The 127,304-nt window shown below is 57.3% G+C and overlaps 2 protein-coding genes across 17 annotated transcripts; one reads left to right on the forward strand and one right to left on the reverse strand.

The window, feature by feature from the left end:
• The first annotated feature begins 315 nt into the window (after positions 1-315).
• SLC22A12 (solute carrier family 22 member 12) lies at positions 316-8,619 on the forward strand. Of its 3 annotated transcripts, none has more exons than XM_057728810.1 (10): positions 316-717; positions 1,422-1,525; positions 2,047-2,201; positions 2,277-2,445; positions 5,460-5,583; positions 5,787-5,902; positions 6,688-6,902; positions 7,366-7,474; positions 7,701-7,904; positions 8,449-8,619. In XM_057728810.1, the coding sequence occupies exons 1-10, from the start codon at positions 316-318 to the stop codon at positions 8,510-8,512; spliced, it is 1,662 nt and encodes a 553-aa protein (XP_057584793.1). In that variant the 3' UTR covers positions 8,513-8,619. The 3 variants fall into 3 exon arrangements, with proteins under 3 accessions (XP_057584793.1, XP_057584794.1, XP_057584795.1); XM_057728811.1 differs by having other exon boundaries at positions 2,047-2,099; XM_057728812.1 differs by lacking the exons at positions 2,047-2,201; positions 2,277-2,445.
• Positions 8,620-13,319: 4,700 nt separating this feature from the next.
• On the reverse strand, positions 13,320-114,411 carry NRXN2 (neurexin 2). Of its 14 annotated transcripts, none has more exons than XM_057726760.1 (22): positions 113,679-114,411; positions 102,736-102,753; positions 97,903-97,932; positions 95,659-95,727; positions 90,889-91,190; positions 83,102-83,125; positions 75,512-75,673; positions 74,385-74,823; positions 68,263-68,649; positions 67,900-68,103; positions 61,310-61,336; positions 59,722-59,841; positions 58,990-59,371; positions 58,172-58,362; positions 56,334-56,507; positions 55,838-55,957; positions 42,478-42,659; positions 37,474-37,645; positions 33,311-33,400; positions 29,542-29,867; positions 27,190-27,268; positions 13,320-14,434 (listed from the first exon to the last, which is right to left on the reverse strand). In XM_057726760.1, the coding sequence occupies exons 1-22, from the start codon at positions 114,409-114,411 to the stop codon at positions 14,130-14,132; spliced, it is 4,536 nt and encodes a 1,511-aa protein (XP_057582743.1). In that variant the 3' UTR covers positions 13,320-14,129. The 14 variants fall into 14 exon arrangements, with proteins under 14 accessions (XP_057582743.1, XP_057582741.1, XP_057582740.1 ...); XM_057726758.1 differs by having other exon boundaries at positions 95,659-95,730; XM_057726757.1 differs by having other exon boundaries at positions 83,081-83,125; positions 95,659-95,730.
• Positions 114,412-127,304: the final 12,893 nt, after the last annotated feature.

Raw genomic sequence — 127,304 nt, forward strand, 5'->3', positions numbered from 1 at the left:
GCCTGGGTGACTTCATTCTCCTCTTTCTCCCGGAGGTCCGGGGGCAAGTGTGTCTCTGGGGAGATGCCGGTGGCTTCAGGGTCACACCTCAAAGACTCAGGTCCCCACTGGAGCCACTCTGAGTGACAGCAGCTGAGCGGGTGCCCAGAGACCCACAGGCCGGATCTGCGAAGCGGGCATCACTGCCATGCCCCAGGCGGTCCGGCTGGCGGAGCAGGAGATGCCGCAGGGGAGGCAGGCCCCCCACGTCGATCCCTCTGCCCTGGGCTGGCCTCTGTGAAGCAGGCAGATCCACTGGCCCCCTGGGCAGGCTCCATGGCCTTTTCCGAACTCCTGGAGCAAGTGGGCAGCCTGGGCAGGTTCCAGGTTCTCCAGATGGTAGCCCTGGTGGTTCCCATCATGTGGCTCACCACGCAGACCATGCTGGAGAACTTCTCGGCCATCGTGCCCAGCCACCGCTGCTGGGCGCCCCTCCTGGACAACAGCACGGCCCAGGCCAGTGTCCCTGGGGCCCTGGACTCTGAGGCCCTCCTGGCTGTCTCCATCCCACCAGGCCCCAACCAGGAGCCCCACCAGTGCCTCCGCTTCCGCCAACCACAGTGGCAGCTCCTGGACCCCAACGCCACGGCCACCAACCGGAGCGAGGCTGCCACGGAACCATGCGTGGACGGCTGGGTCTACGACCGCAGCACCTTCACCTCCACCATCGTGACCCAGGTAGGGGCCCCCCCAGACCCTCCCCAAATCCTGGCACCTAGAGGCCAAAGTCACAGCTCACAGTTGGCTGGATTCACAATGACCCAGTCCTGGGAGGGACCCACTGCCACTAGCCTCCACCCTCGCGGGTGGCTTCCAGCTCCTCCTCAGCCGCACTGCCCTATGCAGACAGGAATGAGCCTTCAGACACAGTGAGCCCAGTCTGTGGAAGAGCGGGTGGCACTAGAGCCGGTCTGACTCCCAGACGGCCCTGCTGCCGCGTATCCGCTGTAACTCAGGCAGCTTTCTTCCCCGGGGAGCCCAGTTCCACTGATGGTCTCAGGGGACTCAGCGGAGCATCACTGGGTTCCCAGAGGCAGCATCCAGCAAATGTGGGGGAGCGGGAGGGATGCCCATCCCAGCAAGTGGGAAGGGGCCTCTTTATGGATCAGGAGGGAAGTGGCTTTGGGAAAGTAGCGGGGAGGTGCCAGCGCAGGGTGGCTGCTGCAGATGGGCCGAAGCAAAGGCTGCAAATGAGGCCAGAGAGGGCTTGACCCTGAACCTGGGGGCAACAGGGTGCCAAGGAAGGGCTTAGGCAAGGGGTGACGACCCCAGAGCTCACCAGCTCCCTGGGCCTTCCCATCTGGCTCCTCTGCCCCCTCCTGCCCCCTCCCACCTGGGCTCTCCCAGCGTCCTGAGCTCAGGCCCCCCTCCTCTCCCACTAGTGGGACATGGTGTGTGACTCCCAGGCCCTGAAGCCCATGGCCCAGTCCATCTTCCTGGTCGGGGTCCTGGTGGGAGCCGCTGTGTGCGGCCACGCCTCTGACAGGTGAGGTCCGCTTTCCCCTCTCTTCCCCTGCGCACCCAGACTCATGGCCCTGACTGGCCCTGAACTGGCCTCTCACAGTGGGTCTGGGGAGAAAACCCCATTTGCAGTGGGTCTCGCTCCTGACACCCTGCAGCTATACCACTGAGCGAGGCTCAGCCCCTCTGTGGGCCTCGGTTTCCCTGACTCTCCTCTGGGGCTGTGAAGGGTCAGTGCTCTCATCCAACATTCACTGCTAAAACCATCTCAGCCACATGCCTGCCTTCAGCTACTGCTTGGTGCCCCTGCTGACGGGGAGCTCACCCCCTGCCCAGTGCCTTTGCTCCTGCCTGAGTCGAGGGAGCACTACCTGTGCTCAGGACCCCTCCCTCCGCGGATGCAGAATGCGGGTCTGGCCCCGGGGGTCGCTTTCGTACCGCCATGCTCAGCGGGCAAGCACAGGGTGGGCTCTGGAGGTCCAGACCCCCGTGGCTGGCGCTGTGGCACACACGGACCCGGCTGGCCTCCCTGTGTGTGTGCCGCAGGTTTGGACGCAGGCCGGTGCTGACCTGGAACTACCTTCAGATGGCCATGTCAGGCACGGCAGCCGCCTTCGCCCCCACCTTCCCGGTGTACTGCCTCTTCCGCTTCCTGGGGGCCTTCGCCTCGGCGGGTGTCATGATGAACACCGGCACTCTTTGTAGGTCCCCCGACCCGGGCTGGGCAGGGGAGGCTTGTGCAGGCCCCCAGGGTGATCCTTTTGGTCTCCTTGCAGTGATGGAGTGGACGTCGACACAAGCCAGAGCTTTGGCGATGACTATGAACTCCCTGGGCTTCAGCCTCGGCCAGGTCCTGACGGCTGCAGTGGCCTATGGTGTGCGCGACTGGGCGCTGCTGCAGCTGGCTGTCTCCGCCCCCTTCTTCCTCTGCTTTGTGTACTCCTGGTGGGTGCTGCTCATCCCCCTCAGAGGAGACACTGCCCATCCCCACCCTGGGCGCAGAGGGTTCAGGTGCTGGAGGCCAGAGGGGAGCCGTGGGATCCCGGCACAGCCACAGCTCCCCTGCTCAACCCTGCTCCTCCCAGGTGTCTCCCTCCCCCTGCTCATCCCATTCCCACCCCCTTCCTTCCATCACCTCTCAGCCCTTTCCCCTCTCCTGTCCTTGCCTGCCTCAGCATGTGTGCCTCCAAGCATGTGTTCTGAGCCCCTCCTTTGTGCCAGGCATGGCAGAACTAGGGCAGGTCGGGGGATGGGACGCAAAGATACAACACACACACACACACACACACACACACACACACACACTCCCAGAACACAGCTGCAGTTGACCTTACATACTGACATTATTGCTAGAGGACAGGGACGATGACCCAGTCATCAGAGGAGTCCTCTGGTTCCCTAAACAGGGCTGACACATGTGGGAGGTTAGGAAATGTCTGCACTGCCCTGAAATAAATCAGGCACGGACCTTGCCAAGCACCTGGCACATAGTAGGTGCACAGTAAACATTTTTTGGATGGATGGAAAGATAGATAGACAGACAGGCAGACAGATAGATGAGTGGATGGATGGATGGATGAACAGGTGGGTGGGTGGAGGGATGAATGGATGGGTGGATGGTGGATGAATAGGTGGGTGGATGGATGGATGGATGGATGGGTGGATGGTGGATGAATAGGTGGGTGGATGGATGGATGGATGGATGGGTGGATGCTGGGTGAATAGGTGGGTGGATGGATGGATGGATGGATGGATGGATGGGTGGATGGGTGGATGCTGGGTGAACAGATGGGTGGGTAGGTGGATGGATGGATGGATGAATGGTGGATGAATAGGTGGGTGGATGGATGGATGGATGGCCTTTCAGGGCAGGCCTGAGCCTGGCTCATCACATATAGGTCCAGCCCCTGGTAGTCTCTTGACCATTGCAGCCACCACAGAAAGGAGGACAGCAGAGGCCCAGTGGAGGATGGGGCACCTGCACCCGCACTGCAAGGAAGGCTGACTTCACAAATCTCTCCCAGCCCAACAGCTTGGAGCAGAAAGCTCTTCATATGGAGCCTTTAACAACTAATTTGCAGTCACTCTTCAGAACAGGGGGCAATCTCATCCCACCCAGGGGCTCTGAGCGGAGGCACTTGTGCCCGGCAGGTGGCCTTCTGGGATGGCAGACGGACCCCCATACCAAGAGGGTGAAGGGCAACGGTCCGTGATGCAGATTCCAGGCCACCCCTGCTGGCTCTCCAGTGCTGATGCTGGCCCGCGGGGCTGAGCCCCAGTTTCCTTGGCAGACAGGCCCACACAGGCGCTATGTGCCCAGGCGCATTCATTACTCCACTGCTACATCACTTCAACAAATTGCTGTGAGCACGGCCACGGGCGGGGCACTGGCTGGTGCCGGGGTGACAGCGATGGGCAGGACGCACAGGGCCACCCACGTGGAGCTCGCGGGAAATCCCCTACATCACAGCATTACTATTCACGCGGAAGGCTTGACGCCTCAGTGGGGGACGCGGGCCCATCTGAGGATGGGACCCCCACGGCCCCTCAGGTCCCACCAGCTCCTCTGCTTCTCTTCGTGAGAAGTGTCTGCACGCGCCAACCCATTCCAATGACGTGGCCGCCCTCGCTCCGCTCCCCTCGCTCAGCCCCCGCACGAAAGAGCACCGATGTCCTCTCCCGGGGACCTTACCTGTGCCCACGGCTCTCCCTCCCGCCCTCCAAATGCTGCAGGGCCCCAACCCCGTTCCCTGTCCTGCCTCTCCCAGGCCTCCACCCACCTGCACGACATCCCCATCACTGATGTCTCGGCATCACACACGTAGAAGCTCCTTACATCCGCTCCTCCCTGGGGCCTCCCCAATGTTGATGGCAGCCCCCCACCCTCAGGTACTGGAATCACCTCCCTCTCCCTCACGGTTCCCGCACCCCAAGTCCAGCAGGTCACGGGGTCTTGCCAACTCTACCTCTAGTGTGTTCTTGAGTCCCCCTCTCTCCCCTGCTCTTCAAACCCCCAAGGACCTCAGGGCCCCACTCTGGCCGCTGCGCGTTGGGGAAGTGTGTCTGGCTGGGGGACCTGCATCCGGAGGCAGGAGCCAGTGGGGGATGGTGGGCACAGAGGGGGCTCCGAGGCCTGGGTGATACAGGGGGTCTGGGCTTGATACTGAGGACGTGGAAGACAGGTTAGTGTTAGGGGCTGGGTCCTGCCACAGGGAATGGGCTCTGGGACGTGTGGGGCTGAGGGGCATCCAGGAGGCAGTGACTGTCGCCAGCGGTCATGGGCAGATGGGTCAAAAGGGAGGCAAGGGCAGTGGGCCGGCAAGGGGGCTGGAGGCGAGGGGCATTGGTAACTGATGGGTGCAGGTGGACGGGGCTGGTGACGTCAGGACCAAACACCCTGCTCCAGGCCTGAGCCCCCCGGAGGGTGTGACGTTGTTTGCAGGGAGGGGGCACCAGGGGAGGCGCCAGCTCAGGCGGGAAGGTGTGGCCACAGTGGTGAAAGGAGGGCCGAGTGCAATGGGGAGGGCTGGACAGTGGGGACCCTGGTGGGCTTGCAGGACTGCGGTCCCGGAGTCACTGGGGGCATCCTTACAGCACACAGGCAGGCCCACCAGCGCTGGTTCCCGGGCGAGGCAGGGGAAGGGCCACAGGGTCGGGAGGGAGGCAGGAAGGAAGAACATGGACCCCCAACCCCAGCCCAAGAGAGGGAGGAGGGAGGAGGCAGAAAGGGTGACCTGCAGGGGAAGGAGGGCGTCTGAGAGGCCCAGCCTCCACAGCCACGGCGCCCTTTGCTGCCCTCCGCTGACCTCAGCCACCCTGAGCCTGGGGCCCGGGGGTGCCAGTGAAGCCACCCCTTTGGGCAGAGGAAGACAGAAGAGCAGGGAGGCTTGTGCAGGACAGGCCCTGGGGACCACAGGCAGTGACCCCTCCCACCTTCCTCCCTCTCCCTCCCTGCACAGGTGGCTGGCAGAGTCAGCACGATGGCTTCTCGTCACGGGCAGGCTGGGGCGGGGCCTGCGGGAGCTACAGAGGGTGGCTGCCGTCAACGGGAAGAGGGCAGCGGGGCACGCACTGACCGCTGAGGTGAGGCGGGGCCGGGCCCTCCCTGGGGCTTGACCCGCAGACCCTCTCCCTGCCCCCGCAGAGGGCCCCAGGGAGACCGACGAGGGCCTGGCCCCCCAGGATGAGGGTCTTGGGGAAGAGGGCCAGGCGGGCGGCCCCCCCACCGCGCCTCCATGCTGACAGAGCCTCCCCCCACCCCCCACCCCCACCCCTGCCCCATCCAGGTCCTGCTCTCAACCATGCAGGAGGAGCTGAGTGTGGGCCAGGCTTCCGCCAGCCTGGGCGCCCTCCTTTGCACACCTGGACTGGGCCTCCGGACCTGTATCTCCACCCTGTGCTGGTAGATGCCCCTTCAGCCCCCACCCAACCTGGGCCCCTGCCTCCGCCTCTGGCCGGCCTTTGAGCTGCCAGCAGCCAAGGAACCTGGAATCAGGGCTCTGGCTGGCATCCCGCCGGGGAGTGTCTGCTGACTCTTCCGTTGGCCCCACTGGCCTGAGAGGGCCTCCAGGACCAGGCCTGCAGCACTGGCACCGTCCCCACCCCACTCCTATCAGTCAGGCTCCCGATAGGAAAGAGCCCGGGCCAGGTGGGCCTAGGTCGGGAAGAGAGTCAACAGAAGAGATTAATAAGGAAGTTTCTAACAAAGGTGCTAGGCGAGCGGCAGAGCCCCTGGCAGAGGAGGCAATCGAAGAATTCAGTGGCAGAAAGGCACATCCACCCTAGTTTGGAAGGACCAGAGAGGAGGAAGAGGTACCATCAGAGCCCGGGAGCCAGGGCTACCTGGTAAAGACTGAAACCACTGAGGCCGCAGAGAAAGGGACTGCTCAGTGGAAGCTGGAGCCGTAGAGAGGACACAGCCACTGCCCAGCAGGGCATCCAGAGAGGGGGAGGGAGCAATACCCCAGCTTCTCCCCGGGCCCGCCTCCAGCCTCTCACCAGTGCCTCCCATTGGCCAAAGCTCAGGAGGCGTGGCACTGGCAAGGGAACCTGGGAAATGTAGTCTACAGAGACCACCGCCCAACCCCCACTGTACAGAACCAGCAGGAGGAGGGAAGGAGCAGGTCTGAGAACAAACCAGCAGCCCAGTCCCCAGCCTGACTTCACCTGCCCACCCCCACCCCCCAGGTTTGCCTTTGGTTTCACCTTCTACGGCCTGGCCCTGGACCTGCAGGCTATAGGCAGCAACGTCTTCCTGCTCCAGGTCCTCATCGGGGTGGTTGACATCCCAACCAAGACCGGCACCCTGCTGCTGCTGAACCACCTGGGCCGCCGGCCCACACAGGCAGCATCCCTGGTGTTGGCGGGGCTCTGCATCCTGGCCAACACGCTGGTGCCCTACGGTGAGCGGGCGGGCCTGGGTGCACATGGCTGTGACCAGAGGCTCCCTACCTGGGAGGGCTTGCATTGGACGAGAGCAGGGCCCAGTTAGGACGGAGGCTGCTGGGGCGTCTGGGAGAGATGGTGGCGGGCCACACTGAGCAGCAGGAACAGGGCTGGATGGAGGGGGAAGCATCGTGAAAAATTGCGGAGACAGAATAAAAGTCAGTGCTGGATTGCAGGGAGGGTGGGAGGGCAGAGAAATGGAGGGGGGTGAGGAGGAGTCCCAGGGGCTGGCTCTGGTGCCTGGGTGGGAAGCAGACAGCAGGGGTGGGCAGGGAATGTGGCTGTGAGGTCTCTTAGGACACACTGTGTGTGTGGGATCTGGGGACACCCAGGCGGAGGTAACGAGCAGACATTTGGAAGGTCATGGAGAGTCCCTGGGCCCCCCGCCAGCAACCCTGCTAACCCCACCTCTATCCACAGAAATGGGGGCCCTGCGTCCAGCCCTGGCCATACTGGGGCTCGGCGGGGTGGGGGCCGCCTTCACTTGCACCTCCACCTACGCTGGCGAGCTCTTCCCCACTGCGCTCAGGTGAGGCCCACAGAGGCGGACACCTGGGCTGGGAGGGTGCGGTGGACGTGGCCTCCCCCAGACACGCCTTGAATCTCTCGTTCATGTGGTCTCGGGGCTGCCCAGGTGCATCCCAGCCCAGCCTGACCCACTGCGCCTCTCTGGGCTGAGTCGGGCCGGGCCCAAGTGTGAGATCAAAGCCATAGGTAGGTAGTACGGCGACTCACAAGTACATCTGTGCCGGCAGGATGACCGCACAGGGCCTGGGCCAGATGGCTGCCCGAGGAGGAGCCATCCTGGGGCCTCTGGTCCGGCTGCTGGGCATCTATGGCGCCTCCCTGCCCCTGCTGGTGTACGGGGCTGTGCCACTGCTGAGCGGCCTGGCTGCACTGCTGCTGCCCGAGACCAAGAGCCTGCCGCTGCCCGACACCATCCAAGATGTGCGGAGCCAGTGAGTGGACCCAGCCCCGGGACCATCCCCTCTGCCCTCCAGAGAACCCCAGAACAGGGCAGACCTGGCCACCCACCCTCATTGCTGGACAGAGGGAGAAGCAGAGGCCCAGAGAGGGATCAGATTGGCCCAGAATCACACAGCACATCTTTGGGACAGTGGAGACCAAGAGCTGGGTCTGCCGGCTGACAGTGTGGACTTTGTCCCCTGCCCTTCATTCCACCCTATGAGACCCAAATGACCCAGCTACCCTCAGCTCCACCTCGAGAGAGGTCAAGGGGAAGGGATTGTGCAGTACTTTGTGAGGAGGAGACCTGAGGGTGTGACAGCCGTGTTGGAGGTCCTCATAGACCCCAGACTCTACTACTAAAGCCCCTGGATGTCTATACTGCCCTCCCATCCCCCGTGATGTGCTCAGCAAGCTCAGTCCTGAGCCCCGAGGGCAGGGTAGCAGTACCTCCTGCGTTCCCAGGATGGGTACAGGTCAGGGGTCGGGGTGACTTACACCCATGAGACATAACCCCTCCATGTCTTTCCTGAACAGGGCAGTCAAGAAGGCAACACACAGCACCCAGGGGCACCCTGTCCTGAAATCCACATGGTTTTAGGCCTCCTGGGAAGCCTGCGACGGGATGGTAGGAGGACGCTTTTCTCTGCAGAAGGAAAGCAAAGGCCTTGATTTCCAGAGGGCCCAGGGGCTGCCCCTCCAGCTAAGCCCGGACTCTCACTGTCTAAGGAGCCACCTTCAACACAGAAGGGGCAAAGGATGGTGTGATTGGCAGGAGGCTGCCCAGTCCACCATCACCCGACCCTCCCTCAAGGCTGCAGATGGCAGCGGGGGCTGGACTCGACCCTGTGCTTCCCCACTGCCCCTGCGCTGGGAGGCTGACGGTCACCTGTGCTCAAACCCTCTCCAGCTTCTCACTCCATCCCAAGGGCTCTGCACGAACTACTACGGAGTCTCAGCTTCTCAGCTTCACCAGAGAGATGGCTCTGGCCTCTCCCCATCTCCCTCCGCACTCCAGCCACACAGCCATGTCTTCTGCCTGGAACGCCTCTGCCACCATCTCTACCTGACCAACTCTCCCTCGGCCTCCCAGACCCAGGGCAATGACCTTGTTCTGGTGCCCAGGGCGCAACCCAAGGCTCTAGTGAAATTCTTACTATGGCTGTGGCCACATGCCTGTCCCCAACCCCATCAGCCTATACATTCCCAGAGGGTTGGGGTGGTCGGCCTCCCCATGTCCCCAGCTCCCACACAGAGCAGAGGGATATGAGACAGTGAACAAAGGCACAAACAACTGCCCCCCGCCGACTCCAGTGATGAGCCCCCAGGGTCTGCCTGGGTCGCCGGGGCTCCTCACTGGGACGGCCCTTTCCCAGGCCAGCGTTCCTGTCCTGAGTGCCAGCCCAGGGGCTGCCTCTTCCAGCCTCTGTTGTGAGCCAGGCACCGTGCTGGACGCCTCAAGGCATCATCTCGGTTCATCTTTTCCGGAGCCCTTTGAGGTAGATGTTGTCCCATTTTACATATGGGAAAGCCAAGGCTCGGAGAAACTGATTGCCTGTGACATCCAGCTAGGAGGGGGCAGAAGCAGGAGTCGAGCCCAGGTCTGACGGTCTCCACAGCCAGCTCTGGCCACAACCCCCCCAGCCTGCCTTCAGGCCTCACAAGCTGGGCATCCAGTGATGCTTCCCGAGGGCAGGGCCTCCCTCTGAAAATCATCCGACACACCTGCCCTGGCGCCACTTGTGGGGAAACCCAGTGTGCGGGCTCAGATGGAAAGGGATGGGCCCCCGAGCGCGCCGACCCCAGCGGGCACACCCACGGGTGCGGCAGGAGGCCTGTGCTGCCCAGCGGGGTCCCCACCAGCCGCTCCACCCCACACCTGTGCTCAGGGGGTCTCTGGGCCACCTGTGCCTGTGCCTCTGCTGCCAGCACCTCAGCAGAGGGCTGATGGCTCTACACAGACATACACACACACATCCGTGATGTGCACACACGTGGGCACACACATGCGAAGGTCATGTCATCATCAGGATGTCATCAAGAAGCAGCTCCCCGGCCTCAGGAGACAGGATGACTCCTTGGTTTGGTCATATCTGCCTGGGCCCCTGAGGGGTCACGTCCTTCAGCTGTCTGCCTGTGGCCATCCTTCAGTGAAGACCCACAGGACAAAGGGGGTAGGTGTGGAGATCATGTTTGTAAAGATGCCCAAAGGTGAGATTGTACCAGCCTGCTGTGGACTTTCTTTTTGCCTGCTGCCCAGCTGAGCCCCAGCTGCCTTACTTACCCTTGCTTAGCATTCTTGCGGCCCCAGGGAGTCTAGAAACTTCCAGAAGGCAGACCCCAGGGCTGGTGGAAGATGGCTCCTACTCTCCCCAGGGGTGTCCTCCAGCTCACTAAGTGGTCAGAGCTGTCCCTCTGCCCAAATTCAGAGTGGCATTGCTCCTGGTCCTTCCAGGTGGTCACAGCCTTCCAGGACCCAGGACCTACCTAATTCTAACATGTCACTCCTCACTTAACTCAACAAGACCTAGAAGCTGGGAGGCCCAGGGCTCTGTCCCTCTGGAACAGCTAGGAAGGAGATGTCATCACCATGGCAGAGTGGGCACCCTGCCAAGGGAGAAGGGGCTTCCCTTGGCAGCAGCCACAGGCCTGCGATCAGCTGGGTCTGCCACCCAAATGGCAGGACTTCACTTGGGACACACCCTCTCTTTCGATGCCCATCAGAGTTTGCTCCTGGCCCAGAAGCTGCTGGGCACCCTGCAGTCGTGAAGCCAAGGGAAGTGGGTGTGGGACAGAAGAACCCACAACCACCCCCACACTCTCCTCCAGGGACAGGAAAATGCCTCATGACTCACTATGGCCATTCTCCTGCCTCCAGCCAGGCCTGCAGCTCACCCAGGAGGGTGTGTGAAGAAGGACAGTGCTGGCAATACAGGCTCCATATCCACCTCCAGGAGGAGGGCAAATTCCCAGAAGGCCCCAGCACTGGCTGAGCTTGTGTTCCCTTCCCTGGTGGCTTTCATAGCCAGGGCAGGTCTTCAAGGTCAAAGGCATAAGCCAGACTTCACTGCAAGCTTCTTCCCCAGCCTCCATCCTTCATTTCCTAACCCGTCCCCCCGGTAGAATCTCCTGACACATCCCTGCAAGTACCAAGCTGTCAAGGAGCAGGGTACCTGGAATTTCAGCCACCCCCAGATGCTGTTTGGACTCTCCTGAGGGTCACAGTCAGCCCAGCCAGTCACCAAGGAGCCCAGGTCAGGCCCAGGTGTTCAGTTCAGTATCAGATGCACAGGATGAAGTAGATAAGACCAAGGTGACCATCTCTTACAGACAAGTACACTGAGTCAGGGGCAGAGTCCAGAAATCTTTCCTCTTACTACTAAATCCTTGGGTGGCACGGCTCTTAGGTTCCTCAAGCAGAGAGGAAAATACCCAGTCCCACAGCCACACGGCAATGAGCTGGACTGGGGCCCATCCTTCCAACTCCTACACTGTCCCTCTTTCTGGCCCTCTACTCTGATAGGCTATTCAAAGCCACTTCAGAAATTTCTGGAGTAAGTATGCTCTTGACACCAAGGAATTGCTGCCTGCCTGTCTTTGTTTTCTCTGGCCAGTGGTGACGGGGGCAGGAGAACCTGAGATAAGTCTCTATTCCTTGGGCCGAGAAAACAGCAGCAGAAGACCCAGGGGCAAGGCCATCACTAGCACAGGGACAGGACGTCCTGACAAGGCTGCCCCAAGTTGGGCCTCGCCCCCCAGGCTCCCACAGAGGGTTAGAGCCGACCTCCATGATGCCAGTCTCCAAGACTGTGAGCAGTAGGAGATAAGCAGGGTCCAACCCTCCCTCTTGGTGGCTGGTTCCGGAGGGCAGGGTGGAAATCCACCCCCAAGGGTGACTGAGGGAGGACTCGCTCTCCCATCCATGTTAGGACTATGGGGTGAGGGGGGGAGGACTCTCAAGGATAGGAAGAGTCCCACGACAAAAGCTTCGTCCCAGGATGGTGGGAAGAAGGGGGAGATGAAGTGGACATGGGTGGGGCTCCTGCAGGCAATTGAGCTCAAGGGCCCTGAGAGGTGTCCAGGCCTAAACACAGACCAGGCTCGTGAACTGGAAAAGGCTGCAGGAATGAGCTGGCCAGCAGCAGAGCTGCCCAAGGGTAGAAGCTCAGGAAGCAGAACAGGGCGGTGAAGAGTAACGATAAGCCAAGAGCACAAGAAAGCAGAGCCGGACGGGGAGGCAAGAGCCGCCAAGCAGAAGGCAGTGGAGACCTGAGTGACAGAAGCAGGCTGGGTCCTGTGTCCAGTGGCATGGGACCCACCGTGGCCCCCCCGGGAGAGGCAGACCCACCCACACTCTGCTCTCCCGAGGATGCCCAAGTACGCGGGTCCTCATGTACAACCCCCACCTCAAGAGTCTCTGCTCCTTTCAACTGAGAGGCTTAACAAATACAGACCCGTCTCAGCACGTCTGGGACTGTGGGCCTGTTTAGTGTCCCCGTGAAGAAGCAAATACCTGGTCTGAGGTGAGCTGGCTCTCCTTCCACCTGCAGCCACAGGGGTTGCCCAGGGTCAGCCAATGGGGGGTCAAGGTCCAAACCCTAGAAATGCAGAAGGGGCAGAGACTCCAGAGTTCGGTGGAACTGGGGGCAAATCTGGACTTAGACACTGATTTACCTTGAGACCTTGGACCAGCCACTGAAGCTCTTCCCACCCAGGATTAACAAACATTACCTCCCGTAAGGGCTGGGTTAAGGCCAGTGCCCTGCACACGCAGCCACCAGGGGTGCAGGCCCTCTTTAGCCACTAGAATGCAAAACAATGCTTCTGCCTCTGGGGATTTGTCTGCCCCCAGAGAAGCTAAGGTCCGTGGCCAACAGGACCAGAGACCAGTCATTGCACACAAGCCTGGGGGCTGCTTCCTGCCTCCATCCCCAGCCCACTGGGGCATGGCGGTGAGACAAAGACAAGCCACCCCGAGGCGCCCATAGTCATGCTTAGCCCAAAACTTTGGGGGCTACTTACCAGTTTTCATGGGCTCCAATTGGGCCCAGACCCCAGCCGAGAGCTGGGACCAATATTCCAACAGCACCCAACCCGAACAAACTGCACAGGACCATTGGATTTGGAAAGTTTTTGTTTTCTTTTCCCACACATTTCCGGGGTTGGGGTGTTTTCCAAGACTCAGACACATTTGTTAACAAAGAGAGAAAAAAAACTGGGGGAGCAGGGAGCCTGTGGGCAGAGAAGTGACCCCAGCAGTCTGCGGGCAATGCCTGGCTCCCTCTCTTCCCTGCTGCCCGCGCCCAATGGGTGCCCCAGGCTGCTGCTCGCGGTATCTAGATTATTTGTCTTCAATATATATCTCCATTTGCCTTTCCCCTCCCACCCTCCCCCCACCCTGCTCCTCCAGCAGCTTCCCCATCAATGCACGTCGCCCGGCGGCACACAACAGAACAGGCCTTCCCAGGCCCGAGCCCCTTCCCCTGGGTGGCACCAGGTGGGAACCTCTTCCTGGTGGGCGGAGCCAGGGCTCTCGGGGCCACCCAGGCCCCGCCCCGCCCCGCCCCACGCTGGGCTGCTCCGCCCACCCTCCCGCCCTTCTCCCACCGACTCTGGAAACCCAAAGGGAGGAAAGGAAGGGAGAAACCAGACACACACAAAAAGGAGAAGTGGGGGAGCAGGGTGGGGACAGAGAGACACAGCAAGCCTGGGGTGGGGACTGGAGGGCTTGGGAAGAGAAGGAAGGCAGGAGGAACAGAGGGAGGAAGAAGAAAAATGGAGGAAAATGAACAGGACGAGGAGTGGACACTGTACAAAACCCCCAGGCTTCCTTCCCGCCCAACCCCACCAAAATAAAACTACCCCCTTAAAAAAATAAATCAACCCAGGGCTGTGAGCACGTGCCCTGCCCGGTGGGCGCAGAGCTGAAAGGGACAGACAGCCCCAGGAAGGACGACGACTCCGCGCCAGACGGACAGACGGCAGGAGGAAGGGGACGAGCACGGGGTTTTCCTTTCCTTTTTTTTTTTCTTCTTTTTTTTCTTTTTTTTGTTTTCTTTTTCTTTTTCTTTTTTTTTTTTTTTTGCGTTTCCTCTTCGTGAGAGAAGTCTGAGGCAGCCAGGGAGTGGGTCCCCAGGGCCCCGGCAGGGAGAGGGCCGCACCCTCCTCCCGGGCCCTCCCGGGAGGGGCAGCTGGCAGTGGAGTGCGGTGCCGGGGGCTCAGACGTAATACTCCTTGTCTTTGTTCTTCTTGGCCTTGCTGGGCGTCTTGGGGGCAGCCGGGGCCTTCTCTTTCACCACCGCCCCGTTGCTCTGGGCCGAGTTACTGATGTAGTTCCGGCTCTGGTCCACCTGGTAGGAGCCCTCGTCGCGGTTGCGGTACTTGTACATGGCATAGAGGAGGATGAGGATGCAGAGCGCCGCGGCCGCCACGATGCCCACCACCATGCCCGTGGTGCTGCTGGACTCCCGGATCACCTCCACTGCGCCCGGCGGGCCCCGCTCCCCAGGCCCCGTGGGGTTGGCTGTGGGCAGATGGGGGAAGCCGGGGGCGGAGGTCACGCCGGGTTGCAGGGGAGGGGGCCTCCGCGGCTCGAAGGACGTGGGGGCCCCGGGCCCCAGGGGTGGGTTCTCCAGCAGGGGCTGCAGCGGGTCTCGGTGGTTCATTTTGCCCGCTGGCAGGTTGGGGGCCGGGACGGAGGGGGCAAGCAGCACCCCAGGGGCGCCCGTGGCCCCATCTGTCCTGAGGTTGGGCCGGGGAGCGGGTTTGCGAGGGGAGAGGAGGGTGGTGCGGTCCGTGACCAGGGGAAAGGTGGTGTAAAAGTCCTCGTCGTCCGTGGGGGGGAGGCTGGAGTCAAAGACCTCCCCGGAGGCAAAACCTGAGGCCTCGATAGGCTCCTCGCAGTCGCTGTCGTCCTGCTCGGCCTGGCACGGGCCCCCGGCGGGCGGGCGGCGGGCCGCGGGCGGGGGCAGGGTGTCTTGGGTGGCACCCACGCCCGTGAGGAAGGGGTAGAAGGTGGGGGGTGGGGGCACGAAGGGGGATCGGGTGGCCACGGGAGGGGGGTCTAAGGAGTCCTCCGTGATAATAGGCAATATTAACTCTCCTCCTAGAACAAGAGAGAGAAGAGAAAAGAGAGGGCGTCAGCGAGGGCCGGGGCGCAGGCGGCCGGCACAGAGAGAGAAACAACAGCCTCACACACCCAAATCGGTTCCAATTGGCTTTGGCGGAGACTAGAGCGGGCTGGGCCCGCCCGCCAGCCGGCCGGAGCACTGCGCTTTAAGCTTTAAGCGGGCAGCGGCTCAGATGCCCTGGGCACCCCACGCACGGGCTCTGTGGCTCTCTGGGTTTTGGTCTTTTGTTTGTCTTAAGAAACCAAAAGGAACAGAAAGGAAAGGAAATAGAAAAGAAATGGAAAAAATAAAAATAAAACTCTACTGGTTTAAGGCTTTAAAAACAGATACAAGAGCAGCATTTAAACAAACCTAACAACAATATCTTTTAGGGTTTTTTTCTAGGTTTTTCTCTTTTTTTGCTTTTTTTTTTTTTTCTTTTGTTTTTAAAAAAGAAGATAGCATACCACGGAATTCAGGCAACTTACATCAACAAATAGGCCGTGTGATTTTAGCATGAAGAAAAAAATTACAAACAGAGCTGTGTAAGCGGGTTCTCCCGGAAAAAATAAGAAAAAACAACTTTTCCGTACAACGTTTCCTGTCTATCTGTTTGGTATCTCCCTCCCTCACTCTTCTCTCCCTGAACACCTTGCTTCCTCCAGAATACTCTCTCTCCTCCCTCACTTGTGCCCTCTCCCCCTCATTAAACACAAAGCTGAAATCTGCACACTGAAGGCTGGTGTTGAGGAACTGCTACTGCCACTTGGTGTCAGCGTGTGGGGGAGGGAGGGAGCAGTGGGCAGGAGGGCTTGGGGAGGAGGTACATGACAGGCAGCTGTGTAGGAATTGCCTCATGGGTGAGAGGACTTGAGAGGGGATGGTCATGGGAAAGGGCTTAGAAGGCTAATTGCAGGTTGGTCATGGGGAGAGGAAAAATTGAAGGTGGGAGGTGACAAGGTCCCTGAGGAAGAGTTGGCAGGGAGACACAGGCACATTGGAGGAGGGTCCTGTCCCATAGGACTTTGGGAGTGGTGGTGAGAAGCCATGTAGAGGTAAGGAAGTGAGGAGGGACAGGGAGTGAGTGAGATAACTGGGCAGGGACACATGATTCTTGAGCTAACCCTAAATCCCCAACTTTCTCTTTCTTCACCCTCCACCTCTGACCCCCACTGACTTCCCCCCTCCCCCTCCCCAGAACCCCCATGGGCCGCCAGGACCTGGCCAGGGCTTGACTGCCTCTGGCCCTCTTATTATTGTTAAAACAATAATAAAACAACGGAAAGAAGAAGAAAGCAAAAAAAGAAAAGAAAATACATACACAGCCATCTGGGAAGGAGGCACTTGCTAAATAGGGCCCAGGAGAACTACTGGGGAGGGCCGTTGGGGTGGGGGGGGTAGGTCTCCTCACTCCCTAGGTCTGATAACTGGAGTCTCCTGGGCTGAAACTGCAATTCCCATCAGCCCCAAAGAGTGAGAACTACAACTCCCATTAGCCCTTACAGGGGTGTGGACCACAATTCCCATCAGCCCCTGGGTCAACAACTACAACTCCCATCAGCCCCCTGGGCCCCCTCTCAAACAAAAGCACTGCAACCCACCGGTCTCGGGTAGAAGAGAGCCGCAGCCCTGGGTCTGCGTGGCTGGCAGAAGGGCTCCCTTCTCTTGGAGGGGCAGCTCTGGGCCTGGTGGGGGCTGTAGGTTTCCTCTCTAGCTCTCCCTCCAGCACAGCTCAAGCCCTGCCCCCATCTGAGTGCTTCTCCCTGCAGGGTTTGATCTTCAGAGATCACACCACAAGCCTGCCACCTCCTTCATGGGAAGCTTCTCTGGGCTCCACTGACAGATCCCTCTGCCCCAGTGCTGCCAGGCCAGCCGTGTGCCACCACCACACCTTGGCACCTCTTCTCCTCCTCCCCCCACCCAGAGTGCTCTGGTCTCTGCCCTGCTGTTCAAACACCTCTGTTGATCCTTCAGATCACAAGCTCCAATAATTTGGCAGAGCTGTCCTTGGCCACACTAGCCAGCTCAGCCAAGATCTTGCTATTGAACTCCCAGCCTTGCCAAGCTCCTCAGGCTGCTCTCCCTACCAGGCTCCAATCTCCCCCTGATAAGGGGCTCACCCAAACCCCAGATTGTGAAGCCTCAGGGCACCTGGCCTTCTACAGACTCCGCCACACTGGAAAAATGAGTTAAGAGCAGAGGAGCATGTTTTGTGGGGCTGGGACTGTCCAACACCAGCTTTTTATGGAGGAGGATACTGAGGCCTGGGGTGGGCAGGACTTCCAGGCTCTTCCAGGTGTCAGTGTCAGGCTACATGAATGAAGGGACTCTCCAGTCCCTTCTGTGGCTCTCAGAGGCCAAGGAAGGGCCAAGTCTCACGAGGAGCCCCGGAAGGTCTGACTCATCTTCCCCATGCCTGCAGGAATCTGCTGGGCTGCTTGACTCTTGGCTTGGATTTTAATGTGGGAGGCCAAAACCTGTTCTGTCATTAATTCCTGTGTGACTGTGGGCAAATTTCTTTCATTTTCTGGGCCTCAGTTTCCTCATCTATAAAATCAGGGTATTGGGCCCAAGGCCCAGGGTGAGGCCACGGCCTGGATCCCAGCATACAGATCAACATAGTTTATCCTCCCACCCCCACTGAGCCCTAGAGCCACCAAGGATGGCCCAGCAACCTGGCCCCTGGGTAAGCGGCAAACTCAGCTGTTAGGTCTCAGGAGGAGGCTGGCAGCCCCTCAAGTAGTGGCATCTGGGCTCAATCATGACAAGGTTCCCTTCCCTGTGTGGACTCTGAACACATTTGGGGTCCTCACTGCTGGCCCACACCACCTGCCCTCTTCTTGACCTTTGCCTTCTATTCAGAACACCTTCCCCCTGCTGATATCTTATTCATCCCTTGAATCCAACCAAATACCTCCTCTTCCAGGCAGACCTCCAGAGGCTCCTCCCTGCCTTGGGTGCCTCTGACACCTTGTCCCTATTCTGTCCTGGTGGCACAGGTTTGGACTCACTGCCAGGGAAGGCCCAAGGCCCATCTGTCTCTCCCTAGCACCCAGCACTAGGCCTGGCACAGAGCAGGGGCTCACTGTGTTTTGACTGGGGAGGAAGAGGAATATTCATCAAGCATTGCCTCTGAGCCAGGCCAGGCCAGGTATCTGGGGAAAAGGGCTGGGAGTCCCTCTCATGGGCCAGAGCAGCTGGCTTCTGAATACCCTTCCTCCCCGGCCCCCAGGCAGCAGACACTGCTGAGAGTTCAGCCTGGTGGGAGCCTTGCTCCGTGGGCCCAGCTCTCACCCACAGCCATCGCTACCTTCCATCTTAGACTGGGCCACCAGTTGTTCCTGGAAGCTTGAGGATCAAGGTTTGTCCTAGGCAGTCTTGTAGTCCTCGACCAGCTAGCTATAGCTAAGTCTCCAGGGGAATGTCAGGCCCACAGCATGGGACCAGGAGGCCCTTGCTGGGGACATATCATGGCCCAGATGGGCTGATCATGCCAATCAGGGCACAGACCTTGGCTCTCTACCCTCTTGCTCACCCCCCCCCCCACTAGATAAGGGTGAATGGGTGAATGGGGGCTTCAGGCCTTGGACCACAGACAAATCTTGCCCAGCCTGAGCCCCCCTCCCCAACAACCACTTGCCCCAGTTCACTGGTTCTTTAGGTCCTTGAGACACACAGGCTCCCAGGGTCCCCCTGTGCAGACCCCTGCTTCCCCCAACCCTGCCTCCAGAGCCCTCCCAGTTCTCGACATATTGACTTCCTGCCCCTGCCCTTCAACCCCAGCCACTTCCTGGCCTCCATCTCTGGGTCTTGGCCTGTCCCTACATCCCCAGCTCCACTGCAAACTCTCCCCTGGGCCCAAAGCTTTGGCAGCATTTCCTGAGGGTGTCCTGCCCTCACCCACATCCCCCACACGGCCCCTTGGTGCCCCCTTCTCATGGCCCTGGACATCAGCCTCCATCTCCCACACCATTCACCCTCCCCACAAGATGACCCACTACTGAGACCCCACACTGCCTTCCTTCCCCAGTGCTCACTCAAGCCAGCCTGGGCTCTGTGGCAGTCGAGTCACACACAAAGTAGGGTACCGGATTTTGCTGGGGTCATACGGGAAGGGTCAGGCACGCTCACCCCAGTGAGGAGTTAGTGGGGCCTGGAGGAGGGGAGGAACCCTTAGAGACTCCTCACTGCAAAAGTCCAGCTGGGGGCTCCCCAGGCTGCCCCTCCCACTGGCCATTTGGGGGTGCAGACGGATGAAGACTTGCAGTGCCTGGGACCCTGGGTCCAGCTCTACACCAAGGATGCACCTTGGGATGGGGTGCCCCTGGGCATCTGAAAAGGACCGTAGGCAGCCTCCCTCCCCTCCCCCACTTCAGGCAACTTCGGCATTTGGGAAATATTCACAGGGGCACTTGCAGATGCCACCAACCCTCTGCTCCTAGATTGAATTTCAATGCCTGTCAGTCCCGCTTACTAAAGGGAATTCCGTTCTGGCCAAGGAGACCACAGGCCATTCCCGAGCGCCCTCTTCCCCCAGCTCCCCTGCTGCTGGGACCTTTCTGCCTATTTAGGGCACAGAAGGCCCTTGACTGGAAATCTACCCAAGAACCCCATTCCCACCCAAGCAAGGTGTGCCCACCCCCAAAGGGGCATCTAGAACTGAGGCTGGGAGTCAGAGACTAAGCAATCAGCTCCCCAAGGCCTCATCCGCCAGCACGGGGTACCCCACCCAGGCTGTGCCGGCAAGAAGGCCCATAGTCCACAGGGCATTCCATGTGGATTAGAAAAACGGCAGCCCCTCAGGGTGGCCACAGCCCTGCAGGTGCAAGATTTGGCAAACAGCATCTCTGTGCAAAACTGGAAAAAAGGCATTCTGTCCTCCTGGTGGACACAGCCCAGCTCCAGGGCGCAGGACACATGGCTTGGCAAGCAGAGCACTGGCTAGAGTTCTGCCCTTACTCACCTGTTCCAGCAGAGGACAACCTGTGCAACTGTGTGCAGTGGCCTGAAGGGTGCCGCCCCACCCCCCCACCGGAAATCCCCCACACAGCAAGGGCAAACGCCAAGGTGGAGGCAACGTCAGAGCCGGTGCGGCGCATCCTCTGTGCACGCGCGTGAACCCGCCCCTCTGGGGGTCTGCTTCTGTGCACCTGGGCATGTGTCTCTAGCAGGCGCGTGCACGTGTGGACACGCGCACGCGCCTCGATGGATCTGAGCATGTGAGCGTGCGTGTCAGTGAATCCTAGCGGACGTGCACGCAGGTGAGTGAGCCAGTGCTCCGTACGCGGCTTGTGCGTGATCTGCCTGCCTCTAAGCCTGGGTCTGATTCACGTGTGCACGTGTGAATGCATGAATGTGTTGCTGAGAACATGTGAGCCACCATGGGTTTGAGCACACTACACGCGGTGTGCCTCTGTGACCACCGCCTTCCCTCGGGCGGTGAGACTACATTTCCCGGCATCCCTTGCAATTAGGTGTGGCCACAGGAGTGGGCAGTGCCAGTACTGGCCCATAAAAGCTCCCGCGAGCGATCCCCTGCACTCTTTCTCCTCCTTCCAGTGACCTTGCGAACCACAGATGTGGTGAAGTGGAGGAGCCACAGATGGGAGGACTCTGGATTCCCCAAGCACTCCCTGGGGCAGGAGCACCCAGGTAGGGCTTCACCTGGGTGAGAAACTTCCCTTGAAGGACACACTGAAATTCGGGGGTTATCTGCTACAGAAACACCTTACCTTAACTAAACAGACACAGCCAGAAGTGGGTGTCACATTAACAGAAACCTGTGGCCCTCGGGTAGCAATCCAAGGAAATGGATTTGGAGGCTGGAAAGATGCAGAACCACATAACGCAGCGGCAGGACGTCTGGCACCTACCGTTGCTGGGACAGGCCACATGCCTGCTGAGGCTGAGGCACTAAGGGGCAGTGCCAGGAAAGTTGGGATGACAATGCCAGCTTTTACTTTCTGTGTTTAGTAATGTATCACAAGAAAGAGACAACGTTAGACAAGAAATGGTGGGTTTGCAACAGAGATGAAGGGACCAGAGAGAGTCCAGAAGTGTGGGGCCTGCAAGTGTCAGAAGAGCCGCTGCCCCCAAAACCCCAAACCTTAAGAGAAGAAGACTGGAAACGGCTTTCAGGGACAGTGGGCTTTCAGGGACGGGGCTCAGCCTTGCCTCAAGGATCAAAGTAAGGGTGTGGCTCCCCACCTATTGTTTCAAACGCCCTCAAGATAGTGACCACTAAATTAAGAGATAGGGCAGAGAGACAAGGAAATACACAAGCTTGAGAATTAGGTCTAGGAGAGAACTCTGTGTGTGGCTCCTAAGGGTGTGGCTCCCCACCTATTGTTTCAAACGCCCTCAAGATAGTGACCACTAAATTAAGAGATAGGGCAGAGAGACAAGGAAATACACAAGCTTGAGAATTAGGTCTAGGAGAGAACTCTGTGTGTGGCTCCGTTGACTGTTTGAGCCTTAAAGCAACCTTTGGGCCCCCAAATATGCATGAACAGGAAGTGGGCTGTCAAAGCTGTGGGGCCTCCAAAGAGGACATTTTCCCAATCCCCACCGAGAGATGACCATGGAGGATAAGTACGGGGAAGCACCTGCCAGAGGGCAGCACCAGGACCCCAGACAAAGGAGAGGGGAGTTTCTCACAGGGCTTTCAGGGAGAAACTCTCCCCACTCCTGGGGGCAGAGCCTCGAGCTCCCTGCTGGCTGGATCTCCCCAGCACTAGGAACTAGGAGCTGCTGTGTGCCCTCCACCCTTCCCTTTGGATGGAGGGTTTCATGGTGGTGGTTGTCTTGGGCCCATCACAGTGTTCTGAGTGTGTGTTGGGCTGTGTGGGCAGTTAGGTCAATTATCCTTTTAGTTAATCAGTTTCCAGACCACATATGGGTACCCAGGAGCCAAGTCTGGACCCAAGGGAGTGAGTCCATCTACCAGACATCCTCACCTCTGAGAAGACTATCCTAACCGCAGGGTTTTGGGTGCCACCCTTGGGGAGGGGTTGGTGTGCTCTGTGGGTGGGAAGAAGAGTGGAATGGATGGTAGGTGACCCAGACTGTGGCAAATAAATGGCTAGCGGGTCACCAAATCGGTTTTTGCTTCCTCCCGTGGGTACAGCAAGGCCATGCCGCCCAGATTGGAGCTAGGTTGTGCCACGTGACCTCCCTGGAAGCCAGGTTGTGCCATGTGACCACACTCTGGAGGGAAGAATCAGCAGGGGCCACGTGCACTCTCCCTCCCAGGCCTGGCCCATAAACCCTCCCCTCCGTGCCCCTCCCCATTCATCCTCTTCCCACAGCTCGGGGAAGTCACGGTGAAGATGGTGCAGTTTCAAAATGGACATAGACCGGCCCTGAATCAGCGCTCAGAAAGGAGCTGCTGACCCATCAAGAACAGTGTCTATAACTTTACGTGAAGGAGAAGTCGTTTCTATGTGTTTAACCACGGGTGTTGAGAGTTTACCTGTTATAACAACCAGGGTTACCTTAAAACACACTAGAATCTGAGCACATCTGTGCCTCTGATCCTGAGCTAGATGTGTGGGTCTGAGCAAATGTGTTTGTGCCTCTGGGATTAAGTGTGTGTACATCTCTGAGGCCCTGTGTATGTGTGGACGGGGGCACTGCCTCGGAAGGGACACGCACATGTGGGCTAAGTACACGAGGCTGCTTCTCTGGCTCTAAGTACACATGGGCTTACGTGAAGCCAAGTACACATGTCTGTGTGGGTCCTGGTGGGTCTCTGTGCTCACCTGGTGAACACAGAAGCATGCATTTTACAGTGTCTGAACATGTGTGACTGGCCTGAGGGCCCACGGATATGTGGGTGTCCTTCTAGGTGTAGCTGCGTGTGTACCTCGGAGTGTATAAGTAAGTGTACCAGCAGCTGTGAGAGCCCAATATTGGCCTGACTCTGTGTGTGTGTGTGTGTGCACGTGTGTGTACACCGCTGTGGGACTGAATATGAGTATGCACGCCTTGAGGGGTCTGAGCACGTGTGCATGGGTCTGAGCACAAGGGCATGCACGTGGGGTGGGCTTCCGAGGGTCTCCTCTCCTGGGGCGGTGTGGGAAGAGCACAGGTCTGTGGGTCTGAAGAAATGTGTGCCTGTGCGTGGACCTCTGGGTCTGGGCACACACAGCCAGCCTGAGGATGCACACACACGCCCTCGTGGATCTCGGCACGAGCACACACATCGCTACCTGAGGATATCCCTTTGAGGATGTGTGTGTCTCAGTGAGCGTGAACAGATGTGCAGGTGACTGTAGGTCTGAACCCAAGGGTTTGTGTGGGTGGAGCTGTGACACTCGTGCACCTCTGTGAGGCTGGGTGCAGATGCGGACGTCCCTGAGTTCACGAGCCCGTGTTCGCACGTATCTGCCTGTACCTCAGAAGGTCTGCGCACGTTGTATACGTGCCTGCTCTGAACACGGACACAGGCACCTGTGATTCTGAAACATCTGTGAGTGTCTGTACGTCTGAGCTCACGGGGAGGATTCTGTGGCCTGAGCACATGTGTGAGCATGTATGTAATGCAGGTGGATTTGTTCACATGTGTGTGCCTCTGTGAGCTGAGTGTGGATGTGGAATTCTGAGAGTCTGAGGATGTATGTACGCATGGGCCTCGAGCACATAGGTGTGTGTGTCTTGTGAGTGTGTGAAATATGCAAATGCTTCTTCTGAGCACGTGTATGTGATTCTGAACATCTGGTCTACCCCTTGACAGATGTGCACTTGCATGCTTCAGTGGGTCTGCGTGTGCGTGGATATGCGGTTCTGAGCACATGCAACTGCCTTGGTGGGTTGAAGACATGCTGTGTGTACACCCTTGTGCAGCTGAGCTCATGTGAAATCTGTGGGTCTGAGCAGGCTGACACCTGTGAGTCCACATCTAGGTGTAGAGCCCTCAGCACATGCATGTAGGACCATGGCTCTGAGCTGTACACATGTATATGGGTTTGTCTGTGTGCATCGCACTTCTGAATACATGCATGTCTCTTTAGATCTAAAAGTGCGTGTCCTTTTGGTCTGGGCACGAATGGCATGTGCCCTTGAGGTTTGAACATATGTGTACCTGTGGAAGTGGACGTGCGTGGGCTTGCTGATAGGTCCATAAATGTTTGTGCCTGGAGGTGGCCGTGCCTTTGGTCAGACACGTGTGTGCAGGTAGCTGGGTCCCTCTTTGGGTCTGGTCTGTGTTTATACTTCCTATGTGTCTCAAGGGGCACAGTCCCTACAGGGGGCAGGCCTACAACACAAGTGTGGGTCAGGCTGGCTAAGACAGCCAGGGGTGCTGGGTCACATTGCCTACTATGCAGGATATGTCCCCATAAAGGCACTCCCATTCGAAAGAAGTTAAACACTGTGTCCATCAACACAATACCCTTGGCTGGGCTGCCAACCTCAGGTAAAATAACTGTTAGATGATGGGCTCTCCAAGCTGGGGAGGCTAGGGCTGGGGTCTGTGGAGGCGCCCAAGTCAAGGGAAGGTGTGAAACATTTCAGGGATTACCAGAAGCTTCACACCTCGACACAGGGAGGAAGATCTAGAAGGTGAGAGGGGTGCAAAGAGCCTGGGGTCAGCCCCTGGGTAGCTGCTGTCTCCAGTCAGGCTGCCTCCATCTCTAACACTGACCTTGGAGGCCAAGGAGGCCTGGTCACCTGCTAGAGAAAAAGCCTCCCTGCACTGGGGGCACAAGAGGGCACTGGCCTGAGTCCCCTCCCCCTCCAGGTGGGGAGGTGTCAAGGTCTAGATCAGCCTGAGGGACCCGGGAGTCATCTTGGTCCTTGTCTGGCCTCCCATCAAGACAAAAATCCAATTTAAGCATTTCAGGGCAGTGTGAGTGTGGAGGTGCAAACATACGCCATGCACATCCTGGGGGCGGGCCTGTGGGTTGTGTCGGTTTTTTCTGGGGGCTCAAGCATGCACCCTGCCTGCCATCCCTCTTATTTTTAAAGCTGGGTGCTGGGCCAGCCCACCAGCCTCTCTCCATCTCCCAGCTTCCACTCCTCCTCCACCCTGCCCCCTTCATATACTCAGCCCTTTGATGGAGGGAGGGCAGCGGACCCGCCCACTTCAGCTCCTCCTCACTCCCTGGTCTCAACACAGCCTAAAAGTGCTCAGCCCACCTGTGCACACACTCAGCGTCATACCCAGGCCCCTGACAAGACCCCAGGCTGGGGCTGGGAGGCCAGAACTTGGGTGGACAGCGTGTGGCTCCAGGGTGGCCCTGCCTGTCCCTGCCTCATGGCCATCTGCGAGGTCTGGGGAGAGCAGAGGCTCCTCCTGTCACCTGGCGGTTCCCATCCCCGAGTGTCCAAACACGTGCAGTGAGGCCAAGCAGGGCCCTTTTCTCATGAATGCACAGCCTTTTGTCCCCAGAGTCCCATCCCGGGCCTCTCATGGGACCATTCGCCACAGCCACTCCCCGCAGGCCTAAGCCTGAGGTACTGTGCCCACCTCCAGGAAAGCCCCACCGGTGATCAGGTAGGGGGAAAAGCAGGGTGCAAGGAGAGTGCTGTGTAGAAGCTGCCAGATTCTTAGAGCCTCCCAAAGCAGTGGTGGGGTGTGAGGATGCATCCCTGAGCCGACATCACCCAGCGAGATGGAGGGGAGAGCCCCCAGCAGAGAAGCCTCCCCGCAGTGGAGGGTGTCCGTCCAGAAAGCACTGGCCCTTGGCTGTGGATGGGGAGGCCTTTCCAGCCCAGCAGCCAGAGGTTCCCCCAAGCACCTCAGGGCCTGAGACTGCCAGAACCACCCCCTCAGCTCTGGCCTGCTGAGGGGACACAGAGCAGGCAGGCTTTTGCTTCTGGGCCTGGTGGCCTGCGCTCCAGAAATCCCTCTGTCCTTGGTCTCTGGAGCCTGAGCCTCTGCCCCAAGGCTCCAGGGTCTACTCACTCTCCTTCCTTGGTTGCAGCCCACCCTCATCCTCAGCCCCAGAGTATCTCTTCTGGGGCTGGCAGACCCCCCCCCCACCAGGCTCACCCCCAGGCGAGATTCACAGGACATGCCCAGGGCACACTGTCCACCAGAGCTGACCCCATCACCCCCCCACCCCAACCCTGCAGGCACCCGCCCCAACCTCCAGCCTGCCAGTACCAACAGCCAGGTGCCACGCATTGCAAAGTAACAGGGAGAATTCTCTGGAAACCCAAGCAAGGGATGAGGCTCCCAGGGGCTCATCCCAGCCACCACGAAGGCCCACGTGCTCCCACTGGGCCATCTGGCCACATCCAGTCTCCCTCCATTCCCGCTGCCAGCCTCAAGCACCAGGACCTCAGTTCCTCAAGTCCTCCGTCCCCTCAGCTCCTCCCAGCCACCGCCCCCCTGCTCAGAGGCACCCCCTGTGCCGCTCCACATCCCACACTTCTGAGTCGGCACCAAGGTCCTCCCCTGCCTTGCCAATCTGGGCTCTCTCTCTAGGACTGCACCCTTCTCTCCAGCTAGAAGCATCAAGCAGAGGCCTGGAATGCCTCCCCCAGGAAGCCTTCCCTCCCAGTGCTGCTCTCCTCCTATAGTAGCTCCCCCACTAGAAATCTGGGCCAGACCCCATGGCCAGTCTCCCCGGGGGACACCTCCCACCCAGCCCACTGCCCGACACAGACTGTAGTAACTGCCCCAGCTTGGCCGGGTAGCCCCGGGAGTGTCTGGCCACCTCCCTGACACTGGGAATGAGGAAGGTTCAGAAGCCAGCAGAGACATCCTCTTCTAGTGACCAAGAGAACACCAGGCCTCAAGGGCTGATGGGAGTTGCAGTTCTGGACCCAAGAGCTGATGGGAATTGTAGTTCCTAGGCCTGCATTCCCCATCCCCCACCCCCTGTACACCCACCATAAGGACTCATGGGAGCTGCAGTTACTCATCTTTCTAGGGAAAAGTCTCCCTCTTTCCCTCCCAGAATCCCTTGGCCCTCAACCCCAGGACCCCAAGCTAAGGACCTCACTACCTCTGAGGGCTGGGGCACCAAAAGGCCAGAAACTGCCCCGCCAGGGGTCGTCTGCGGGACCTGGGGGCAATGGTAGGAGGGGAGAGGAAGCTCTCAGGGAAAGTTAAGGCCGGGCATTAGGCCCCTCAGGCTTGGGCCAGGTGGCAGGGACAGTCGCCCCCCTCCCATCAGCATCGCAGCGGGCCCGGGGCAGGGGAGGGGGGAAAGGCACTCACCAGTACTGGGCTCACACTCCTCCAGGTCCTCGTCATCGCTCGGACACTCGGCCGAGGCCACCAGGAGGTCATCTGTGTTCTGGGGGCGAGATGAGGGTAGGGGAAGAAAAGGGTTCCGGGGTGGGTCAGCAGGCCCCACAGCCACCTCCTGAGTGTGGGACAGCACAGAGGTTGAGCCCTGGGCGGAGACACACACCCTGGTCCACACCCCAGCTCTCTCATCACTTGCTGGGTGATCGTGCAAAGGGATACGGAACAGTGCCTGCCCTGCAGCAGCTCCCTCTTTCCAGGGGAATCAGTGAAACAGCACACATTGTGCCTTTTATTTCTGGGAAGCTGGGGAGACTGGACGCCAGACCTGGAACTGCAGGGCCAGAGCAAGGGAGCCCAGGGGCAGCAGGGAGTTGAGGCACAGGGGCCTCTGGAGGCTGGCACAGCAGAGATGGGGTGCAGAACTGGGGCATTTCTTGGGTCCAGCCTCACCACCCTCCCACCCTCATCTCTCTCCCAACCCCCCTCCTGGAGCCCAGGAACCGGGCTGCACACAATAATTAGGGCTGTGGTTGCCATGACAACAGGATCCGACTTTGTCAGCATTTTCTCTCCTCCTGATTGCAAAGAAAGAGAATCCCCAAGATGAGTGAGTGTAAGGGGGGGGTGAGGGGTGTGCAGGGGTGCTAGGAAGAAACCCAAGGAGGGAAACCCAGAATCCAAGCAGGAGGGACTCAGAGACTTTGGCTGGGAGGAGAAGGGCAGGCTGCAGGCCAAGGATGGGAGGAGTCTCGGGTGGGTGGGGGTGAAATGGTCACAATTTGCTTCTTCCCCCCCCCTTGATCTTCAGACACTGCAGCCCTCACCCAAGGGCAAGGCGGGACCTGGAAGACTAATTTTCCTTCTGCATTTCTGCGCCTTCTGCCTCCCCTGTGCAGCCTCCACCAGCATAACTGTGACCCCTAGAGCCCCACCCCTCTCTTCTACCTGATGGTCTGCCCATCCCCTCTCACTGAGATGACCCTTCTTGCCATTGGGCACTGGGCATAGCCCGTGCCCAAACTCGGCTAAAGCCAGGCCTTTCTCCTAGGGCTGCTTGCTCCCTGGAGCAAGGCCTGGTATTCAGGTCTCTTCAATTTTCTTGGCACTGAAGGCAGAAGAGAAGGGGATTCAGGCTTGACTCTCCTGCCTGAACAAGGCTGTCAGCTCGACCCAGGCCCTTGCAGCACAGAATGGCAGGGGTGAGGGGACTGGAGCTCAGAGAGCCCAGCCCTCATGACAGAGGCTGAAGGCAGGCTAGCGGTGGAGGTAGGACATGTCCCCACTGCTGACCCAGCCCTCCCTCACCCTGGGAGGACAGAGGTTCCTCCAGGCCCGGAGGCCCACAGCCATGGGCAACGGGGGACTGAAGCAGCTCGGGTAGAGGGAGTAGGGTGACTAAGCAAGGTCCAATGTGCCAAGTGTGAACCCTCCCTCCTCAGGCCAACAATGACTGGCAGCAACGACTAGAAAACTCAGCTTCCTGCACCCCGGGGCTGCCTTGGTAAGTCACATATGCTCAATCGGCTTTGGCACCAGGAAAGCCAGGTCTGTCCTGCCCCAGCGGAGCCTCATTTTCAGGCACAGTCCGCTCCCCTGGGTGCAAGAGAAGATAAACTCTAACCTGACCCAGGCAGAGCACATGAACAGGTGGAGCAGGCAGTGGGGAGAGAGGGCAAAGTACCAGGGGACTGTCTGCACCAGCCCGGGCTCTGACCCACAGGCACGGAGGACACTGAGGCCTGCTACACATCTACTCAAGGTCACACAGAGAGGACTTGTAAAGGCAGTGGGCTGACAGTCCCACTGCAAGGACGCCAGCGATGAGGGAGAGGCCGCTTCTGCCTCCACCAGCCTCCGAGAGGGGCTGCCACCGCCAGGTGAGCCGCGAGCCCCTCCAGTGCTGTCGCCTCTGTGCCTTGCGCACAGCGATGCCATCCTGGCTCCCTCCATCTCCCCCTTGATGCCCACACAATGCTGGGCGTGGCCTTCATTATGGGCAGGCAGAGGGGGTCATTCCACCCCTCACCCCCAGCCCGGACTTCCTCTCTCGTAGGTGGGGTGGTCTTCCCTGGTCTGGCTAGGGTACCGAACTCTCCCTCAACTCTGGGAATAGTCCCCTTAGAAACAGTGGTCACCTCCACATCTACGATATCCCCGGTCACACGGAGGACAACCACTTCGAGAAAGGAGACCCTGCCGGCCCCACCTGAACCACTATCCCCTCAGACCCTCCCTGGGCACCACAGCTGTTCTGCAGACATCAGCCCCGTCCCCCACCTGGAGCCCCATCTCTGGTCCGCCAGCCGGGGGGGCCCTCACCTGAGTGGTGCTGTCCCTCAGCGTGGGGGAGCGGCCCCGGCGGGTGGTGGTAGTGGCCATGGTGGTGGTGGTCTCCATGATGGTGGTGGCCATGTCGGCCAGCAGGGTGGTGGCCGTGGTCTCCGCACTGAGCAGCACGGACGGCCCCTCCCCCACCAGGCGCAGGTGGCCCTCGGTCCGCACGTTGGGGTCGCTCTCGGCGGCCAGCGCCAGCACCTTGAGCCCATTGTAGTAGAGGCCGGACACCTGGCCCTGGAAGGGGCGGCCCTGATCCCGGCCCCCGATCTTGATGGCAGCCTGGCTGTTGAAGATGGTCAGCTGGCGGCCTGGGGGGGTGGGGAGGGGGCAGGAGCAACAGACAGAGGGGGGACGGGCAGCGGGGGGAGGCCGGAAAGGGACAGGGAGAACAGAGGGGGATCCAAGGTGGGGAAGGAGGGGTGGAGGTAGAAACCAGCAAGTGGGGGTCGGCGGGGGGAGGGAGACACAAGGAAGGGGCAGACACCAAAGGGAAAGTCCTTGTCAGCCACTAGCCACTAGTCCCAGTAGGGACCCTGGACGGGGAGGGTCCCCAGGGCACACATGGGCTGGGAAAGGGGGCCCAGCGCCCCCCTCTCCCCTCCATGCTCATGCCTCTGGCCTTCCCATCCCCCCTCCTCTCCTGCTCCAGGGGCATCGCCCCCCTTCTTTCCCTTCCCTCAATTTGACCCCCATCTTCCCTCTCTGCTTCCCCAAACGACCCACACCCAGTGTCCAGCCCCGAGCCACGGAGCCCTCGGAAGCAGCAGATAGAGACAAAAAGGCAGAGACAGAGGAGGCAACTGCCAGGCCAGGTGGTCAGTGCCCGTCAGGGCAGGGATGGAGGTGAGACCGACGGGTGGACGGTGCGTGGAAGGATGGCCTGCGTGTGTGAGGCTGCGAGCAGCCAGAGCAGCCACGCACACCTCACTCCACCCTCCCAGCCACCACCAGGCCCTCTGGCCTCTGGCCAGGCCCCCTCTCCTCCTCCCCTCCAAGGCCCAGCCACTGCCTGGGGATCAGGCCCTGGAGGGCAGAGTCCTTCCTCCCCGCCAGGATGTGCAAGCACAGAGATGGAAAATGTTAAAGGGACCTTGCTTCGCTCGCTGACAGCCAAACAAAAAACACTCCAGCTCCAACCTCGCTCTTCACTCAGCAGTTACACCTCAGAATTCCCACCTGGGTGGGGTTTGGCTGTTCTGTTTGGTTTTAGTGGATCTGGGGGTCAGTTTAACCCTCTGAGTTTGTTGCTTTGGTTTGGTTTTTAGAAAAGATATTTATTATGTTTAAGTTTAGATTTAACTTTGGTTTTGATGTTGCTTATTTTGGGGGGGAGAGGGGCAGAGGAACTACTAAGTTGCCCCCTGCTCCCCTGGACCTTCAGCTGCTGGCGCTGGGGGGGTTTAAGACCTGGCTTAGCCCTTGTTAGCCTCTGGTTAGTGCCTCGTTAAAGATCTGGTTTAGAGTTAGGTGCCTATAGGCCCTGCCCCCGAAACCTGGGCTGAGGACAGTCCAACTTGTGAAACCCACACCCCTGTTGGAAACACGGCTTCCCTGGACACCCAGGCCTCTGGGGCACCCAACCATCTGTCCAGCCTCCGGCCAATGACCGGCTATGGGTGTGTCCGCTAGGCCCCTCCGCTCAGCCTCTCCACCTCCTCCAGCCCTCCCTCTGCCCAGCACCTCCCTCAGCCCTGGAGCAGGGTCACCATCTAACAGATGGGGAAGCCGGAGCCCACAGACGCTGAGAACTAGTGAGCGGCAGCTGGACACCAGACCCAGAGAGGTCCTTGAGGACCGCTGTGTCCAGAGTTATGAGACAAACGAAGGGGAGAAGGTTCACAGTGGTCAAATGAGTTTGGAAAACAAACATTTCACAATTAAACAAGAGGTTTCTCTCTCACAGAGCTTCTCAGAGCCTTTATTAAAATCCAGGTCCATATGCATCTCCAAGAGGAAGAAACAGGATTCAGATTTCTCAAGCCCATTTTACCACGAATCTCTCTCTCTCTCTCTCTTTTTTTTTTTCCCCCACGAATCTCTTTATCATGAAGCATCTCATGGGACTTTTGCTTCACAGGACATGTTTTGGAACTGGAAAATGGATTCACTCAGTAAGTATTTACTGAGAACCTACCACATGCCAGGCGCTGACAGTAAAGTAATCCCTCCAACGATGCCCAGGTTTGTTCTCGAATACTTTCCTGCTCCTCACTTCATCTCATCTTCACGGCACGCCACCCCGTGTGAGGCAGGCTGAGCCGGAATCACCGTCCCTGTCTCCACGAGGAGGGAACTGAGGCTCGGGAAAGGGAGGCCCTGACCAAGGCCATGCTCCTCTGTCCACACTCCGGGTGATACTAGAGTACGTGGCCCAACCCTTCACTTTCTTGAAGAGGAAACAGAGGCCTAAAGAGAGAGTGCGACCCTGCAGCTAGTAAAGGACAACTGGGGTTCCAAAGCACCAGCAGGAGGTCTTCCCTGCTCTGGACCAAAAGTCCCATCCTGCCCCTCCCCAGCCTGTCCGGCTCTCCCTACCCTTGGGGTCACAAGTTGTCCCAGCCTCAGCCCAAGCTGCTCCCTTGGCCTCTCTGATTCCGGGAGAAGGAATAGGTGAGTAACGGAGAGGAAGCTACATAGGTGAGCCAACTAGGCCCCTGGGGCCCCACCCACCATGAACTCCTCAAAGGGTTAAAGTTCGCCCCGCTGGAGAGAGCAGCCCAGTGTGGCTGGGGGCTGTAGGTTTTAGCGATGTCTGTTACAGTCCCTTTAACTTTTTGTCCTGTTATGGATTTATCACATCTGGTTATCAGCATGTTTAGTCCCCGCTGGCCGTGTGGGGGGCTGGAAGTGACATTGGGGGTTTTAGTTGGGGCAGGCCCCAGTGGACATTTAAAAGCACAGTTATCAGCTGGTTAGGTGGAGGTTTAACAGTTCTACTTCCCCCCTAGAGTTTAGCCTTAGAGGTACAGAGCTCGCCCCCTCTCCAAAGGGAATGGGATGGCTTTGCCCTTGGCCCCAACTTCCCTTGATGACAAGTGGCCTTCTCCCTCACACCCAGGGGTACCTCACACATGCAGCCTCTTAGCCAGCCTGTTCTGTATTCTCATCAGCCCAGCAGACACAGAAATCCCCGTGGGACAGCCACCTCTTCCCCCATCTCCTAGTCTGCCCCAACCTCCACTGCTTTTAAGAGGCCTTCTGGACCAAGGTGGGCCCATTCAAGAGATAGTGGCCCCACAGACACTCTCTCGGGGGTCTTGCCAGTAGGATCTGGGGCCCCCACTCTTCCCTTTTCTCCACAGATGACCCTGGTGAGGCCTTCCTGTCCCTCATTTGGATCCTAGGGCCAGCACTTGCTGCTTCCCAAAGCCTTCCTGCTTCTCAGCATGCTGTGGCCCTCAGCTGCCCCTTGACAAAACCTCTGAGGCGACAGGGCAGCTCCCTCCCAACCTGCACTCCAGCCCGCTTTCCTGGAGGGGTTCCAGAATCTCCCTGATGACCCACCCCAGGTTTAGAGAGAGGCCCAGGATTCTCCCTCTTCTAAAAGCCCCGCCCCTGCCCAAACCACCACTCTAAAAGACCCGGACCCTTAACAACAGAGAGAAAGGGAATGGCCTGGCCGGACAATTGTCCTTTCACTAGGGGGTGGGCGACGGGGAAGGCACGGATGGGGAAAGAGAGAGCTCTGCACCTTTAAGATAGTGTTTTTAAAGTTAATTAATTAATTAATTAATTAATTCTGGTTAATTACCTTTGTCGAGCAGCCACTCATCTACTACTCGACCAAGCCGGTAGGGGATTCTCTGTCTAGCAATCGCCAGGCGCTCGTTATCAAAGTTTCCTTGGAAAAGTTTAGAAAGACAGTAGGTTTCTCAGGCGGCGAAGTCCAAAGGAGTTAGAAAAGTAATTCTGCATTTCTCAGGAGACTCAGAGGAAGCAGCAACATCCAGCGGAGAGGGGGGCAGGTCCACCCAAGGCGGGAGAAGAAACGCGGCTCCCTCGTCCTCCCTCCAGTCCCCATCCCTAGGCTCCCATGCAGAGCCAGCCCCACCCTGGGGGCGGGAGCGACCCAAAGAAAAAGAGAGGGACAAAGAAGAAAAGGAAAGGGGGATGGAACAAAAGGCAGCTGGAAGGTCAAAGGTCAGAGGTTAAACAGGTTTATCTGTGCTCACGCTGTCTGCCCGCTTCCTTCCCCATCCCAGAGGGGGGGTAGAGAGGCGGGGAGGGGCATTTAGCAGGTTTAAGTTAGGGGGTGGGAGGCCTCAGTGGCCTGGCTGGTTACTGCGTTTAGAGGGCGGTTTAGAGGTGGGAGGGGCGGGTTAAGCGGGGGTTTATGCGGCATTTAGGGGGCAGCACACGCATTTAACAGTGAGATTAAAACCACGTTTCGAAGCCCCCTTGGCTCCCTTTACCTTCCGTGCTCAACACCCAGCTTCCCCTCACCTCACCCCCCACCCCACCTCCAGCTTCCACCTGAAACCCCCCAAGCCCTCCACTGCTCTCACTGAAGGCACTTCCGGCCTTCTCACCCTGGTCACAGGTGCCTGCGTGCGGCAGCTGGATGTCACCTTGCATCTCACCTCCTCTTCCACCCCTGGTCCACCCTCCAGCTCCAGGCAGGCACGCCAGCCCTCCTCTGCCTGGCAGCACCTTGCTCTCCTTCCCATCTCTCTCAGTTTCGTTCCAAGACGCTCAGACTCCTCTCCGCTCAGGTCCCCTCTGCTTCCAGCCCTGGAGACCCAGCCCAGCTCCCACCTGAGCCTTCCTCCTTCAGCCTCCTCCCCCACAATTCCTAACCTCCACCCCTCCTCTCAATCCTGGCTGCCCATCTGGATACACACTCCACTCACAGGGAGGAAGGAGGGTGTGTGTGTGTGTGTGTGTGTGTCTGTCTGTCTGTCTGTGTCTGTCTGTCTGTGTGTTCTGTGAGCTCTTCCCTGAGGCTGTGGGTGATCCCGAACTGCAGCCATGGAAACGGAAATGATTTCCTTTGGGAATCTGGCCACTCTACCCGTTGAAACCACTTACACAATCTTCAATAACACACACGTTGGGGGTGTTTTCCCTCTCATCACCCACTGCTACCTGCCCAGGGAAACCTGGGCCTGGGCCAGCGCACGTATACCTCCCACAAACGAGCACGCAGTGTGTTCACACGAGCATGGATGGGGCCTCCCTAGGGGCTTACGAGGCCATGAGAACCTGCCTTCCACAGATGCCACAGATTCTGAATCCACAGATTCAGGTCACTTGTGTTTCAGACAAAAATGGACCATCCGTTCTTCTAGTCGCTCAACAAACATGTCCTGAGTGCTTGCTCTGTTTCTGTGCTGGGTGCTGGAGAGGCAAAGATGAAGGTCCGCTCCTTGACCATGGGGAGTCCCAGCCAAGCAGGAGAGACTGGCAGGTGACCAGCAGTGTCCTGTGTTCTGTTAGAGGTAGCACAGCCCTGGGGGCGGGGCTGGGAGGAGCCTCAGAAGACACTGGAGGAGAAGGGAGTCACAGGGGGGAGGGGAGGGGGAGGGCGCACAGAGGCAGAGGCAGAGGCACAGGAGGGAAGGAGGCATTCAGGGACCTACCTGCCCTGGGAGAGCTGTGTGTGTGTCTGTGTGTCTGTGTGGCCATGTATTCGTCCGTGTGTGTGTCCTGAGAGGGAGGAAGAATGTATGTCTGCCTCACGGGCACACATAACAATTCTAACAAAAGCTCCGTTCACACGGCACCTCTGAGCACCTCTGCTAGGCCACGCCATTCTAGCACTTTCCTTAGGTTATCTCACGGAACTCTCACAGCGTGGCTATGAGGTAGATATTATCCCCAATTTGCAGAGGTAGAAACTGAGATCCAGAGGAGCCAGATGACCGGTTGGTCACACAGCGTGTCAGGAGGAGATCTGACAAGGAGCCCCTGGACTGCATCTCTGGGCTTCCTAAGAGTCTGGGCCACGCACACTGCTAACCTGGCCTGCTGGTGCTACTCAGCGTGACGGCTTTCGTGGGGGATCTGCCCTCATAAGGCACACAGGCAGCCACCAGGCCCTCAGGTTACCCTGCTTGGCAGGGGAGGGGGCACCCAGGAGGCTTCCCCACCCCAGCCAGGGGTCCCTGAGCAGAGGAGGGCAGGTGTGACTCCTCTAACCTTGCATCCAGCCTACTGGGCTCCAAGGGGAGGAGCTCTCGCTTGACATGGTAAAGCCTTCATTGCTCCCCAAGTCCAGCCCTGTCCAGTGCAGCCTGGTGTCTTCACTGCTACAAAGGATGCCCTGGTGTGTGTGTCTAAGAAAGAGCGAAGTCTGGCCTGTCAGTGTCTGCGCCTCTGTGGGACTCAGCATGGGGGTGTTTATGTGCCTGAGCTGCCCCGCACATGCCCAGGTCTTGGTGTAAGCTGGTACCCCTCCATAGGGTTTTTTTCCCTCGTGTCTGTCTGACCATATGAATATTTGCAGTTGTCTATGTGTCTGGGGCTGGCCTGCGTGTGCGTCAGCCTCTGTGTTTATTAGAGGGGGCATGTGGTTCTCTTTATCTGCAGGGGCTGCCCGGGAGTGTCTGGGTACAAGCCCACATGACTGTGAGTTGTGAGCCCACACTGGCATTTTCATCCCAGCATAAGTGGGCCCGTGAGGGTTTGCACATTTGAACCTCTCCCTGTTCTTCTGCCCACGCCCCTCTCAGCCAGCGCCGGGGCAGCTTCTCCGGGCGTCACTTCTGCCAGGAGAGGGGCTGAGCCCGAAGATGCTCTCTCTGCTTCTCAGTCGGGCCCTGTGCGTGTGACTCTGCAGTGTCGCTCAACCTGTATCTCCGCATCTCTGTATTTCTGCAGTTCTCCTGCAGTACCTCCACGTCCCCTCCCTTTTAATCTCCCACACTGGGGCTCTCTTCCTCTCCCTCCCAAGGCTGTGGCCACCTCTCCTCTCACTGGCTGGGTCTGCACAAGAGCGGCTCCATATATCTCACTGCGTCACTCCGGGAGCTGCCTCTGTCTCTGCTTCTGTCTTGGTAACTATTTCCATATCTCTCCATCGCTCCTTCTCTGGTTTCCTCTCACTCTGAGGCTCCTTCTCTGCCTCCTGCAGATTCTTGCAGAGTCTTTGCCTCCTCATTTCTTTCAGGTCTTCACTCCTCTCCCTCCCCTGTGCTCCTGAGACCTTGGTTTGTCCTCAGCCATCACACTGTTGAACTGGGTCTGTTTGCATCCCTGCGCTCCCCTGACCCCAAGGCTGTGTCCTGCGTCCTCAGGGTACTAAGCTGATGAAGGTTTGTTGAAGGCACTTGACCTATTTTCTGCTCTTGTTGTCACCAGTCGCTCTCTCCCTTTCACCATGTCCCTTACTCCTTGAGACACCTGGGTTCCTTTCCTCTGGATCTCCATGGTTACGTCTCTTCCTTTATCTAGATCACCCAATATGAACCTGTGGTTTGCTCTATGTAAATACCTTGGTTCCTGCCTTGGTTCTATCCTTGGGAACAGCCCTGCCTCCTTGCCAAGATCCGTTTTGGGTTACTTCTGGATCTCCTCTCTTTGGTTTCTGCATCTGCCGCTCCATTTCCGCCTGTTCCTCTTTTCTCAACACATCCTTCCCTCAATCACGTCAGACTCTCCCTACCTCTCCCCTCCTTCGCTTCTCTCCTCCCCCATCCCAAACTGGACCCTGACCTTGCATCCTTCCCTGCTCAGCGGTGCCGCCTCCCTCCTAGCTGACCTGCTCCCACCGCCTCGGCCCCACCCTACAAATTCCAATTTTCCCTTTAGCCCCGCCCCGCCATGGTCCCTCCCCTACAAGCCACGCCTTTCCCGCAGCCCGAAGCCTCGCCACTTAACCCCGCCCCCGGTGCAGGCTGCGCTCCTATCAGAGGCCGCCCTGCAGGCCTGCCCCGCCCTTCCCGCCGCACCTCCTCCACGCCGCGCGCCGCCTACCTGCCGGGTAGCGCTCGTTGACCGGCCAGCTGTCCACCTGCAAGGTGGCGTTGCCGCCGCTTCGAGTGAAGCGCACCACATGGTATTTGCCGTCGCTCACGATGGCGTTGGGCTCGTCGATGGTAATGTCATCCGTGCCTACGTTAAAGATCACACCCACGGTGCCCTGGTCCTGGGGACAGGGAGGCAGAGGTCAGGGATCAGGAGGGAGCGACTGTTCACTCCTTCTAGAACTCCACCTGTGAACACCACCACTCCAGCTCTGCTGCATTTTACAGCTTTACAACACACCTCTCCCAGCCCTATCTTTACTGGACACTTTCACCTACCCAAGGAGGTGAGCAGGCTTGCCCCCTCCCCCATATGCAAGCAAGGGAGTAACTGAGGTTCAGAGACGTCGGGGAAGCCACCGTGGCATGCAGAGCATGGACCCGGAGCACTTCCACTGACCACACCTGCCTATTGCTTTTTTTTTTTAACTAAACTATTTCTTTATTAATTTATATGGCTGGGTCTTAGTTGCTGCATGTGGGATCTTTAGTTGCCGCATGGGATCGCTTAGTTGCAGCATGCCAGATCTAGTTCCCTGACTAGGGATCGAACCCAGGCCCCCTGCATTGGGAGCATGGACTCTCAGCCACCGAATCAAAACGTTTACACATGTTCACAGGGCACCTACTCCATGCAAGGGCCACTGAGCCTCCAGGCCCCAGAGAGAGATGACCAAGAGGAACCCAGGACCAGTGGGAGCTCAGAGGGTGGAGGCTTCCCTAAGGCACAACCAACGAAGGAACCCACAGAAACCAGCCTTGTGCCTGAGGAAGCCCTGGCCTCCCCTCCTCCTCACACCTCCAAGCTCAAACTTCCCCTCCCCTGCATGCTCAGCACTAAGCAAATCCCTGGGGGCTCAGGCACTAGGGTGTCGGCAGGCATCAGCCCATGCAGGTCAGGCCTGAGTGTTGGGGCGGCCCCTCTGCAGTCAAGAGGGCAGAGGTGGGGGGTCTGAACTGTGTGTTTTGGGGGGTGCCAGCTATAGAAAGAGATCAAGGAGACAAACCATGTTGGGCTAAGGAAAGGTGAGCTTGGGGCTGTAAGGGCAGAGGATGGGGCTGGCAGCTGGGAAGGGTCAGAAAGAGGAAAGACAGGGACTGAGGCCTGGCAAAGGGGAGCAAAGTGTCAGTCTGAGCAACCTCTCCCAGCCCCAGGCTCCGGAGAGGACCTGCATGGGGAACGCTGCAGAGGCCACCCAGGATCCGGCCCAGGAAAAGCTCTGTCCATGGTGCCAGAGTGAGAGGGAGAGCCTCACTGAACCCCTAAATGGTGCAAGGCGCTCTGTGGGTACTGTCCGCACATGCTCTCTTCATCCCCACAGCAACCCTGAGGAATATAGAGCATCCCCATTCTACTGAGGAGGAAACTGAGGCTCAGGGAGGTTAAGTAACCTCCCCAAATCTCACAGATCATAAGAAAGATGAGCTTAAACCCCAGTTGGCCTGACTCGAGAGCCAGTGCTCTCTCCTGCTTTGCCCACCAGACTGGGGAGACACTGACTCAGAGTGCTGGAGGTGGGGGTGAGCTGAGGGGCTACTGAGGCCAATCTTCCTTCAAGACCAAAGACATCTAAAGAAGCCAGTGAAGGGCCGGCTTGGCCCTAAACCTGAGCCCCTATTCCATTTCCCTGCACTTCCCAGCAGCACCCCTGAACTTGGCCTCCTGAGTTCCTGCACCCCTCCTCCCACAAAGGACAGACACTCGCACAGGCTCACACACAGCCACGGGGACTAGATCATCACAGAACACACTACACTCCTGGGGTCTTCCTGAAAGACTGTTTCGGTCCAGCCGGGGCACGAGGAATCACTCAGTTGCCACCTCCAGCATCCAACAGGGCCAAGATGCTTGGTGGCACTGGGAGTGGGGACAGGGTGGCTCACAGATGGGGCAAGGATTGGGGTTTTGCAGAGAGAGTTGGGGGGCAGGATGTGCTGCTGTGGCCCACTTGAAGATCCAAGCCCTATCCTTTCCCCACTGTGGGTCCCGCTCTCCCCCGTCCTAGAACCTGGGAAAGCCACACACACACACACACACACACACACACACAGAGTCACACACATGCAGCATCTCTCCTCATATGCAGCAAAGCAGGGAAACTGAGGCTGAGCTTGCCTAACAAAGAGTACTAGCAAGCTGCACCCATCCACCACCCACAGACTGACGACATTCATGGAGAAGGGGTAGTCTCTGCTCCCCACGTGAGGGGAACAGACCTCAGTACTATTGTTAGTAATAGAATAGCATCAGCCCCTCGGGTGCCTCTGGGGGTTTCTCCCCACAAGGCTCAGCCGGGTGGTGAGGGTGGGCGAGGAGAAATGGTCTGGGAGCTGGACTGGCAGAGGGCCGTCTGGGGCGGCCGGAAGGTGGGACGCCTGCGTTTCCTAGGAGGCAGCCGAGCCCTGAGCCGTGCACTCCGGGGGAGAGGCAGCTCCCAGAGCTGCTCCCGACGTGAAGTCAGTTGTCACTTCTGTTAAAGTCATTAATTCCTAATTCCCCAATTACCTCATTAGGCGGCGGTGGGGAGGACGAGGGCGCTCCTACAGCAAATAATTATGGGAGTCAAAATTAATTTGGCAAAGTGGAGCGACGCTTTATTAGAAACGTCAAATTGCTTTTCTCTTATTTTGCTGCCGCCTCCCCACTCTCTGAGAGCTGCTAATGACGCCGAGGTGGGAGCTGATGTGTCACCTGGGGAGGAGGGGCTTGCGGGCCTTCCCGGGGGGCCTGGGCCCATCAGGTGCCCAGCTCTCCCCTCAGAGCTGACCTCTCTCGTGGCTCCCACACCTCCCCCAGGGCCCCCCACCCTCACCAGGCTCCCCATCCCTGGGCCAGCCCCGCCCTGCCCCACCCCACCCCCTACAGCACCAGGCACCAGGCCTAGTTCCTCCACAACCCTCCTTCCTCCATAACCTCGCACCAGGCGAGGGCTGTGGGCAACTGCTGGGAGGGGAAAGGAGATCCTTCTCCCTGCACCCTGATCCCACTGCCCCTTCTCCTCAGCACTGGGGGAACCCTGTCCCCTAAAACTACAGGCACAAAGACAGAAGTTGTCAACGAGGCAGACACACGGCCCCCGAAGATCAACTCCCCCAGGTGAACGCTCCCAGATGCTCGAGATATTAGCGGACCCAGTGCTTCCTACAGGCTGGGCAGTGTCCTACGTGCTTTATATACATGATATCGTTTCAATCTGCCAGCATCTCTCTGTCCTCTTATCGTGCCACTATACAGATGAGGACACCGAGGCTCGGAGAGGCGAGATGACTGCGCTAGCACAGAGCGAGGACGTGGCCGAGTTGGGACGCAAGCCCAGGCATCATCTGCAAAGCCACACACAACCTCTCAAGAGGTGGATGAGAGCAACAGCCCTCCCTCGCAGACAAGGACCCAGAAACACAGTCACACCTGCCGCGCAGGGTCAGGAGACTGAGACGGCAGCACACACCACACTGCCAGGAAATACAAATATAGAGCGACACACCTGATCGGAGGCCTCGAGACTGTTTCCCACGTTCCCGCCCCCCAACACTCCTGACATGAGCAACACACATCGGGCCCACGCTGTCACACACCGTCACTGTCCGCACGGCCTCTCACGCAGGCAGAGACACTATCTCTCACACGCACGGAACGTCCTCCTAGAAGGCTCGAGGAGGCCCCTGACGACATTCAGGCTACACCTCACTCTGCGCTCCTTTCCTGCTCACTTCCCTGCCTGGCCTCCCCCTGCCCGGCACCCATCAGCTGCCACTTCTACTCCAGCTCCACTCTGCCCACAGGCCATCGCTCCTCAGACCTCCTTCCTTCCTTCCCTCGTGTTGGGGGAGGGGTGTGCAGGCCGGGAACCCTAAAAAGCTGTTGTGTAAGGAGGGGCCAGAGCCCAAACAAGCCTTGTCCCCTGGCTCCCCTGAAAGCTCAGGGCCCCCTACCCAGACCTTTCCAGGACACAGAGCCTGGCCAGCCTGTTTGACCCTCCCAGCTGGGGGGTCCTGGCCAGGGTCAGCTCGTGGGATGTGGGCAGGGAAGGGAGGTGGCAGTAGAGGCAGAAATGGAGACTGAGGTCAGAGGCTAGGGGTTAAGACAGTGGGGAGGGGGCAGGGGAGAGGCTAAGACAGAAACAAAATGGAGCAAGGCCTGAGGCCATAGGGAAGGGTATGGGGCAAGAGCAGGGATGGGAAAAAAAGGGGCCCCCTGAAGACTAGAGGTAGGATGGAAACTGTGAGGAGAGGAGCAGCAGGCATGGCGGGAAGCCTGGAGGGAGGCAGTGGGAAGGGGCAGAGGGCGAGGAGGGGAACTGGGCAGAGAAAAGCAGAGCTGAGTGGGACTGGAAGTCAAGGCAGAGATGTAGGGTTGGGCCAGAGGTCAGGGAGGAGTGAGCAGAGCTATGGCCAGAGAGGCTATAGGGCAGGCCGGGTAAGGGGGCTGCTGGGAGGGCAAAGGTCATGGGAACAGGAATCAAGGGCAGGGCAGAGGCGGGGGCAGGATGGAAAAGCAAGGTGAAGAAGCAAGGGTGGGCCGCCCTGGGGCGGGGAGGCCCGAAGGAGGGGACAGGTAAAGGTGCAGGACACGGTGGGCGGCCTAGGTGGTGTCCGAGTGACCCGGCAGCAGCCCAGGGCAGTCACGACGTGGGGACGTTCCCACAGGCTGCAGGAGAATGGCCTGCAAGGCTCAAGGAGGCCCCTGACTACATTCAGGAAGGTCAGAGACACAGCCGGTCTCAGGGTGGGGAGCTGGGGAGCTCAGGTCCGCAGGGGTGGCCCGAGGAGCCGCAGTGAACAAGCGGGAGGAGGATGAGAACCACAGAGAGGAAACCCCAGCAGTCAGCGAACAGAGGTTCTGAGGGCTCCGAGGGAAGGAGAGAGGTGAGGTGCTGGTCCCATGGCAAGAGGGGACTTAGTGGATTTGGGGTAGGAAGGCTGGGGGTCAGGGGCGGCGGCCCCAGGTCCTTACGATGTGTAGCTGCAGGTAGTCCCCGAGACCGGAGGCGCTGTCCACCCGCACCAGCACGGCGCTCCGCTGGTGCGTGCTGAAGCCCACGGCCAGGCGGTCCATCCTCGTGCTCGGCCGGTCATTGGGGGGCCATGTGTAGGTGATGAGTGCTCCCCCCTTCCCAAAGATGTATGTGGTCCCGGCTGCAGAGAGAAGGAAAGGGAGAGGGAGAGAAGAGGGCAAGATTAGCGGGTCCTTGGGGCTGTGACCACAGCACTGGGACACCAGGTTTAGGGTATAGGGCTCCAGCTGTGATACCCACAGCGCCACCAGGCCCTGCCATCCTAGGGAACAGTTGGCACGCGGGTGCCCGGGTGGGAGCCCATGCACGCGCACAGACAGATGTAGCTGCCTCATCAAGAATTCGAGCTTTAATTACAGCAAAACAGAGAGGTAACAGAGTGACACAGAGAGAGAGAGAGCCCAGGGAGAGGCTGCAAGGGGAAAGAGAAGATCGCCAGGGGCAGGCAGGACCCAGGGGGCCTGGGCCTGACCCACTCAGCTGCTCCCAGGGCTGGCCGAGGTGACAGGTTCAAGGTGTGGGGCCAGAGCTGAGCGGGCACCAAGGCAAAAGGAGCCCCAGGCGACAGCAAGGGCGATGGCAGGAGGAAGAGCAGGGGCTGTGTTTGCTGTGACTCACCGTCCGCAGGCTGGCGCCCCTCCAACCCCTGCCCCCACCGCCTCCCAAGCCCCTGCAAATCCTGGTCCCAGTTTGCCCCGACTCCCTGCTTCACTCGGGGCTGCCTGGGTGCCAAAATGGGGTGGGGGTGGGGGGCTCCTGGAGCCCTGCCCAGAAAAGAAGAGACAGACAAGGGGGTGGGGGGTAGAGATTGACAGCCAGAGGAGGAAGGAGGCAGAGAGACAGATGGACAGAGAGGGACAGAGAGGGGTGTAGGTGAGAGAAAGCGGGAGAGTGGGAGCCAGAGATGAAGAAGGGATCCTTCTCCCTCCCCTCCCCCACCCCACCCTCTCTCCCCCTCTGTCTCCTCTTTGCCATCGGGCTGCCGGGGGCGGGTGTGAGGTCCCTAACGATCTCAGCCCCAAAATAAACCCCATTAGTCGCCATAGTCCCTCCTGCGGCTGCCTGGGCTCCCTGGGGGTGGGGGGTGGGGGCAGACTGATGGTTGGGGTGGGGGCTGGGGGCCGGTCACCCAGTTTCCAGGAAGGGAGCTTTGTCTGGGAGGCCTAGAGGACTAGTACCCTGGGGCCTTCAGAGAAGAGAAGACAACAATCCTGAATTCTTTAGAACATAAATGGAGCAGATGAGATTCATAAAATGCTTAATTAAATAATTAGCCACTAAAAAAAAAATAATAATAATTAGCCACTAATGACTCCTCTCAAAGCACTTCTTGGGGGGAGAGGGGTTCAGGGGAGGACTTACCCAGAGAGAAAGAGAGAGGCAGATGGGGCCTGAGGGCAAAAGCCTGGAGTGGGCTGGGAGACAAGCATGGCCTTGGGGATGGGAGAGCTCTGGGTGGGATGGGACGTCCTGGGTCAGGGAGGGCCTGAGGTACCTCCCCGGAGCACACCTGCTTTGCCAAGATGGCAGCCCAGCGGGTAACACTAAGGCCGGGCCTCTCAAGCACCTTGGGGTCTCTCACCTCAGGGACTAGCAGCCCTGTTGTAGTTTGGGCAACTGGGGATCAGGGGTCTCTATCCCGGGAAGCTCCTAGACCCCAAAGGAGAAGGGACTCCTGAGTGCCTTGGAGGGAGGCACCATCGGCAGGCCCAGGAGGAGCTGAGGAGAGAAGGGAAGGCTGTTTCCTGGGTCCCAGAGAGGCAGTGAGGCCAGCAGGGGGCTGGGGCTGGGGCAGCAGGAGCTGTCACCCAGAGCACTTGTCATCAGTGCCCTCCATCTCCCCAGGCAGGGCCAGAGAGGAGAGATGATCCTCCAGGGGCAAGGCAGGTGGGAAAGAACCACCTTGATGTCAATTAACGGACATCCCGCGCGTTGCAGGGAAAGCCTCTCCGCCCCCTCCCTGCAGCAGACAGAGGGAGCTAGGCTCTGCTCCCTCCAAACTGAGGTGTCCTTCCTACTTGAGGGTCCCACAGGCCCAGTGGTGAGATCTGAACTCTCAGGATGGGGCCCCAGGATCAGGGTGGAGGGTTGGATTGGGGCAGGGAGCCACACCCCCACCCGCTGGCAGGTCACTGCCTGGACAGGGCAGGGCCTGAAGGCTAGGAGCAGGCTAGGCCTCAGCCAGCAATGTCTCTCCACTCCCAACACTGCAGCACTATGGAAAATCGGCTGTTTCCATGGTAACCGTAATACCCAGGGTCCTCCCTTCCCCCTCCACTCACTCACAAGCTGCACGTCCAAATTTGGGGGGGGGGGGGGTGCGGAGGGCCAGGGGAGCTGAGATGCTGACCCTCCTCTACACACCCCCCCGCCCTAACTCCCGGAGCGGAGGCTGCTGCCTCTTCACCCCCTGAGCTCCAGGGCCTCCCAGTCAGACGCAGAAGGGGTTTAGTGCGTTTCTTGATCTCTCAAACCAGCAAAGGAAACTCCATCCACCTGGAGCCTCCCAAATCTCCCAGGTCTACGGGAAAGGAGGTCCTTTCTCCTCACTTTCCCATTCCAGGAACCAAGACGGCACATCATCCCGAGCCCGGAGAGGGTGTGAGGAGCGCGCAGGCTCCACGCCCCATAGGGCAGTGAGGCCGGAGGGATCAGAGGCGGGGCGGGTGCCCCAAACCCCGGGCCCGGCAGCAGACACGTCCCCAGTGACGCACCTGCAGACCCCACACCCACACGCAGGCCACGACGCAGCCAGCTGCACACAAAGACCCAGTGTGGAGAGGCGGACCCCCGACAGGAGACAGCCGGGAAACATGGCGGTAAGCGCACAAAGACGGCCCCGGCAGGCGGCGAGGGCAGCGGCTGGCACCGCGCAGGACTGGACGGGCGCACGCGTCCCCACCCCCGAGGCCCGCGGCGCGCGGGCCGCCCGCCAGCCTCCCCCAGTCCCCAGCCCGCGCCCCGCTCGGCCGGGCCTCCTCCGGGATTTACTACCCAGCTGCTCTCCCACTGCCGCCAGTTTATTACGCGGGGAGGGCCTGGTAAAGCCTAAGGGCGTTTATTACGCGGTGGGGGGATCGGGTGGAGAGACACTTCTTGGGCCGAAGAGGTGAAGGATGAATGGTTTATTGGACTGGGGCGGCAGTAATTACCCTGGGGAGACATTTCTCTCCCTGGCACCGCGCTCCCGCCCTCGGGCGCAGAGGGCTCGGGTTCGGGAGGATGCGGGCGGGGGGCGGGACTCCGCCTGGTCCCTCCCCATTCCTCCCCGCCGCGCTCCGGAGGCGCCTCCCGCCTCTCGCCCTGCAAGCTTTCCTCTGCCCTGGCCACCCCGGGTTAGAAAGGAAGGCACAAGGAGCCTGGGACACACAGCTAGGACCTCTGTAAGGTTCCGGAAAGGGCTCCGGAGAAGAAAGGGGCCTCAGCTAAGGTACATCATGTTGCCCTAGGGTGGTCCAGACACATTGTTTTTGACAATTGTTTTCTCCCCAGGAAAACGCTAGTGAGCTACATCGTAGATAACATTGGGGGGGTGGGAGGATGGGGAACACCCCTGAAGCCCAAGGCAAGACAGCCTCTGGCCAGACACAAAACACCACAGGCCCAAGTGGCCACCACCCAAAGGCCCAGGCCTGGAACCTTCTGCCCACACCCAACACTGTCCCCTCAGAGCCTCCTGGACCCAGAAATTCACTGATCCAACAAAACACTAAATGATCAAGACTCTTCTGTACGATTCCCACACACGTGCATTCTAGAAAAAAAAAACCAACCAACCATGAGTAATAGTTAGCTAACCCAGACCCAAATAACATAATCATCCAGGTGAGAAACCGCCTATGCAATGCTGCCCCTGTGCTTAAAACTGCGCGTGCAGACCCTCCGTCTGCCTGTCCCTGCTGCATCAGAAGCCATGACAAAAACCTTCTGGTGGATCCAGAATCACGAGAGGATAAAACGTCCTGCACAATCTCGAAAAGCTGGGGTCCTGGGTGCCCACAGCCCACACCAGCTCTTTGTACACAGATCCTCACAACCTGGGGGGTGGGCAGGGGGGCAGGGTGTCTCCCCAGATCCGGAGCCCTGGGCTCAGCTCTCTCTTGATCTCAGAACAATATTCCCCTCAATGCTTAAGCCCATTCTTGGTCATAAAACATCCAGTCAGAAATTCAAGTGAACACACCCATATCCAGAATTGAAATACATGCCAGCCCCCTTTAGAAGCTGGAGTGATGAATCCAGAACCCCGGAAGCTCCTGACTCAGAACCGAACTGGGATTGACCCCTCTCTTCCTGGCCTCAGAGGGTACAAGAAATGAAGGTCAGGGGCTGCAAGGCTCGTCAAGGGCTCTGAAACCATAATCAGGGTCAAGGATCAGGAGAGTGTCACCCCCTCAGGCCATCTTTAGGACCCAGATGTCCTGGTCCTCCCAAACCCGGACTGACATCAGGTGCAGGAGTATCAAGGAGTGTCTGGCAGGTTGGTAGGGATATTATGTAACAGTAGGGGTTGGGGTGGAAAGGGAAACGGAGGAAAGAGTGCAGAGAAGGAGGGAAGGGAGGCAAGGAGAAATGCAGGAAGAACCCAAGAGGAGGGCAGTGGAGATGCAAGTGCAGAAGGAGAGGCTCTTCACACTGGGGGAAGCAAGGGAGACATTGGCACAGAAAGGAAAGGTCTCCCCTGGCCTAGAAAGGTGTCCTGAGCTGGCCTCTTCCTCTAGCCAAGCATGGGGTCCCAGCAGAAGCCTGTCCTTCCGCCTCCCCCTACAGCTGAGGTGTACAGAGGTGGGGTTCAGCCATGACAGCTGGCCTCCCCCTTCCTCTTCTATCTCTCCTTCGACCTCTTCCTTCCTCTCACCTCCTGACCCTTCATGGGCTCCTCCACTCAGTCTCCCCACCACCTTCCATCACGGCCCCTCCACCTCCTCTGCTTCCATGTGGCTCTGAGAAGCCATTGGCCCTCTTGGGGCTGTTTTTCTCCTCTGCACAGCAAGGGGGTGGCCTTCTCTGAGGCCATCCCATGGCCAACATTCTATAGGTTCCCACCCCTCAACACCCCACCCCACCCCCCAAGCTCTTTCCTCCATTTTCTCTCCCTCTCCCCCAGCTCTTTGCATCCGACTCCAGCTCCTTCACTGAGCCTTCCTCCGGCACTTCAGCTCCCAAGCCCCTCCTTCCAATCTGCTCAGCTCCCTTGGGCCAGCCCCTCTCTCCTTTCCCTTCCTCTTTCACCTCCTCTCCTCTTCCCCCGACCATGATCTCCCCCGATAGCCTTTCTCCTCCTGTCCCTTCATGCCTCTCCTCATTGTCCAGAAAGATCACGTCCTATCTGGGTCTCTGTGGGGACTGAGCCTCAAGGGAGCCAGAGAGGACAATGAAGAGGACAGTGAAAGGCAAAGAGGGCCAGATTGATCGTGGGGGAGAAAAGGGGAGTTAAAATCAGGAGCAAGATGTGTGCAGGGGGGAGTGGAGGAAGGAAAAGATCCTGGAGAGCATTGCACGGAGAGGACCCCAGCTGGGACAGAGGTTAGCCAGGCACACTTTGCTGGGCAAGGGAGAAGAAAGGAATGAAGAAGAGTGTTGGAAGAGGCTGCTTCAGGGAACTGGAGGAAGAGAAAGTAGAGGTGTGCAAAAGATAAAGAACGAGGAGAAAAGGAGGAAGGAGACTAGAAGACGGGTGGAAGGGTTGAAAGTGATATGTGGGAACAAAGATTGGGAAACAAGGATGGACGGATGTAGAGCAATAATGGGGAGGCAGAGTTGAGCACAGAAATGGGAGGCCATGAGGGCATAGATGGGAAGTGAAGATACAGGCATGAAAGATGAGGGCGCAACAAAAATGGAGTTTAAAAAAAAATGAGAGGGGATGGATGGACAGATATGGAAGTGATGGGAATACAGAAATTAGAGGCAACAAGGTACAGAGTGAGACCTGCTGAAGGCGCAGTGATGGGAGTCAAGATAAAAAGTGATGGAAGCTCGGAGATGTCAGATTACCAAGATGGGAGGTGATAGGCGTACAGCGATGGGAAGTGATGGGAATACAGAAATTAGAGGCAACAAGGTACAGAGTGAGACCTGCTGAAGACGCAGTGATGGGAGTCAAGATAAAAAGTGATGGAAGCTCGGAGATGTCAGATTACCAAGATGGGAGGTGATAGGCGTACAGAGATGGGAAGTGATGGGAGGACAGGTATAGGAGGTGATGAGAGTATGGGGATGGGAAGTAATGGAGGTACAGAAATGGTGAGTGTTGGAGGGCTGAGATGGGGACCAAAGAGGAAATGTGATGAAGTAGATGGATGGGAAGTGATGGAGGTGATGAATGGTACCATATGGGAGGTGAGAGAGGTAATGGTGATGCCCTATGGAAAGTGATGGGAAGGTGCAAAGATGCGAGGTGATGTGGAGTACAGAGAAGGGAAGTGGACTAAAATGGGAGGTGATGGGGTCTCTGGGATGGTAGGTAACAAGAGCTTTGAGATGAAATGTGAAGGAGAGACTGAGATGGGAAATGACGGGGTCTGACATGGAAATTAAAATAAAATGTGAAGAGGAACAGACACAGGAGGTAATTGGGAGGGCAGAGATTGGAAGTTACGGGGATGCAGTAATGGGAAGTGATGGGGCACACAGAATATGGAAGACAGAGATGGGAGGTGGCAGGTACAGGGCTGGGAAGAGATGGCACCCAGAGAATCTTAGAGGTGTAAGGTATGAAGTGATGAAGGGACTGGGCTGGGAGAGCCAGCAAACCCACAAAGGGCAGAAACCAGAACTGATAGAGGTCAGAAATGGAAGGTCTGAGAGGGAACGGGAAATAGGTTTTGAGATGGAAGTTTACAGCGGGGGTCGGGGGCGCTGAGGTAAGAGGTGATAGTCCGTGTAAAGTGATGGAGGCCTGACTGGGGAGGTGATGGGGAGAGCAGGACAGGGGAACAGCAATTCAAACAGTGGGAGATGGGAGACGCTGAGGATCAGAGATGGAGGTGGAGCAGAAATGAAGAGGTGTGGACAGGAGAGACCAGAGATGAAGGGAATGAGGCTGGGAGAATAATGGGACAGTGGATCGAGTTGATTGCTTGGGAGGTGGTGGAAGGACAGTAACGGGGGAAAGATGGGACCGTTGCTAGAGGAACAGAGGTGAAATACAGACAGATATGAAGAGGTGAAAGAGGCAGAGATGAGACATGTATGAGGCAGAGATGATGGATGGGACAGAGATGAGAGGTTGGTGGGGGACAAAGATAAGAAGATAATAAGTACAGAGATGCTGCACAAGCAGAGGGAAGGCGATGGTGAGGCAGAGGTGGAGGTAAGCCAAATGGAGAAATGATAAGGGGCAGGGATGGAGGAGGTGAAGAGGAAGAGAAACAGGGAAGGGAGAGCTGAGCAGAGAGGATGAAAGGACAGCTGGGGAGGTGGAGAGGGGACTTCAACAGGAGGGTGATAACAAGCCAGAGATAGGGATTCAGAGGTGAAGGTGAGGCGAGGAATGAAAGTGATGGCAGAGGTGAGGGTGATAAAGGGACGGGGTGGGGGGATTGTGATGGAGACGCGAGGGTGGGGCTGAGATGCTGGGAACCGAAGATGGTAGGTGAGGGGGCGCGGGCCCGCAGAGCCAAGGGGCCGGGCCTCGGCGCGCATGGGCTGGGGTGCGGCCCGCGGGGGCCAGGGCCCCACACGGGAGGCCCCGAGGGCCAGCCGCCCGGCTGCTATCGGCAGCGCCACTTACCGTGCCCGCCGCGGGTGAGGAAGGGCATGCGGTTGATGGCGATGGGCACGGTGCCGTGCTTGCTGTGGAAGTGGTGGACGTGGTGGGTGGTGCTGAGGCTGGAGGAGACCCGGGCCCCCTCGGCCGCCCCCAACAGCAGCAGCAGCAGTAGCGGCAGCAGAGGTGGCGGCGGCGGCGACGGCGGCAGGGGCCCGGCCAGGGCGGGGGGGCGGCGCGGGCACCCCCCCGGCCCGCTCCCCCCGGGGGGCATCTCGGCCCGGGGGCGGCCGCCTCACAACCCCATGGCCGGGGGCGGGGACGCGGGGCTGCGCAGCCCCGCGAAGCCCCCCTCCGGCTCCGAGCCCCGGGAGGGGGGTAGGGGTGAAAAGAAGGAAAACCAGAGCCCAAGCCTCGGTCCGGAGCCAACGAAATCAACTGGATCCCGCCGGGAAATCCGGGGTCCGCGGAGCGGCAACGCCAAGGTGCAGGACGCCTGGGTCCATCGCGAGGAGCTAAGGGTCTCCCCGCATCCCGGCGGGGTCGGAGCGGCACAGAGGGCCGTCAGAAACCCGGGGGAGCGCCCGGGGGAGGGGGCATGGTGCCGGGTGGAGAGGTAGGGGAGGTGCGGGGGCCAAGCAGGGAGGGGAGAGCGGGGGAAATCCTGCGGAAAAACCGAGCCGGGGAGGGGGGGACTGGAGGAGCGAAGCGGGAGACCGACGGAGACTAGGGCCGGCCGCGCCGCGGCTGCCGCTGCCGCCCGACGGAGGCCGGGGGGGAAAGGAGGGAGGGGCCGGGGGGCGGGGGGCGGGAGAAGGGGGAAGGGAAGCAAATCCGGGTGAGGGAGGAATGGAGGGAGAGGAGAGGAGGGGAAAGGAGAGGAGAGGAGCGGGGCTGAGCCGAGGAAAGGCGCGAGCCTGCGAGATTCCGGCGGAGAGATGGAGGCAGCGGAGTGTTGCTGCAGAGGCTGAGAGGGCTGGAAGGGAGACGGAGGGAGAGAGGAGGGAGGAAAGGAGGGGAGTGGAGAGGGGAGGTGAGGGGGAGCGCGGGAGGAGGAGGGGGCAGGGAGGAGGGACCGGAGCGGCTCCCGATCTGCGGGCGGCGCTGGGCAGCCCAGCCGCGCGGCACCTGGCTAGCCCGATCGGCGCTCGCCTCTCCTCTGCGCGCGCCCCGCCCCTCCCCCGCGCGCGGGCGCGCGCTCCCCTCCCACCCCCTCGCGAGAAGGGGCCCTGCTGAATAACTGAACAGGACCGAGGCTAGCAGGAGAGGCCGCTCTCTGCCACCTCCTCCCCTCCCCCCCCCACCTGGACGAACCCCAGTAGTGCTCGCTGGTCCAGTGCGCAGAGATGTGGCCACCGCCACTTCTGCACGCACGGCTCGGAACACACGTGCACGCTAGGATATGGACGGGCTCGGGTACGGAGACACCCACGTGCCCAATACAGGCACCAGTGTGCGCGCACGCACAGGCACATATATGTATACATGTGCTCAGACACTGGAACACGAACTCACACTCATCAGAGCGTTTACACGTGCTCGCGGAGGCATACATGCACACACACATACATGTTTGGTCACAGGCAATGAATGAACAGCCAAAGTACACACGGACACCTCCCTCCAGCTCACCCTCCAAAAAGAGTCACCCGTATGCACACAAACAAGGCACCCAGAGGCTCAAAGGTACTGGAGAGTAAGGCATGCCACACACACAGTCCCTCACCACCTCTCCCAAAGGGTGCTCCCCTCCCCCTGCACACCCTCCCAGACTCCTCCAATCCTTCCTCTCCACTTCCGCTGCCCCTCCTCCTGCCTCAACCTTACCTATCCGCTAAGGGCTCCACTTGGGACAGATAGGCCACATAGGTCCAGCTGAGGAAGTCACTTCTCCTTCTAGAGGCCCCTCCACTGAGATCTGCCCCTCCCCCCAGGCTTTGGGGCACCTCTGGGAAGCATTTGTCACAGGCCAAGAGGTAAGTGCAGGGAGGCTTTCTTCCCTTCATCTTGCTGCCACCTCTGCACTCACACCAACCTGAGTTCTGTTCCAATGGTGCTTTGCTAGGGCAGGGGGGAGCCAGGGAGGGGGAGGCAAAGGGTAGAGAAGGAGGAAGAGAGGGAGGGAGGGAGGGATGGGACCTGGAAGGAGGCAAAAGAAGGAGTGTCATAGAGTGAGAAATAGAGGTGGTGAAGAAAGGGCAAAAGGAGGGCGGTGTGAAAGGGGAGGGAGGGGCGGGGGAGGGGCTGGCTCCTGCTTATTCATTCTGAATTTTGTTTTGGAACAAAAACTGTCACCGTGAGTCCCACAAGTGCTGCACCCAGCTCCTGGATGCAGTCAGGACCCGGGACAGCTCCTCTGCGGGCAGCTGCCACCTCCCCAGCCTTGTTAGATGCCGGGGCCCCATTTGGTCCCCAGCCCTTCAGAAGAAAAGAAAGGGGTCCTTAGAGGCACCCAGGAGGAAGTTTCCAGGTGGTGCGTGGCCCCATGAAGCAGGAGGGATTGCAGGCTGAGGAGCAAGCCTGGAGCCCCCGAAGCCTTGTTCTCCTGCCCTCTCATCCAGTCTTGGCCCTGGCTCTGGGATAGAGACTGACATAGCTCTGAGCAGGCAGAAAACGTATGGTCCCGGAGGGAGGGAGGGAGGAGCCGGTGGCGAGAGGAGAGGAAGGGAAACCGCCTAGAGGCCAATCAATACCAGTGAGTGGGAAGTGGAGAGAGCTGGAGGGGGTGACGCTGGGGTGCGAGGTGGGGGAGACAGAGGGTAAAAAGGAAGGGAGAGACAGAGGTGTGCAAGAGATCAATAGAGGCTGCGGAGACAAGCAGAGCAAGCGGGGAGATGAGAAACACACAGGGTGGCAGAGATGGGGAAGGACTGACTGCCTGCGCGAGCCCGAGACAGGCTCTGGGAGACAGAGTTGCCAGGGGGAGCCCATTCTGACCTCAGCCCTGGGGCTTCAGGCCCTGCCAGGAAGCGTGCCTCCTTCCAGCTTCCTTCCTCTCTCATTTCACATTCTGTTTTCCATTCTCTCTCCACTTTCCTCTCCCTCATCCTAGAGATGACTTCTCTCCCTCTGATCTCCTGCCTTCCCAGGGCAGACTGCTGAGTCTTATCAAAGTGTCTTCTCCCCCAGGTGTAATGTCCATGTCCCAGATGGAGGAACTGAGGCCACGTGTGGGGATAGGCTGTCCTAAAGGTCGGGTTCCTCCTCACCCCAGTCTCTTCTCCACCAGACAGCTCCGCACCCCAGGCCCCACCCTCTAAGGATGCCTGGGCCATTCCCACCGCCCTCCCTCTCTTTAGGCGCAGGGGACCTTGGTGCTCAGTGGTGCCTCCAGGGCCTTCACACTTGGGAATGAAGCAAACAGACCTCTGGGCCAGGTTCCTGCTTGACCTTGTGTGTCAGTGGCACCCCAAGAAGACCCACCATAGAGAGACAGCACAAACATGAAACAGCCAAGTCTGGAGAATCAGAGGAGGCACAACTTCAAGAGGAAAGGGGGTTGTGGCTTGACCCCAAGATTCCTGCCTTGACCTTCAGGAGCAAAGATCTCAGAGGTACCTCAGGGCTAGTGTTCGGAGGCTCCCAGATTGCACCCACCTTGTCTTTACCTCCATGGCTCTGCTCAGTCTCTGCCACCAGACACACAGACCAGTGCTCAGGGACAGTGACATTTCCCAAGATGTGCCCTGTTCCCCAGCCCCAACTCTCCCTGGCTCCCACCTGCCTGGAACTCAGAGAAGTTGCTCCAAGCTCTCTTCCCACCCCTGCTGAAAGATGGCTTGACTCCGTAAACCCCCATCCCTCTCTCTGCTCCCTTCCAGAAGGCTCCATCGTGTCAGAGTGTCATGGTGTTGATGGGCAGCAGCTCCTCTCGATCCTGATTCCCTGCTGCCCGGGCCAGAAATGCCCACCAGCGGCACCACCTCCACCTCCTCCTCCTCCATCACCACCACCACCCCGGGACTCAATGAGCAGTAAGGGCAACAAATGTTAGGAACAACTAGGTTCTAGCTATGCCCTGCCCCCAGTGCCCTGTGATTTAGGGCAAGGAACTGCCTTTTACTGAGGCCTCGGTGTTCTCAGCAGCTAAATCGGATGGTTGGTATTCATCCTACTGCCTTCTCTGAGGACAAATTAAAAGGTCTTTGTAAGCTACAAAACACAAAACAATCAGCGGGGAATGTTACTATTAAACAGCAAAGTTACCAGCATCCCCAGATGGCCTGTGCAAAGCTGAGTGAGCTGGGGAGGGAGAGGCCCAGCCCCAGCCCCAGCTTTATTCCCTGGCAGCCAGAGCCGGAGAGCCCCTGAGCTGACCATTGTCTGGGGGCTTTGGAAGGTACAGGAGTGGCAGGTCAGACAAGAAAAATCCTGGGTACAGGGCTGGATGTGGAGGTACCCAAGGACGGGCCTGCCTGCGAGTACCAGGAAAGCGCTGAGGGAGGGCATTCTTACAAAGACGGAAAAATCAGGAGCCCAATCCCTGAAACCACTAGGCTCTCCATCCCATAAGACACTCAGGACTCTGCCCAGATGACCAGGAAGGCAAAGGCACTGACCTCCGTTCTCAGCCCAGATCTACTGTTCACTCTTCCAGAAATCCACCCCCGCCCCAGGCTTCAGTGTCCATGTTTGTAAAATGGAGAAGCCCCTTCCTCCTGTGTGTGTGTGTGTGTGTGTGTGTGTGTGTTTCCGAGGCAGCTGACTCCTCAAGTCCCTGGCCTCTCAGCAGGGCGACCCCAAGGAAGGTAATTCAAGTGACACCTGAAGAGGCTGCTTGCTCCCCAGCCCACCCCCTGCAAGCAGGAGGTTGTCTCTCCCCCGTTCCTGCCCCGCTGCCCTCCCTCTGCCAAGCTTAACCAGCTGCGGGCCACCAACCACTAGGGATTGGAAACTGCTGCCTAAGATGCCCTCTCTGGGAAGGGGCCTCAGTGTGCGAGTTGGCAGCAGATGCCCAGCCAGAGAGGAGAAGAACCAAGTGAGGACACTAGGGAGTGTCCTTGTGGCTCCAAGGGACACCCTACAGCTGGGTGGAAAACCAGGGAACCGCACCATGGCCAGCCTCCAGGGAAGCCAGCTGTCCAGAAGCCTGGCCTCCTGAGAGGCTCCTGAGCCCGTCCTCTGGGTATGGGCCTACTCTGCGCAGCAAATAACAGGCTTCCATTGCACACTTCTGAGGGCACCAGGGGAAAGGGGGTGCAGGTAAACAACCCCTGCCACCCCCCGTGCAAGAGTGTGTATGTGTGAGCTACGACGTGTGAGACCATCACCAGGATCGCATGGGGAAAGCGACGGAGGCTGACGCCCTTGATGAGGGATGAAGGGAGCAGTGTCCCACCAGCTCAGAAGGAAGAGGAGAGGCCCTCTATCAATGATTGCCCCAGACACGCAGGCGGCCGCAGTCCTGCACAGGCCTGAGAGGGGACTCTGGGAGGAGACAGCAGCCAGCAGCTCCCTCGGTCTCTCGTGATGAGAAGGGATAAGAAGGAAGCAAGCAGCATGGCCCTCAGAGACCCTCCCTCCTCTGGAGCATCCCTGGGTCCGGGACCTCCCCCCAGCACACCCAACCCTCCCACTCCTGCACTCACGGTCGTTGCAGACGGGGCCTCCGTAGGAGGTCATGGTGCAGTCACAGGTGAAGCCGTCCCACTGCTGCAGGCAGACGCCCTGGTTGGCACAAGACTCTTCGGTGCAGGTGGTGCTGGGGCCTGGAAGGGGCAGGAGGAAGGAACACCCCCCGCTCAGCCAAGCCCCCTCCCACCTCAGGAGGTACGGAAGCTCTGGGGCCAGGCTGAGAGGTCCTGCCCTCAGTTCTGCCAGGCAAAAAGGGTCAGGAACTGATGGGGGTGGGAGAGGGATGGGGGAAGCTCAAGGACTGCTAGTCTTGGCCTGGAACTGTGATAAGGGGCCAGGCTGGGAGGCAACAGGGAGGGCAAGTAACCCTTGACCCCTCCATACCCTGCCCCAGAGCAGCGGCTCCTGCGAGGCCTGAGAGGAAAGCCACTCGGAGGCCCTGGTTTGCAGCTATGGCTGGTCCCCCTGCAGCCTGCAGGGTCACACCTAACTCCTGCACCCCACACTCACCGTCACAGCCCCTCTCCACCTGCCCGATGCGGTGCAGGGCGTCGGCGATGAGGTCGGGGAGGCGCCCATTGAGGTCCACTGAGGCCAGGCAGCCCTGAAAGCCATCCCGGGAGGCCACCAGCTTGGGCAGGTTGTTGAACATATTCTTGCTGAGACCGCCAATGTACAACTCCCCTGCAAAGGGAGTGAGGTCAAAACCTCGGCCTCCCAGTCCCCAGGTCCCCACTGCCCTCCCAGGACATTGGCATCCAGCTGTCAGGTCCTGCAGCCCCGCAGTGTCCCATCCCGGACTCCAGTTTCCTCTCAGAGATGCAGGCCTGCAGATGCCCATGCCCCACTCTTCCTTCTTCCTTCTCCACTTTGCCATCTGTCTGCTCCCCTCCCAGAGAAGCCCAGATGCCCCGGGAGGGGAGAGCAGCTGGAGGAACCTGCTCCGTGCTCTCTCCCACACATCTGATTCCAGTTCCGGCCTGTAATCAGGGCCTTTCATAGATGTGCAGCCCCATCCCCTCCGCCCCCGCTCCCTCCCTGCCGAAGTCTCCCATCCCCAGCACTCCTTCAGGCCTCTGCCAGCCTCTCCCGACTCTGAATTCTCTCCCGGGGGTTCTAAGCCCAGCACCTTCTGACAACAACTAGGGCTTGGCCTGGGGACTCTGGGTGATACGGGGAAGAAGTTCTCCTCAGGGACACATCACTGCCTGGCCACATGGACCCTAACTCCCTGGAAGTCATGGCCAGCCCACAGCAGCACTCCAAGACATGGGTCAACCCTGCTGCCCTTGCCCTGAACACAATGCAATGCAAGACCAGCCCAGGGCACCTCTGGGTTTGCAGCCACTTGGATTATCTGAGACACAGCGCCCCCTTCTGGCAGCAGGGAGAACTGGCAGCAGTATCCCTTTCGTTCCTACCCTGGGTCTGACCAAGCTTCTGGTTCCAACTCTGGGGCCTGCTCACTTTGTGACCTCAGGCAAACCATGCAGCCTCTTGAAGCTTCCGTTTCTGTCTCTCCAAGAGGGGGATGAATTCAATAGTCTCTAAGGACCCTCCCCAAGCTCGGACAATCTGAGTCACACTGACACCAGGGGTCCCTAAGGGACTGAGGGCTGCTTTGGGAGTGTGAGGGTGGCTCATTTTGTGCCAGTAGGCTCTGGAGAAGCTGCAGGCCTCGTCCTCACTCCTGTTCCAAAGTCCTGGTCTCTAGGCTTATTCTCCTTCTCCCTCCTCTCTCACCTACCCATTCTGGGGGGAGGCAATGACTGCTTCAGCAGCTACTGAAGAGGCCCTGGGGAATGTAGGACCCTGCTATGACGCTGAGCCCACCAGGGAGGCCAAAAAAGTCCCCAGACCTAGCCTAGCCAATGTCTAAGGGATATGACCAGGACAGCACGTGGGGACCCGGTGCCTGCTCCTCCTTCCTCCCCTCATCACTGCCCCCTCCCACCCCAGCAGGGAGTCATCTGCCAGGACACAGTTCTCTCTCCAGCCCTCAGCAAGGCAGACTTCTCAACCCTGGAGAGCCAAGAGGTCTTCGGAAGGCCCGGCTACCTACTCCTAGCTCTAGAGTGAGGCCACCAAGCTCCCCACGAGACAGACACATCCTGCGGCCAGGCTTTCCGTACTGAGAGGGCAGCCTCAGAGGGGAGCTGAGCAGAACTTTGACAGGAAGGTGTCAGGCTGGACACGGTAGAGAATGGGAAAGAGTAAGGGACACCATGGGCAGGGGCGGGCGGAGAGTCACGCAAGTGAAAGCGCATTCCGGGTCGGGGGTGAGCTTGCTGGGGCCGAGGGGGTATCTGGGCTAGGGCCAGGCCTTCTCCAGAGGCCCCAGGCCCCACCTTTGAGATCGAGGTTTCGGGCGCCATTGGAGTGCTGAGTGACAGTGCGGGAGTCAATCTTGAGCGTGTGCACGTTGCCTGGGTCCCTGGACACCACCACGTTGTGCCACTGGTTGTCATTGACTGGTTTGTCAGAGTTCCCCTTCATCAAGGACGGGCCATTCCCCAGGTCAAACACGTAGTGGATGTACCTGCCCCACAGTAGGGAGGAGACACTGGGTCAAGGTGGGGGCGATGCTGGGAAGGCAGGGTAAGGACGAGCTACGGCTGCGGGGGTGCTGGGAGCTGTAGGAGGAAGGGACGGAGAGGGAGACCTCATAGTGGAGGGACCCAGACCAATGACATGAGGACTCTGGTGTGAGGTCCTGTCATGGGGGATATGGGGAGGGAGGGCCACAGAGGACCTGGCTCCTGGGACAGGCTCAGCAGAGAAGCTGGTGGGGGGAGAGATTTGTGGGGGCAGCGGGGTCCTCTGGGGGCAGGGACAGAGCTGCTCTAGGGTGGGGGCCTCTCAGGCAAGAGGCCATAGGGATGCAGCCCGGTCTTCTGCCTGTAAAAGGGCCGGAGGGCCTGAGCCAGGACAGTGAATGGAGGACAGATATGACTTGGAAATCCCTGGCAAGGAAGTAATGGGGGGTCACCAGGGTGGGAGAGGGGGTGCTGCTTCTCCATCTTGGCTGGTGGTGGGGGACCTGAATGTTGACCTGTGGTCTGGGGGATTGGACATCTCAGTCAGTGGCTGGGGGAGCTGCATTTTGGCCATGGTGGGGGCGGGGGGGACCACACCCTTGACAGCGGTGCAGCGCCCAGCACCTCACCCCTTGACCAGCTCGATGACAATGAAGTCGTTGCCGTTGCCTGAGTTGAACAGGAGGAGCCCGTCAGGGGCTGTGGTCTTGAACTGGAAGAAGAGGTGCATGGAGGCGTAGGCTTGGAGCGTGGCGAGCGCCAGGTAGCTGCTGCGACTCTTGAAGGTGACGGGGTCAGCCACGATGGCACGCAGGCCAAAGCGAGCATTGAGCTCACAGTAGGTGATGTCGCCATCCTTGCACTGGTCCATGTAGGGCTGGCCATTGAACACCAGCCCGCTCAGGTGCCCGATGAAGTTGGAGGGCACCACGGAGATGAAACGCCGCTCCGTCATGATGCCCGTCTCAATGTTGTGGAACTCCAGCCGTGTGTGGGCTCCTGCCATCTGTCCTGCTCAGGACAGGAGACAGAGACAGGGATGTGGCTTTGGGGTCCAGACTGTAGGATTGTTGGGTTCCCAGGAGCCTCCCCTCTACTCAAGGGCCACATGGGAGAGACATCGGCAAACACCTGCAGGTAGGTGATGGCAGCAAGCCCAGCTCCTGGATACGGGGGGTTATGGGACTCTCTAGGCCAGGGCTGACAGGCTTGCAGGGCAGTGCTACCTGTGGGGAGTTGAAATGGTCCCTGGGGTCCAGAAGCCCACGATATACCATCCCTAGGGGAGATGTGGCAGCGGCAGCTTGCCAGAATGCTGCCCCAGGCAGTGGTCACCAAGAATGGGGCCGCAGACCACCTACCCTCCACGGTCACGTTGTCCACTGACAGCTGCAGGCTCTTGCCACGCCGCACCACCCTCACCGTGTGCCACTCATTGTCATTGAGCTTGTGCCCAGCAAAGAGTGTCTCGGGGCCTTTACCTGCGGCACCAAGGGGGGAGTGAGCATGGCACCTCCACCCGCTCGCACATAGCATCATGTACCACCCCGGGCACACAGAGCCTCAGCACCGCACACACCCATGCACACAGGTACACACACCCACACACACAGAGCTTTTACACACCCAGTCATAAACACAGACATGCTCAGTACTGCCACACTTTGTGCAACCTCCAAGCGTGCCGTTCAAAAAGAATATGGTGTGAAAGGTGCAGTGCCTCTGGAGTTGTGCGCTAAGACCCTGCACCCAGAGACTCACACCTATAACCAACACACTCTTCCCCGCATCTCCTAAAGACCTTCAGTGTCAGTGTGTGTAGCCAGCAGCTAAATTCCCAGCATATATACATAGGCCTAAAACTTTCAAAAATACAGAGCCTTACCATGCACCCAAATGTGAATGTGTACCCACCAACCCGTTGCTGGCAGTGAAAACTCTACACAGACACACAGCTCCCCCATCTAGAGGGACCCAACGTGGCCTTTCTGCACATGCCTGGTTAATTCCACACACCCAGACACGCGATCACAAACACAGTACGTGCAGCATGGCCGGAGAGCGGAATGTTTCTTAGGAATTATGGCCATTTATTCAAGACCTGGATTAACTGCTCCCAAGACTAAAAACATTTAGCTTTAGAATGGTGCTGCAGTCCATTTGCAGCACCCCCCAGGTAACCCTGAGCCCCCCAGGGCTCTCGCCAGCATGGACAGGGTTCACCACGCATTAGCACACACATGCCAAACACACGGAGCCGTGCTAAGTGCACACTCTCTCTGCCTGTGGCTGCCATGTCCCTGTGCTCTCTTACGTGACCTCAGGCACACCATGCAGAAACACGCTCAGAGATAGAGCATTGAATGCAGGTCCGCATCAGCTCTCCATCTCACCCCTGCTGAGAGCCTCACTGGCACCTCTGAAAGCACCCCCATTTGGCATAATCTCTCCCCCCACCCCAAACAGGGGCTGTGGAGGGCTGAACTTTGAGGCCCTGGCCTCCTTGCCCTCCCACTCTCCCGCCCTCATCTTCTTTCCCGTGTGTCTCGCCCGCCCCCTTGTGGCCACCTCTGGAGATGCAGCGGGATATCCCAGCCCCTCTCCGGCTCCTTCCTGCCATCCTGCTGTAGGTGCCACCAAGCCCTTGCCCCACCCTCCAGAGGATGTGAGATGACTTGAAGTTTCCAGGCCTTCCTTTTTCCCAGTCCCGGTGAACATGCTGACTCGGACCCTCCACCAACTCCCCCAGGTTCAACTTCGTTTGGCCCATTCTGCCCTCCACAACCACACCACCCTCGCCCCGTGCCAGCTCCCCTCTCCACACCCGCTGCCCAAGCCCCACACAAGCCAGCGATGAAGCCTTCTCCTCCCCTACATCCCTCCCCAAATCCCAGTGTCCAGAATCCCAGGCCCCTTAGGGCTCTGCAGAAGAAGAGGGAAGCCACTTACTGGGTGCGCAGCCGACGCGCAGGCAGTCTGGGGGGGCCATGGGGCGGGCAGAGGGGGAGGGGAGACAAAAAGGCAGAACAAGTTTTTTTTTTTTTTTTTTTACATCCTTCACAGGGAGGGGTGTCTGCGGGCGGGGGTTCCCCCCAGGGCCACTTTCCGGGGACCACGCGTGCTCAGGTGCCTTCTCCCTTTCCTTAGTTGGACCCCTCTCCCTCCTTCCCCCAAGACTGCTCCAACCCTCCCCAGAACTGGGAGGCAGGGCAGCCAGGTGATGGGAAGAAGGCTTACATCTCCCTTCTTAGAGGGGCCCAGGCCTCTCATGTCTGAGGGAGATGGGCACCTTGGGAATCCCAGTCGTACAGGGGATCACTGGGGGCTGAGGGCTTGACCAACCCCACATCTCCCCATCTCTGAGAGGAAGACAGGTGAGGAGGGCCAGATTCCCTGCACCCCCTGCTCTGGGACAGCTCCCTGCTCAGAGCCCAGGCTGTGAGACATCATCCCCATGCCCTCTGAGCTCTGAGCTAAATGGAGGAGGCTGCCCCAGGGCCCCCTTCCCGTGGCCATGCACCTCCCAAAGTCCCAGGGGGCCAGCACCACCCCTACAGGAACCTTCTTGTTACCCTTCCTAACCTGGAGGATGCCAGGCTGTCCCTGAGGACCAGGGTGGTCCTTTACTCTGAAGAGGAATTTCAAGGGTAAGTCAAAAATTATCCGCACTCCAGTTATATTAAAACTTCTGTTGGCCACACTGTCTTATCAGCACTTTCCATTCAAGGCTACTGTCTCCCCAGTCACTGCTGTGCAGGCGTGAATGTGTTACATCAGTTCATTTGTAACTGTGGTGTGAGCAAAAATGGATGCCCCACTTATGATTTGCACAAGAAGAGCAGCGTGCAGTGATTCAGTTTTTGTGGTCTGAAGGTGTGCATGTCAACACACTTCTGCCCACACTGTCGACGCTCTGCAAAAACGTCGTTTTGAGGTGTTAAAGCATCCTCCCTATAGTCCTGATCTTGCTCCATCGGACTTTCACCTGTTTGGTCCCCTGAAAGCAGCCCTACGAGGACAAAGATTCACTTCTGATGAAGAAGTGAAGACACCAGTGTATTCGTGGCTCGCAGCTCAGCCTAAAATATTTTTTAAATGAGGGAATACGAAAGCCTATTGACAGGTGGACAAAGTGCATTGAAAAGCAAGGCAATTGTGTCAAAAAATGATGTCTTTGTCTTTCCTAAAAGTTAATTAAAATAAATTCTACAGCCAGCATGCGGATAATTTTTGACTCACCTTCATAGTATTAATCTGTTTTCCTAGAGAAGGGCCAGCGGCTTACAGATGAGGACCCTGAGGCCCCTGAAGTATGACTTCTGAGGACTTCAGAGACAAGCAGGCACCATAAGCAGAGTCTCCTGCCCCTTCCCCAGCCCCAGCGTTGCTAATCCTCCAACTCCAGGCTCAGAGGGCCCCACGTGCTCAGAAAGCACGCTGTCTACACGGAACTGCAGCCCAGAGCCCTGGGCCCTCTGGCCATCCCCCTGGTAGGACACATTACCCACAACATGTGAGTCAGCCAGCTTTGCCGAGGCAACAGAGCGCTAGAGCCCTGTGAAGTTGGGACTCAGGGCCTTTTGGATGCCTGTCCTGCTCCATCAGACCCAGACAGCTTGGGGCTGCAGAAGGTCCTGCAGGAGGAGGCAGAAACACTGGGTACGAATCTCATCGTATGACTGCGGGCAAATCTCTTCTCTCTGAGCCTCAGCTCACCTCCCCGTGAGCTGAGGGGCTTACACAAGAGGATCTTGAGCTGGGAGCAAGAAACAGGTATCCACTGGGCCGGCCCCTGCCTCTCAGACAGGGGCCGTTTCCAGACCTCTGTTAACAGCGATGTCCTCCCAGAACGGGCTCTGCCCACAGCCCTCCCAAGGCCCAGCAGGCAAAGTGGGGTGGGGGCACCTGGCATCCCCTGGGCCCTGAAGGTTCCTGCAGCAGAGGTGAGAGATTCCCCTGTGGCTCTGGGGGCCTGGGCCTCTCGGGCAGTACGGCTGAGCCCTACACGCGTTGTCAACCACAGCAGAAGAGTGGGGGGAGCAGCCGGGACCTTGAGCCTCAGCCTGGCACCAAAGGAAGGGCAGCAGGAGGTCAGGGGGCAGAGTCAGAAGTCACAGGGAGAGGGAGGAGGATAGGGTGCAGAGAGAAAACGGGAAGGAGAGGGAAGGAGCTGCTGGATGGAGGGGGAAGGAGAGGATGTTGCCAGGGGGGCGGGGGGGGGGCGGTGCCAGGCCTGGAGTCAGGTCACGGGGGCTCTCTCAGGGCCAGCAGCGTCTTCACCAATGAAGGGTCCAAAAAAGAAAAAAGGGGGCTGGAAGGGCAGGCCGATCCCCTGTTGGAGAAAAGTCCTAGAGAGGAGCACAGTTGTCCTCCCCAGAAGGGGAGCACCAGGAAGGGGGTCCCATCTGTGCAGAGAAGAGGTGTCCGCTCCAGGCCCACCCTCTTACAGGGACCCGACCCTCAGGAGCCCCCCGAGTGGGGTTTGAGGGGAGCGAACTCCGCCTAAAGATGGGCACCCGGGAGACAGCCAGCACCCTCCCAGAGGAAAGCCAGGGGCTGCGAATAAGTGGGCGAATCGCCCCCCAGCGCCCACCCCAGCCCAGAGCACAGCTCAGGGAGCTTTAACTGCTGTCCTGTTACCTAGAAACCTGCACCTCAACTTCAGCACAGGGACAGAAGTGATCAGTCTGCACAGACCCACCAAGGTCCTGGCAGGACACGGAGACCAGGGTGAGGGTATGAGTGTGTGATAAGACAGGTGGGAAAAAGTCATCTGCATGGAAAGGAACTCAGGAAAAGAAGCCAGCCTTCTCTTCTGTGCCCCACCTGTTCCCTGAGGATTGAAGGGGGGGGAGGGGAGCAAAGCTCCTGTGCAAGGAGCCTAAGGATCCTGCTGGCTGGAGTCTTGGAGGTGACATCGCAGAGTGACAGCGTGCACTCCAGTGCAGCCCTCGTTCAGAGCCGTCTCCCCAGCGGCCCAGCCTCAGAAGGAGCTCAAGAACTACTGAACAGCCCCCGGTGGGAACAAGGCACCATCCCATGGTCCCAGAGATTAAAGGGCTCTGGAATGCGATGTGCATGCAGCCTGGCTTACAACACGAGAGCGAGAGTCAGATTTGCTCTGTACAGCTTGAGAGGGTAGAACTAGGTGCACAAGTGGGAATTTCAGAGGGGGAGGCTGCCACCAGGGAACAACAACTCAGCGATGAGAATGGCCATCTCAGAGGTGGGATACTCCTGACGCAGAAGGCATCTGACCAGAGGTGGAAAGCCTCCTGTTGGTGGGGGAAGGCACAGGGGATGCACACATGGGGGTGGGCTGAAGGAGGTGCCTTCTGAGGGCCCCTCCAGCTTGGGGATTCTTCAGTCACAAGGTACCCTTCGTGTCAGCCTCACTGGCAGCTGGGACCGCTGATGGGCACACCTGGCAGAAGGGAACTCCGGGGGGCTGACAAGGAGCAGGCCAGGCTGGGCACTGGCCCCAGAGGCCACGCCCAAGGTAGAAGGAACCGAGGAACCCAGGTCACACTGGAATAAGGTGAAGAATCCAAGGACTCTCTGGTCCTCTAGGGACAGAGACCAACCACCCTGGTCAGGGCCCGTAGACAGCAGAGCTCCAGGAACCGGCTCAGGGTCGGCGGACGTGGTGGAGGCTGGGACCGGGGCAGGAGGCACAGTGGGCTTCTCTGGCACCTCTGCCTGGACAGAGGCAGCAGCCTCAGGCCTTCGCGGCCCTCTCCAGCCCAGCAAACAGACACCCAGGCGCCTGAAGCTGGCACTGTGCGCCTCCTCCCACCATGTGGTCACAGGCAGCTCCACTCTCTTCAGGACCCAGTCTGTGTCATTCCAGTGAGCACCTGACACACTGCACAGCTGCCTGCAGGAGCCTGGCTTCCCTCCCTACAAGATGAGACCACGAGGCCAAAGATCAAGCCAGTCAGGCTCCTCTCCATCCTCCAGCAGATGCTAGTCCAGACCAGGACCAGGGCCTCACTGAAGCAGGCCCTGAGGACCATGCAGAATGGGGGTCCTGAGGTGGGGTCAGATTGGGCCACGAGATGTGGAAGCAAGTCCCAGGCCTGGCTCTCAGCTGAGGTCCCTATCCCTGTACGATTCCCAGGGCTGGGTCAGTCATGTGTCTTGCTTCTATACAACGTCTTCACCCCTGCTATTCCATTTGAGCCTCAAAACCACCACAGAAAGGAGGCAGAGTGAGGATCCTTATTCCCATCTTACAGACAAAAAACACAGAGGCTCAGATAGGGGAAATAACTTACCCAGCAGTCAAGGAGACCAGGGCTAGAACCCAGATCTTCTGGCCCCAGGCCCAGTGCTCTTCCCATCGTAGCCTGAGGCTTGGTGGCTGGGTGTGGACCACCTGTATGCCTGTGTGGTTCACACAGCGACCACACGCCTCCCTGTACACACATCACGGTATTTGTGGACAGATGTGTCTGCACCAAGCATTTGGTCACGGCTTGTCATGAGCCGTTAGAGACGGCATCTCTGTGGATGGAGGTGGACACAGCGGGGAGTGAGAGGTGGGTGGGAGGACTGCCCTGCTGGCCACCTGGTTCCTTAACTTCTAAGAACTTATGTGGCACAGACAGAAAAGCATGTCCACAGGGCGGAGAGGGTAGATCCTGAGGGCGAAAGGTCCCAAGGGCCCACCAGAGTGCAGTGTCCTGACCGAGGCTGCATCCTCCTGTCTAATCTGAAGGAAACAATGCTTCTTCACAGGGAAACTAAGACAGTCCAAATGAGGAAGAAGCATCTGCATTCTCTGCAAACAGAAGGCCCCGGATTTCCCCTGCAGTGTCCCCACCAAGTACAGAGTCATGTGCTTACCACACAGAACACACACGTGCCGGGGTGAAGGGGTACCTCACCCTGGGAACACAGACTTGGGCAGTCTGAGAAACACAGGGCCACTCATGGGGTCCTGGGCTGGTGCCTTCCTCCTGTGACCGTTTCAGGGACACCAGGGAACGCTGTAGAGATCCGTGGAGCGCTGGCCAAAGGGTGTCTCCCATTCCACTTCCCCCTGCCACCCACCACCCACCCTGTAGGCTGTGACTGTGGTTAGAGGTGGAGCTTCAGGGAACATTAAAGTTCCCCACCTCTGGGGCCCTGGCCACCTGCACACCTCCCCACCTCCGGCCCCGTCTCACTCAGCAAAGCTTTGTCCTAGGAGTACAAAGACCAGGTAGCCTAAAGGGGAAAGGACACAGAATAAATTTATTAGCAAGGTAATGGGTCCCCAAAAGACCACAGTCTGTCCCCCAAATGTCCTGGAGACTAATGTTAAGATAGACTCCAGATAAATACTTAAAGCTCAAAGCTCCATGTTCTCTCCAGCTGAGGACTCTAATCTGCTCAGAAGAACCCAACTTCTCCAGGCCCAGGACACACAAGCGACCCCAGGGGCCTGAATCTTGCCACATGACAGGCCCTTGGGTACTACACCTCTATACGCTCTGAGGCTAGTCTGAAAGGGATAGATGCGACCCCAGCCTGGGCAGCTTGGGACCTCTAGCTTCCAGGGTTCCCCTGACTGAGCTCCATGATGGTGGGACTTCATCTTAGTCACCACTGTAGCCCCAGGTTCAGAACACACTGGCACTAAGAAAGCGTCCCACAAATATCAACCGAATGGGTGCCCTGATGTTTTCCTTCTGACCCTGCCCACGAGAGCTGAAGCCCACGGAGAGTCCAACAGGCCTCACCGCCCCGCCCGCATGGATGCCTCAGGGACTGCCAGGGGAAGTGGAGCCGCGCCTGCTCTAGGCCAGGGCAGAGGCCTTGAGCTGTCAGGTGGCAAGGGCCCCTGACGCCCCTCCACCCCCCAGCTCTGCTACAGGCAATGAGGAAAGCACCGAACCTCAGGGCAAATGGCCTGGGTTTCAGCCCAGGCTCCTCCCCAACCATCACGAGCTTTGTGATGTTGGGTAGGTCAGTAGATGGATTTCACAATGTATAGAACAGGGGCAGCTATGGGGACTCACGTGGAAGCAGACAAGGGGAAGATGACATGTCCCGAGGCGTCGCCTACGGGCGCGCACGCATGCGCGCACACACACACACACACACACAAGCGCACGCACACAGACACAGCTCTTTAAACGCAGCGCGGACGAGGGCGGCTGTGGGCGGGCCAGGTCCTCCTGTCTCTATATCTGCCGCTGCGCGGAGCTCGGGCTGAGCACCAGGAGGCGTTTGCGAGCGCTTCGCCAGTGAATGAACCCACGCTTGAGCAAGCGGGTGAGCCAGGTCCTTCCGTGTGCGCGCGCCCTGGGAGGGTGGCTGTCACGCCCCAGCACACTCGGGGTCCCCTTCCCCACAGTGCTGCCGCGGAGCACGAGGCATCGCCCTACAGTGTGCGTCCTCGCTGAGGCGAAGTTCTCGGGGGCTCTGACCGGGGCTGGCACCTCCCCACCGCCAATCTCTCACTGGCGCCACCACCAGCTTCTCCAGACAGAGGGGGTGTGGGTGAGGGGCAGGGTCGGGGAAGGGGCCAGGGACGCGGGCGGGGTGGTTACCGAGGTTGACAGTGAGCTTCATCTGGCCCCCGTCCAGCTCCAGGCGCAGGGTGTCCGCTGACTCTCTGGAGGTGGTGGCCATCATGAGCCCGTAGGCCCGCTGGGACATGAAGCGCAGAGACACGTCCTCCGCCTCCGTGTGCATGGCGTTGGGCAGCATGATCTTCATGTACATGGAGCCGTCGTAGCTCAGGACCGTGGCCTCTGCCCCGGGAGTGGGGGGAGGGAGAAGGAGAGGACAGGCAGAGGCCAGTGGAGAGAGAGAGAAGACCGAGACAATCATTACGGGGATGGCAGGCCCCGGGCTGGTCTGTGAGGGGCACAGGGACAGGCAGGGGACACCGGGACGAGGACCGGCCTCACCTCTCTCACAAACCCGCCCCAGAAAGCCGGTCCCGATGCAGTCACAGACGAAGCGGTTCCAGCCCTCTCGACAGACGCCCCCGTTGCGGCAGGGAGCCGAGGCGCACTGCTTCAGCGTCTCCCGAGAGCAGAAGGGGGCGACGCCCACAGCCCCCTGCGCCTCGGCCAGACCCCGGAGGTCTCGGCTACGCCCGTCGATGAAGAGGTCCCGCACGCAGCCCACGTAGCCAGCCCGGAGTGCCGCCGTCCACACCTCGGGGGGCAGGGGTAGGTCCACCCGCCCGCCTTCAGGGAGACCCCCCAGGTACAGCTCGCTCTCCAGGTCCAGAATCTCGCTCTCCCCGGTGGCCAAGAACGGCGTGCTGCGGCTGTTCACCGAGATGGAGCCTGCAGATGGAGGGAGAGTGGGTCTCAGTGGGGGAGGCAGAGCCAAGAGACCCCACAGGCCAGAAAGGGATGCCTTGTCCTCACACCCCCCGCAGCCCTGGGCTGCAGACACTGCTTGAAAAAGGTCCCAAGTTTGAGAACCCGTATGAGCCGGGCCCAGCCCAGCTGCAGCATGAGGTGAGCCTCTGTCCAGACTCCTCCTTCCCACCTGAGCAAGTCCCCAGAGGATGTACAGGAGGTGGACATGCCCCTAAAGAGCTGGATCAGTCACATGTCCTTCCCCCAGCCAGCCCCTCAGACCAGGAGTCAGAGGCAGAGACCCTCAAGGAGGCTGAAAGGCTTGAATCCAAAGAGTTTCCCCCACTAACTTCTGTTGAGCTTTTTATGACTGTATGCCAGGCACTTAGCCCTTCACATATATTATATCATTTAAGTCTCAGGGTAACCCTATGAAATTGGTCCTTTACGATCCCATTTTGAAATGGCAGATGAGACTTAGACTGTGGAAGCTGCCCAAAGTGCCACAGTAAGTAAGGACCAGAGCCAAAGTACCACCCAGGTGGCAGGATCCCAGAGCCTGCATCCCCCACCCCTAGACTAGAGCCCCAGTGTGGCTGGTGGACGAGATGGGCAGGCTGATCAGCTCCCGGAGCCTGTGAGACAGGACAGCAGCCAGGAAAGGGAAACTAGGCACCAGGCTTCTGAGGTGTAAGAGTTCTTTGGAAGGAGAGGCTGGTTTTCATAAAAAAAGATTTGGGATCAGATGGGAGCTTCAAAGCCTTTCCTGAGATCTCAAGAAGCCAAAATCTGTACATTAGAAGCTTTATTGTTTGTAATTTTTATTCCACACATTCTCCTTCCTCCCTCCTTTCTCAAGTTTGGAAGAATTCTTTAAAAAATGAAAAGTCTGCCTATCTCAACTAATGAGAACCTACTGCATAACACAGGGAACTCTACTCAATGTTCTGTGGTGACCTAAATGGGAAGGAAATCTAAAAAAGAGTGGATATATTTATATGTATAACTGATGCACTTTGCTATACAGCAGAAACCAACACAACATTGTAAAACAACCTATACTCCAATTTTTTTTAAATGAAAAAAAAAAACTCTGCCTATCTCAGTGGGATTAAAGAGAGGTAAGGATGGTTTGATCCACACTAGGCCTGACTGGGCAGAGATTGGGGGTGGGGAGCAGTAGCAGACAGAGCGCGGGCACCAAGCACGGAGCTGCAGGAGCGGATCAGGGCCTCCTCTGCACACTCGGCTCCTCGTCTGGAGCACGTTCTCTCTGTGCAAACCCTTCCCTGCACCAGAGAGGCCCTTCCCCTTGCCCCATTTTAACACCATGGTCCCTGGCTTGTCCTCCCCTGACAAGGTGTCAGATCCCCACTCCCCCTCCCAAGCCCCCAAACGTGACCTCCAATCACCCACACTTCTATTTGTAGCAGGTTCCCCAGATGCTTCCACCCACCCACTGTGGGGCTTCCTGGATATGGACACCACCCAACTGGACTCTCCACAAATGAACAGAATACAAAAAAAGGAAGGGGGAGGAAGGCCATGGTGGGGAAAGAGTGTAAAATGGAGAGTCAGCAAAAGGAAACTAAAGTGAACACAGGTCTTGTTTCAAGGTCACTCTAAAACATGGAATAGGAGGGACTTCCCTGGTGGCACAGTGGTTGAGAATCCACCTGCCAATGCAGGGGACATGGGTTCAATCCCGGGTCCAGGAAGATCCCACATGCTGCAGGGCAACTAAGCCCACGAGCCACAACTACTGAAGTCTGCGTGCCTAGAGCCTGTGCTCTGCAACAAGAGAAGCCACCACACTGAGGAGCCCGTGCTCCACAATGAAGAGTAGCCCGAGCTCACCACAACTAGAGTAAGTCCATGCACAGCAATGAAGACCCAACACAGCCAGAGAAAAAATTAAAAAAATAAAAAAATAAAACATGGAAAGGGAACAACCCAAGTGTCCAACAACAGATGGATGGATAAACAAAAGGTGGTCTAGCCATACAATGGAACATTAGTCAGCCATGAAAAAGGAAGGAAATGCTGACACATGCTATGACATGGATGAAACTTGAGGACATGATGCTAAGTGACATAAGCCACACACAAAAGGACAAATATTGTGTGTTCCATGTCTAGGAGGTCCCTAGAGTAGGCAGTTCATGGACAGAAAGTGAGATGATGGTTAACCGGGGCTGGGGGATGGGGAGTTAGTGTTTACGGGGACAGAGTTTCAGTTTGGGAAGGTGAAAACATTCTGGCGATGGAGGGTGGTGATAGTTGCACACCAGTGTGAATGCCCTTAACACCATTGAACTGTGCACTTAAACATGATTAAAATGGTAAATTTTATGTTATGTATAAATTACCACAATCAAATTTTAAAATGCGGGAAAGGTCAAAGAGAGCTTTGTTGGAGTGACTGTCCCAAGTCTGTGCTGGTGTACACGAAAAAATGTGCAGCATCAGAAATGGCTGAAGTCATTTTCAACAGAACTAGAACAAGAAACCTTATGATTTGTATGGAAATGCAAAAGACCCCAAATAGCCAAAGCAATCTTGAGAAGGAAAGACGGAGTTGGTGGAATTAGGCTTCCTGACTTCAAACTATACTACAAGGCCACAGTGATCAAGACAGTATGGTACTGGCACAAAAATAGAAAGGAAGATCAATGGAACAGAATAGAGAATGCAGAGATAAACCCAAGAACATATGGGCACCTTATCTTTGACAAAGGAGGCAAGAATATACAATGGAAAATAGATAGCCTCTTCAATAAGTGGTGCCGGGAAAATTGGACAGCAACATGGAAAAGAATGAAATTAGAACACTTCCTAACACCATACACAAAAATAAACTCAAAATGCATTAAAGACCTAAACGTAAGGCCAGACACTATAAAACTCCTCGAGGAAAACATAGGCAGAAGACTCTATGACATAAGTCAAAACAAGATCCTTTTGGACCCACCTCCTAGAATAATGGAAATAAAACCAAGAATAAACAAATGGGACCTAATGAAACTTAAAAGCTTTTGCACAGTGAAAGAAACCATAAACAAGACAACAAGACAATCCTCAGAATGGGAGAAAATACTTGCCAACAAAGCAACGGACAAAGGATTAATCTCCAAAATATATAAGCAGCTCATGCAGCTTAACACTAAAAAAGCAAATAACCCAATCCACAAATGGGCAAAAGACCTAAATAGACATTTCTCCAAAGAAGACATACAGATGGCCAACAAACACAGGAAAAGATGCTCAACATCACTAATCATTAGAGAAATGCAAGTCAAAGCCACAATGAGGTATCACCTCACACTGGTCAGAATGGCCATCATCAAAAAATTTAGAAACAATAAATGCTGGAGAGGGTGTGGAGAAAAGGGAACTCTCCTGCACTGTTGGTGGGAATGTAAGTTGGTACAGCCACTATGAAAAACAGTTTGGAGGTTCCTTAAAAAACTAAAAATAGAACTACCATATGACCCAGTAATCCCACTACTGGGCATATACCCAGAGAAAACCATAATCCAAAAAGAAACATGTACCATAATGTTCATTGCAGCACTATTTACAATATAGCCAGGAGGTGGAAGCAACCTAAACGCCCACCAACAGATGAATGGATAAAGAAGTTGTGGCACATATATACAATGGAATATTAGCCATAAAAAGGAATGAAACTGAGTTATTATGTAATGAGGTGGATAGACCTAGAGTCTGTCATACAGAGTGAAGTAAGCCAGAAAGAGAAAAACAAATACTGTATGCTAACTCGTATATACGGAATCTAAAAAAAAAATGGTACTGATGAACCCAGTGACAGGGCAAGAATAAGGATGCAGATGCAGAGAATGGACTGGAGGACACGGGGTTGGGGCTACGGGGGCAAAGGGGAAGCTGGGACGAAGTGAGAGAGTAGTATAGACATATTTACACTACCAATTGTAAAATAGATAGCTAGTGGGAAGTTGCTGTATAACAAAGGGAGATCAACTCGATAATTGGTGATGTCTTAGAGGGCCAGGACAGGGCGGGTGGGAGGGAGTCACAGGAGGGAGAGGATATGGGGATATATGTATAAATACAGCTGATTCACTTTGGTGTACCTCAAAAGCTGGTACAAGAGTGTAAAGCAATTATATTCCAATAAAGAGCATTAAAAAAAAAAAAAAGAAACGGCCGAAGTGACCCAAGGACCAGCCAGTCCTGGTTTGTGAGCCCTGGAGATGGAGCGAGGCTAAGGAGACCACTTCCTGAAGACAGAGACGAGTGGAAGGCCCTGGGGTCCTCTGCAAGGCCTGAGCAGATTTCCAAGCTAGAGAGTTACAGATCCCTTGTGTGGAAACCCTGGGACGCAGTGAGTGCTCTGTGAAGACTCCCTGGTACCATCATGATACAAAACCAGGGGATGAACCCATTTACCGCAAAGCCTGGGGAAAGCGACATTTCTCTGAGGAAGGGAGAAGAAACAGCAAGCCCATGAGAGGCCGATGCCTCTGGGAGCCACGGCAGCCCCCTTCCTCCCTGTGTGTGTGGGGACGGTCACTCCACCCAGACATGAAGGCCCAGTGCAGTGACAGCTGGGGGAGCATGAAAATTTAGCTGACGTTGATAAGAGCTTAAATTGGATAATGTGTCAGTTCTCATTTATATCAATTCTTTCGTGTCAAACAAAATGGAGAAGAGTAAAGAGAATTAGGCCGAAAACAAGAGGATGGGATAGGAAGACTGAAAATCAAGAGTGGAGGAGGGGTGGTGGAAGCAGCAGAAGATCCAAGAACAGCACCTGCTGGGCCCCAGCTCCCTCCGCCCTGCTGCTTTATTGTGCAAGAAACTTCACCAGGCAGAGCGTGGTGTTTACTGTCTGTGTCTCCACCGGAACATGAGCTTTGGGACAGTAGAGACTGTAGCTCACGGAGGCCCCGTCCTAGCACCTTGGACAGCACCTGCCACGCAGTAGGTGCTCGCTAAATATTTGAGTGAGTTAATAAAGAAGATTGAATGGATCTAGATAGAAGGGAGGCAAGATGGGGAAGCTTTTTTATAAAGAGAACAGGATAGGGACATCCCTGGTGATCCAGTGGTTAAGAATCTGCCTTTCCAATGCAGGGGAGGCGGGTTCAACCCCTGGTTGGGGAAGTAAGATCCCACATGCCGCGGGACAACTAAGCCCACGTGCTGCAAATACTGAGCCCCTGCGCCACAGCTACAGAGCCCACGCACCCTGGGGCCGGCGCACCACAACTAGAGAGAAGTTCACTCACCGCAACAAAAGATTCCCACGTGCCGCAACTAAGATCTGATGCAGCCAAAAATAAATAAATAAAAACATAAATATTGTTTTGAAAAAAAAAAAGAACGGGATAACCACCTTGCTAGGCACTGCACTGATGCGTTTACAGGTGTTCTCTTGATTTTCCCTCCTGAGGACCCCAGTTTAATGATCCCTTTTATAAAGGAGGAAACTGAGGCTGCAGGTGGTTGAGTGACCGCCTAGAGCCACACACGCAGGAAGTGGGAGCGTGAGGTGTGTGCCCAGGTCTGACTGACAAAAGGGCTCCATTCTTTCCACCAAGGCACCACGGCAACAGGGACAACCCAGGGGCCCGGAGGCCCAGGGGAGAGCGGGAGGAGAACAACGGATGAGACTGTCAGGGTGGGTGGCGAGGGGCGGCCAGGGGAAAGGGGAAGGTGCAGAGGCCTCTGACCTTTGCGTCCATCCCTCTGGAAGTCCACGTGGCACCACTCGCCGTCATTGACCTTGCGGCTGGATGCCCGCAGCTTGATGCCCCCAGAGCCCATGTCCAGCAGAAGGTAGAGGTAGCCGTCCAACAGCTCCATGGCAAAGTAGTCGGCCCGCTGGGCAGCGCTGTGGCTGCTGGCCCCGGCCGCGGCCCGCCGGCCCTGGCTGAAGAGCAGCAGCCCGTTGGGCTCAGTGGTGCGGAAGTCTAGGGAGATGGAGCCGGTGCGCTTGGCGCTCCAGCGGGGCAGCGCCACAAAGGCCTCCGGGCTCTCAAAGGTCACGGGGTCCAGGGCAGCCACATCCTCACAGCGGAATGACAGGTCCCCCTGCAGCTTCATCTTGGGGTCTCCTTCCTTTGCCAGGCGGGATAGTTCCAGCTTGAAGTCGTTATTCTTATAGACCACCTGCAGGGAGGGGCAGGGTCCGGGATGACGACGAGGACGCAGTTTAGGGCCTGGCCACACCCACCCAGCAGCACGGGCCCCTGCCACCCAGCCCCGGGGCCCCTGCTCAGCACTCCAGACCGCTGCTCTAGAACGGCACGCACAGAGGCTGTGAACAGCACCCCCCTTGCCCCACTTATTTCTCTGTCCCGTCTCCCTGCCCAGTTCGAGCACAGCGGCCCTCGGCGCTGCTGAATTGCAGTTCATAATAACTGCAGGATAATCGCCACTGACATTTGGTTGACATTTACACTCTCATCTGCTCTTCACAGCTGCCTTGAGGAGTAGGTACTGACCACTCGTTTTACAGACAAGGAAACTAAAAGTCAGACAGGTCAAGGGACCCAGCCAAGGTCACGGAGCTCGTGAGTGGGCCTTAAACACAGGTCTTTAGATTTCACATCCACCTCTCTTTCCTCTGTACACAGCTGCCTCTAGGGGCCTCTGAGAGGATAGGGGCCTTCGAGGCTCAAGGAAAGGAGAGAGGAGAAGCCTCTTGCCGGAGTCAGCGGGCCTTAGGTTTTGAAGAGAGGAGGTCTCCCACCACGGACCAGAAGGAAGAGGCCCCAGGCAGCTGGCCAGGTTGGACCGAATCCCACTGCAGACAGGGTTTCTGGGCTGCCCCTAGCCCCCTCCTGGCCCCACTCACATCCTTGAGGCAGCCCATGAAGTTGTTGCTGACGGGCGAGCCCGGCAGGTCCGCCGTGTTGGGGCTGCCCCCAATGTAGAAGAAGTCGTCCGAGCCCAGCATGGTGTAATCCTCCTGCGTGTAGCCTGTGGTGGTCAGGATCCCGTCCACCGAGATGGTCACCTGCCCAGCCCAGGGAGGGAGGGGGAGACAAGGAAACAACCGCCATCAACTCCCTGGGAAGAGCCACAGGCTGGGCAAGGGAGGGGCCGGGGGGCAGCAGGGGAGGGGGATCCCCCATTTTTATGTCTGCTTGTCTCAGAGGAGGAACAGTGGGGGCGGGGAGAGGGAAGGGGGGAAGGAGGCAGCACAAGATTTGATGGTTTCAGGGTGGGCTAAGGCCTGCCCTGCGGCCCAGCTCGGCAGGCAAAGGCCTGAAGGGCACTCGAGGGGCTCACCGTGACCAGTAGGAAGAAGCGGCTCCTGGAAGTCGTTCCAGACGGGAGTGGGGGCCCTAGGGAGGGCCCCAATAGGGCAGGAATGGCAAATGACACCCTTGCTTCTCTCCTCTTAAAGGAGTCTCTGGACCCTCATGTGATTTCAGAGCATCTTTCATAAACGAGACAGAGTACACCAGTTCTCCCGGGATCCTGGTGGCTTGGACTGCAGCACTCCCTCTAGGGCATGGAGGAGTCCTTTCAATCTTAGCCAGTGGGAGGTGGGTGACAGCAAGGACGTGAGGAACAGGAACCCAGTTACCCCTGGGGAAACTTGGAACTTCTTGGGGGACACATAGCAGCCTTGAGGGCTGATTCTCACCACTACCCCTCCTAGCTGGTCCTAGCCCCCTTGCTGAGTCTGTCTCTGTACTTCCTGGGTGCCTCTGTATCGGGGTCACTCTCTCGTCCCCCAAGAAGAGGGCAGCCATTGGCCTATTCATCAACCTGCCTGATCCATTCACCACCACCATCATTACTCTAGGGGGTCAGGGCCAGGCTAGGGAACAGACAGGGACAGGCTGACATCACGTTACCTTGACCCTTGGCTGAAAAGTCAGGTAAGGAAGCAAGATGGGTAGGGATGGGGGCATACGTGGTGTTCTGAGGAGGTGAAAGGGGCTCAGTAGTGGCCTAGGGAAGGCAGATGTGACCTTGGGGAACAATGAAAAGTACAGGGAACTCCCTGATTCCCTGATTCATTTTCCACCTGACCCTTGAAAAGTCTAGCTGTAGGAGCATCCCACACCCAGCCTGGTTGTGGGGAAGAGCCAAGGGTGGGGGGACCACAAGCCCCCACCTTCAGAGGCTGTGGACTAGGACGGGCAGGCTCCTGCAGGGGTGATCAGGAAGCTGGCTCACGGGCTTCTGCAGGCCACAGCTCACTCCGCTTCCCACTCCCCAAACATGCCTCAGCACCCCCTTCTTGGGCAAAGTCTGTCCACAGCCCATGATGTATCCCCCCCACACCAGTCCGTAGGCACATGCCACCAGCCGTCTTCCAGTGACCAGTCTCCAGGATTCCACTGTTGCGGGGGTGGGGAGTGGGTGTCAGGAACGCCTCAGGGACATGGGCAGAACGGGGCCAAGGGGGATGTCCCTCACAGGACCCTCGAGGCCCCTTCATGCAGGGCTGGAGCCTCACAGTGAGTGGGGTGGGGCTGAAGGGGCCCCCTCCTGGGCACCATCAAACCTTGTGCTGGGGGGACTAGGTTCAAGGACAGAGGTGAGGGGGTGTCTTTGGGGGTGGGGGGACTTTGAAGCTTTTGAGTCTTGTTTTGAGGGGAGGGCTGGTCACTCTTGTTTATTTCTTCTTCCCTCCACCCCACCCGAGGCTAGGAAGGGGAGATCTGGGTGGAAAAGGGAAGGGTCAAAGTATTAGTCACAAAAACATGCAGACAAGATTAGAATGGGTAGAAGGGGGCTGGAGAAAGGGCAGAAGGGGCTGGGATGCAGGGTTGGGGGTAAGACAGGGAGGTGGGGGGGAAGGGGCCTCCATCCTGCCCTCCACCTCCACTCCTGGGGCTGCACTGAGAGACCAGGAACTGGGCCACTATTAGTTCCTGAGCCTGTGTCTGGTCACCCCAACTAGAGAGTCAGCTCCTGGAGGCTGGGCCCCTGGCCTGATGTGTCCCTACCTATCCCGGCACAGTCCAGGGGACACATCACCATCATTAAAGTGAACGTCAAGTCATCTTGCGACCCAAGGTCACACTTGGTTCTCACTGCCTGTGTCCCATCTATGAACCTGGCCTCTCAGGAGCTTTTGGTAAACAGAATCTCAGTCCTCCGAAACTGCTCTGACGGGACACTCTCAGCCCCAAAGCTCCCCAGGAAGAGGCTCTTCCTAGCTCCAAAGAAACGTCGGCCTTCCAGCAGCCTGAGCCACTCAGCTCTCCTCCCTCCCTGGCCCCAGAAGCCAGGGCATCAGCTACTGGCATCTTCCTCACCCTATGGGCTCTCTTCAGCCAATCCATTCAGCCAGCTCACCTGCCTTTGCCCTCAGAGTTAGAAGGACCTGACGGCGGGTGGGGGGGGGGGGCCTCCTCAACTCCCCTCCAGACTGGGTGCAAATCTGACCTTGCCCACCGAGGCTTTCTGCCACATGGTACCCCTATTGGAAAAGGGCTGCCTTAATCCCTTTTGTATCCGTTCCTACTTTTTAGAGCTGCTGTGGCCCAGGAGGTGGGGAGAGGGGAGCAGGAGGCAGGGTACCATAAGGAGGTGCATGGAGGAAGGAGGGGGTCAGCCTGAGGATGGGGGAAGAAGAGAGAAAGGGGGAGACGGGCACTGGGTAGAAAGGAAGCCAAGTGTCAGGGGAATGGAGGAAGGTCTCTGGGGAAGGCAAGAAGGGAGATGACTAAGATTAGTAAAACCCGACTGTTCCCTCAGACAAATCAAAGTCCAGACACAAAAATGGCAGGTTCGTTAGTAAAAGCAGGAAACGGGGGAATAATTCCCCCAGTCCCCCTCCACCCCAGGGGTTTGTGATGCCCCTGCCCCCCAACCCCCCCGCACAGCTTCTGGAAGGGGTGGGGCCGGCAGGGGAAGAGGGCAGAGGGGGGCATGCGACACAGAACAGCCACTGCAGCTAGGACACGTGCGGGTTAGAGGGCCAGGGTGGGGGGGCCCGGCCCAGCGGGACAGGCGAGAGAAATGCAGCCACAGGTGGGAAGGCGTGCAGGTCCAGGGGGCGTAGGGAAGAGCCGAGATGGAGGCGAAAGAGCTGTAGGGGTGCAGGAAGGAGAAGCTTCCTTTCAACGGAGGAAGGGAGAGGAGCCGCCACTAGGACAGAGACATGTACAGGCTGAGAAAGAAAGGGATGGGACATTAGACTCAGACCTTCCTCACCAGAGGGTGACCCAGACACTCATTCCCACCACCCATTCGCCACTGATACTGAGCCCAGACACACCTGCTCACACACCACATCCTACTGAAGGCAGTGGGAGGGAGACGTGACAGGCTCTTTTCCAAGCAGCAGACTTCTCGTTTTCAGGACCATGGCCAGCACCCCCAAGACACAGCGGAGACTGCACCCAACCCACAGCAATCCACGCAACACAGACAGACGGGGCCCTGAGCGGGGCTGAGTAGGACACGAGGAATGGGCCACAGCTCTGCCCTGGAAAAGCCACGCCCAGCCAGGGAAGAGGGGAAGGAGCACAAGACTCAGGAGCCCAGTGCCCAGCCTCCGCTCCATTCCCCAGGGGCGGGGAGGGTGGCTGAAGGTGGCTGCCGGGGCAGCCTACCACCTGGGTGGACTCTCAGCCCTCCCTGCTGGCCCCACCTCTCTTCTGCTCTGCTCTGTTCTGCTTGTCGCCCCACCTAGGCATGCTGCTGGGAGGTGAAACCAGGTCCTGGCCACAAAGATCCCCACTCAGGCACTCCATGCCTACCACGTCCATGGAGGAAAGCCTGGGGAAGAGGAGAATAGGCCTGACATCATCCAGAGCCTTTCCCATCTCCCTGCTATGATCATAGGGTTTCTGATCTTCCCGGGAGGGGGATTATTTGTCACAGAATAAGATTGAAGGCAGGTGTTTTTAACCTGTAGGCAGGTTAGATGGGATTTGGGGGGTCAAAAAACCCCTTGGCAGTGTATGTAAACTGCTTCGATGGACTTCTTTCTCCTGTGAGAGTCCACCGCTGTTACCAAATTCTCAAAAGGCTCCTGAGCCAAAGATGGGTAAGGACAACTAGTTTAGGAAGAAGGTCCTGGCCTGCCCTTAGGACTGCAGGGGTGGGAGCAGGGCATGAGGACAGGAGGGAGGGTGTGCAGCCCTGTTACATGTTTGAGTTCAGCCATCTGCTTGGGGTGGGGAGTAGCTGCAGAGAGAAACAAGTTGGAAAGACACACCAGGAAGATGACCTGACCAGCAGTGACAGCCCCACCGTGAATCCTGGCGACTGGATTTAATAAAGTTTGGGAACAGAAATTTCACATCAGAAATCCTGAGTTCTCCTTTGGCCTTTACCATCTTCCAGAACAATCTCAGTTTACCTCTCTGGCTCTCGTCTGTGAAAGGGGTTTAACAACTTCCGTCACTCCGTTTCTCCCAGGCTCACTATGAGGATCAAATGAAATCAATAAAGTGAAAGCACTGAACTTTCTCCCACCTCTTGCTGTGTGACCCCAGGCCTTCTCAGGCCTCAGTGTTGCCATCTGTTAACTGGGAATAACCTCTGCCTGCTGCCTGCAATCTAGGCATTCATCGAGTTTAAATGATATCCAACAGGTGAGAGCTATTTAGGAGAAGCAAAGCCCCAGCGTTACATGCAGAGAACACTTCCTTCAGCCTGACCACACCTGACCCAAACCTCTTCACTTGTTGGCCTTCTTGGTCTGGATCCACCCTCTCGCCCAAGGAGCAATGTTCAAATAACAAAAAGAGTCCATATAAAGGAGTTAGTAAAAATATTTACAAAACCAACCAGAGCCCAGCTGAGGAATGCCTGGGAATCAGAGCATGTTGAACCCTGTCTCTTGGGGTGCCCAGTCCTCTGACTCCATTCTTGGCTGAAAGAGCTGATCCCTGGGACAGGTGTCTGAGGGTTTATGAGGCGACACAGGCACCAGCTCTGATCGTCAAGCAGTGATGCGCACACCAGAAAGCGTGGCCTAAAAAGACGTAGAATTTCATGGGCACTTTCCTTGCTAGGGCTGAAACCAGACAGGTTGTTTGCTTCTTGACCAACTTAACCAAGTCATTCCATCTTTCCTCCTCCTCCCCAGGCCCAATTCCTGGGGCATTCATGTAGTTATTTTGGGACTGATTCCCAAGAAAGGACAGTAATAGGATCTCCAGTGGGGCCAGAGATGCTGAATTCGCCAGGATTTGCTATGGGAAGGGAATCGCTTCTTTACAAAACATCCCTGCCCTGGAAACACGGAGATAATCAGCTGACATTTTATAAAGCTTAATAAAATTATAATTCCCTTTACAGAGCACAGATACTTTCACTTCCGTTCCCCTTCTTCATCTCCACACTGACCCCATGACATAGGCAATGCAGGTATATCAGCAGCCTGTTTGGCAGTGGAGGAAACACCTTTAGCCCCAGTTCACACAGCTTTTAACTGAATTGAGACTAGAAGGAGGGGGAGGTCTGCAGGGCCCTAATTCTCAGAAGGTATTCCTCAGGGATTGGGTTTATCTTGCCTCCCTTCTGTCCCCAGAGTCACAGGTTGGCTGTCCAGTGAAGCTCTGTCAAGAAAGAGTTCTAAATGCCCAACTCCTGACAGGTACTCAGTGGCCGGGCTGGAGGCTGGGCAGCAGTGAACTCCTAGAAATGGCAGCTAGAGAACAGGGCCTGGGGAAGGGAGGTGCTGGGACCACCACATGGCTCCACCTGAACACTGGGACAACAGAGTGGCCAGATGAGGTCCTGGACTGGGGCGGGCTAGGCCGGTCGTGGCCATGGGCACTAGCTCAGGAAGGGCTAAGGACAGGACCACCACAGTTCTGTGGGTGCAGGCAAATGCAGACCTGCAAGAGTATCAGGACAGGCCAGGTACATACTCCTGGGGAGGTGAGGGGGCCACTCAGATAGGGAGCCCCAGCTCTCATTCTTCCCTCCTCTCCAGCCAGGCAGCTACGCAGAACTGGGAGGCTGGGAAGGCCAGGCAGCTGCCCCAAGTAGCACGGGCCCTGTGGGAGCAGACACGTCCATCTGCAGGGTCCCCAGCCTGGTGCTCAATCACTCTGCATTATTAATAGGCGATGAGTAACCGCCTGCTGCCGCAGAGCCAGGACCGGGCAGGCAGGAGGGAATCCCAGGGGATGGCGCACAGCAGGGCCTGCAGGCACACACTCCAAGGCAAGGCAAGGAGCAAAGGGCCAGCCTCAGCTCCTTCCCTGCTCCTGCGCACCCTGGCCCCACAGCCCACCTCCTAAGAGCCCTCACCAGCTCAAAAACAGTCATGCAGCCCCCAGCTCACACCAGCGTTTACACTTATAGAATCACCAGCAGAGTCTCACAAACACACAGTACAGTCTCCCACTAACACCCCCTAAATGTCACACCAACATTTACACAGTCGCACCCACACACCAACACACACCAGCTGCGTTTACGCAGACACCCACACCGACACTCACCGGGACTGAGCCCAACCCAAACAGAGGAGCTTGGCGACAAGAACCCCGACTTCACCCCGGCTGGGCCTCCTCCTCTCACCCCTCAACAGGGAAGGGAACCAACCCCGGTCGGAGGCCATGCGGGACAGGCAGGGGGCAGAGAGGGGACAGGAGATGGAGGGAAGGAAGGAAGACAGTGTGAGACACAGTGTTAGTCAGAGCAGAACGCTGTCCCTGGTGGGGGGAAGAGACCATTCGTGCCATGCAAGATGTGGGAGGAGACAAAACCAAGACCTCTCAAGGCTGAGAAATGAGGGAGGGGATGCGGCCTTTTCCCTGGCAGCCAGCATGGGGCAGCTCTTAAATTGGTGTGAATGGTGATTTGAAGGAGCTCCGGACTGGCCCCAGATGGCTCTGCAACCCCAAGGCCACCTTCCCCGCTGCGACCTGTGGAGCCAGCTGCCCCCAGAGGCCTCACCCCCAGCCTCCTCCCCCAACTTGAGGGGCCCATCTGGGAGCAGACAGTGAGCAGAGCGTAGCATGTCATGGGATGGTGTTTTCCATGGATTTTCAGGAGACCAAGAAAGAAACTAAATCAAAGAAAAGAAACAAGGGGCAGGGCAGGGGAGAAAAGGAACAAAATAAAGCAATAGAAATAAGCTGCCTGGCATCAGGGCTGGTCTAACCAGAGTCGATGAACGTGGGGCCTGCCCCAGGTCTCTCTGGCGAGGAATCTGAATTCAGAAGTGGGGGGGTTAGGGCAGCGACAGGCCAAATTGCTTGATTTCTGTTTGTCTTTTGGATTTGAGTTTGGACCAAAAAAAGAAAGAAAGGGGAAAGAGGAAAACGAAAAGAGAGAGAGGCAAATCTAAAGATTGTCCAGGACGCAGAAAACAATTGGGAGAGCAAAACAACCAAAACCAAATGGGGGAAAGGAAACAAAAGAGGGAGAATCGAACAGTTAAAAAAACCCACGGCAAACCAAACGGTAAGACAATTAGAGTGATATCTACCAGATAATGCAGTTTGTTTACCATAGCGTGTCCAATGCCTGCGTGCTTCACCGGAGATATGGGGGAAGGGTGGGGAGGGTCAAAAAAAACAACAAAGACAACAACAAAAGAACAGAACGAAAAGAAAGGAAAAAGAAAATGACCAACTGTGAAACTCAAGGAAGGAGGAAAAATATATATCCATATATATTTGGTTGTCTGTTCAGACCCTCCCACCTTAAGTTCAGCTGAAGCGTTTTGTTTAAAGAAAATTAAATTATAACGGGAGGGAGAAATAAAACACACACAAAAATTAAATCCCTTCTCCCAATCCCCCCCACCCCTCCCCTGGATCCCTCTCCCCCCTCCCATCCCCTCCCAGAAGAGCCGCTGCAGAGAAGGGGAACAGTTAAAGACTTTGGTTAGTAGAGAAGAAAACAACAAAAGAACTGGACCAGGAAAGCAAAGACTTAAAGATGGCGACATTCCGCAGATGAGACAGAAAGGTTAGTTCGGTTTTTCACTCATCCCTTGCGCCTCCTGTCCCTGCCCATCCCTTGGTCCCTCGGGTTGTAAGCGTGTTAGTAACACACACAGAGTTGGCAACGGGGGTTTTCCAACAGAGGGTGAGAGAGGGAAGGCAGGGGGTTAAGAAGCAGACCCAATTATGCAGTATTAGTAAGTCCTATGGGCTGAAATGTTAGGGAGTTGAGGGGAAGGAAGGGAGGGGAACAGGGGTGTGAGAAAAGCATGGGCTATTCACTCAGGTAATGGACGGATGGGTTTGTTGGCTAACTGGTCAACCAGATGGCTTTCCAGAGAACTGCCTAAAGAGTGAGTTGGTGCTGGCCAACTGGCTGACCAGTGACCATGTCGAGTTAATGGGTTAACTGGTTGGCGATGGGCCAGCTGGCTGTCAGACTGGGAGAAGAGTGGCCAAGGCCCCTAATGAATCCCGAGGCTGGCTCGAATGAGAGGTAATTTCATCTGGACACAAAGGGAAGGGGTTCCCAAGGAGCGTAAGAGGGGATGTGGGTGTCTGCTTTTCCTGGGGATGGAGGATAGCAAATTAGTAAATAGATTCAGGGAGTCGTGGGGGGGGGGGCAGCTCTTTTTTTTCCCCCCTGTTTCTCTTCCTTGAGAAAGGAAGAGACAGCAAGTCACCACCAGGACAGGGAAAAGGCGACTTTGCCCACCATGGGCTGGCAGAGGGCTCTCTCTCACATCATACCTAATCATCCCAAACCCTTCTCCCCTCTCCCACCTGGAGCTGACTCCTCCTTCCTGCCAAACTTGACTTTTCAGAGTCCACATTTCCCTCAAATTTCCCCCAGTTCTTCAATCATCCCACCCTTATTCTCTTATGCTCCTCCGAGCACCTATTTCTCCCAGAATGAAATACCCCCCACCACCACCCCTGCAAGTCCCTGGAATTGGTCAGGCTTTCCCAGAAGCCCAGCCTCCTTCCATACACACCCACAGACCCCTGAGCCTCCACTCCCCACAGCCAGCACCAGGAATTCACTCCCCTATATACGACACCCTAAAAAAGAACACAGAGGCCCACCTCCATCTAAGATCTCTTACTCCTCCCTAAACCATAAGCCAGCTGCTTCTACCCCAGACTCTAGCAGCACCCCCATGTGGCTCTGCGTTCATTTCCTCTCCTCATGGTCTAAGACGGCAGCAAGAACCACCTTCAAAATTACCCTTTGGGGAGGAGATGTCAAAGGGGCCGAGGCAGCTTCGCTTAGTGTATCAGAGGTGTTGGGGCACTATTGCTTGATGTCCACTAAACTGCATGCCCGAGAGTGTGATTGTGAGAAGACAGGTCTTCTAGGGACAGATCCATGAGTTAGAGAGTTATTACAAGCCGTGGGCAAAGGACTAATTCAATAAGACAATAAGGGCCTTGTATAATTAAAAATAACAGTATTCAATATTTAGCAGCTAGAAGAAGTGCTGAATAACCAATATTAATTATTAGTGATGCAGAAGCAGTTTACACAGCAGGAAGACAAGTCTAATTGCAGGTGCAGAGACTGGAGCAGGGGATAACACGTGGTACAAGGACTGGTCCTATTGGCCAGTAGGACTGTCAGGAAATGAAGAGACCAACTAGTCAGGACAAGGAAGCATTAACTTCAGGGCAGCTAAATCCACGGCACCAAAAAAGGTAGGCATTCTCTGGTATCACTATATTTGTCAAATAAGAGAGGGGAAAAAAGGCATTGGAGGTAAAAAAAAAAAAAATCCAACTACTACTCTTTTTTAATTAGAACTGGTTGTGGAGAGTAAAATAAGGAAAAAGCAGTTTTCAACTTTCATGGACAACTTCAATTTTTAACAAGTACAAGAGTGAATTAGGAAACAAGATTGAAGGAATTCCCTGGTGGTCCAGTGGTTAGGACCCACGCTTTCACTGCCAAGGGCTCAGGTTCAGTCCCTGGTCAGGGAACTAAGATCCCACAAGCCACGCAGCATGGCCAAATTTAAAAAAAATGAAAAACAGAAGAAAGAAAGAAGATTGAGAGAGCCTTCCACTGATGTGTCAAGAGATCCAGGCTTCCTCTGATAAATAAAGAGGTTGCGGTGGGTGAATCGGCACTCCTCTAGACCTAGTATTGCAGATCCAGAACGCAGTCCATGATGACCATGCCCGAGGGGGCAATTGTGGGCAAATACTAGAGTGGAGGCTCCACTGGAACCCAAACTGGCACCTGGGACGCAGCAGCCCACACCTTCCCAGATGCCGGGATCTGGAGAGCGGAGGCTTCAGACTAACAAATGAGCAAGGAAGGCTTTGCCCCACCCCCAGAAACAGCTAGAGGGCTCCTGGAGACCAGGAGCCCAAGGACGACAGCACATGATGAGGGAGGAGGGCATCACAGAGGGAAGCAGTCAGTCTTTATAGCAAGTGTAACTTACCATGGCCAAGGGCCTTTGGACAAAGCTTTACCCCATCTCCACCTTGAACTTGGCATAGCTCCAGCCTCTCAAGAAATCCAAGAGGGGGAACTGTACACACAAATCACAAAAATCTGAATGAAGGCGACCTCTGTGGAGCTTGAGCAAGAGAAGCTCAGGACAAAGAAGAGAGGACTTAGAGATAAGAGGGGCCCATTTTTCCAAGAGACAAGCAGAACGTTTAGATGGTTCACGATTTGGGAACATCCAAGAATGGCGGGACCACAAGACTAACGACAGGCACCTTAGCATTGCACACCAAGGCCAACAGCCAGGCCCTCCCGGGAGGCAGAGAAATGGAATCAGACACACACATATTCTCCTACTTCCTGCAGGACACCCTGGGCCAGCTCTTCAACCTTCCTCCTTGGTGAAATGGGAGGATTGTTAGAAACGTTAGGTGAGATACAAAAGAAAAATGAGACCCTTGAACCTGGGGGGGCGGGGGGTGCAGCGGAGGAGCGATGTGAGGGTGTGATCTGAGCACTACTGTAAGAAAGGGGCAGGTCCTGAGGAAACTCTGAGGAGGCGGTGGGAGAGTAAAGTGAGGAGTTTTTCCCAGAGGACAAGAGGTGGTTCTGGGCTCATATGAAATAGTTAGATCTGCTGGGTCCTCGTGTCCAAAACCTCACCAGCTGGCTTCAAGAAAGAGCTCAAAGACACCAGCAAAACCATGAGAAACACAAATAAACACACTCAATAGTTGCTGCTATTAAGCCCTCAAGGAGCTTACCATCTAGAAACAGAGAAAAGAAGTAAACATAAATTATCGACCACACAGAGGGTGACGATAGGGCCAGAACACAGAAAAGAGGGAGAGTTTCCGGGGGGCTCAGAGGATCAAGGAAGGCCTTACAAAGAAGGTGACGGTTAAGCTGGGCCTGAAGGACTGGAAAAAACCCACAACTAACGATGATGGTGGCAGCGAGCCCTCCAGGGCTCACACAGTGCCAGGCACGGGCCATCATCACCTCCGTTAGTCCTCGTGAGCCCCTCTCACTTCGCACAGAGAGGTTACGTAACTTGCCTCAAGTCACTCCAACTAGTGGCAGAGCTGGGATTTGAACCCAGTCTGTCTGACTCAAACTCCAGCTCTAGGGTTTCACCCGGCAGAAAGGAGGATGAGTGGCGGTGTTGGCGGGAGCACTGTGGGAATGAAGAGGGCGGCTTGGGAAGCCGGTGTAGACGGGGCATGCAGAGCAGCACAGTGAGGCCCTAAGACGGGGCGAGTGACAGGCCAGGGAGACAGGGCCGCCCAGGCCAGAAGGTGGGGTAGGGAGTCCCAAGTGCCTGGCGGGCCCCATCCTGGGGGGACTTTCTCCTTGGGGCCCAGAGGGCTCCTGAACATCACACCGAGGAGCGGCCTCACAGCAGCTGGGCAGGAGGAAGCGCCACGTGATCTTTTGGGAGAAAGCTTATCTTCCAGTGTTGGTGCTGGTTAGTGATGAGATGGGTTGGCACTCGGTTTGCATGGTGGGGGGAGGCATACTGGGTACGGGAGGAGAGGGCGCCCAGGATTAAAATAGGCCTCAGGGAATCCTCAGAAGGAATCATTCCTGCAAAGATCGCCCAAGAGACACCACCGGGCACAGGGTCCTCAAGGCTGGGTTCGGAGGGAGAGGAAGGTGAGAGTGGGGTGTGGTCTCAGTCAGGCCTCCTCCGGTCGTGCCTGCACTGTTCTAGGAGCCTCTGGACGATTCCAGGGATCATCATCTGGTTCAGGAGAGGGAGGCAAAATTCTGCCTCCTTTCAGTCTTAGGAGCTGGCCTCTTGACCTGCTCCCAAAGCTGCAAGACCAAGAGGGAGGGAGACCCCCTCAGTGCTTGTCCTGGGGCAGGCTCTCCTCGGGAGGCAGTCTCCCCGGCCATTCTAATCACTTGGGGAAAACCACGCGGATCCGGTGTCCTCTGATCCCAGCCATCTACCCTAAAGGCAGAGGCAGATGTCATTTCTTACATCAGCCCCCGTCCTTGCTCCTGGCTACCCCCAACCCAACGCCACCCCTCAGATCACAAAAGGATCTTTCCAACCAATCCCAGGACGCCACGTGGCCCCTGTGTAAGCGTGTCTGCACGTGGTTTCTCCCCCTCGGCACCACAGACATTTGGGGCCAGATAATTCTTTGCTGCGGGGCTGTCCCGTGCGTTGTGGGGTGTTTAGCAGCATCTTGGCCTCCACCCCCCAGATGTCAGTAGCACCCTCCCCAAGCTGCGACACCCAAAATGTTTCCAGACATTACCAAGTGTCTCCTGGGGGGCACCCCGCTCTCGGTTGAGAATCATTGCTCCAGGGACAACAGGACTCAATAAATTATTAGAAGCCCTGAAAGACAGGCACTCAAAAGGTCTGGTGAGGATGGACTTGGCCACAGATTAGGCCTTGAGCAAGGGCAATGAATCCAGAGCAGAGTCTTGGGGCTGCCCTTCCATTCCCCGACAGTCACAATGGCCAAAAAAGGGCTGCATCTCACATTTAAGGACGTGGACTGGAGTCAAATAAATCTCTCTGGAAACCCTTTCTAAGGAGAGCTCTCAATCAAAGTCCTGAAGCGGACATTCCCACTGGCCACAAAGGCTTGCGTTCGGGTCAACATGACCTGACTCTGCTCTGACCCATCCAGTAGATCAGACCACAGGGAGTGGTCTCCATCAGTTACCAGCTTGGACCCAGGGCTCTGTGGGCTCCAGGAAGAGGCTACTGGGGGGTCACTGTCCACACTCGGTGCTGCTGAGGCCAGCCAGCCTCACCCCCTGCATGTGGCTTTCCCACCTCCCCTGGTCACAGACCTTTCCCTCCTCTCTGTGCCTCTCGAGTTCCTAGAACGTTTAAGATTCCGGCCACTCAGTTGGCACCTGAGTGGCTTTGCTCTGCTTACTTTTAACAGACTCATTGTGTCTCCTCAAGAGCTGAAGGGCTGGGAGGGTGGGGATCATGTCTTTTTCCCCTCAGTACCCAGTACAGACGGACAATATATTGGCCAAAGGACACATGGATAGGGAGTCTGGGCTTACAGCGTGTTGCCAAAGGCAGTACCAGGTGACAGCACTGGTCCTAGGGAAGGAACGTCAGCAAGAAGGCAACCCCGCCCACCCCTGCAGTAAATGTGGGTGGCACCTCAAATATGACAAATGCACACACACTCAGATTTGCTCAGACAGTCGTGAAAACACAGGACAGCCCTCTGGCTGGGTCAGGGGATGATGTGACATGAAGGGGGCACTGCCCTGAAGAGGAGGGCTGCTCTTCAGAGCTCGGGGGGCACCGAGAGCAGGTGCCTGGGTGGAAGCCCGACTACGGCAGGGAGCAGTGGCTCGGAAAGAGTAGGTTGGTTAGTCACGGTGTCCCCACAGCAAGGGGAAGGCACCAGATGAGGGGGACTCCCCATCAGATCCTCACTCAATGGGCTGAAGAAGAGCAGGTGAGAACCGTGTGAGGTCAGCCAGAAAACCGTCCCTGCCCACCACCTCCCCACATGAGCCTTTTAGTGGGAGGAAGGGGAGGAGCAGAAGCAGGGTGACCATGATGGTGAAAAGGAGAGACAACAGAAGTTCAGCCACCAGGAAGGTCAGCTAGAACCAGAAAATACAGAGCAGATACCTAGTAAGAGAAGGGCTGCAATCCTGCAGAGACAGCGCCACCCAGGGCACGGAGGCTCTGTGTTCCTGGCTGCACTCAGCCTGCTGGAGGTGGAGCTGGAAAAGCATCCCCACCACCAGCTACAGAAACTGGTGGGCCCGGAGAGAAGGACCAGCAAGAGCCTGGGTACCGGGACCCCAGGTGCCAAGCTAGCGAGCGAGCAGGGCAAGGAATCAGGAGGTGGAGACAGGAGCCACCAGGACACACAGAGGCCTCTCCTGCTTTCGAAGAAGGGTCTGGCTGGGACTCTGCTTGAGGTGGGAACTTCTCCGGGCAGGAAACAAGCTGTGGGGGGCTGCCGTCAAGCAGAAGCGGGGCTAGAGGGAGAGCTTCCCTTGCCATAACCACCCTGCGCCTTGTGAGAGGCGAAGAGGCCACTAAGAGGACAGAGCCAACGCCCAGAAGCACCAGGCCCCTGGCAGGGGGTGGAAGGGAGTCTGGAAGCTGGAGCTGAGGGGACGCTGAGGAGAAGAGGCCTGTCCTGCCTAAAGGGACCGTCCCAAGAGTTTCTTCAAGCTCCCGCATGGGCTGGCCTGCAAGCCATGAAAAGATAGCCACTGACCCCTGGGAGAGGCTGCGCCCCTTTGGAGGGGGCCCCTTTGGAGGGACGAGAGAGAGAGAGTGTGCTGCTGGAGGAGAGGCAGGACAGGACCAAGCCCTCGCCAGCTCTCTCCCCTCTCACACCTGCTGCCCCGACCTTGCTCAGAGCCCAGCCCTGCCTCTGCCCTAGAAAGGCCTCGCCTAAGGGCAGGCCACACCCCACCTCACATGTCCCATGATTTCTGCCCTCACAAGACACCTGCCACACCAGAGTCTGGCCAAAGTCTCCCCTCCCGTAGCACCCCAGGGCCCCGCCAGTTCAAGTTCTATCTCATTCCTCCCATCTCCTGAATACCCTCCTGCCAGTTCACCTGATTTCTCAACCCCAGCCCTTGAAACCCCAGCCCCTGGCACCAATCTGAGCCTGGCCCTTCTGCTTCCCTCGGGCTCCAGCCCCGGGCAGCTCTGCAGCCTCCTCTCTAGGGCAGTATCCTGGACCCTGAAGCCTGCCCGCTACAGCCGCACTCCTGGACCCTCCCAGCCCACCCGACGCCTAACTCTTCTTCAGAACCACGCCTTGCTGCCCGGCCCTGATGCCTCCCCCCCCAACCCAGGCAGTGCCCTCTCCCCGCTCCCATTTGGCCCCAGACGCAGCTGGCCCCCGGCCTTCTTCTCGCTCCCCCTACCTGGCGCAGGTTTCGAGTGACCCGGACATCGTGCCAGGCGTTGTCGTTGAACTTGCCGTTGACGGGTTCCACAAGGGCCTCAAAGGCTCCTGAGCCCAGGTTGATGACGAGCCAGACGGCCCCCGATTTGAGGGACAGGTTGACATAGTCGGCCGACTTGCCCGTGTGCAGCATCAGCCCGTTGCGCTGCAGGGTGCGGAAGGCCAGCGTGATCTCGTCCGTGCTGCTCTGGATTGGGTTGTGTGACAGGTCGTAGCAGAAGAACTCATTGCCTTTGAAGGTCGCCACAAACTCCTCCTTGCCTGGATGCCGCGGTGGGGAAACGGGAGAGGGCTGAGTGGGGCAGGGCACTCCAGACCCTCCCTCTTCCCCTCCAGCCACCCAGGCGCAGGTCCTGGGCCACCAGAGCCCCTTGATTGCAACTGCAAGCTTTAGGCTCCCTCCCCTCCCCCTCACTGTCCACCCTTCTCTCTGGACCCTGCTGTCTTTGCTGTCAGAAGTCAGCTTCCCCCATGTCTGTCTCCCAAGCAGGAGCCTGTTAAGTGGCTCTCACACTGACAGCTGACAATTAAGCTGCCACAGGGCCGGGAGATGCAGACATTCTCACTGTCTCCTCCCCACCAGCCCGCCATCAGCCACTCCCCTTAACAAAAGGACGTGGAAGAGAAACGAGAGGCTGCACCTGATCACTTCCTGGAGTCCCCGCTCTGTGGCAGGGGCACCAAGGTCCTCCTGAGTGCAGCCTAACTCTCCCTCCTGCCTCTTCTCAGTGCCTGGGGACAGTCTCAGGCCTCAACACATGAGATGGGACTAGTAGGCCTGCTTCGTAGCAGTGAGCAGCTGAGGAGAATGGGCTGGGGGTGGGGGCAGGGGGAAGCATGGGAGGGCGATGCAGGTGACAAGGACGTGTGCCGGGGGCGGTGGGCCACTGGGCGGGGCTTACACAGGTGACCAACAGGTCAGCTGTCACCTGCCCCCCCAGCTTCCTAGTTCAACCTGAGAGGACAGCGCAGACAGGCCCTAGGTGAAGAGCCTCCAAGGGTCCCCAGAGGGCACGTGTGGGAGCCCTGTGTGCCAGGAGATGATTGGGGCTACAGTGCATGGGCAGGCCTGGCTCTCGTGCGTGTGTGTACGTGTGTGTGTACGTGTGTATATGCGTGTGTAAGCACCCAGCATGGGGCTCCTTCCGCTGGCACTCTTTAAACAGAAATGAAAACTGGGACTTTTAGCTTTCTATAAGTGGGTGACAACAGCTCAGTGGAGGAAAGGTGGGGTCCCAGCCCTATACCTTCACAAGCCAGAGCCCACACAGAGGGAAGAAAACAGGCCGTGGAGCCAAAAGAGCACAGAGGACCTGGACTCTGACAGCAGCTCGCTTCTCCTCCCAGCAGGCAAGGGTTCAGCCACCTTGCAGGGAGGATGAGGGCGAACAAGACGGCCGGCCAAGGACCTTCACGGAGTGCAGAGGTTCTCAGCACAGGCTCCCAGGCGCAGGAAGAAGCAGGGCACAATGCCAGGGGGCACACACGACCTTCGGAAGGCACCTGCCCCCCTACAGGCCAGGCCCTAGCAGCAGGCACCGCGTGTGGAAGCCGTGGCTCCGTGGGAGCATCTCCTGCAGATGCCTCTCCCCTGGACAACAGCCCCACTCTCTCCCTCCGGGCAGGCTGCCCACAGACTCAGTCCTCACTGCCTCCGGATGCCAAGGCACCAGCTGCTGCCCCAGAGCCTGGCACCGCACTCACTGCAGCTGGCAAGGCCCGGTTTCCTGAGGCCACGGGGCAGCGAGGCTGGTGGGGCGTGGGCCACATAGGGACAGCCGGAAGCCCCACTCTGCCTATGTTGGGGGTCCAGTGGGGAGGGCCAGGAAACAAAGCGGAGGAGTCAAGGAGAAATAAGAAGGGGAAGGTGGGGGAGAATGGCGACATGAATGGACGCCACGTAGAGAAGGAGAAAGATGGACCATCAGGGACAGAAGGGAAATGGAGACGGCGCAGAGCTGTGAGGGAGCAAGGGGTGATGGGCAGAAGCAATCTGGATAAAGATGAGGGCAAACTGGGAGGGGACAGGTAAGGGTGATGGGAAGAGGGCCAGCAAGGAAAGCGGGACAGAGACCTCCAGGGAAAGGAAGCCAAAGGTTTCTCAGGGCCTTGCTGTTTCCATAGCAACCAGGCCTGCTGCCCAGGCACTGCCAGAGCCAGGGGGCTTAAGGACCAGAAAAGGGAACGTGTTTGACCTTGAGTTTGCTCTGCGTCCTAGTCCCTCCCAGAATCCGGGCCTCCCCTCCCACTCCCTCACTTTCACTGCAGTCAAAGAAAATATTAAAGGGAGAGTCAAACAGAAGGAAAAGAAAGAATAAGGCAACCACGTGAAAAAGTGATTGGAACAGAACAAAAGAGGCCAGTAAAAAGGAGAGAGGCGGGCCTAGGGCTGGACCATGGCTGCCAAGGCAAAGTGGAGAAATGAGGCCATTCCTCGACTCCTCTGGGCTCTGGCTCCGGTCTCCTAGGAGAGGAGACAGAGCCAGCCACTCTGCAGCCGGAGTCTACACGTTCTCCAATGCCTGCCACCACCAGACGCAGGTAGGCCCAGGGGTGGAAAGAGGCTTGGAGCAGCCAGAGGGAGCCTGAGAGAATTGGAGGAGAGTGACAGAAAAGAGAGGAGTAAACATGAACAAGGAAACCCACCGGGGTGGGAAGGACAGAGACAGCCCCTGAGTGGGGAGAAGGCAGCAGGACCTCGAGGGATCGGTGCGGGGGACTCTGTCGGGTAATGATGTGGGGGCTGCCCTGCCCACAGTGCTCAGAAGGGCACAAACCAGATCTGAGAAGACGCAGACCCAAAACAGCAGGGGGCGCTCTCCCTCATCTGGCCACGCTGACAACCCCAGAACTACAACTCCCAGCAGCACTTGAACAGCTATGGCTCCTAATGGTCCCTGGCACCAAAAGGGGGTCATGGCTGGTACTTGTTTATCTCCTAGGGTCGGGGGTGTGGAGCCCCACAAGTGTCCCCAGTCAAGCTGAATGTGGCTAGAGACCAGTCGTTGTGGTGCTGGATCTCCGAAGGCTGTGAGGGGCAGAAGAGCTGCCTCCTTTCCAGGCCCAGCTCAAAGCCCTTCTCTGGGAAGGTCCCCAGCCCCCGGAGCCCCTCCCTACTCTCAGGCACTACAGCTGTCTGTTCTGCTCATTTGGCACTTGCTGCCTAGTAACATCTTGTACTGCTCCCTTGAGAGGAAGTGTGATGTGAGGAAGAAAACCTGGGCACTAATACTGGCTCTTGCACCAGCTTTGTGACCTTGGCCAAGAGGCAACATCTCTAAGCCCCAGCTTCCCCCTCAGGACAAAGGAGCTCATCATCGGCCTACCTCATAGGTTGCTGTGGGCATCTAGAAAGAGACCAGACCGGGTGAGGCTTCATAAACTCTAAACCATTCCACACATAAATGACTCTTGCACTGGGGTGTAACTTTCCGTGTGTGTATGTGCTGCCTCTCTCTCTAGATCAATGAAAAATTAACTCCTCTGCACAACGTCTGCACTTTGCCTATACTTTGCATGTACCACACTTTATTGTAGTTATTTGTTAGAACGTCAATGAGGCCCTTGAGAACAGAGCCCATTCACCCATTTAAAATAAATCTGCTGAGCACACGCCTATATATGTGCCAGGAGCTGTGGCGAGCACCAGGGGTGTATGAACGAAAATACCCAATCACTGTCCTCAGAGAGCTCGGCTGAGTGGGGGAGGCAAGCATGTAAAGTGACAGCTACTCGCCGAGTGGTGTGGCAAGTGATTTAATGGATGTGTAGACAAAGGGAACGCCATCTGGGTTTGCCTGGGGAGTTCAGGGGAGACTTCCAGTGTGGTGGCCTGGCTGCTTTTTTGAGAGTCAGCTGAAAGAGATACCAAATGGCTGGGAAAGAGGGCAGGGATGGCAGAAATCCAGGCCGACAGAACAGCGCGTACTGAAGAATGGGACTCGATAGCCCCAGGGCTTGGCACCCACTGGAGCTCCTTGAGGGGTTGCTACATTGCCCTGGAAACTTCTTAGGGAAGAGATTCTCTTAAAAGAGGCGGCCTCAGTGCAGAAAAAAAAGGAGCTTGAAACCTACAGCCCTGAGACAGGAAAAAGGGCCCCAGGCTGGCCTCAGGGACATTGGCAAGTGTCAGTTTCCTCATCTGTAAACCAAGGGCGATGAGCCCTTGCACAAGGGGTCACGAAGGCTCATTTAGATGACGCATGTGATATATAACCTATTACAAATGCCACATCTCCCAACCAGAATCCCCCTGGGCTGACACTTAGCCTGCTTCCAGAATTTGATGGTTAAATGGGGGGGTTGACCCTGCTGCCTACCCACTCTCCCAGAGAAACAGATACTTTCTAGGCATCCCTGTTCTTTGGCCTGAACAACGGCCACAAAAAGACATTTGTGGGGACTTCCCTGGAGGCCCAGGGGTTAAGACTCCACACTTCCACTGCAGGGGGCATGGGTTCCAGCTCTGGTCGGGGAACTAAGATCTGCACGGGCAAGAAAAAAAAAAAAAAGACACTAGAAAGAGTGTTCTAGAAAGAGGTCATCAGGACAACAGGGCTTTGGGAAAGAAATGGAGGTTTGTGCCCCTTTATACCAGGGCAGGTACTGCCGTGGACCTCAGCGGGGGTAGAAGGGGATATGCCGCTGTTGGCTCGGCTGCCCTCCAGGAAGTGAAGTTGGCCTGCAGGGGGTGAGGGCTGGGCTCTCTGGGGATGGTGGGGTCACTGACCTTTTGTCGGCTGGTGCACATCGCCGGCTCCTCCTCTCCCGGCCCCCCCCTCGGAGAACAGTAAGGACCCTACTGGAGAAGCAGAATTGGGGAGTCAGGCACAAGGGCCTACCCAGGCAGTCCCACCCCAGCCTTGAGGTGATGGAGGGTCCTCTCCAGGGTGGAGGGCCTGCTTGGGCGGTATGAGGTGGGGGTGGGGTTCTGCTCTAGGGACTCACTTGCTACAGGGCCTCTGAGGAAAGAGCCAGTTGACAAACCGAGAACCGTCAGTCCCACAAACCCATCAGACTCAGGACCACTGACTTCCGCCCCTTGCCCAGGGGTGGAAGGAGCAGAGGAGCAGAGGCCTCACTGCTGGTTCAGGAGCCCCTTCTGCCCGACAACATGCAAACAGGCCAGCCGTGGGGGCCCTGAGCTCCAGATTCTCCCCCACTCTCAGCCCCACTCTGCTGGGCCAGGTTCCTGTTCTTCGACTCATCCAATAGCCTGACACAACACCCCTCTTCCAAAATCGCCCCATTCCCGCACCAAAGCCCTCTTCTGTTCCATCCTCGAGGCAAGCCAGGTTCTCCCTCCACACCTATTCATCTACTACAGTGAGTGCTCTCAACGTTGCCTTCATCCATTTCTTGGCCAGTTAGACCAACGGGCTTCCCTGGGAAGGGCCATGCTCTGTTGGCTCCTCGTCCCTCTACTGTGCCCTCAGCAGGGCTGCACACACCAGGAGGTCCTGCCTGGCTGAGCTCACTGTGGATGTGGGAAGGCCGTTCTCAGGGAGGACCTCCCACTCGCTGCCGCCCAGCCCCCCAACCCTGGGCCTCCTCTCCAAAGTCCCCTCAGGTGCAGGCACATGTCACCAAGTCTGGGCTCCAGGCTGCCTTGAGCTCTCCGCCCACTCCTGGCCAGTAGCTCCCCCAGGCACCACACCTACTGCCAGACCCCATGAGATGGATCTTAAGGGGAATTCAAGAATGGAGTTTCAAAGTCCCTGTTTGGGCCCTTACTCCAATCCCAATCATCAGACCTAAAGCTAGAATAACACCTGGACTGTGGACTTTCGGGGGGCAGAGGGGTGACTTTAGGGATCCTTCAGGCCTTCATCTATGACGAAGGTGAGCCACAGCCAGCACCCCGGAACCAGGCATTGAGAGGCAAGAAGGTTGTGAGTAAACCCACCAGGCCCTGACTCCCCACTCGGGACTCCCTCTTTCCCCACATTTCTTGCCATAATTTCACATCCCTGCAAGAATCCCGGGTCTCTACCTCCCCAGACCTAAATCCATCCCAAATTCCAGACCTGAGTCTCCCCCACAGCCCAGCCTTCATCCTCTAGGCCTCTCCTGCCTACAGGCTAAGGACCCCACCCCATCCCTATGGAAGATAAGCCCTAACAGAAGACCACCCTGGACAGGGGCGCAGTGCCTGCGGGTCTGGGAGGGAGTCAGCGACAGAAAGGTCAGAGCGGGGTGGGGGAGTCATGGTCAGGACTCCTGGGCTCTGTCTCCAGGTTTGCCGAATACCAGGGCTTTTAAAGATGGTAAGGACTTGGTCGAAGGGAGGCTAAAAATAGACGAACCGTCCCAACGGTACCACCAATTAAAGGCTGTGTAATCACTAGCAAGTCACTTCATCTCTCTGGGCCTAAATGTCCTCATCTGTCAAATAGGGTCAGGAGACATCCACCTGACACAAGGGTGAGGGTGTACGGGGTGGGGGTGGGGGCAGCCGTGGAAAGGGGGCATCCCACAGCAGCAGGGTGAGGGCAGTGAGGCTGCCTAAAATCCTCTTCCTCCAGCCCATGCTTTTCTCTTTTTATTTGGGTTCACAGAAAAGAAAGAATGATCAGAATGGGTGGAAGGAAATAAAACACCACCATGAGAAAGAAAGAAAGAAAAAGAAAGGAAAAAAAAAGCAAGATACACTATCAGGAAAACACAAAAAGGTGACTGGAGACAACGGCAGGAGTTCAAACATCTCTTGATGTCAGAAACCAAGGTGGGATGAGGGCGGATGGAGTGTGTCGGGGGAGGTGAGGGAGGGGAGAGCACACACCAGGACCAGCCCCCCCCATCCCCGCCCCAGTGCCCGAATAAAATAAAGACATGGCAGAGGAAGGGGGTCGGAAGGCAGGAAGGAGGCGGGACAGGTGGAGGAGGGGGAAGGGAGGGGAGGGGACAGAAAATCCAGGTGCAGGTTGGGGGCCATCCAGTCCAATCCAAACCAAACCAGAACTTCAAACCATACCTTCGCTGTTTAACGTCAGGTGAGCCGGACCTTGGAAAGGGGAAGGAGAGAAAGAAAGAAAGGAGAAAAAAAAAAAAAGAAGAAGAAGAAAAAAGAAAGAAAAGGGGAAAGAAACAAAGAAAACACGAGTCATCAAAATCAGCCAGAGAGAAGGGAGAAAAAAGCTTTTACTGCCACAATTTAAAAACCCTTTTTAACTTGTGACAGACATCGGGGGAAAGCCCCCAGCCCAGAGCTGAGGAAAGGGGCCCGATGCCGAAACAGAGGGTGGAGGGCACGAGAAGGGGGGGTGAGAGAGAGAGAGAAGGGGGGTGCTGGAGAGGGTGAGGGGGGTACAGGTAGAACCAGAGGAAGGGGCAGGGAGTTACTGCAGGGGGAGAGGAGATTTTGGTTTCTTTTTTTTTCTTCTTGCCGGAAAAAAAAAAAGGAAAAGGAGGAGAAGCATGAGACTGGGAGGGCTGCTTTTTTCCTTTTTCTTTTTTTCTTTTTTTTTTTCTTCCGGGAGGCGGAGAGAAAAAAAAAAACGGTCAACGAGAAAAACGATTCGGATGGAGGAGAAAATAAAACACGACACAAAAATCAAAGCCACCTGGAGAAAGAGAGAGTGTCCTGTTAGCGTGGGATTGAGCGGGCAAGAGGGATTTCCAACCCCCACATCCCATCCCGTTACCCCACGAGCCTGGCAGAGACCCCGAAGACGGGGGTGTGAGGAGCCGGGGCCTAGAGGGAATCTCCCACCAAAGAGGCCTGTGGAAAGGCACCTGCCCAGGTCCAATCCTCCCAGCTGCCCCCCCACAACAGCCTCCGAATGGGTAGCAGGCACGCTGCACACCCGTGTTCTACGAGGAAACTGGGATTTGGGAGGACAAAGTTAGCTCAGCAGCAGGTAGGAGGAAGCAGAATCTAGGGAAACGCTGGAGCAAAGATGAGGGCCTCGATGCTTCCACAGGGAGGACTGGGAGGCCCAGCCAGCACTCTTGGACAGCAAAAACCAAAGAGGGCAGCCAGGACCCATGGGCAGGAGCCCCAGCTCTCTGAGAGGTGGACACACCTCATTCAAAACTATTCTATGAACCCCCTTTCTCTGGCCAGGCCCCCTCTGAGGGGACTCAAAAGCTGAACTGTGAAAACAGAAAACAGAAACCCTACAGCCAAGACTGAGAGCAAGATTGGCTGGGATTTTTTTGGGGGGGTGCCCTGGTCCCTTGAGAGAGCCTGGTCAGCCCCGATTTGGGGCCCCCCCTCAGTCTTAGGGGGAGAGACTCTGGCCCATTGGACTAGTACCCCAGTCCCCGACAGAAGGCACCAGCCAAGCAAAACTCCCCCCCAGAAAGGCTGGCAGCACCAGGCCCCACAGCTGAGCTGGGACCCCAGGGCTCCCGGAGATGACCAGCTGGCCCCACCAAACCTCAGCCTCGCCCCCTACCCCCATCCCTGCATCCGTGGTGTCTGGTCAAGAGCGTGGGGAATAAACAGCCCTGCAGTACCACCTTGCCCTTGGAAACCATCCCAGCTGCTTGTGGCCGTGAGATGTGGCCCTAGGGGATAAAAAACCAGGACCAGGACGGAAAATAGGGAAAAGCGCTCCAGGTGTCTCTGGGGCAAGGCTGAAGGCTAGGATGCCTGGATTCCAAAAACAAAGGCAGCAAAAAGGCCAGAAAGGTATGGCTGGGGCCCAAGGGCCTGGATCCTGTGGAAGATGTGGGTAGATGTTTCAGGTTGCCCTCTTCTTGTCTCGGGCAGCAATGGTCTCTTCCCACCTCTGGATCTGAGGCCATTTGGGGGAGGGCGCCACAGCTGCTTAGGGTTGCCTCGGGACAAAACAGCTCTTGGGAAGACACAGGTTTTATCCACGAAACAGGAGGGGACCCAAGCATTTGCACCAAGTCTTATTCCTTGCTCTGAATGCCCCCCACCAACTCTTTTCCCAAGAACTACCAGCATCATCTTCCAAACCCCCTAAATCCAGGACCCAGACCCAGGGCCCTAACCCCTCATCCAACTCTTCTAGGCCCAGGAGCCGAGTGCCCTGTGAATCTACCTTCTGTCCCCTCAGGCCTGTACCACTGCTGGGGGGAGCAGCATCTCTGCCTCGCAGACCCTTCCGCTGCCCAGCTCCCAGCCAGCCTCATTAGCATGCGGCACTCTCCCTCTGTCGCCACGGCAACCAGCTGCTCAGCTCCCTCAGGCGTGACAGCACCAGCCATCTTGGGGAAGGGGAGGCCGGTTCCCTGCCCCATCTACCCTCAGCTCAGCCTAGCCTGGCCCGAGGGTGCTCTCCCTAAAGCCTGCCTCCCTGCCTGGCCTGAAATCTCTGCTCTCCCCATGCCCCGGCTCCCTTCCTTACGCCCCTTCTCACTTCCACCTGTGGCATCAGCCCTTCCTCCGGCCACTGGAAAACAGGCTGCCAGTGACCCATTGCATTACCAAGGGTCCTCTCCTAGGGCACTTTATCTGGCTGCTTCTGGGTCTTCTCTCCCTGATACGAAAGGCTAGGGGGAAAGGAGGCGGGGCTACCGGGATCCCCAAAAGGTGATGCCTGGGGAGCAGGATGGCTGGGTTCCTGGGAGAAAACTAGGCCTGAGGCACAGTGTCGAAGGACCAGACAAGAGGGTGAAGGCACGGAAGACTCAGAGATCTAAAGAGGGACCTGCAGAGTCCAGAACAGGGTGCCACCGAGGAGTCCCCCCAGCCCAGCCCTGTGAAGGCACCACCTGGCAGACCCACCTCCACACTCTCAGCCTCACTGCCTTAATCTCCTACCCAAACCCCAGGGAGGACCAGCATCTAAAGAAGGAAGAGGGTTATTGGGGACAAGATTGAGAGGCACACAAGCAGCCATGACACAGAGACACACAGATACATCACACCCTTGGGTGTACACACACACACACACGCACACACAGCCTCAGACACACACCCCTGCACAGTCACTGACATGCAGGCACACACAGACCAGCCACATCCAGACCAGCAGGCCACCACAGCACCTCCAAGAGATGGTTAAGCGGTCTCATTCCCCACTTGCCCCCAAAGCCCAGCTTCCCGTCTTGTCCCTCTGTTCTACTTGTTTGGAGAAGAACTCTTTCCTTTTTCTTCCCCTTCAGCTCCAGGCCACTGGTCCGTGTCCTTCCTCTTCCCACCTCTACTTACCCCCTCTCCTTCCTCTTGCCTGCCTGCCCCTCCTCCCTCCCCTCCCCACCCCAACCCCGAGCCTCTCCTCTCCTCCACCCTCTCCCTCTCTTCCTCCTCCATCTCTCCCTTTGTTCCGGAGCAGACATGACATCAAGAGCAAGTAAAAGTCACATCAGCACTAAATCTTATCTCCAGTCCTCAGAAGGCTGCGTCCACACAGACACGCAGACTCTCTCTCTCACACACACACAGAGGTAAACACTGACACACGCAGAGGCAGACACAGACAGGACAGATGCAGACACAGATGCAGACACTCCTACAGAGGCACGCGGAGATGTGGGCCACGCCACAGAAGGCACGACGCTGGAGGGGCACACACCTCCACACACTCTCAGACCCACCTACACAGGCTTACGTGTACAGACGTGCACAAAGACACACAGACACAACAGAGCAGCAGAGCTGCATGGACAAGTGTACACACAGATTCACACACACACACACAAACACAGGTGCCTGCTCACAGGGATCAGGGGACCTGAGGACACCCAAGGAGAAGGGACATCAGAGAGAGAGACAGCCAAACCGTGAACACCATGAGGGAAAGTGGATTCCAGCCCCACCCTCAGGCCAAGCGCCCCTCGCCTTCTTTCCTTCCCGCGACTCCTGCATCCAGGGCAGGGCCGGCCGGGGAGCTCCCAGCCTGGGGTCGCGCACGTGCTTCGCACCCCCGCTGCTCCAGGAAGAAAGTGTGGGACAGGTTTGGTGACTGGGGTCCTATCTCCCTCCCAGCCCGCTGCTTGCCCTCCCTGTGGGGGCTGCATGAGCCCCGCTACAGCCCAGCCGTCAAGCCTGGACCATCCAACCCAGTCTTCCGTCCCTGACCCAGTCCACCTCGAAGAAGGAAAAGAAACAGCGAGAAGCACAGCAAGAGGAGAAGGTTCAGAGAATGACAGGAACCCAGGGAAAGCCTGAGAAAGGACAGAAACAGAGAGGTCCAGGGACAGAGCCCTGGAGAAAAAGAGAGGCAGAGACAAAAACCAGAGAGAGAGAAAAAAGGCAAATGAAGCAGAAGACAGGGAAAGAATGGACAGAGAGACCCCGAGCGAGGCACGCTCCCCACCCTTCCCTGGGCCTGGGCTGAAGGAAGAAGCAGACTACCCCTACCTACCTACTCCAGCCCATGAGACAGGGGACAGGGGACTGTCAGTGTGCAAAGAGGAGAAGCTGCCACCCAGCCCACACCCCCTGACCTGGGAACCCGACCCCCCACCCTCTGCCTGCACTCTTCAGACCCAGCAGATTCTACCCAAGCACCACCCCTGTCCCCACCCCAGCCCCTGGCAGTGTGGCCTTTCTAAGCTTCCTCAGCTGGACTGGGCAAAAACACATGTCCTCAATCATTTCTGGACACTTCCGAACCCTCCAGATCAACTCCCAGTCTGGTCTCCTCCCAGGGAAGAAGAAAGGCCAGTGGGCAGACGCACTGAAGACAGGCAGTGGGCGGGCTGCCTCTGCCAGGCAGTTCTCCCCAGCAAACCAGAAAGAGGGAACAGGTGAGAGGCGGGCCCAAGGTACCCAAGAGGACACCCAGACATCCTTCCCCGGAGGCCCCACACGTGGGCAGGGGAAGGAGCCACCAGGACCCCCGTGGCAATTGATCCGCCACCCGAGTGACCAAGAGGCATCACTCACCTTCCATGGGGTGCTCCTCTACAGGCCAGCGAGGTTCAGGAAGGGGGAGGCAGAGAGAGAGGGAAAAAAAAAGGAGGACTGTTAGCAAGGGTACCAAGGACAGGGCTCCAAGGGGAGGGATAGGAGGTGGGTTCAAGGTCCCCCTAGCGCATCCAGGCCTAGACACATGTCACCCAACCTGGAAGGCCCTGTGGCGATGAGACAGAGACCAAGCTGTTCTCTGAGTCAGAGCCTCACACACAGGGCCACACAGTCCAAGGGGACATAAGCCTCAAGTTACATTTCGGAAAACTGAGGCCCAGGACAGGGAGGGCCTGGCCTTGAGGCCCTGTACCGCTCAAAGTCACATGGGGTATCGGAAGCAGAGCCAGGCATCCAGACTCCCCCAGCACGCCGCCCCCTGCACTCCATCAAGTCTCAGAGACAGATGGGGACGTGCTCACTCAGGGCTCACCCTCAGTGACACACTGACACACATAGGCACTTAGCAATGCAGAGACACACAATCTTTCACATGACTCACACCCAAAGCCTGTGTACCTCGGACCCAACCACTCCCCACCACCACCCTCTCAGGGAAGAAAGGTCCGCGTACTCAGAAAACACAGTTTCTGCCTCAAAGGGCTGTGTGACTCCCATCCCAGTCGCTTGGTCTCTCTGAGCCCCCAGTACCTCTTCTGCAAAAATGAGACAGGTGGACTAGAGCTCTTCTGAGGCCCCTTCTGGCTCTGGGTCAGTGATTCTGGGATAAATGCTTTCTCAACAGCTGGCTGAGGCAAAGGTCCACCAGGCTGACTGGGCCACTTCAGTGGTGGAAGCGGGTCAAAATTCAGGGGGCCAGACTGGGCCCATCCTCTGTCATGCCACAGCCTTTGGGCAGTCAGGCCTCACCCATTCAGGGCCATCCTGGGTCTGTCCCTGGGCTCACCAAATAGGTCAAGAGAGAAGAAGGAAGGGAGGGAGGAGAGAGGTGGTTCCCTCAACTAAGTTCAAGCAGGCTGGGCTCAAACACACAGGCGCACACACATGCAATATACATATAAGTGGACCCCACGATACACACGTATACATGCAAAAAGCTGTTCAGGACACACTCACACCCGCATGCACACATCATCTCCTACTTCCAACCTCACTGTGTTATTTTCTCACCCGCTTTTAAGGGGTTAGTGAAACTCCAGAAACACACGCTGTCATTTGTCACACCTTATACCGCCCCCACACTACATACACACAGGCTGAACGCAGAATCAATACCCGCTCTGTGATCTAACACACGATATGAGATGCACACACCACACCACCCCACACTCCCTCTGGTGGCTAGAGACACACCCCCATGAGGAATACAGCTCCCCTTTTTCCTATCTATCGATCTATCTATTGGTCTCCCATTTTCTAAACCTGCACACACAAGACTTTGCGTATCCACGTGTGTTACAAACACACTTCTGTACAACACAGAGCTTCTTCTACCTGACAGCTGCATCCCCCAAAAGCCATGTATACAATGATTTCCTTAAATAAACTGAATCACATGACATTTATGGTGGGGAGGGGAGCTGGCTAGGAAGGGGCCCTGGGGAAAACCCTTGGGCTCTCGTGAGCGGCCCTGTGTCCGGATCTCTTTGTTGCGGTGTGCTGGGGCCCTGGTCAGTCAGCACACTCACCTCTCCAGCTCCTGCACAAACTAGGAGGCATGGTGTTTCTAGATCACCCAACACAGCGGGGATTTCAAACCCTATTCCCACCTGCCACAAACGTGGGTCATGCTATGCTCAGGAAGGTCAAACGACCAAGCGTAGTTTGCTGCCTACACGAGTCTCCCCTCTCCTAGCTTCCTAGAGAGGCACCTGGGGACTCACTGGCCTCTCCTTCTCCGCTGCCCTTCGCTTTCCGCTGATTCACCTGTGCCCCTCACCTGCTATCAGGGGCCCCTCCAGGCTCAGCCCCACGCCCTCAACATGCCTCTCTCTTCTCCTGCCCTCCTTTGTAAGAGCTCATTGTTGTGGCTAAGGGACCCTCAAACCTGTATTTGCAGTCCCGGCCTCTTCTCTGAGGGCCAGTCCTGCACCCTGACCTGTGCGCTCAGCAATCACTCAGCTCCTGACACCCAGTCCCCGCTGAAGCCGTGCTGGACATCTCTCCACCCGCTGCTACAAAGCGCCCAGTTCCCTGCCTTCAGTAAAGGCACTGCTTTCAAGCAATGCTTCTTGAACACTCAGCATGGGCCCCACACTCTGCCGGCTCCAGAGAGGCCATGAATTAGCCATGTGCCAGGCGCCATACAGACCCTCAACATGCACTGTCACACTTCAGCTTCCCAGCAACCCTTGCAAGCTGGTATGTTACCTACCTCCTTTGCACAGAAAAGGACACTTGCCCAGGAGCACAAAATCACCTCCACCACTGCGCTCCCAGGTCATCAGAGCCCCCATGCTCACCCGGACCCCCAGGTTCCTGCATAAGCCCCCCACCCAGGCCCAGGCTGGCTCTCTTGGCACGTGTACCATAAACACCTACCTAAGTACCGCCGTGATCAATACACACGCACGTGCACAGTCAGAATTTTTCAGTGGCTCAGGTACAAATCTCTCTTCGGTGCTCTTGACCTGCCTTCACAGAAGCTTGACCTGAGCATCTCACGGGCTGAGTTGTCCTCATGTCCAAGATGGACCTCAAAACCCTCCCCCTCCCACAAGCCCTCTCCTCCTGCCTTCATTCCCTGAGCACGTCAGGCACCCAGAAATCAGCCTTGCTCTTTTTTTTTTTTTCACACCAATCACCAGTTCCTATCAGTTCCAACTTCTAAAACTCTAAAAGCTCAACTCGACTTCTAGAAACCCTCTCCAATCCCTCAATCACCATCGGCACAAGGCCAGACCCTCATCAGACCCTCTCTTTGCAACATTAATAAGCCTCTTAAAGGATCTCCCTACAGCCAGTCTTTTTACCCTGCAAGTCACAATCCAAGCACCACCAAAGTGGTCCAACCAAGCCACAACCCTGCTTAGAACCCTTCAAGTCTTCCCAGGGCCTACAGGATCAAGTCCAATCTTTTCAGGGAAGTCGATTCGAGGTTTGACCATGCCTCCCCTCCAACCTCCTTTTCTGCAACAATCCAGGCTCCAGCCACACCCAATTTCTCCCCGTTTCCCTAATATGCCATGTCTGTATATACTATTCCCTCAGCTTGAAACACCCTTCCCCATCCTCATTCCTCTCACCCTCAGCTGCCTGAGAAAGTCGACTCGTGCTTTCAGACCAGGTCTCTGTTCTGAACTGACCTCTGAGCCATCCCTCTTTTGTGCCAGTTCTCGATATGTACCTCGGGTTGTTATTTCACTTATCGTATCTCTATTGCGATTGTGTTTCCATGTCAGCTTCCTGGCTGGACTGTGAGATCTCCAAGAGCAAGGACAATGTCTCATTCATCTCTCTATATCCAGCTGCTTACACAGTCCCTGGCTCAGAAAAAGGCATGCCTGTGTTTGTCGAATGAATAAAAAATAAAAAGTGAACACTTCTCACTTACCCAGCACTTTAAGAGCCTGGCTCTTTCTGAGCCTCATTTCCCTACTACCTCATCAATAGATACCACTATTACTCCCTTGTAGAGATGGGGAAATCAAGGCTCAGACAGTGGAAGAAACTTACTCAGGGTCACACTGCTGGTGAGGAACAGAGTCAAAACCTGAACCAAATCTGTCTGCCTTTAAAAGTTCCAATGGGGGACTTCCCTGGTGGTGCAGGGGGCCCGGGTTCAATCCCTGGTCAGGTAACTAGATCCCACATGCATGCCACAACTAAGAGTTCGCATGCCACAACTATGGAGCCAGCGAGCAGCAACTAAGGAGCCCACGTGCTGCAACGAACACCCAGCACAACCAAAATAAATAAATAAATAAATAAAAATAAATGTTCTGATGGGCTACATTCTTAGCCTGAAAGTCAAGACTTCTAGGAGCTGGCTTTAATCTACAATTCTGATTTTACTTCCCACAAAGCACAAACCTCTTGGTCTGATACACTCGACTCACATCCTCTGGACTCCTCATTTAGACCATTTTCCTGGTGGGAAAGCCCTGGCCTTTCCTTTACCTCCACAAATCTCACTCAGTCACCCTTCAAGATCTAGCCAAGTCCCACCTCCTCCTTGAAGCCTTCTCTGACCACGAGGGTTAACAATCACAGCAGCATGCATTGATCACTTAGAATAGCATCTGGGATTTTCACATATTAACTTACTTAGTCCTACAACAACACATGACCTCCATTTTACAGAGTAGGACATTGAAGAACAAAGCGATTCAGCAAATTGTCCAAGTTCACACAGCCAGCAAATAGCAAAGCCGGAATTAAACCCGGCAGCCCGTGCTCTTAACCAGTCTGCCACAGGAAGCTTTCCTTCGAAGTATCTATCTCCTCTCTGGGATCTTACAGCAGTCGCCCTCTGCACAGCTCTCTCGAGCTGTCCATCCCGTTCTGCCTAGAGCCGTTTCCAACAGCAGAAACTGTCAGGACCACAGGTATTAGATGTTAGAGCTGACAGAGTAATTCCACATATGTGACCTCATTTACTCAACTTTCATACACACAGGTCTTGACTGCCTCCCCAGAGGGCATAAATGGTATCGTCTTGGCTAACATGAACTCGGGATTCCAACAGATTCATTATCAAGGACAGTGAGGAAAACCAGATCCAAAGAAAAGTAATAGTTCTGAGCAGCCAAAACCTATGTGATAACAGTTAGGCATGAAAAACTTACTTTCTCATAGGAGAGCCTCTCGGGCCCAAACCAGAATCCACTCCCTGTTAGTGACATACAATTTTAACACGCTGGGGATGCTGAATCCAAGTTCCAAAGAGAGGGGAGGGATATGGGTTGCTACCTGACAACTCCTCTAAGGGCGGAGGTGGAAAAACTAGAACAAGCTAACATAACTCAAAACTCAGAACTCAAAAGTACAGCAGTCAGGCATCATTTCAGGCAGGGACAAACCTCAGCAAAGGAACCACTGTGTGACAGTCCGGTGCAATACCTGAGGGGAATCACGACATCCTGAGTCATCCGGAAAAGGCTAAATCACATCCCAAATGTGCTTAAGGAGGCAGAGAGGTGTGCAACTTATTTTTAAAAGATTTCCATCTGAAATGTTGTACATGTTGGTGAGGTGTGTATTTTAATGGGATAATGCCCCACCTTCCAGGGCGAGTTCCTCCCCATGGGCTCCGGGCTCCGGAAGACTGAGAGTTTACTGATCGATTTCCACTGCCCTCTCTCACTGCTGGGACAGCTGGCCGACAAATACGGGAGCACCCTCATCACATACTGGCTGAAGGGAGAAGCTGTGGCCTGAGGAATCTGGGATGGTTACTGGTTTGTGATGAAACACTGTCCCTAAGCACCTCCAATAAGCCGAATGCAGGTCATCCTCAGACAGAGCTGACTGACCGCCTTGCCTTTTTGGAGGCAGAGTGGAGAAGGTGGGGGGCCCAGGAGTCAGCTCAGGTTCAAATCCCAGCTCTTACATCTCACGGGGTGGTCCTGACTTCAAGGCACCCAGCAAACGCCCACTAGCTGTGAGGCCCCGCTCTCTCCTCCCTTGACTGTGTGATCTGATTCACTTTTTGTTCTAACTGCTCCTTCCCTGCATTTGCAGCCATTCCTCTCCCTCCTCCTCCCAAATGAGCGCCCCTGAAGTCTCTTCACCTTCCCCTTGGCCACTTTATCTGATCCTAAAGCTTCAAATACTCTCTCCACACACGTAGCTCCCAGATCTCCACCTGCAGCCCCACTGTCAACTCAAAGCTCTGGTCTCATATTTGCAACCGCCTGGACACCCCTGTCCAGGAACACCAAGACAGGTACATAATCTGTGGCTCAAACCTGCTCCCCATCCCAATGTCTCCCTCTGCTCAGTCCTCCCCCCCTCCATCCTTCTGACCAAGCAAACCTGAAACCTCATCACCTCTGCCCCTCCACGTGGGAAAGGCAGAGCCCTACAGCTTCAGTCTCAGCAACTGCTCTCAGCCATTGCTGCTGCTACTGCCATCACAGCCGCCACCAGCCTCCCTTGCCACTCGCCAAGACAGTCAAGGTGCAAGGGCCTCGATATCACCTTCCTGAGCTATCTCCCAGATTCCTCCACTGCATGACTGCCCTCCTTATTCCAATTCTACCCTTCGCTCCCAGCTTCCAAAACACAGCTCTTATTATTCACATGCCTGTTCAAGATTCTTTTGTGGCTCCGTTTACTAATACTCCACACACAGTATCCAATAAAGTTAGTTGAATGATTTAAATCAAAACTACAAGACCTGGGGAATTCCTTGGTGGTCTTGGCGTTTTCACTGCCGAGGGCCCAGGTTTAATTTCTGGTCGGGGAACTAAGATCCCACAAGCCACTCGGCTCAGCAAAAAAAAAAACCCAAAAACAAACAAAAAACCCTCCCAGACCTGGCCTCAATCTGCTTCTCCTGCTTTAGATTCCACTGTTTTCCCTATACTTCTTAGAGTCCCTCTACAGACATGATGTACATTTTCCCCTTCCAAGCCTTTGTTCTCACTAGTTCCTTTGCTTGGCGTGACCTCCCCAAACCAAGTTTACTAATCAACGTTCAAGGCCAGTCTTAAAGAGTATGCCTTTTATTACTAATCCCCCAACTTGTAAACTCTCCCCTTCTTCAAAACCCCAAGAGCACTCTGCTTATAATAATAACTACCATTTACACCACTAATTATGTACCAGACACTCATTTAATTCCCACAACAAACCTGTAAGATAAGCATGCTTATTTATCCCCATTTTACAGGTCAGGAAAAATTAGTCTGAAGGTTAGGTACTCATCTGATTCACAGGCCTAGTGAGTAGAGAAGTCAGATTTACAGCCGGATCTGAGCCTTGGGAGACTGTGCTTTAATCACTAAGCTACACTTCCTCGCTGTATCCCTTTGCATCTCACTGCATATAACGTTGTTCTTTTGCTATTATTTATTTAGCACTTTCTACATGTCCAGTACTATTCTAAGCACTTTATATGAATCAGCTAATTTAATTCCCATAACCACTCTGTAACATTGGTACTATTACTGTCCCCATTTTACAGATAAGGAAACCAGGGCAGAGAGGGCTTAAGTCCAAGGTCACTGCCCAGACAGCCTGACTACAGAATCTGTGCTCTTAACCACACCCTGGGCTGCTTTTTTATCTGCTCCCCCAATTAAGCAGGCAACTCCTAGAGCAGTGACTTCTCATCTGACTCGCCTTCAGCCTCCAACACAAGGCTTATCACAAAGGAGGCCTTGACAACAACCTGTTGAATTAAACTGCCAACAAACCTACAAAATACACACAAGACCCAGGCATCTACGTCCCTGCCAACACACACATTACCACTGGTTTCATTTCTGTCCCAAGTGAGGTACACACCTGACACTCCATTGTGTACATCTGTGCCCCCACTCCACTTGAGGTATCCCACACACACCTGCACACTCTTCTTCCTTGATCACTTTTCAGCCCTTTCTCCCCAGGCATGAGTGACACGAGGAGGAGTTCACATGGAAACCAACGCAAAATCCCAGTCTGCTTGATCCCCACCTTGGCAGACAATCAGCGGCAGTACACACACTCAGTGACCCATACTTCGCTCTGTCTTCAATCACCTGTGGCCAGAGTCTCAGAGAAAAGAAGCAGATTTCCTAGCATGGAGGATCTCAGGCAATGGGCAGGCCCAGACCCAGGAAGGCAGCGGCCGGGGGTGGGGGGTCAGTTTCAAAGGATCCACAAATCCATACACACACCAAATATCTGAAGGCAGATTGGTATGTCTTGCAAACAAAGCTAAAACTATTTTTCCTAATGTATATTTGATTAACCACAGTGGCAAATATAACATCTAAGCCATCTAAAAGCTTTCCTGAATTCATAGTAGCTTTGAGTCATCTATTTTCACAATAAACAGATATAAAAATAACTGCTATTTGGAAGGGGTACTGTGAATTACTGACTTTTAAAGATGTCCTCAACCTCGGAAAAAGTTGAGAATCACCCAAAGCAGATAATAATGAAATAAATGTAATTTCCAGGAAGTTCAAAGACTCTGACCCTGGTCTGGAGCCACACCTGTTCCCCTTAAAATCTTCCAACGCCAGCCCCAACACTCAAGGGTAGGAGCTCATTCCTTTCCTCCTTGGCAGGATGAGAATGTACGAGAGGTGTAATCAGCACAGGATATTACAAAAGCTGCCCAGGAAATAAGGAACTAATATAAGGGGAGGGAATGAGGTCATGGGTGGGGAGGGGAATCAGTAGAGCTGTCACTGTGCCTGTCATTGCCAGAACATGTCCACCCACAACATATATCTGAAAATATACACATACACAGTTTCATATACACATACAACCTTACCCCAAGCCATTATTCTATCAAATCCTTGTTAATATCTCTTCAGTCATTCCACAAATCTTTATCAAACACCCACTAAGTGTCAGGTAGTACACTAGGTGCAGGGAATTCAGAGATAAATATCCCTACCTTTTTATCACAGACAAAGCACAACTCCCTCAACAGCTATCACACACACACACGCACGCACGCATGCACGCAGTGGGTCAGATTCGCAGCTGCGTCTCACAGCTCCAACACAGCTGCCACCAATTCAACTGATACACATCTAGCACATATACACATGATACAACCATCCCTGTCACATACAGGTACTCAAACACATCTCGACACACAACCACACGACGCCCGTTCAGAAGCACACATCGTGTATGGCTCACTGGGTTCCTCTGGCTGATGAATCCTTTCAGGGAATTAATACAAGGGCTCTGGTTGACCAGGGGGCCTCTGGCTGCATTTTTCATACACCCAGGCCAATTCTGCCACAGCGAGACCATGGATCAGTAGCCTCTCTGTAGCTCAGATTTCCCTGCCATCAAGTTAGAAGGGTGGTTCATCCTATTTTCTTAGGAAGGTTTGGAGGGGAGGGGTCATAGGGACCAGAGAATCAAGTTAAAGGTCATGAAATATTCCTCATAAAGCCCAGGTGTCTTACTGAGGTCTCACAGGAAAATGCACGCACATGGATACCTACACATGTGCCCACGCCCTTAAACTTGTGTACTACTCACTCTACTAGGCACGGGACTTCTATTTGCAAGCACTGTTTTTCAAACAGACCATTCGCACATAATATACACACTGCCAGACTCACACATCTCTGCATGCAAGCAAACATGCACAGACACACAATTTCACAGTTTAGGGAACACCTGCACTCCTTGGAGAAAAGGAGAGAAGGTGTCAGATTAACGTAATACGCACAGTTCCTGAAGATATATCCCACCGCCTTGTACAAATAACTCCCAAGAGCCATCCAAATCCTTCCTTATGGATTCCTCTACCACAACTGCAGATACATAATCAAAATACTGGGCAAAGTACAGGCTTCCCAAGCCCAGGGCCACACTTGCAGATGGGGCTCCTCCCATGGCTGTCCGCAGGTCCCAGCCTGGAGGACCCCATTGCCAAAGCAGTCCCAGGACCACTCTGGTCTATGGGCACACCTCCCCAGAGACCCTAACCTCTCCAGGGCAGACACACCCACAACTGCTAAGTACCCCGGCTTCTCGGGGTGCTGGGGGAGAGGAAAGCTCATCTGTCTGCACAGATCTGCTCAAAAAACGGAGGCCACAGACCAGGAGATGCACGTGCCCCGCCCCCAAGCTGATGGGGAACCTCTCCCCGACTCCCCAGCCAGACCAAAGTACAAGAGGGTCCTCAAAATCTCTCCCTCCCCCACCCCTTCTAAAGCCACAGCCCACCCCAGGCCTGGCGCCACCCTCGACCTTGTCCCCTCACTTCGCCCATCACAGCCTCTTGCAGCCGGGAGATGGCGGAACCTCTGCCTCCCTTTCCCTCCCTTTCAGGTCCTGATTCCACATCCAATCCCATATTCCAGGGTCCTCACCACCCCTCTCCAGCCCTCCAGTCACCCTTCCAAACCCCTTGCTCGCAAGGGCTCCGATGTTTACAACAGAAGCTTCCACCTCCAGTCTCTCACCCGGCAGAGACGACCTTTTTTGTTTTTTTGACCCTCAACAAAACCGGCAACTCTAGTCACGAGCCTGAGAGGCCTCGGCCACCCTCTCGCTCGAGCTTCCCTTCACTCTCGAAACACTCGGTTCCCGCCCTCCTGGCGCGTGCAGTCCCAGCCTCGCCATCTCCACTCTCCCTCACCCGCCCTCGCACGCGCCCCTCAGGCTTCGGCCCCGCCCACCCGGGCCGACCACGCCCCGCCTCCTAGGCCCCGCCCTCTGTGCTGACCCTCACCCTCACAGCCCTACGCACCGCCCAGCGGCCCAAGCCCCACACAAGGTCTTCAGGACTCCCTCCCCCGACCCCCACCGTCCCCGCCCACAAGGCCCCACCCACTTTATCGCATAGGCCCCGCCCACCAAGGTCACATCCGCCAGGCCTCACGGGCGCCTCACCGTCAGTCACCCACCGGATCCACACGCCCTCAAGGGCCGGACCCTCATCCTCTCGCTAGTTGGACCTGTCTTACACAATTCCACCCACAGGGTGCCACAGGACCCTCACTGGGGGACGGGGCGAGGCGCCCTGGATGGGCCCAGGAGGCCGCGCCCACCCCGACCACGCCCACACAGGACCCGCGGGCCGGCCACGCCCACGCCAACCCGCCTCGTCGCGCGGCTCTCTGGCTGACCACGCGAGCCCTCTCTTTGGGACAGGCGTCCTCGCACGCGCCTCCCAACTCTCGCGAGCTAGGACACGCTCTCGCTCGCCCTCGTGCCCGAGCTCGCGGGCCGCAAGCGCCCCTCCAGGCCCAGACAGCTCTCCAGCCCCTCCCTCCGCGCCCAGGCGCCCAGCGGCGGCTCCGGCACCCCCACCCCCACCCCCGGCTCACCTTCGCTGCAGAACTTGCCGCCAAAGCCCGTGTGGCTGCAGTCGCAGCCCACCTCGCCGGGGGCCAGCACGGTGCAGAGGCCGCCGTTGGCACAGGGATTGCGCGCGGGCGCGCACAGCGGGTCGGCGGCGGCGCCGCGCAGGCCCTGGCTGCCCAGCAGCGCGGGGGGCCGCTCGCCCAGCTTCAGGTTGGCCAGGAGGCCGCGGAAGGGCGGCTCGTACTTGACGGTGCTGAGCGTGAGCGCCGAGAGCCGCACGTCGGGGGGGATGCCTCCCACGAACAGGTCGCTGGCCACCTGCATCTCGCGCCGCTTCGAGCGCACCTCGGCGGCGCGGGCCTCGCCGTCCACGGCCAGGGCCGTGCGGCGCGCGTCGCGGGTCAGCAGCACCATGTGCCAGCGGTCGTCGGCCACCGGCGTGTCCAGCTGCAGCGTGGCGGGCTCGGCGCACGAGAGCGTGAAGCGCAACCGCAGGCGCCCGTCCACCAGCAGCAGCTCCAGGAAGTCGCAGTCGCCGCCGTCGTCCAGGTAGAGCAGCAGCGCGCGCGTGGCGTTGGTGCGCAGGCTGAAGCTGAGCTCGCCGCTGCTCGCCGCTCCGGCCCAGCGCGCGTAGCGCGCCCACTGCCCGGGGCCGCCGCCGAACTCCAGGCCTCCCGCGCCCGCCGCCAGCGTCAGCAGCAGCAGCAGCGGCGGCAGCGGCAGCGACGGCGGCCGCCACGGGTTCCCGGGCGCCATGCCTCCGGCGGCCCCGGCCCCGCCCGGCCCCCGGCCCCGCTCAGGCTTCAGAGCCGCGGGCGCATGGGGCGGGGAGGGGGCCGGGCGCCCCCCGCGCGGAGCGGGGCTCCCTCGCCGGCTCACAGTGCCATGGGCCCGGCCGCAGGGCGAGGCTCGCAGAGGCCCGGGTGCCGGCTTCCCCCGGCGGCGGCCGAGGCGCCCCTCCCCCGCGGCGGGCTCCGACGGAAGCTGGGGGAGGGATGCCTGCGGGGAAACGGAGAGGAAAGGGTTAATGGGCGGCTCGGAGGAGGGGAGGCATCGGTGTCTGGCTCCCCCCCCTCACACCAGCAAGAGCTCAACTGTTTCCCTTTAGGACTTGAGGAGCCGCCCTGACCTGGAGAGGGTCTCAAGAGACACCACCACGACGGGAGTACTGGGGGCCCAACTCTTGGTGGGGGAGGCGGGGAGGAGATGACACTCGCTAGGTGCATTATTGGTTTAAGATGGAGACAGGTAGGGAAGGAACACCTTAAAGTGCAGTAGGAGCCCAACCCAGATGCCGTCACCCCTTGCCTCCCATCAGGACCAGGGCCAGCTCCTGTGGATGAGGCCTAAAGACTTCTCCAGGTGGTGACCACAGCCCCTTTCTCTTTGAGCCACACTCTGTGCGTGGCTCCCACCACCAGCCACGGCTCTCTCTCATCAGTTCCTGATGCTGGATAATGAAGTTGCTAAATAATTCATTGGGATTAATTAAATGCCGATTCGTCAATGGTATCACTGGGTAACCTGGCTGGGAAGGGGGCAAGGGAGAGAAGCCAGCCAGGACCCAGGCACTCAGGCCCCAAGCCCTCTCCATCCATGCAAGGACACAGGCATCTGATTCCATGTCTCTGATTCCCCTAAAACCACACTCACCCCTTCCTGGGCCCCAACCCCCTGCTCACCAGATCAGGTCCTTCCTGACTACATGTCTGTCACCCTCAACCTCCAGCTCCCAGTCTTCAGTCTGGGACCCGGGCCGACACTTGGGCTCTCTTCACCCCTCAGTTCCACCCTCCTCCCCATCCAGGGCTGGGGGAGCCACCAGGAGGCAGGCAGCCTCATTTGCATAAAATTGCCTTTCTGAAATGATTACCCTTGTAACGGGCTGTCAGAGAGCAATTTATACCCCACGCCAGGGAGGGGAATTTGCATCTCGTTAAACTCCGAGTCGTAATTATTTATATCCAACAACCCTCCTGAATATTGCATTGATTTTATTTTGGGGAGGGAGGAAGGGAAAGAGGTGGGGAAAAGCCTGAGAAAGAAGCAGAGAAGGGCCAGAGTTTAGAAAGAGAGAGGGAAAGAGTGAAGGAAAGGGGGGAGAGGAAGAAGAGAAATCGCATGAAAAGGAAGAGTAATGGAGGAGAAAGGTGGCCTGATGGGGAGAAAAAGAACGAGAAGACAGAGAAAATTAAATTCCACATTCCAGCAGCATTTGTCAAGGCCTTGGAAGCTGAGCATTTTTGCAGATGTCATTTTACTTAATCAGTCTGGGATGCCCCATTATTCCCATTAACCACTGGGGAAGCCCACATACAGAAGCCTAGGGACTTGCCCAAGGTCACACGACCAGTTAGCGGGGAACTAGGACTTAGAGCCGCATAGGTCCGACTCCAGAATCTCCGCGAAGGAGACAAAGGGCAGGGCAGCCACAGGTGTAGTTCAGAGAGGTGTGAACCCAAAGAAGAGAAGATGGGTGACAGAGAGAGAAGGTTGGATGGGTGTGGTTCCTCCCTACATGGGAGGAGCTGGGGTATGAAGGGAGAGAGAGAAAGCTAGGGACCCCCTAAAAGGCGAGGGTCAGGGGGTGAGGAGAGAGTCACGGGAGGGCAGGATGGTTGGAGTGATAGGTACGCAGAAAGAAGATGCAGCAAAGAAGGCCTCAGGAGGCTGGCAGTAGAGTCTGGGGAGCCATCTCCAAGAGACTCTCAGGTCCTTCTATCTGGCTCCTTCTGACTGCTGCCCCCCAGTCCTACAGGCTCCAAGAGGGTCTCCTGTCCTGTCCCAGCACCCCTCCAAGGCAGGCTGCCCCTTCCCAGGCAGGGAGGGAGGCGTTCCAGGCCAGCAGCCCCCTCTCTCTCCAAACACTGTCACAGTTATATATAGCTTTGCCACTGCCTCTCCTCATTGGGTAATAGAGATAATTAACATGCGCGGGCTAATTAGCCAATCAAATTAAATGCAGCACCTGCGCCCTGCCTGATTGACGCCCTTACCCCCACATACATGCACCCTCACCCCAGCCCAGGGCAGAGGAGAGGGACCCTCGGGCTTGGGGGAGGGAAAGGCCAAACTCCCCCTCTTCAGGAGGAGGAGCCAAAGACCCCCAGCAGAGGCACAGCTCCAGAGGCCAGAGAATGGCGTCCTCCCTCCCTCCCCCAGCCCAGGGTCTCAGTCTCGGTCTGGCCTCGCCTCTCTCCCGGGCCCCCACCCCCACCTCCGGACACTATTTTGGGGAGGGAATTAATTAGCTATCGATTTCTCCTGGCAGAGGGAATAGGATTTCGTGCTACTGTCCACTCACCCCTCAGCTCAGGAAAAGGAGGAGTTAGTTCCTCTGCCCCACCCCCCACCCAGTCCCTCGGTCATACTCACACCCCCCACCCTCTAGAGAGTGGCAGAGGGGCCCCTGCTGACAAAGCCTGGGGGCAGGGTCTCCCTCATTCAGGAAGTTGGCAGAGGACAGAAAGAGTGAAGGATGGTGAGGAGGCCTCCAGAGGCTGGGAGGCAGACGCCTGGGTCCTAAAAGCCAGAAGGAGTGTTACCTGATTGGGGGAAGGAAGTGGCGGTGGGCAAAGTGGATCAGAGTCCGGGAGGGGCTGACTCTACTGGTCTTTGTGTGCCCAGATGCGGAGGGAGACTGTGGCAAGGGAGGGGTTGCTGCGCGCAGGCACGTGCCTGTGAGCGGCTATGGGGGCAGAGGCTGGGCTTCTGTGGTGCCTCCAGGAGGGGCCAGGGCACGGTCTGGGCCTGCGGCCCCTCAAGGCTCATTACTCATTCCCCCCACAGCCCGCAGCGCTGCAGCACAGGCCAGCCTGCCTCAGCTCCGGGGGCACACGTGCTGCAGAGCTGGCCGGGAAGAAGCCCCAGCCCTCCCTGTGTCCTCTCTCCAGGGACCCAGAGACCACTGGGGCCGCTTCAGGCTTGAGAGGCAGAGATAGCCCCAAGAGGAGCCTGAGCTAAGCGGACACCTGGGTCCTTTCCACCCCACCCCAACCTACAGTTTCCAAGAAACCTACTGCTCTTCACTGCTCTTGTCCGCTCCCTTTAGCCTCCCAGGATCAAGCTTCTGCTGGCCCAGCCTCCAACCCACCCTTCCTCCCAGGATGCAGGGGCTTCCTGCTAACCTGGGATGCTCTGTCCTTCCTCAGCGCCTGGTATGCAGCTCTCTGGCCTCAGATCTCCTCCCCAAGGGCCATGGCCATGGCCTTGCACAACAACATCAAGTAAACGGTGTCCCTGGAGTTGTGCATAGCCCCTCCCCCAGGCTCATGCAGTGCAGTGGAAGCCCCTCTGCACCCACAGTGTCCAGGCGCTGCTCTCCAAGATCAGTTCTTCTCCAGTGCCCCCCGCCAGTGGAGGGACATTGGCCAGAGCACCCTCGGGATATCCTGCCTGCCTGCTGACGTCAGTGCAGTGCACGTTGCCAGCCACTGCTGGCCCAGGGCCACTGCTCCTCTGGGGAACAGGCCTCTCCCCTGTAATGGGGGATTCTGCACCCAGTCAGCTCCCCAGCCCCCTCTACCCACAGGTGGACTCCGCAGCCTTGAGCCAGCAGTGATGGGAGCTGGAGGGGTTGGGGGTGGGGTGACTCAGCTGCTCTCAGGACCTCAGCCCACTCTCTTCCCCCACAGAATCCTGTCCCCCAGATTCTTTCTGGGTCCTAGGCTGACAGCCTCCTCCTCCTCTCCCCACAGCCAGGCCAGTGCCAGTGTGGCATCTGGGCTGCAACTCCAGGGCTTCCCACTGTGCATCCGGTGCCAGGCTGGACCACCGCCTGCATCGTCTTTTATAATCTCCATTTCTAGGAGGTAGTTTTGTCACCCCAGGCTTACAGACAGGGACCCTGAGCTTCAAATGGTGGATTCATTTGCCCAAGTGCAAGGGCAAGTAAAGGGCCAGCTGGCTCCAGCACCGACGGCCTTTCTTCTACCCCGCACTGTCTGTCCACAAGCCACAAGGCAGTGTGAGGCTCAGAGCTCACCCTTCTCCAACCTGACCTTCACAGGGGCCACTGCCCTCTTCAGGCAATCCGGACTCTGAGTCTGCCCCAGACGCTGAAAGACACAGACCTCAGAGCTCATGGAATTTATCCCTCTCGTTTTTTCTGAGATGGAAACTGAGTCCCAGAGAGGGGCAGTGACTGACCCAGGGCCACAGAGGAGACCAAGACTAAAATCCCATTCTAGACGCTTCCCATGTACCCACTATTCCACTTCTGACCACAGGCCTGTGCCTCCATGCCACCAGCGCAAACTGAGTGAATAGATGTGAATTCCAGGGTGAGATGGCCCGTACCTACCCCGGCAGAGCCCCTGTTCAGGGGTCTTCTCCCAGCATCCACAAAGCCCCTTCTCTGGCCACATGTACACTGCACACACGCGCGTGCGCGCACACACACACACATACCTCCAGCCATGGGAATGCCAGCCTCCCTCTGGCTCTCCTCTCCTCACGCCAGCTCCCTCTCACGCCAGCTGGGAGTGTGACAGCAGGGGCCTCCCCCAGGCGTCAGGGAGGAAGAGCTGGGTTTACACACATTCTGGTGGCCCCAGAAGGCAGCCCGTGGACAGGTGGGAGAGTACGTGTTATGGGGAGGGAGATTTTGGCTCGAGCTAAAGAGAAACTTGCCGGCAGTCCAAAGCAGCCAACAGTAGAGTAGGCTGCCTCCGGGGGGCGGGGGGTGGTGAGTTCCCCATCTGTGGAGGTGTTTGAGCTGAGGCAGGATGACTACTGCTCAGAGATGCTCAGGAGGGGGCTCTTGGATCATAGGGGAGGGGGCATCAATGTGCTTGAGCTCTGAGGGCCCTTTCCGTTGCAGAAAGTATTTTTTGGAGGGTCCTGTTTCCTCCCTAAAACCTCAGGTAGGATTGGCGGGCTGTGAATAGGTCCTACCACCACCCCCTCCTGCTCCCTTCTTCCAGGCCTGATGACCTAGAAGTGACAAGGGAAGACCTCGGGCGAGTCCACGTCCAGTCACATCTTGGCAGGGGGCAAACACAAAACTGAGATAGTGCAGTGATTAGAGGCACTGACTCGGGGGCCTGGGTTCATTGCTGCTCTACCCCTTTCCAGCTGTGTGACCTCGGGCAAGTTGCTTAGCTTCTCTGGGCCTCAGTTTCCTTATATGTAAAATTGAAATATTAGTAGTGTTGTCAAAATTGAGTTAATATATGTAAAGCTCTTGAAACGGTGCCTAGCAGACACTAAAGTGGAAAAGTATGTGTTGTATTAGTAATCACTTTTAAAACTCCTCATCTCAGCGTTTTACAGTTTGCAAAACTCCGTATGTCTTGTTTCCTTTGATTCTCACCAAGGCTGGATGAGAGAAGTAAGCAACTCAGGCCTTATAACTGTTTCTATGGGACAGGATTCTGTGGGGGAAGAGAAGGTAGAGCTCCTGAGAGCAGCCAAATCACCCCCACCCCGACCCCCTCCAGCTCCCATCACCACCGGCTCAAGGCTGCAGGGTCCACCTGTGGGTAAGGGGTGCTGGGGAGCTGACCGGGTGCAGAATCCCCAAGGTCACACAGCTTGGCAGTGGCAGAGCTGGGACTCAGATTTTGCCCCCTGGGCCCTCCTCCACTCTGCTGTGCACCTCCTCCTACCTAGAAAGGTGGAAAAAGGGTGTAGACACTAGTGGAGGTCCCATAGCAGCACGGCTGGGAGTGGGGGGGTGTGTGCCAGGGTCCCCTGAGCAGATGTTCGTGTACATGGAGAGAAGCATGAAGGGGGCTGAGCACAAGAGTGGCAGCTCGAGATGTGCATGGCGAGGCTGTTGCCAGGTGTGTGGGGCTCAGGAGATGGGTGGGCTGGGGACCGAGATGCAAATGAATGGCTCGGTGGAGTGGAGGCCAGAGCACAGGTGCCTAGGGGCTGGGGGATAGGCGGTGAAAGGGGTGAACTCACCCCTGTGCCCACCCTGTGCTCTGCACAGCTGGAGGATGATGCCTGGGTGGGTACACCCCAGCGATGCAGAGGGGACAGGTGGTTTCCTGTGAGTAAGCAGGAAGTGCCTGGGAATTTTCCTAAGGGTACCTATGACAGGTGTGTGCGCACGTGTGGAAGGTCATGATGATGCTGGAAATAGCTGCCATTTACTGGGGGCCATGACAGATACATCAGACAAAGTTCACAGAGTGCTTAGCACAGGGCCAGTCTCACAGTAGGTACAGAGTACGGGCAGACGTTGGAGATACCGTGGGTTCGATTCCAGGCCATCACGATAAAGCGAATATTGCAATAAAGGAAGTCACAAGAATTTTTTGTTTCCCAGTTACACTAGACTGTAGTCTATTACACTGTAGTCACGTGTGCAATAGCATCGTGTCTAAACAAGTCATGTGCATACCTTGATTTTAAAATACTTTATTGCTAAAATACGCTAACCGTCATCTGACAAAGAAGGGTTGCCACAAACTTTCAATTTGCAAAAAACACAATATCTGTGAAGTTCAATAGAAGTATGCCTGTAAATACAGTTATTACTATTATTATTGTCACCATAATCATCTGGCCTACTCCTCGAAAGAACTCCATGAGGTAGGTATGGGAACCCCCATTTTACAGATGAGGAAACGGAGGCTCACAGGGGGCAGAGCTGAGCCCAGGCGGCCTCACGTTCGCCTCACCCCCCCCACACCATGGCGGCGGCAGAGACGGCTTTGTAAGGATCAAGGACCGGCAAGGTGCCACGCACATGCCAGAGTATGTGTTGAATGAGTCTCTGAGAGCTCTCGCCCTGCCCGTGTGGATGGGGCCAGGCCGGGAGCCGCCCCAGCAGATGGAGCAGCAGGGTGGGTGGCGTGGGGTCGCACTGTGGGTCGGGGTGTCCCCATGGGGGCTGGAAATGAATGGACCGTGTGGCTCTGGCACCAGGCAGGACGAGGGCCCCGTGTGTGAGGATCAGTGCTGGGGTGGGGGAGGCTGCTCCTAGAAATGGGAAGGTTCTGAGGAAGGCAGGTGTGCCTGAGTGCTGGACGAGACCCGGAGGGGCTGTGGTCATGCACACAAAAGCCTGGGGCAGAGTGCTTAGGACCAAGATGAGAACATGCTGCTTAATGGGGGGGGGGGGGGTAGCTGGGAGAAGAGGGTGTGTCCCAGGGAGTGAAGGTATGTTGGAAGATTAAAGGTGATGAGATGGCTGTGTGAATCTGGGGAGGTGAATGGTTGGATGCGGGGCTGCGTGCCTCTGAGGGTGAGGGCTGACAGTGCAGTGCTGGGGCTCTGGGGGCATGTAGGGGCCATGCGTGTGTCACATAGAGGAGAGCAGGGTGCCTGGGGGAGGTGTCTGAGGCAGGCAGCGAGGTGGCTGTCTCTCTGGGCGGGGAGTGTAGGCGGCATGCTGCCGGGAGGTGTATTGTGTACGCAGGTGTGTGTGCCTGTGTAGGTGTGTGTCTGGGTGGGTGCCACCAAGCATATGCATCAGTGTCAGGTCGTCTGTGTCACTGGCAAGGGCAGGCGGGAGGGAGCAGCTGGACCTGGATAGAGACTGAGGACCTGGAGGGGAAAGGGGTCCCCAACAGCCCCTCCAGAACTCAGCCTCCTTGTCTCAGGAACCCATAGTGTGGATTCAGCCCAAGCTGAGAAGCCAGTAGGGGCTCCAGCTCCCGGAGAGAACTCCCCAGCCACCCTGTGATGGCTGGCCTCTGCCTCTCGGTCAGTCCCACCCACCCTTGTGGATCTGAGGACAGGGTGGATCTCAGAACACCTCCTCCAGCAGGAATGAAGGAACCCCACCCCCAGCCAGACCTTCTCCCCCACCCCTAGGAAGACCCAGCCCAGCCTCGGATGCCAGCATCCCTGGAGACATCCCTGGAAACAGAAGGAGTTAGGGACCTGAGTGGCCAAAGCACCCACAAAACAGAAGGCCTTACGGTTAACAGATCACCGACCTCCCTTCTCTCTTCCTCCGTCTCCCTTCTCTCTTTCTACTTGTCCGGCAGAAGATAGAGAATCCAAAGCTCTGAAGTCTACCCTGCCCCAAAAGGAATACCCAGACACTGGGAAGGTGGACAAGAAGGAGGGGTAGGAATGAATGGGGAGGTCCTCGCCCACCTGACCCCACCCCCAACACATAAAAAAACCAGAAGTGTATGGAAGCTCCAAGGCAGTCAAGAGGACTGGAGGCCCAAGACCCACACCCTAAGATTGATCTCATCACTCCAGGTCTGGATAGCTTCCCCTTCACCTCCAGGCACCAAGAAAGAGCCCCCTCCCAGCCCTTACTGGTTCAATGAGGCACCAAATGCCATCACCCAGGACTCAGGTGGGGGTTGAGAGTAAAGAAGACAACAGCCCCCCAAAGCCAATTTTGCCTCCAAGAGCCCATCAAGGCTTCAAGGGCTCATACCCCAGCCCAAAGAACCCAGGGCAGACGGCTCCTTCAGCTGGTGGGGAGGCTAGGACATGAGGAATGGTCCCCTCCTCTTCGGGGGTGGGGGAGCAGCCCAGGGCCCTGCAGCTTCCTCCCCCTGCAGCACTCTCTGACCATAACCCTGTCGCCGCCCCCAGCGCATTCCCACCCAAGCACAGCCCCCTCCTACTGATTTCCCAGTCTCCTTCTCTCATCACCCCCAACCTTCCCCCGCAAGCTTCCGCTCCTCTCCCTCAGGCCCCCCATCTTTCCCGGCTCTCCACCAGCACATGCCCATCTCTGCCTCGAGCACCTTGGCACCTTCCCCTCTGCTCCCTCCCAATAACCTCCTCTCCCCTTGGCTCCCATCCCCCAGTAAAGCCTGGTCCTCTGTGGTGCCCCCCAGTATGGAGCCCTTGGCCTGGCCCCTGCTCCCTGCCTTTCCACTTCTCTCCTTTCCCCTCTCCAGCCCCCTCTCCTTTTCCCAAGAAGCCCAGTTCCTCGCTGGTTTCTCCCCTGCAGACCCTTCAGAGCACAACAGCTCCCCATCCCCTCTGGACGAGCACTGCTTCCAGCCACTGGGGCTAGCATAGTCTGGGGACCCCCCTTCAGAGCCTTCCTCACAAGCCCTCCGGATGCCCCTCCTTCTCGCCCCATTCCTTCCCCTCAACGACCATCCCTCCCACCCCCCTCCATTCACCCCAGCTCAGAGCCAGTGCTCCTTCCACAGGGAGCCTCCGACCCCCAACCCCCCTAGCCGCTTAGACGCCTCGCTGTCACCCAGCCAGCCCTCTCAGCAAGGCAGCGCCCCCGCCCCCCAATCCATCCTTCCTGCCTCACCAGCCTCTCCAATCGTTCCCCTCCCCCGATCGGCTCCCGCCCCCCGCCCGTCTCCGCCGCAGCCCCCCCCCCCCCCGTACCTGGTTCTGGGGGCGCCAGGAGCAGGAGGGTGGGGATCACAACCCCGGGGCCGCCCCGTCTCCGGCGAGTGGCAGAACCAGGGCCAGCGGTGTTGGCCGCCTCGCGCCTCTCTCGCTCCCCGCCGCGTCCCCGCCCGCCTGCCGGTCCGCCCGCCCAGCCGCGGTGCCGCTCGGAGGAGGATGCTCCGCGAGTCAGGGCGGCTGCTCCCGCCGCCGCATCCCTGCAACACCGACTGACGGCAGCATCAGCACCAGTGCCCGCCCCTCAGGCGCGCGCATTGGATCACGCTGCGCTAACGGACGAGCGGCGCAGCCAATGCGAAGGCGCAGAAGCCGCCAGTCCGGCTGTTCCACAGGCCCACATCCCTCCCCCGCGAGGGACCCAGGCGTCCCAACCTCAGGGCATCCGAGTTCTTCTCGAGGTCCTTAACCCTGGCACCTGGGCCCCCAACCAGGCAGACCCCTAACCCAGCCCCAGTGACTTTTCCGGAAACCCAGGCTCCCTAGCCTGTCGCCCTGGGGTCCCGCATCCCCCGGCCGGCGAGCCCATGTGGCAGCGCCTAGGGCTGGGGCGAGCCGAAAGGAAGGCTGTGGGCCCAGACTTGGGGCACCGAGGGAGCAGGACCTGTGCGGGGCCCGGGCCGCAGCGCCCTCTGCCGGCAACGCCCAGGGGCGGGCCCGGGCTGCCTGGGGCCTAGGGAAGGGGGACCCCGCCCGCGGCTGTTGGGGGCCTTTTCCAGCCCTTGCCTGGCTTCCGCCTCCCACTGCCCAAGGGCTCCCTGGATGCCCCTAGAACTGAGGAGGGAGGGTCTTTCCTGGGAAAAGGACAGAAGCGCGGTAGGGGAGGGAAAGGCAGAGATGGGGGCGGGGTAGACCTAGGGTCTTGGGGTTTCCCAGCCCTGCCTCATGGGAATCCCAGAGTTTGAAGCCTGATTCCCGGTCCTTCCTGGAACTCTGGACTGGGACAGGAGTAGGCTGAGGGGCGGAGGCGTGGATCCACACTGCCCGGACCACTGAAGGGAAGCTGGCAGCAGCTCCCTTCAACCAGAAGTTTCACTGTGAATGTGGTGCTGGGGTGAAGGTCTTCAGTGTGAGGACGTCTGCATCACTGGGCACGGGTATGAGTTTGGAAGGAAGGGGGTCCCTTCACTCATTCATCCAGCCCAAGGTGGACCTGGCATCTCGCGTGTATATCACAAAGTTGGACACTGGGTTTCTGAATGAGGGAGGCAGTGTGTGTGTGTGTGTGTGTGTAAGACCATTCTGCCAGCTCACTCCAGGACCCTGATTTCTGCGGCAGGGTCTGAGATCTGCACAGCCAGTGGTAGGTGGCACTTCCTTAGCCAGAGGCAACATGCAGGAACACTCACATTTGACCACTCATGCATGCATAGGCACTCCAGGGTGGACTCACAGCCATGCACGCCTATCTATGTGCACACAGGCGTTCCCAAAAGGACTCTTGCAGAAATGCCCCCACTCCATGGCACAACACCCACAGGAAGCACATGCATGCTCAAGAACATACACAAACGCGTGCACACAGGTGCCTGCGGTGAGTGCATGCCCAGGGGAACAGGTGTACATGGAGGACCTGCCCACGAGGTCATCCTGCCCCCCTGAGGCACTTTGCATAGAGTGGTCAATTACTGAGTAGATGCATGGGGACACCCCACCACCAGAGATCTCCCTTCCCAGCCTGTGAGGGGATGAGAGGAGGACCCAGGCGGTAGGACCCTAGGGGCTGGGAAGAGAGATCCCTGAGCCAGTTTCTAAACCTGGGGGTGCCTACTCTGACCTTGGAGAGACCCTCAGGATAGCCCCATCAAGGCCACTAGAGGAGCCAGAGAATGGGAACTGCTGAGTCAGGGCCTGTGAATGTGAAATTGCCTCTCTGACCCCAGAGCCCACTGCCCTGCCCATCCCCCACTGCTCCTCTCCCTGCAGCCTACACACACACACACACACACACACACACACACGCACACACAGACTTGTCCAGCCAGGCACCAGTGCATAGATGGGCAGAGAGACAGGTGCAGTGACTCACAGAGACTGTCTCTCAGACCCTTATAGGTGGGTGCGGGAAGGGATGCGGGCAGGGCAAGGGCAGGGAGAGATGTAAGAGCGAGCACTTGTCTCTGGTCCCCACCCCCACCTCTCTGGGCCACCTTTGCCCATCAAGGGCAGGAAAGGTCACCTGGCAGCTGCTGCACCTCCCTGCCCCTCCCCCAGCCACGATGATGTCTCCCCCCACCCAGGTCCAGGGTTCAGACTACCAGATGCAGTTTGGACCCACCACTTCAAGACACGCCCCCCCAAAACAGGCACCCACCCAAGATGGCCCTTCTCCCATGCGTGGTCCAGTGAGGACACACGGTGGAGGGGAAATGCAGCACATACAGCAGGCGTGCCCGTGCACACACACACACAGGCACACACGCACACAATGTGAAGCTCACCTACCAAATTCACACAGGCAGGCACACGTCACACACCTGGGTGCAGCAGACCTGAGCACACATGTGCAAACACACACACAGGGAAGAGGCCTGGCTGGGGCTGGGGGGTGGCGGGGAGGGGAGCCGGCCAGGCTGCAGGGATGGAGGCAGCGCAGGAGGCAGCACAGGGAGTGAGCTGCTCTTCACAACACAATCGCCGTCTGTTGTTATAGCAACTCAGCCCCCAAATCGTGAAACGGATATTACAGCCTCGAGAGGGGGAAGGGAGGGAGGGGGCTGAGGACGGAAGAAGGGGCAGTGCAGGGGACCCAATTGGGGACAGGGCTGGGGGGGCCCAACAGGTGGCAGAGATGCAGCTGAGAAGTAACAGGGTGGGAGGAGGAGGTACCCCAAATGGGGAGTAGGCCAGGGGGAGTGGGGTCTCAAAGGGGAAGATGGGCATGGGGTCAAGGAACTTTGAGGGAGGGGGCTGAGGCCATTGCCAGGTCCTCAGATATTGTGCTTTGCAGGTAGGAGTCGGGGTGCTCAGGCCTCCACCCCCAGGGCAACCTGCAGGGGCTGTAGGACATGCCTCGGCTTGGGGGAGGGGGGCTGGGGAGGTAGCTCCCCCTCTCAGACTGCTATCTAGAGCCTCCTGACCCCAGGGGCAGGCTGGCCCAGCTTCAGAACTTTTTGAAGACCCCCAGTCCACCCTCCTCACCCAGACAAGGCTTCGAAGTGGTCTCAGCCCTCCTCAGGTGGTAGTCACCCCCAAAACCTCCATACTGCAAACTTGGGGGGGAAGAGCTGGGTTGGGAGAGGCTACCGGAGGCTGAGAGCAGGATCAATATGCATTTCCTCTGGAAGTCCTTGTCCTTCCGGCTGGCAGCAGTGCCAGGCCAGGAGGCTTGAGGCCCCAGGAGTATGCGGCCC

This window comes from Hippopotamus amphibius, chromosome 3, assembly GCF_030028045.1.
Source record: "Hippopotamus amphibius kiboko isolate mHipAmp2 chromosome 3, mHipAmp2.hap2, whole genome shotgun sequence".
Taxonomy (NCBI): Eukaryota; Metazoa; Chordata; class Mammalia; order Artiodactyla; family Hippopotamidae; genus Hippopotamus; species Hippopotamus amphibius.

Coding starts and splice junctions, on each gene's coding strand:
- NRXN2 (XM_057726754.1), bottom strand. CDS start 114,411: ATGGCGCCCGGGAACCCGTGGCGGCCGCCGTCGCTGCCGCTGCCGCCG. Junction 56,508..58,171: donor CCGAAACCTCGATCTCAAAG/GTGGGGCCTGGG, acceptor CTCCCTTTGCAG/GGGAGTTGTACATTGGCGGT. Junction 29,868..33,310: donor TGAGTGGCTGCTCGACAAAG/GTAATTAACCAG, acceptor CCACCCCCCCAG/GCCGCCAGCTGACCATCTTC.
- SLC22A12 (XM_057728810.1), top strand. CDS start 316: ATGGCCTTTTCCGAACTCCTGGAGCAAGTGGGCAGCCTGGGCAGGTTC. Junction 6,903..7,365: donor CAACACGCTGGTGCCCTACG/GTGAGCGGGCGG, acceptor CTCTATCCACAG/AAATGGGGGCCCTGCGTCCA. Junction 7,475..7,700: donor CTCTTCCCCACTGCGCTCAG/GTGAGGCCCACA, acceptor CTGTGCCGGCAG/GATGACCGCACAGGGCCTGG.